General features: G+C 41.3%; 3 protein-coding genes and 1 pseudogene across 9 annotated transcripts; all 4 read left to right on the top strand.

The window, feature by feature from the left end:
* The first annotated feature begins 21,911 nt into the window (after positions 1-21,911).
* Positions 21,912-36,696, top strand: LOC309826147 (elongation factor 1-alpha 1-like; annotated as a pseudogene). Its single transcript has 2 exons — positions 21,912-22,055; positions 35,348-36,696. The product of its transcript is annotated as an elongation factor 1-alpha 1-like (transcript).
* A 1,787-nt stretch (positions 36,697-38,483) lies between these two features.
* Positions 38,484-54,703, top strand: LOC309825793 (glycine N-phenylacetyltransferase). 3 transcript variants are annotated; one of them, XM_082659500.1, is made up of 7 exons: positions 38,484-38,673; positions 42,423-42,544; positions 45,119-45,214; positions 49,031-49,138; positions 50,563-50,689; positions 51,545-51,716; positions 53,671-54,703. In XM_082659500.1, exons 3-7 carry the CDS (start codon positions 45,137-45,139, stop codon positions 54,071-54,073), a joined length of 888 nt encoding a protein of 295 aa, XP_082515626.1. In that variant the 5' UTR covers positions 38,484-38,673; positions 42,423-42,544; positions 45,119-45,136; the 3' UTR covers positions 54,074-54,703. The 3 variants fall into 3 exon arrangements, with proteins under 3 accessions (XP_082515626.1, XP_082515625.1, XP_082515627.1); XM_082659499.1 differs by having other exon boundaries at positions 42,423-42,519; positions 53,671-54,701; XM_082659501.1 differs by lacking the exons at positions 38,484-38,673; positions 42,423-42,544 and adding an exon at positions 44,922-44,940.
* Positions 54,704-61,112: 6,409 nt separating this feature from the next.
* On the top strand, positions 61,113-75,609 carry LOC309825795 (glycine N-acyltransferase-like). Of its 3 annotated transcripts, none has more exons than XM_082659504.1 (6): positions 61,113-61,406; positions 66,522-66,617; positions 69,903-70,010; positions 71,476-71,602; positions 73,930-74,101; positions 74,527-75,609. In XM_082659504.1, exons 2-6 carry the CDS (start codon positions 66,540-66,542, stop codon positions 74,927-74,929), a joined length of 888 nt encoding a protein of 295 aa, XP_082515630.1. In that variant the 5' UTR covers positions 61,113-61,406; positions 66,522-66,539; the 3' UTR covers positions 74,930-75,609. The 3 variants fall into 3 exon arrangements, with proteins under 3 accessions (XP_082515630.1, XP_082515629.1, XP_082515631.1); XM_082659503.1 differs by having other exon boundaries at positions 66,498-66,617; XM_082659505.1 differs by lacking the exon at positions 66,522-66,617.
* A 10,211-nt stretch (positions 75,610-85,820) lies between these two features.
* LOC309825796 (glycine N-acyltransferase-like) lies at positions 85,821-108,645 on the top strand. Of its 2 annotated transcripts, none has more exons than XM_082659507.1 (6): positions 85,821-85,998; positions 91,421-91,516; positions 94,846-94,953; positions 100,719-100,845; positions 102,972-103,143; positions 107,388-108,645. In XM_082659507.1, the coding sequence occupies exons 2-6, from the start codon at positions 91,439-91,441 to the stop codon at positions 107,788-107,790; spliced, it is 888 nt and encodes a 295-aa protein (XP_082515633.1). In that variant the 5' UTR covers positions 85,821-85,998; positions 91,421-91,438; the 3' UTR covers positions 107,791-108,645. The 2 variants fall into 2 exon arrangements, with proteins under 2 accessions (XP_082515633.1, XP_082515632.1); XM_082659506.1 differs by having other exon boundaries at positions 85,821-86,070.
* The last annotated feature ends 9,946 nt before the right edge of the window (positions 108,646-118,591 follow it).

The following is a 118,591-nucleotide window of genomic DNA, read 5'->3' as shown; positions in this document are numbered from 1 at the left end:
CTTTCTGAAATAATCGTTTTCTTTCATAATATATGATCTCTTTTGCTTTGGAAGATTTGCTTCCCCTCCCTGTTTCTTGCTCTCTCTTGAATTATACCTGTCCTTTCTCCCATCACTCGTTCTTTCCAAATCTTTTTCACCCCTCTACCTTTATTTACCTCCCTCCTCACTGAGTTCTAAGTACAAAATAAAAGGAAAAATATCAAACATGCTCTTCTTCGGCCTCCAAAAGCACCAGGCTTGAGGCTACTCTGAGCTTTGTTCTTGCTGGTCCCCTTGCCCAGAAATCTCCCCAGGGTGACCTCCAGAATCTCCAGTAAACCTCTTCCCTAAGGCCAGTCTCCCAATCCAACCCAATCAACACCAATTCATTAAAACATGGAATTTTAGGGTTTGAAGGACAAAAGGAAAAGGAGTTAAGGCTACCTCAGTTAATCCTAACAAGAGTCACCATTATTCCCATGTTATAAATGACAAGGCTTAGGGAATTTGAGCAGTTTGCCCCAGTTACATGTTTAGCAGAGGGGAAACTGGTATCCAAAAATTAGTTGGGCAAAAAAACCCAAACCAAACCAAACAAACAAGCAAACAAAAAACTCACCTTGTTCCATAACGCAAGTTACACCTTGTTCCATAACACAAGTTATGTGATGAGGAGATGGTGTGACAAGAGGCAAGCCATATGGCAATGTAAAAGTGCCTCAGTGTGAAAGAAAGGAAGGGAGAAAACGAGGATAGAGTGTTCTGAGAGGACACAAGTAGAATTGAAGAAAAGGTCATGTAGGGCTTCCCTGGTGGTGCAGTGGTTGAGAGTCCGCCTGCCGATGCAGCGGACACGGGTTCGTGCCCCGGTCCGGGAAGATCCCACATGCCGCCGAGCGGCTGGGCCCGTGAGCCATGGCCGCTGAGCCTGCGTGTCCGGAGCCTGTGCTCCGCAGCGGGAGAAGCCGCAACACTGAGAGGCCCGCGTACCGCAAAAAAAAAATAAATAAATTAAAAACAAAAAAAAAAAAGGTCTTGTAAATTTGTATTGAGCTCTTTTTACTTCCAATCAGGAGACCAAGTGTATGAAGGCCCTGGAAACTCTCTTGTGGTCTGGGAGGTACAGATCCAGAAACTATAAACTATCAGTAACGACTGAAGGGGAGGCTGGAAGTACCAGGGAGAAAACAGCATCTGACCAGCTAAACCAGAAATTCCCAAGTAGAAAAAGCCTAACCCTGCTAAGAGGGGCATGCTCTATGGGTGCTCAAAAGGAATGTGTATTCTGTTGTTGAGTGGAGTGTTCTATAAATTTTCATGAAATGCTATTGGTTGATGACTTTGTTTCATTCTTCTTTAGCCAGGCTGACTGTCTGTATAGTTGTTCTATAAATTATTATTATTATTATTTTTTGCGGTACGCGGGCCTCTCACTATTGTGGCCTCTCCCGTTGCGGAGCACAGGCTCCGGACGCGCAGGCTCAGCGGCCACAGCTCACGGGCCCAGCCGCTCCGCGGCATGTGGGATCCTACTGGACCGGGGCACGAACCCGCGTCCCTTGCATCGGCAGGTGGACTCTCAACCACTGTGCCACCAGGGAAGCCCTCTATAAATTTTTGAAAGAGGTGTACTGAAGTCTCTAACTACAACTGTGGATTTGTCTACTTCTTTTAGTTCTATCAGGGTGTGCTCCACCTTTTTTTTGCCACTTTGTTGTTTGTGCTTTGCACATTTTAGATTGCTACATTGTCTTGGTAGATTGATCCTTTTATCATTATATAGTATCCTTCTCTGTGGTAATTTTCTTTGATCTGAAGTCACCTGTATCTAATATTAAGATAGACACACGTTTTTCTTTTATCCATGTCTTCGTGATGTATATTTTTTCCATCCTTCACCTTCAATCTGCCTATGATGTTCAATTTGAACTGAGTATTTTTGTAGACAGTTTATAGCTGGGTCATGTTTTAATCTACTCTGCCAATCTCTGCCCTTTAATTGGTGTACTTAAACCATTCGCATTTAATGTAACTATTGGTACGTTAGGGCTTAAGTCTGCCCGTTTATTTTTTGTCTTCTGCCTGCTCTGTCTGTTTTCTTTCTCCTGCAGGTTACTTGCACATTTTGAAGATTCCATTTTGACTTATGTATAGTGTTTTTCAATGTTTCTTTTTGAATAGCTTGTTTAGACGTTGCTGTAGGCATTACACTATATATTTACAACATCACAATCTACTAATGTAGTCATTTTGGCAGTTCAAGTGAAGTACAGAAATCTTACTTCCCTTTAACTCTTTTTACCCTCCCCCCTTTATAATTGCTCTATATACATTTAGGACCACATCCGTGTTACGTTCTGTCGACTGATTATTTTTTCCCAGTTAGTTGGCTCTCTTCTTTTTCCTGCAGTGTTATATAGTGCCTCCTCACCCTGATGTGAATAATCCTCTGAAGTTAAGGCAAATCAGGTGGGAGAGTCCTGATTTGATTGCTGTTTCCAGATATGTAGTCAACTGAGTCACTGAGATGAGAAACAAATTTGGGTTACTTTAACTGGAGTGCAGCTGCTTATCAGTTTCCCAAGGCAAAGAGCGTGGTACAATATATTTTCCAGAAATGCCCTCAACAATATTTCTGGTCCCATATGCTCTTCCAGAACATTGTCACTCCTTTATGAAGAGGTTCCATCTGTGGGATCCTTAGCTGCGTTGTCTAATAGGGCACCACAATAGAAATGACATTATCTGACATTCAGGGGTAGGTTATAAAAGACAATAAAGTGTAAAAGTCAATATGGGATTTCAACTTCTGGGAAGAAGAAGAAGTAGACACACTTTTCCCTATGACTCTAGCTAAGTACAACTAAAAAACCTGGCAAACCATGTGAAGACTCTGAAAGTTGGAGGAAAGACAGATCATTTAGGGACCTTGGGACCCAAGGAACAAAATGGTGGTGTTTCCCTAGTTTTCCTTTTGCCTCCTATACCCAAGACTTGGATTGGAAGAAGCCAGCAACTTGGAAATGCCGTGGGCATGGACCCAAAATGAACAAACACAACACGAAAAGCCTACTCTCTCTAATCAAGAAAACAAAGAAAGGGGCAGCATAGCAAAGCTGAAAACTTTTAAATAGTAACCACTCTACTCTAGCCAAACCGTGGTCCCATCCCCACCAGTGACCACAAAGGCTGAGTGGGGAACCTATGTCCTTGCCAGACTGTCATGAGACACCCCAATGCCACCAGGTCCTTGCTGATTTTCTCCTTCTGTTTTGACAGCTGAGTGACACATACATGTTTTCACTTTCATCACTTTTAAGCTTGCCTTTACTTTTTTTTGCATTTCATGTAGTTTGTATCCAAAGCAGTGGTTAATTTCTCCTTTTAAGGAGTTGTCTGCCCTTTGGGATTTTCCTCAGATGAATATAATCCTTGAATGTGAATGCCAGCCATCTTTCTTGAACTTTTCCTGAAGGCTCTCTGACCAGAAACAGAAAGATTTCTTTGAGAGTACCTGACTTACCTTAGTTGTCTTTGGAGTCCTGAAAGTAAATACTTCATAGATCTAAATTCCTAAAGCAACTGAAACGTTTGCTTCTATTTTGGTACACGATGTACAGTTTTTTTCTGTGCAAAGTTCAGAATAAATCTCAAAACCTGGGGAATAAAATCTGATCAGAGTTGGACGTGGGACCTAAACTACAGACTAAGTGTCCTATCACAACCTCTGTTGCAGGTAGGGTTCTCTAGAAAGCCAACTCTGAGACAGAGCTTAGTGAGCAGAATGTTCATAAAGGAGCATCCTTGGGCTTAATACCTAGGAAGGAAGGAAGGAAGGAAGGAAGGGAAAAGGGGGCAAGGATTGGGCAAAGCGAGCTGCGCTGGAATGCCGGTTCTGTGGGCAATAAAGCATTAATTGTACCCAAAGAAAGATTTGGCCCTTTGCCTTTGGCTCCTGGGAGGTAATCTCTAAGCCTTTGGAATGTCCTGATTGATAAGAGTGTCTTTGTTTAACCTGGCGGGCTTGGGCCATGACAGATAGTTTATACTAACACAACATGATATATGGTAGAGGACTTAGGGCACACAATATCAACTTGACATTTGGAGGGGCTGGCGACGAAGGTCAGCCTCCTGGGTGGTCAACCACATCTACATGACAAGCCCCTAATAAAAACTCTGGACTCAAAAGTTTGGGGAACTTCCCTGGTTAGCACTACTCATGCATATTGTCACAAGTCATTGCTGGAGAAATAAAACACAAGCCACACAAATCCTCTGGGAAGGGACAGACAGTGGACAGCTCCACACCTGTTCTCTCCCTATCGTCTGTCCCTTTGATGATTTTTAAAAATTAATACACTTTAGTTTGGGGGCAGTTTTAGGTTTATAAAAATGCTTAGTGGAAAATACATAGAGTTTCCATGTATCCCATCAGTGCCCTACCCCTTCAGTTTCCCCTAATATTAACATCTTGGGTTAGTGTGGTACATTTTGCTATAATTGCAGAGCAAATATTGATACATTATTATTAATTAAAGGCCACATTTTCCGTTAGGGTTCACTCTTGGTGTTGTAAATTCTGAGTTTTTATATAGAACCCATAGAACATAGGTAGTTGTAGCTCATTACTGTTTTAAGTTGCAGTTTTCTAATGACGTGTGACATTGAGCATCTTTTCACCTGCTTATTTGCCATCTACCTTTGGTGAGACGTCTGTTAAGATCTTTGCCCATCTATTTAATAGGGTTATTTGCTTTCTCGTTGTTGAGTTTTAAAAGTGTTTGTGTATTTTAGATAACAGTCTTTTCTCAGATGTGTCTTTCACAAATATTTTATCTTAATCTGTGGCTTGTCTATTCATTCTTTCTCTTTCTCTCTGTCTCTCTTTCTCTCTTTAAAGTAACAGGAGTTTGCCCCAGCTAGCCTGCTGCAGGTGCCACAGGGCCCAAGAGTGACAGGAAGTACCTCGTGTCCCAGTGCTCAGGCTTACGTGGACTTTCTCCAACCTAGCCAGCACTTACCTTTGCACTGCATGGTGGTGGGGGTGAGGTGTCTTTCACAGAGCAGAACTTTTCAATTTTAATCAAGTCCAGCATAACATTTTTTTCTTTCCTTGGTTATGCTTTCGTGCCAAAACAAAGTTCACCTAGATTTTCCTTTGTTATCTTCTAGGAATGTTATAGTTACGTATTTTACATTTAGGTCTATGATTCATTTTGAGTCTACTTTTGTGAAAGGTGTATAGTATATATCTAGATTCTTTTTTTTTTTTGTTTGATTTTTTGGCATGGAGATGTCTAGTTGTTCTAGCACCTTTCGTGGAACAAACCATTTTGCTCCATTGTATTCCTTCTGTTCCTTCATGGAAGATCAGTTGACTATATTTTGGTGTGTCTATTTCTGGGCTCTGTTCCACTGATTTTCTTCTGTATTCTTTGACCAACACAACCCTATCTTGATTAGTGCAGGTTTATAATAATAAGTAGTAAAGTCAAGTAGTCATAGTCTTCCAACTTTGTTCTTCTCCTTTAATATTGTGTTGGCTCTTCTGGGTCTTTTGCCTCTCCTTATAAACTTTAGTATCAGGTTGTCGATATTCACAAGATAACTTGCTGGGATGGTGATTGGGATTACATTGATGACAGATCAAGTGGGGAAGAACTGACAATATGACAACACTGAGTCGTCTTATACATGTACATGGAATATACCTCCAGTTATTTAGATTTTCTTTGGAGTTTTGTAGTTTTCATCGTATAGATCTTGTACATATTTTGTTAGATTTATGCCTGAATATTTCTCTTTGCGGGGAATGGTAAAGTAAATGGTATTATGTTTTAAACTCCAAATTCCAATTCCTCATTGCTGGTTCATACAGAAGCAACTGATTTTTGTATGTTAATCATGTATCATGCAACCTTGCTGTAATTGCTTATTAGTTCCAGGAGTTTTTTGTCAATTCTTTGGGATTTTTTGCAAAGTACTTAGACAACTATCTCATCTGTGATCAAAGATTAGTTTTATTTTTTCCTTCCCAAATAGTGTAACTTTTACTTCCTTTTCTTGTGTTATTGCATTAGCTAGGACTTTCAGTATGATATTGAATAGGTGTGGTGAAAGCCAACATCCTTGCCTTGTTTCTGATCTTAGCAAGAAAGCATCTAGTTTCTCATCATGAAGTATGATATTGGCTGTAAGATTTTTATCGGTGTTCTTTATCAACTTGAGAAAGTTTCCCTCTATTTCTAGTTTGTTGATAGCTTTTATAAATGGGTATTGGATTTGGTCAAAATTTTTTTTATTGGAGTATAATTGCTTTACAATCTTGTGTTAGTTTCTCCTGTACAATGAAGTGAATCAGCTATACGTATACTTATCCCCTCCCTCTTGGACCTCCCCCCGCCCACCATCCCACCCATCTAGATAGTCACAGGGCACTGAGCTGAGCTCCCTGTGCTGTACAGCAGGTTCTCATTAGCCATCTATTTTACACATGCAGTGTATTTATGTCAAACCTAATCTCTTATTTCATCCCACCCTTCCCTTCCCCCACCATGTCCACATGTCCATTCTCTACCTCTGCGTCTCTATTCCTGCCCTGTAAATAGGTTCACCTGTACCATTTTTTTAGATTCCACATATATGCATTAATATACGATATTTGATTTTCTCTATCTGACTTACTGCACTCTTATGACAGTCTCTAGGTCCAACTATGTCTCTACAAGTGACCCAATTTCATTCCTTTTTATGGCTGAGTAATATTCCATTGTATATATATACCACATCTTCTTTATCCATTCATCTGTTGTTGGACACTTAGGTTGTTTCCATGTCCTGGCTATTGTAAATAGTGCTGCAATGAACATTGGATACATGTGTCCTTTTGAATTATGGTTTTCTCAGGGTGTATGCCCAGTAGCGGGATTTTGGGGGTCATATGGTAGTTCTATTTTTAGTTTTTTAAGGAACCTCCACACTGTTCTCCATCATGGCAGTATCAATTTACATTCCCACCAACAGTGCAAATGGGTTCCCTTTTCTCCACACCCTCTCTAGCATTTATTGTTTGTAGATATTTTTGATGATGGCCATTTTGACTGGTGTGAGGTGATACCTCATTGTAGTTTTGATTTGCATTTCTCTAATGATTAGTGATGTTGAGCATCCTTTCATGTGGCTCTTGGCCATCTGTATGTCTTCTTTGGAGAAATGTCTATTTAGGTCTTCAGCCCATTTTTGGATTGGGTTGTTTGTGTTTTTGATATTGAGCTGCATGAGCTTCTTGTATATTTTGGAGATTAATCCTTTGTCAGTTGCTTCATTTGCAAATATTTTCTCCCATTCTGAGGGTTGTCTTTTGGTCTTGTTTATGGTTTCCTTTGCTGTGCAAAAGCTTTGAAGTTTCATTAGGTCCCATTTCTTTATTTTTGTTTTTATTTTCATTATTCTAGGCAGTGGGTCAAAAAAGATCTTGCTTTGGTTTATGTCAAAGAGTGTTTTTCCTGTGTTTTGCTCTAAGAGTTTTATAGTGTCCAGGTCTTTAATCCATTTTGAGTTTATTTTTGTGTATGGTGTTAAGGACTGTTCTAATTTCATTCTTTTACATGTAGCTGTCCAGTTTTCTCAGCACCAGTTAGTGAAGAGGCTGTCTTTTCTCCATTGTATGTTCTTGCCTCCTTTGTCATAAATTAAGTGACCATATGTGCGTGGTTTTATCTCTGGGCTTTCTATCCTGTTCCATTGATCTATATGTCTGTTTTTGTGCCTGTACCATACTGTCCGGATTACTGTAGCTTTGTAGTATAGTCTGAAGTCAGGGAGTCTGATTCCTCCAGCTCCATTTTTTTCCCTCAAGACTGCTTTGGCTATTCAGGGTCTTTTGTGTTTCCATACAAATTGTGAAATATTTTGTTCTATTTCTGTGAAGAATGCCATAGCTAGTTTGATAGGGATTGCATTGAATCTGTAGATTGCTTTGGGTAGCGTAGTCATTTTCACAATATTGATTCTTCCAATCCAAGAACATGGTATATTTCTCCATCTGTTTATGTCATCTTTGTTTTTTTTTTTTTGTTGTTGTTGTTGTTTATGTCATCTTTGATTTCTTTCATCAGTGTTTTATAGTTTTCTGAGTACAAGTCTTTTGCCTCCTTAGGTAGGTTTATTCCTAGGTATTTTATTCTTTTTCTTCCAATGGTAAATGGAATTGTTTCCTTAATTTCTCTTTCTGATATTTTGTTGTTAGTATATAGGAATGCCAGAGATTTCTGTGCACTAATTTTGTACCCTGCAAACTTACCAAATTCATTGATTGGTTCTAGTAGTTTTTTTGTGACATCTTTAGGATTTTCTGTGTATAGTGTCATGTCTTTTTGAATGTTTTAATGTATCTGCTGATATGATCATACGGCTTTTCTTCTTTAGCCAGTTCATGTGATGAATCACATCAATAAGTTTTTGAATGTTGAATCGGCCTTGTATGCCTAGAATAAATCTTACTCCTTTGCTGATTTTTATCTGTATCCTTTCATTGTAATAAACCATATCATGAGTATAATGGTTTTCTGAGCTCTACTAATCTTTTAGCAAATTATTGAACCTGAAGTTGGTCTTTGGGAACTTCGGAACTTGTACCCTATAAGACTCTTGCCCAACGGGAAGCTCAGGAGCTAAAAATGATCAATCAGAGTTGCCTCACATTTGCCCTTTATCAAATAACTTAACATATTCATAGGTTCCAAGAATAAGAACATGGATGTCTTTGCAGGAATGCTCCCCACATTGCCCATGCAACTCCCTTGTGATTTTTTTCTCACTCATGCTCAGTTCTGGGTGTACCACTTCCAAATTACAAGAGGATATTTTCGGCCACACCTGAATTATGACTTGGCAAATCTGATAGAACTCACCACACAATGGGCAGTTCTGGATGAATTGTCACATGACGTCTCACGGTCAGGTGCTCCATCTTTACCTGGGTTCACTAGCATACCAAAAGTTGTTATTCCAAAGACATATAATTCTCCACTGCAAATGGCATGGCCTTGCTGCAGAACCACGGGAGTCTGCATTGTGATTCTCCCACATGTGCCGTAAACTCTGCATGGCATCTTTTTTCCACATCTGATACTTCTAATACCATAGGGTCAGCTAGGCTGAATCACCCAAGCAGCAGAGCTCTTCACCACAGACTGGATTTTCGGCAGAACCGTTTCCTAATCTAAGTCCCATTCAAAGCTGGCAGCCTGTAACTGGGCCGAAGCAGTATACCCAGGTGTGAAATATGCTACTGTCAGAAACCAGAGGCAATGTGACCTCCTTCTTCATAGTGGGATATATCATTTTCTTTAGATGAGATGTCCTGACACACCCCTGACTTAGGGGGTTCTCCATAGGAATTATCTCCCAATATCTGAAATGTGTGAGTGCCAGGGCCTCTAAGATGTTGACTACTTCTTGGTCGTCTGGCTTGATTAGCATATCATTGATATAGTGGACTAATGGGATAGTCTGCCGGAAGTACACACCACCCAGATTTTTCTCTCTCTATTGTAACAAAAGGAGAGTGTGTTAATACAGTCTTGGGGCAAAACTAAACAATATATACTATTGTCTCTTCTGTGTGAGTTCAACTACTTATGATCCCCTTTTCTAATAGTGAAAGAAAAAAAAATCACATTCATCCAATCAATGACCACATACCGTATATCCGAGACCGTGTTTCTTTGCTTTAGCAAAGATACCACATCTGGCACAGTGGCTACAACTGGACCTACCACTTGGCTGACTTTGTGGAAGTCCACTGTCATTCTCCAGGACTTACTAGATTTCTGCAAGGGCAGACTGTTAAAGCAAATGCATATACGACAGAGATGGTTAGTTCTGTGTTCTTCAGATCCTTAAGGCTCGCACAAATTTTTAGGCTTCCCCCACCCCAATGAGGGTAGGTAAGTCAATGAAAAGCGGAGCAGAGTTGCCTAAAGGCTTATAGTGCTGATGAGATAAAAATTGGAGTTCAGAATTTGATAAGGGAAGGAGTATGAGTAAATATCCCAAGCTCTCAGCTGGGACCCCTGGAGGGCAGAGCAGACCAGAGGTAGACAGAGAGCCTCAACATTTTGTAACTCCGTTTCAAGGCAGTTTCACCTCTGACTGGATTAAGATGATCTAATTTCTCTCTATCAGAAGGCAAGGTGACTCCTCCTTGGAGGGAAAAAAAAGTGCTGGGGCAGGGCGGGGATGAAGTAGGGGTTAAGATTTCTCCCAGAAAGGCAGCTGCCACTTTTTCATGTAAAATCCAACAAGATGCCTAGGCTGGGGGCTGACTGAGCTCCTGAATATACCATTTGCATTTGACTGCCAATGCCTTTCAATCCTTCCTTTGTTAGTCGGTGAGTCGGAGTTGAAAACCCCCCCAAAATGGGACGCCAGATGGAAATTCCCCTGGTCAGTTTCAACATCAGTTTAACTACCGGTGAAGGGCTGCTTTTGTTTAGAAAGTGTGCATTTTGTAGCTCCATCCGGCAGGTGGCGATGTGGTACCAGGAAACGGCCTCTCTGAGAGTTCAGGCCCCCTTTCGGTCTTTAAGCAAAGCCCCGAATTCGCTTTCTCCTTTTGGGATTCTGTATTATTTTTTTGCTGGAATATCCAGGAGGGACAGGGAAATAGTTTGGGGACAATTTACACATCCCACATGAAGCAGTTCCTAAACAGGAGAATCCCCTCTGGTACTTATGAGATGGGAGTGGGGGCACATATGGCATCAATTCCACAATAGCCGTACATTGAGTCCATCCAAAGGGTCTCATCCACAAGTTCACGTCATTTCTTTCCTCACCTCAAATCTTGCTTAAACCCCATCGACTGAACTAGGTACCTTTCCTCCTATAGAAGCACAATGTAAATCGGGGGTTGCAACAGAAGCTACCATCTAGGGGGCCCAGGGAAGTCCAGGGTGGTGGAGGAAGGCCAGCTAGGGTTGAACAGGGACGCTAGTGGCGGTAGGAGAGAGGAAACCTGATTGTCAGTCTCCTTTCCTCCTTTGGCCCCTTGCTCCAGGGCCATTGCCCAAGTGCCAGTGCTATTTGCTTTCCCATGTACATCTCAGTGTCTGGTGAGAACCAAGTTCAGGGACTTCTTTCTCCCTCCACACACACTGCCTCAGCTCCATCCCTCAGGGCTTGCTCCTGTGCCCAGAATCTTTTCCTCTTCCAGGGCAAGAAAGTGACTTGGGTGCCTGACTAGCACAATGACTGACACATTAATATGTTAACTTTTTCTTTTCCCTCTTGGTAATGGTACTAATATTTTGGATCCAAAAAAAAAAAAAAAACCAAAAAAGGAACAAAAGGTAATATAAAGGTACTCTGGGTATACATACAGACTCTCAAAAAGTATCCCTTCAGCCTAATGCTTTCAGAAATGTCATACACCCCAATGGAACACTGTAATGGATTTCTGACTAGTTAAAAGATTCTTGGGCAGATATAGACACTTTCAAAAGGGGACTGGGGGGCTTCCCTGGTGGTTGAGAGTCCGCCTGCCGTTGCCAATGCAGGAGACACGGGTTCGTGCCCCGGTCCGGGAAGATCCCACATGCCTCGGAGAAGCTAGGCCTGTGAGCCATGGCCGCTGAGCCTGCGCGTCTGGAGCCTGTGCTCCGCAACGGGAGAGGCCACAACAGTGAGAGGCCCGCGTACCGCAAAAAAAAAAAAAAGGGGACTGGGGTAGTACATGGTTATCAGCTCACTGGATCATGGAGTAGGACAGAGAAAAACAGAACTATGTTGGTCTTGGCTTTTCTAGATACAGGGATGTTCTAGTTAGAACCGGATAAAAGAAAAGTTAAAGGTTTTTAACTTGCAGTCTCAAATGTTTACCATTTCTGAGCCTTCTTGTTGAAAAATTCAAGGAGCGTTTTAGACTCAGGAAAGGAGATGATGGTTTGATATGATAACAGAGCCCAGTTAGTAGAAAGAGACCCGAATTAATGTCAGTAAACTTAAGTGCAAGTCTGCACTTCTGCCTTAAGCAACAACTCACAACTCAACAACTTAAGCATTCCACTTCTGCCTTAAGCAACAACTCACTCTCCTCTCTCCTCGTCAACAAATTGAGGATAATAAAATCCTCCCTGCTTGCCTAACAAGGTTATGGTAAGAACAAACATTAAAAAAAATTGTTTTATAAACTGTAAAGCATTATATAAATGTAGGTTACTATTGTTATTGAATAGATCAGCCATGTTTGGGATGGTGTATATTTTCATGCTATGAAATAGCATTCACGTTGTTTTCATTCCATAGTTTACTGTAATATGTTACATTTGATTTCTTGGTGTTGTTCAGGAAGTGTTACAATAGCTTTTTTTTTTTTTTGCGGTACGTGGGCCTCTCACTGTTGTGGCCTCTCCCGTTGCGGAACAACAGGCTCCGGACGCGCAGGCTCAGCGGCCATGGCTCATGGGCCCAGCCGCTCCGTGGCATGTGGGATCTTCCCGGACCGGGGCACGAACCCGTGTCCCCTGCATCGGCAGGCAGACTCTCAACCACTGTGCCACCAGGGAAGCCCTGTCTTCATATTGCAGATGGAGAAAGTATAACTCAGAGAAAATAGGTGGCCTGCCCAAGCCCAGAGTTACAAAGCAGAGATGGAATTCAAATGCAGGTATAAATACCGTACAGATGGATCTTCAGTTGGAGAATTCAGAAGTGTGTTCTAGATACACTGATGCTAAAATCTGGCCTCCATTTAAGATGAAGATGATACCGAGATGGTATAATTATAGGGAAACAGATGGGAAGAGAATTGTGTAGTGCCATGAAGGCTAAATAAATGTAAAGTGAGAGTCCACCTGGGAAGTTAGTGAGAAACTTTTGCTCCAGCTTTAGTTTTTAGTTTTAAAGAGGGATTCTGTATTATTTTTCCCCATCTATCTTCCCTCTGATGTCTCCCCAGAAGGGAATGAACAATGTAAATAAAATAGTGAAATCTTCAATAGTGATATATACCACTAGAATGAAAGCCATGGAGGGTAGCAGCCGTCTGTCTTCAGAATTCCATCATCTAACACAAAGCCTGGCCCAGGGCAAGCCTTCAGCAAAGATATAGTCAATGAATGAATGAAGTGTGCATGTGAGGAACTATGCCCTGTTCTAATTGCTTTTCATAAACGACCTCATATAATTCTTACAACCCTGTGAGATAGGTATTATTAGTCCCACTTCACTAATGAAGCCTTTGAACCCCCAGACAGATCAAACTGTTTACTCAAGGTCACAAAGCCCCAGAGAGTATATTTTTGGTGACTTTTGATTATGAACATTTTCAAATAGAAAAAAAAGAGGATAGTATGATGAGCCTCCATATACTTGTAACATAGGGTAATGTGCTCATTTTATTTGCAAATTTACATCATCTTCTTATTTTACTACATTATTTTACACTTAGAGACATCATGACATTTTAACCCTAATTACCACTTTCCATCTGAAAAATTTTGGGCTTTTTCTTATATCAGACCAAGATCCAATTGAGGTACATAAGTTGTCTTTAATTATTATGTCTTTTGAGCTCTTCTATTCTAGAAAAAGCAACGATTTGTTGAAGAGAACAGAGAAATTGTTTGTAGAATGTTCACCTCCTGGGTTCCTTCTTCACCTTGTTTAGTTTAAGTTCTAGCTCCTGCATTTCTGGTCAAGAAGAAGTTATGTAAAGACTATGCTTATTCACATGACTATTTCACAATGGAGCAGAGGTACTGGCTTCATCATTTACTGGGAATGAGCTATTTAGGAAACTCACTTCAGCCTCTCTGAGGCTTAGTTTTCTGTTTGTAAAATGAGAGATGATTCTCTCCTATCTCTCTCTCCTCCCTTTCCCCTCCCTCTTCTCTCTTTTCCTCCCTCCTTGGCCCCCTTCTTTCTCTCCCCCACCCCCACCCCCGCCTCCTCTCCCTCTTCCCTACCCCGCTTCTCACTCTTCCCTGGCTCGGGCTCCCCAGAGCTGAGCCTGGCCATTGTCGAGAGGTAGGAATCAGATCGCGGCTGACCCTAGGCTTCGTCCGAGCCCACCACCCCGCTCCCGCCGGCACGGAGCATAACACGAAGCAGCCCCTGAAATAGCTAGTGGGAAGCAGCCGCATAGCACAGGGAGATCAGCTCGGTGCTTTGTGACCGCCTGGAGGGGTGGGATAGGGAGGGTGGGAGGGAGGGAGACGCAACAGGGAGGAGATATGGGAACATATGTATAACTGATTCACTTTGTTATAAAGCAGAAACTAACACACCATTGTAAAGCAATTCTACTCCAATAAAGATGAAAAAAAAAAAACAAGCAAAAAAACCCCCTGCTCCTACTTGGGTCCCCCACGTGGGGGACGCTGCCTGGCCCAGGCCCTGGGGCCCCGGTCCCTTCCCCTCCCAGTCCCGAGGGCTGGCGCGCACCTGGCTCCCCCGTGCTCACCCGCTCCGCCGCGCACCTCGCCCGCCGCCAGCGCCCCACCCAGGTCACTCCTCATCTGGCGAAGCGAAGGCCTCGCAGCTCCGTCCAAGGCTGGCGGAGGAGAGAGCTCCCTCTTCCGCTCGGACAGCTTGAAAGGAGGGAGGTGGGACTAAGACTGCCAGACTTTCGGGACTTCGGAGGCTTTCGCCTTCCTTTCCTCCCGACTTCTTCCGGCCTTCTCTGGGTTCTTCTGTTCTTTGGACAACCGGGGAAGCGCGAAGTTGACTTTAAATCTTTTGATCAGATAAGCAAAACGATCCCTAAAAACGTTTCTTTGCTCCCACGGGCAAAATAAACTCATCACTTGGGGAATTCAACAAAGAGAAACTGGAGTTCAACTTAATATATGATTCACTTTCCCTACCTTTGAGTGCAGAGTGCCCGGAGAGAAAGTTCAAGGGACCTCAGAGGAACACAAGGATTCTGAGTCGGAGGTGTTGGGCTGCGGCAACAGAAACTGACTAGGTCTTGCCGGGACCTCCAAGAATGTCAACTGTCGGCTCCTAGAAAGATCCGCAAAGCAACCTGTTGCTACGACAGAGCTTCGTCATTTGCTTCTAGAAGTCATGGAGAGCAATAACTTGACAGAATTTTGTTTGTGTCTCCGAGGGAGGAGAGCAAGATTGGGTTCTTTATTAAGGTTTTGAAGTCTGGTTTAAGTTGTCTTTAACGTAGAGGATTGATTAGGATAAGGAAAGGGTTGGGTAACAGTTTCGGACGTGGATATAACAAGGCGAGGACGTTGAGGCAAGGGTTCAAGAAGTCTTGGGAGGTAAACTGTACTTTGAGCTTTTCTGTTGAAGAATGGTTGGGTGTTTGAGCAAAGTTACTGAAATAAACAGTGAAGATATTTGCAGCTTTCATGTCCCTGGGCAAAAGCTTGCGGAATTACGTTGATGAAAAAGAGTGAATAGGTCATATAAACGTAGTCACTTATAGATCTGTGTGAATGTAGATGGCTTCAGTTCTCTCAATGGTGAACCTGCCTGTGAGAACGTAATCAACATTTGTCACTTAGAGTGTTTTATCCTGGAAAGAAGTTCACTCAGGAAAACACATTTGCCATGATTTGTTTGTTACATACAGAATTCAGAGAGAGAGTGATCTTAGGAAACATTTTTTATGAAGTTAATGTTGGGTCTTAGAAGACCCATCCGTTTTTAAAATTAGAACGTGCTCCCCCCGCCCCTTGGGCATCGCAAAAGAAATACACATCCTTTTACTTTATTCTGTTCTTTTTACGTTTCCAGGGACAGACCTCATTTCCCCTTTCAGAAACAGCTGTAGCCAGGACTACGTTCCGGCTCCTCCACCAAACCTGAGGGTTTTTTCGAATTGTGCCCCAGCCAGTGAATTTCCCCCAAACTCCAGATCAGCCCCAGGATCAAAGGTGTAACTCACGTAAGGGAAGAAGTGTCTTTCCCCAACCAAGCTCCCACTCGTCTGCTCAGGTAACGAGGCGGGAACCTCCCTAATTCCGAGATCTGGGGAACTGCGCCTCTTGCCAGTGGACAGAGAGATCTTGGAGTCCTGCTCTCATTGGGTAACAACTCTGCTACTGAGGAAGCCGATTGGCTGAGCTCTAGCCTAGGTGTGGAGCGAGAGAAAAGATGAGTGTGGGCTGGTCCACCTCCCTCCCAAGAGCTCTTTCTCTTGGTTAAGATCGTGCTCCGCTACTCCGCTGTTCACTGCCAACAGGGCCTGCTTCAGCTCTCTAAGTCCTGAACAGGGGAAAGAGTCCGGGAAGGAAGAGGGGTCCGGGGGCGGGGAGGAGAGCCGGGGATGCGGCTAGAGAGGACTCGGGAGCGGGAGGCCCTGATCGCGGGAGGAGGGGCCCCTGGGGAGGCCCTAGCCCCAAGAGCCAGACCCGGCTGCAGAAGGCAGAGTGGGCGGGCGGAAAAGGGGCTCCCGGGTGCCCGGCAGGCCCCGCCTGGAGATCGCGGCGCGGGACCAGGCGAGGAGACACTAGCCTGGCGTCTGCAGCGCACAGCTCCAGCTGCGCAGGCGCACAGAGGACACAGCGCGTGGGTGGGGAGGAGGGGCCTAGGGCGACTCGGGCAATTTCCAGGGGTGTCATTCCCAGCAGCTGGGACAGGACCCACGACAAGGACAATTAGGAAGAAGCCGCGAATGCAGGCGGAGTGAACAGCCTCGTGGGACAAACCGATTCTCCAAACGTGCCTGCTGCATACGTGCAGAAGTTTACCAACCGGAGGAGGGAGACATTATGAACTCCAGGACGGGGCATCTCAAAGCCGACAAAGATCTCGATCGGAAAGGGCTTGCAGAGGCAGCCTGCTGTTTTAAGAGTCTCCGTGGAGAGCAGGCATGCAAGTGTTCCAGGCTGTGCTCGGGAAGGGATCAGCGTCGCAACAGTGACTACTTCTATGCAGTTTGACAGAGGAATATACGATGTATATAAAGGTACAGGGTTGAAAAGTGTGTTGGTAATTTCAATACGTGTGGTGATTTGGGAGAACTGGTCTTTATGCGCATACGATACACCTGAAGTGGCTAAAGTTCCTGCTTCCTCTTCTGTGGGTTCTCTGCTGTTTGGATAGAGGAACCTTTAAAAAGCAAAAAAAAAAAAAAAAAAAAAAAAAAAAAAAAAAGGCAACAACAACAACAAAAAACCCAGCGTGTACAAAAGTTTCACCACTTACTATCATTCTCTGAATCCTTGTAGGTTTCTACATCTCTGCAGTTATCACCAGAGAATTAGTATCTGGCTGATTTTTTTTTTCATTGTGGATTCTCAAGCAGCAAACATTTCCATGACAAGTACAAGGAGTGAAGAACACTAGGGTTGAAATTGCTGAAAACTCTCAGCTATCCTGGTGGCTTCCAAACACTGAACAGCATCCTGCCATTCGATCTGACTTATTAATATCTGATAGGCTTTTGAGACATTGCCTGAAAATTAACACACGGATCTCAGAAACCTATAAAGAAGAGTGAAGTCATCCTTTTTGGAATAAACACAGGTATTGTTGAAGCCACTACGTGTACAGTGAGAAGAACTATGATGGTAATAAATACAACTGAGTCCACTGAGAATGTGTTTGCGCAGATGTGAATCATTTGTTGTGGTTTTTCCCTCCCTCCCTTGTTTTTTTTTTTTTTTTTTGCCTTTTGCCTTTTGTATACTTCAAAGTATAAACAAAGTGATTTAATAGACAATAGGCTTTAACACTTTCTAAGGCATGGATATTAAGAATTCAACATACTCATAAATTTTGTTCACTGAAACAGTGCACAAGAAGATAATAAAACGTTACAATTACAGAGGGTATAAAATTTGTTCCTCTAATATCTATGCTACTAAACCTACTATGTAGTGAGATATCTATAATTTTTTCCTAAATCTTTACGTAATTTTGTACAATTTAAATAATCTATATATAAAAACATTTCTGGCTTGGTAAATTAGGTGTTGGTTTATTGGGAAAAGAGTGTAAAGTAAGTAATTCTTAAACCTTAAATATATTTTCAATAAAATACATTTTGGCTTAAGGTAATAGGAATATAAACTTTTTTGGATGAATGATTACTGTCACATTTTTTTCACCATCCTTACATCTTTTCCTTTTTTTTTCTTTCTTTCTTTTTTTTTTTTTTTTTTTGCGGTACGCGGGCCTCTCACCGTTGTGGCCCCTCCCGTTGCGGAGCACAGGCTCCGGACGCGCAGGCTCAGCGGCCATGGCTCACGGGCCCAGCCGCTCCGCGGCACGTGGGATCCTCCCGGACCGGGGCACGAACCCGGCATCGGCAGGCGGACCCCCAACCACTGCGCCACCAGGGAAGCCCCTGCATTTATTTTGAAAGGCACGCCCACGAGCTTTGTTTACGGATAGGGAGTTTAAGAAACAAGAGAAAAAGAGGGCTCAGCGATGACTCCTGGGCTTTTGACTTGAGCGACTTGAGCAAGGATAAAGTCTTCCTTGACGGGTATGGGAAATCCAAGGAAGGAGCGGGGTGTGTGTGTGTGTGTGTGTGTGTGTGTGTGTGTGTGAATTCTACTCTTGACATGTTGACTTAGAGATATTAATCCACTCCAACTGAATGACAAGGAGTGAAGTGAAAGGATTCACATTCGATACGTGACAGTGAATATCCAGGGAGGATCAGGAAGGGACATAGGACTGGACATGGGAAGGAATAACATAGACCAAAGTGAAAGAGAGAGAGAGACAGAGAGAGACACACAGAGAGAGACAGAAAAGCTTGGACTTTATGATGGTAATGAGGTTGGCCATTAACTGAGAACTAAATTTGAGACGCAGTGAAAAGGAAAAGGAAAAAAGAATTCCAAGGGAGATAGCTCATCAGAAGATAAAGAAAAAGCTTGCCTTGTTTCCCCAGATCCTCTGTTTCTTAGGTGACATTTATATTTTTACCTCCCAATGGACTTTTGCCCATTTGTAATGGCATCTCAACCAGCACATAGTTCCTGCCAATCCCAGAGCATCCTGGCTCCTTGAGCCTAGCTAATAGCTGATGCTTTACTCCTTGTCTGCTTACTGGTCACTGGAATAGCAACTGAACCATATGCTTGGAATAATTGGCCTGATGTCATTTTAGGTGGCAGTCTTCCATTTCTGTCTTAAGTGTAAAAGTGACCCTCACCAGAAAACTAACAGCCTAGAGCTGGCTGAATCAGGACCTGTAGGTCCGTGGCAGAGCCCCAGCACTGCTTTCCCTTTCGAGGCTGTGCTCTGAAAGCTTCGATGCAAACCCACCTCAACTTGGCAACAGTGACAGAGTAGGAATTGCTCAAGGAATCTGCTGAGTCACCAAGGAGACTTCACTTTCGGCTGATGCTGAGATGATGCTGTTGAAATAGTTTGACATCCTTGAGAACAGGTGTTTGCCTTTGATAAGACTACACGCTGCACAGTCGCTTGGACTCAGCACCTTGTTGGCCGTATGTAATAAGTAGCCTGCATTTCATTATAAATGTGACAAGAATACGTCTGGCCACGTCGCAGGTGGTTGGGTTATTTAACTGTCGTCAATCCCATAATGAGGTAAAGACCACTCACATGTTCTGGAGAGATGGGAATTCATCAAATACTAAAGCCAAGCCTGAGAGAGTCAGGGGGCAAGGCCAGTGCTTTGGAATAGTGACTATTCCATGAATCCTGACAGATGTCTCTCCCCCCCACCAACACTCAAAAAATCCTAACAGAGAGGGCTGATTTCTGTATTTAGTTGCAAACAACATGTTCTGGGAAAAGAGAAGAGACTATTGCCTCTACCTGAGGACACTATGCGGGCGGCGGAAGAGGGAGAGAGGGATGTAGATTTGCACTTGATAGGTGAGGGATGAAGGGAACTGTCATCGGATGCACAAAGGCAAAAGCAGCATGGAGGGCTAGAGCGCTGGCCTCTGGGGAGGAGCTGGGGATGAAGGCCTGGATATCCTCTTCCAGAACTGGCCCTGAGATATGCAAAAGCACAGAAGGGATGGTCTATTCCTCCTCTCCTATAGGTTCACAGTGGGCTCACCTCCCTTTGGTTTAGAAGTTGTCCTCCTTTTTAAAAGAGGACAGGAGTGGGGTCTCTAAATTTCCAGAAGCCACATAGGGTCAGCCCTGAAGGCCTAGCAGCTAAACTGTCTACAGAGACCCCTGGTCCCTCCTATCCTAGGAAGACAGTGCACTCATGGAAGGGTAAAGCCCTCCCTCCCGGGACACCAGAGGCTCCAAGAAGGAGGCCGCCAGCAAGCCAGAATTTTTCTCTCTCCAGTAAAAGAAATACAAGGGTCTGTCGTACAGAGTGAAGTAAGTCAGAAAGAGAAAGACAAATACCGTATGCTAACACATATATATGGAATTTAAGGAAAAAAATGTCATGAAGAACCTAGGGGTAAGATGGGAATAAAGACACAGACCTACTAGAGAATGGACTTGAGGATATGGGGAGGGGGAAGGGTAAGCTGGGACAAAGTGAGAGAGAGGCATGGACATATATACACTACCAAACGTAAGGTAGATAGCTAGTGGGAAGCAGCCGCACAGCACAGGGAGATCAGCTCAGTGCTCTGTGACCACCTAGAGGGGTGGGATAGGGAGGGTGGGAGGGAGGGAGATGCAAGAGGGAAGAGATATGGGAACATATGTATATGTATAACTGATCCACTGTGATATAAAGCAGAAACTAACACACCATTGTAAAGCAATTATACTCCAATACTGTATTGGACACTTCAGTCCAATCTATATCCCCAGTGGGGACTTATCTGGGTCGCATTTGACCTTCACAGTCACCCCTTGATCTAGGTGTGACTTTTGCCCCCATTTCACAGGTTACGAAACAGGATAGTTTGTTGGAGGCTACGGGTCTAGTTGCGGTGGGTGTAGGGGTGTCCAGGAGGAGTTTAACCTTAGAGCCTCACAGCTGCTTAGGACCCTGCGGGGAGACCTTAGGCAAACTCCCTTGCCTCTTGGTGTGGGGGTGGGTGTTCTTATTTCCCTATTTGTAAATTAAAGTGATTGCCCATTTGTGATTCTCCATCCATTCCTGTTCAAACTCATCACTTGAGTAGCATTTAAAAACCACAGATTCTGGGACTCAATCCCAGTGTAAGTTCAATAGGTCTGGGGTGAGTCTCCGTAACCTGCACCTTTTAACAAGTAGAGGCATCAACAGATCTGCCTGAGAAACTCAGACCAGTGCTTCGCAAAGTTTACGCTGCATCAGGATCCTCTGGGGAGCTTGCTGAAACACATTCCTGAGCTCCTGTGAGATCCTGATTCCGTAAGGCTAGAGTGTGGCCAGGTGCATTTCTCAAGAGCTGATGCCAATGCTGCTGGTGACCATCTTTCTTCATTGAACAAAACTACTGTAAGGACTTTACAAATATTAACTAATTTTATCCTTATAACAGCCATAGGAGGCAGCTACAGTCATCCCCATTTCAAAGGAAACTGTCTCCACAGAGACATCAAGCAATTGACCTCAAGACATACAGCTCTTAGCAGAGCCTGGATGACCCACCAAGCAGTTGGCACGTGACTCCCCTCCCCTCCGCCCCCCCCCCCCCCCCCCCGCCCCGACATTGCTTCTCCGCTATTGTTCTAATCAGCTTTCACTACCCCAGCCCATCTCAGCACTTCCCGGGGCTGCTCCACTCCAGTCCCGCTCCCCGATGCCCCAACCTATCCCTTTGTGACCCTCCCTCACTGCTCCTGGGACAGATCGGCGCCGACAGCCCCTTTCCAGGTCCGCCCGGGCACACCAGCAGAGCCGGAAAGAACCTCGCCCAGCCCTAGAGCAGCTAGTACTCGCTGCGGGCAAAAGCTTCTTCAGGGCGGATGGAGTTCCGCGTGAGGCCTGCAGATGGCGCCAGAGGATCAGCCTGGGGAACGGTGGGGGGAAGGAGGCGGAGGAAAGCGGAGGTGGGTGAGAATTGACAGTCATGACGGCCAATGGCAGCATGGTGTGGTTTGCCCAACTTCCGTGCTCTGGCCCCCAAGAGCTTCCCACCGCTTTAGGGGGCTGCAATTGTGGCAGGGAACGGAGAGGTGGAGGAGCCGCCTGCTGCGTCACGTGGTCCCTGAGTGTACCCCTGTTAGTCCAAGGTTGCAATAGCTCATGGGGGCTCAACCTTCCCCCCCCCCACCAACTTATCTTCCTCTCAGTTCACTGAGGCACATCTTACCAGTCTCTGGCAAACTTGTGTCTCCATCACTCTGGGTCCTTGTAGTTTTGGTAAAAGGCATTACTGTCGCTTTGTAGTATAGTCTGAAGTCAGGGAGTCTGATTCCTCCGCTACCTGTCATTGTCTTAGCGGCTGTTTCCCGCACTGACGGTGCAGAGCGGGCTGCTTGGCGGGTGGGGATGAGGGGAGCAGAGTGAGGGATGAAAGGTGGGAACCACCCCCTAAATGCCAGGCATTGTGTTTTGGTGTTTGCCACAGGATTGTCTCATTTCATCATCTTTGTCTTTAATCCATTTCCTGTTTCACAGATGAGGGAACAAGGTGAATAAATTGTCCGTGGGCAGTCCTTGGATGATCTTGACTCCTGTCAGCCGCCAACGCCCAAGGGCTTTTTATTGTGCCAAGGCTGCCTTTGCAGCATTTCAGTGCATACAGTTCCGGTAAATCACCTCTCCCCACATAGATTCACCCTTCCGACCATCTATTCATTTATTAGGGACCCACCCGCAAGGCATAGGCCTAGTTGCTATTAAAAATACAAAAAAAAAAAAAAAAAAAAAAGAAAAAGAAAAAGAAAAAAAAGAACTCTGCTATGAAGTAGAGGAGATAAAAAAGATATATACAGGAGAGTTAAAAAAAATATATACACGGAATAGTGATACCTATTTTGTTCCAGATAATATGATGGTGTCTGAAGACAAAGACATGGATAAAATCTACCCTTGCCTTTCAGGAGGCCTTAGGCAGGAGTAATCTCTGAACTTTTAATTTCCCACCCCCACAACTTTTAACTAACTGAGCATCCACTCCATATATATTATTTATGTTATATATGTATATATTCTTTTGTAATTGATACATTAAATGTTAGCTCACTTAATTTCTTATTTTGGGGGTAAAATTATAAATGGAGGTGTAAGCATTTTTTTCATTCACTCCAGTGGAGCATCTTGGGCGCTTCCTGGAGAGCTTCTGTGATCCGGAACCCCCAGGCCTGGTACATGCCTGACCCTCTCCCTTCTTTCTTTAGATCTCTGTTAAATGCCAGGTTTCCAGAGAGGCCTTCCCTGACCACTCCCTCTCCTCCTCTGTCATCTTCTGTCCCCTTATCCCAATATTTCATATACTACATTTCACTGTATAGTAAATATCATTATTTTTTGTTAGTTTAGTTTTTGTCTCCTTGCACTAGAATGTAAGCTTCAAAGAACAACAGGGTCCTACTGTATAGCACAGGGAACTATATTCAATATCCTGTGATAAACCATAATGAATAAGAATATGAAAAAGAATATATATATGTATAACTGAGTCACTTTGCCGTACAGTGGAAATTAACACAACATTGTAAATCAACTATACTTCAATAAAATTAAAAAAAAATAATGAAAGCTTCAAGAGGGGCAGGAAGGAGTCCTGAACACTGGGGGCTTTGAGACAAAAGCAACAAAGCCAGAAGGTTGGGGATAGAGGGAGAAAGCCTTACCCAGTGCATCCTGAAACCCCCCTGGGCTGGGGTAGGAGTAGAGGGAATATGGGGACTGTTTATTCACGCCTCTCCTGATTGCTGCATTCTTGCAATGCTCAGGGCCAGTATCACCCAGCCCTTCCCTCTCCCCCAGTTATCTATAGTCTCCCCTTCTTCTCTCTGATTTTTAGTGAGGAATTGCACATTTTCAGTCCTCACCCCCCACAGGTAGCAAAGGTAAAGGTCTGATACACAAAGACTCTGCTGTTTGTTTCTCTCAGCATCTTCTCACTTAAGACGTTTGTGGTTGTAGAAAGTGTTCTGGCCTAGGAGCCAGAAGACCTCATCTCTGTAACTGGATTTGCCCCTGAAGAAAAGAGTAAAGGGGATGGTTGAACACCCTATTCCCACACTATCTGACTTCCATCCCATACACAGGAGCCAAGGACACCTAGGAGTTGATCTTGGATTGAGCTTCTTACCCAAACTGTGTCCTGAACTAATGAGAAATGAGGAATCCTGCATGGTTGCCTGTTTCTGTGTAATGTAAGGAGAACATGGTGAGAAACCTACACAAAGTGTAGAGATTTTTATTATGATTTATAATCATTGGGTCCCAGCTGCACCAAGGATGAGAAGCAGTCACACACCCCTGAAGACCCAGGGAGGACAGCACGGTATAAAGTGGAGTGCACCGACATGCACTAGGTTCCCTGTACTGACAAGGTGCACACCCATGCCAGCCTCACCTCTGGCCAGCTCTTTGCACTCTTACACCATTTTATAAACTTGAAATTGGGTTAAACTCTATTTTATCCTATGATTTTGATTGTTACTCCCTATCTGAGCCCCCCCCCCCAATTACTAGTCACCCGCTTCTTACTAGCTATGTGACCTGAACAGGTTACCTTCTTTTTTGAGCCTCAATTTCCTTTCGTTTAGAATGGAAAAAAAAAATTGGTTATTCTAAAACCAATGGGGTCACAGGGTCAAAGAAAGATATTGTGGATTTGGAAGACTTCAGAAATTATATCACTAACATACTCATACATAGAAAATACTAGAGTAAGAATTCTAACCAAACATCAAATAAATAGGAGCAGAGACCTCAGTTAGGAGCAGAAAAAAAGGAGAGCAAACAGTGGTGAGCAAAAGAGTCTGGCAAATTTTATCTATATAGTTAAATCTAAATGGACAGTGATGGACACTCTGGGAATGTGTACTAAAAGTTTTAAAAAAGCATTCTTTAAGTGGAAGTGACTCACTGCAAGGGAAATTCTATAATATCTGGAGCTGAAACATTCAGGGTTTGGCTCAGGGGGACCACAGGTAGAGGAGTAGTGCATTTTGTCTCACGCGTCATACTCTTCTGGATGTGGGGAGGGAGATAAATAGGGGAAATGAATCTTTTGGAGAGATGTCATCTTATTGGGATGCAAGTGGAAGCAGAGGGAGAATAACTGGTACTTTGCCCATCTATAATAGAAGCGAATTTTTGTTCAGCTCTGAGCACTAGGAAAAATACTATTGACTGAATAAAAAGCTAATAAGAGAATGTGATGAATAAGCAAATCATAAGATTCCTTAGTGGAAGTAATATCTGTTGCTTTTCTATACACTAATAATGAACCATGAGAAAGGGAAAACAATAAAACAATCCCATTTAAAATTGCATCCAAAAAACTAAAATACCTAAGAATAAACTTAACCAAGGAGCTGAAAGACTTATACTCTGAAAACTATAAAACATTTATGAAGGACACTGAAGATGATATGAAGACATGGAAATCTATCATGTATTCTTGGATTGGAAGAATTAATATTGTTAAAATGTCCATACTACCCAAAGCAATCTACAGATTTAAAATGCAACCCCTATGAAAATATCCAGGACATTTTCCCCAAAACCAGAACAAATAATCCTAAAATTTATATGGAACCACAAAAGACCTGGAATCACCAAGAAAATCTTGAGGAAAAAAAAGAACAAAACTGGAAGTATCACACTCTCTGACTTCAGACTATACTACAAGCCTACAGTAATCAAAACAGTATGGTACTGGCACAAAAAAATAGACATATAGATTAATGAAATGGAATAGAGAGCCCAGAAATAAACCCACACACTCATGGTCAATTAATCTAAGACAAAGGAAGAAAAATACTATTGATTAAATAAAAAGCTAATAAGGGAATATGATGGATAAGTGAATTCATAAGATTCCATAGTGGAGGCAATATCCCCAGTAAAAAACAGCCCTTATCTTTTGAATAGACACAGGATACAATCTTCAAAAGAGGAAAAGCATATACAGGGGAAATAAATTAATTTTCACCCCATTCTCAAGACACTACCTTTCCTGGGATAATTGATGACTATACAAGCATAATAACTCCTTTTCAACATATTTCACAGAAGCTGAGCAGTTCAGTGTTCATGCATAAGAAGACTGGCTGATCTGGCAGGAAATGAAAATTTTACCTTAGATATATTTCTCATGAATAGTTTTTTAGGTGATGAGTGAGTATGCTCAAAAAAGGATTCACAAGCCTCTATAATACATGAGTTTGGGACACAGAAAGCTAAAGATTTGGACTAAGTTTAGATGAAATCAGGAGCCAAAGAGGCTAGCAGAGGTGTGTGTGTGTGTGTGTGTGTATGTGTTCACATAGGGACAGGTAGGTAGCCGTTAGGCTGCTAGTGAGGTACCATGATCTCCAGGTCCCGGAGTAGGTCCTTGGGAAGACAGACTCTTCTAAAAAGTTGGTGCCCTTACCATTTTAAAATATTTTTATTATTACTCCTGGGCATCATCGTTCAATTTTTAAAAATATCTCGCACAGGCTACTATTCCCATGGTGACAAGGCAAGGCTTGGTTGCCAAGAGCTTCTGTTGGACTGTCCCTAATTTTTCTTTGTGAGAACAGGTGCTTCTTCAGGGTAAGGAAGGGAGGTGGGAAGGTCCCTAGCAACCTACTCCCTCTCCCTGTTCAAAGGACTCTAAAAGAGCACAGCAGAGACAGTCCACTGGGATCAACTTTAGTGCTTCCCATACTCCTGAGCTGAGGCTTTCCCTGAAGGTAAAAGAAAAGACTGTTCACTGGGTCATGGGAAGATTCATATGTAAAACTCAAGACTCAGGTACTGTTTCAGGGGAGTTTGTATCCACGGTAAAGTAGGATTGGCCCAGGTTCATCTGACTGCAAGGGCAACAGTATAAGGCAAATATGAAGGAACTGATATGATGTGGAGGGTGGGACCAGCCTGGGAGAAAGAGTGGAAAGGGAGAAAGTTAGGTGGAGAGGGTGAACCAAACACGTGTCTGTCTTCTTCAAACCAATAACTATATGAAATAATGGAAAAAATAAAAAGAAACAAAAACAGAATAAATCTGCCCCAATAAGGTACTGTCATGGAGCTTGAAATTTTGAGCAGACAGATGAACACCAAATTGAAACACTTATGGGAGCAGACTGCTGTGAAGATAGGAACTGTAAAAAAACTTGAAGTTTGGGCATGATGGAAGTTGGGTGGGAGATGGCCTAGGATATCTAGTCAATCCCTGTCTCTCCTCCATCCTCACATCTCTGTTTCTCCTAAGCAACATTTATCCACAGGCAAAAGTGATGAGTGTCAGCACAAAGCTAGAGATACAAATCTTACCCAATAGGTAGTTGATGAGCACAAGCAGGGACCAGAATTAAGACTTAGAGACAAGTTTCCAGGTTTCCAGTGTCCCCCATGTGGACGCACAACCGTCGCCTCCCCCAGGGTCCCTGTAGGTCAGCTATGATGAACAGACAAACAGATGAACAGTTCTCAAACACAGAAGTAGAAAACCAGAAATCACAAAAAATTCAAGTTATAATCCAAATCCAACTGACATTATGTGGAGTTTCGTGTTGAAAATAAGTCTGCAACAAAAGAATATGACACACATCTTAAAGTATGTGTATTGCTCAATAAATTTCACGATAATTTAGCATAAATGTTCATTTGTTCACATGAAAATAATAAGTATTATCTCAAGGTACACAGACTGAGCATTTATAAGCCAAGCTTTAAAAAAAGTGTATGCTACAAGATGGAAGAAGTTGAGGCCCCCTAAGAAATCATACTAGCTGCCCTCTCTTCCTTGCTAATTCTATTTTGCAAGCTGGCTAGGTAGGACCCAAAATCCAAAAGCACAGAATGACAGATAATAGGAGCTAAGGAAGAAAATTAAAATGGACAGATGCCCAGAGTTTATTGTGTCAGATAATCTTTCTTTCTAATAATAGAAGTCGAGTAAAAAGACTGAACAAACAAAATCTACTTGAAAGGTCATTTAAAGCCATAGTTAGAAGTGTCAGCTGGTGAAAACAGAAGGAATGGGTGTGTGTGCGTGGGCCAACTAATGGGATACAAGCAGTTGTATTATCAGTCTGTTATAATAGTGTAACGTAATTAGTCTGCACCCCCAGTGCCTAGCGCAAAAGAGGGATTTGGGGAACTAGGAAATGTTTGGAATATGGACACGGCGGACCATGATGTGATAATCAGAGGACACGGAAATATTTCTGAGAAAGTAGTAGAAGAAAGGGAAAGGATTGTTTCCCAAAAGATGACTTAGGAGAATAGCATTGAAAGGGTAAATAACAAAGAAAAATAAAGTATTTTGAAATTTTGCCAGGTACCTGTCCTTTCTCAGTTCACTGAACACCTTTCCACCTTAAGGATGTGTAAGTAAGTACACACATACTTAACTTTGTCTTTAAGTATTAAAACAAGGAAAAAGGAAGGACAAAACAGATGTATGTTTGAGGAAGGAGTAGGCAGTGGTAAGCAGTTACGGTAAACTGGCTGAACTGGGCTGGACTTTATTGTTTAAAGTTTCCAGATCTGCTAAAATTAAACTCTTAGTTGCAGGGGTATGTGGGGTGGGCAACAGAGAAGGGCCTTAAGTTAATACCTAGGTTGTATTTCTTCTCTTTTTGAGGGTTATAGAAGCAAGGGTTAACAGCCAGGTTTTAGAATCAGGTAGCCTTTGTTTAGAATTCTGGTTCTTCTTTAAGCCTGAGTTATCACATCTTAAAATGGACAATAATGGAACTTTCTTTACAGAATTATAATGATGACTAAAACAGATAATGCATGAGACATGCTTCTTACAGTGCCTAGAACATGAACTTTCTACAAATATTCCATGTTGTTATTTATTTTTATCTGTCAGGGTTGTCAGGGGAGTTTGGATCAGGTGATAAGGAGTGTAGCTTCAAAGTTAATACAAATGGACTCTACAAGAAACCTACCTCTTTTTGGGTGAGATCCAAACCAACTCAGGGATTCAAAAAAAAAAAAATCAGATTGGAACCTTTCTGAGGCATCCAGTCCAAATGATGGAGAAGAAGGGTGAGAATAGATTTTGGGCACTTCTGTCTACTGAACTATCTTGCTCAGTAGCCCAAGGGGTTAAAATAGCAGAGGGTAGAGTTGCTTGGGGTGTGTTGGAGAGGAGGGACATCTTGGGATAGATTGGTTTGGGGTGTCACACCTATGAGTGGCTACTTTGGGATATGATTTGAGGGACTGTGGTTGAATTTGGGTATAGGATGACTGAGCTAAGATATGAGGGAAAACCTGTGCAAGATATATGGCAGAATGATCTAGAATCAAAAAATTCTTCATCTCTATATCATATGGTTCTTGGTTGGGAACTTTTCTTTGCAGAGAAAATATGGGTTGCAAAACGTCTTTGCTAGAGGTCTCCCATGAAGGTCTGGTGAACAGTAACTGGAAATTTGGTCTGAATGATGGACTCTGAGTTATGTCCAAAGCTGCCTCCAGCATTTACTGACCTACTGTGCCCACTCCATTTTCTGGAGTGTGACGGAGCAGCCCTGAGAAGTGAGAATGCCTTTTACCCACCCTGATCTCCACCACTATGGTTTCGCAAGAGCAGGTCACAGGACACATGGCGAAATCCTTCGCTGAGCAAAGGCATTTCATTTTATGGACACATGGCAGAGCAAAATGAACAAACCCTGAAAAATCAACAAACACTCAGGTTTCCGAGTTGCTTCCTGTGGCCGGCATCAGTGGCAATGTACTCCTACTCAGCTTAGCCCCATCAGTGACCCCAAATCATCCTAGCCTGCTGGAGTCAAGGGATATTTGTCACACATCTTCTGTCATACCTGCCCCTTTCTTTTGTCTGATAAGTTAATGAGACTTATTATGTGAAGGTCAAAGCTTAGAAGTTATTAAGACATCTTTAGACGTTTGAACTCAACAGACCTCAGAAGCTATCCAGTCTAATTTCCTCAGGTTTTCCACTGGTTCTCTACACCTACTCTTACCCCATCCCTGAAAACACCTCACTACACCTCCATTCCTGCAGCATTCAGTTATGAACTTAAGAATGACTCCCAAAGGGAAATTTTCCATGACTCATCCACCACTAATACCCTAGCTAGATCCATTTCTTCTGATGCATGTTCTCTTAAAACTCTGTATATCTCCTTCACATAACTCATCCCAAATGCAGATAAATATTTGTACAGTTACTTGTAAGATGCATGCCTCCGCCTCGACACTGGAAAGTAGATCCCATGAAGTCAAAGAACATATTGAAATGGTAGTCCCTAGCTAGGGGCTTATCAGTCAATACCCACTTGACGGATGAATAACGAATGAATGTAAATAATGAATAAATAAATAATAAATGAATGAATGAAACTTCATAGAGTAGTTGTGAAGATAAAGTAAAAAAAGAATACATCCTAACATGCACAGTGTCTGGTGTATATTAGAAGCTTATGAAATAATATTAGATCCCTTGGTAGCTAACGCTTGAAGGAAAAGCATTAACATTTTGTATTCAATGTTTTTATACTTACTGTTATGACATAAATATTTCTCGTACTATTTTTTAACTTAATTAATTTATTATTTTTAACAATTTTTATTTATTTTTGGTTGTGTTGGGTCTTTGTTGCTGCACCTGGGCTTTCTCTAGTTGTGGCGAGTGGGGGCTACTCTTGATTGCGGTGCACGGGCTTCTCACTGCGGTGGCTTCTCTTGTTGTGGAGCACGAGCTCTAGGCGTGCGGGCTTCAGTAGTTGTGGCACATGGGCTCAGTAGGTGTGGCTCGTGGGCTCTAGGGCACAGGGTCAGTAGTTGTGGCTCACGGGCTTAGTTGCTCCACGGCATGTGGGATCTTCCCGGACCAGGGCACAAACCCTTGTCCCCTGCATTGGCAGGCAGATTCTTAACCTCTGCGCCACCAGGGAAGCCCTCCCATACTATTAAAGTCTTTGGATAAACACAATTTAAATGATTCCATGATATAGTCACATGGTATATTAGTTTGGGTGCTTTTGGCTTAAAGTAAGAAAAAAAAAAAAAAAGCCCTGATTCAAAATGGCTGTAGTAATAAGGAAATTTGGTATCTCATCAAATTGAGAGTCCAAATGTGGACCGGGCTTGAGGTTGGTGCCTAGCAGCAAGCCCTTGATGTCATCAAGGAAGCAGGTTCTTTTTCCTTCTGTGATCACCATTGGTTTCATTCTGAGGTTGGTTCTCTTTATGATTGACTTGGCTGCCAGTACAGGGTCTTGTTAACATGCAAGAGATACACAGAAAGAAGTTCCAACCAGACTTACACTTTCCAGGAGAACGTCACGCTCTGATGGCTCAGACCAGTGGTTCCCTAATAATTACGAATATGAATTCTTAAATTATCATATTTTATCTTGAATTAATATGACTCCATTTCACATACAATGTAATAACAACATAATTTCATTTGCCTCCCCCCTTTGTGCTATCGTTAAATAATTTTCTGCTACATTTGCTATACCTCTGTGGTATCCAGTTATTATATTTGGATTTAAAATAGTCAACTGTTTTGAAGGAATTTAAGAAAAGAAACATAGGTTTAAACCACTTAATATTTTCAATGGTCTCCCTTTCTAACTGCAGTTCCAAAAATGTCATTGAATTTAATTCCCTTTTGGCCTACAGACTTTTTTTTCTTGTAGGGCAGATGTGCCTTGTTTATCTGAAAATGTTTATATTTTGCCTCCATTTCAAAAGGATATTTTGCTTGATACGGAATTTTAGGTTGAGAGTCGTTTTTCTTCCAGCATTTTTAAAATGTTATTTTATTGTAATAGGAAAGAGTCTTTGTATTCTATTACAAGTTAATCACTAAAGGGATGTTGCTTGTAAGCTTAAGTTACACATAATGGCCTATCTCTGGGAACCCTGCTTCTCAGGTAATGAACATTAAGCTAAAATACCTTTGTTAAGCTCACAAGAAACATCCTGACCAGGCCCACCTGTGAATGACTGCAGGGAGGAAGAAATGAACACATCCCCTCCAGAGGCTGATGGGAACCAGGAAGTGTATGACTTTACTCCCTCCCCTTTTAGGATAAAAGAAACTTGAATTCTAACTCAGGCAAGATGGTTCTTTGGGACACGAGTCTACCATCTTTTTGGTCTGCTGGCTTTCTGAATAGCTGCTGTTCCTTGCCCCACCGGCTTGTCTCTCCATTTATTGGCCTATTGTGCTGCAAACAGTACAAGCTTGGACTTGGTAACAAATTTGGGGGAGCCAGCCAGCCAGGGGCCTTGCTGCTTGTGGCCAGCTGCCCCACACACCATGCCCCACCCCCCCACCCCCATTGGGGGACTTTTCTGGTAAGGCCCTAGCAGCTGCTGAGACCACTTGTCCTGAGAATCTGCCCTTCAAAATTCCCCAAAGCAGCGCTCGGCAGTTGGAGCAAGGAATTGACATCTGGCAGATGACGGGCTCCATACAGTAGGGTAAGTCGCTCTGGTGTGGATAGCTGGAAACTCTATTTGGGGCTTTTTCTCTGGAATAAGCTAATTTATTTTGTATTTGAGAGGGAGGCCCTATTGGAGACAGAAAAGAGTTGTTGGGCTTCTACCCAATTTGTGAACCGGTTTGTCTGTTTCTTTGGATGCTAGCATTTGTGTGTGCCATTTGTGTTTTGTTTGTCTTGAATTTCTGTCTTTTTTTTTTTTTTTTTTGCAGTACGTGGGCCTCTCACTGTTGTGGCCCCTCCCTCCGTGGAGCACAGGCTCCAGACGCACAGGCTCAGCGGCCATGGCTCACGGGCCCAGCCGCTCCACGGCATGTGGGATCTTCCCGGACCGGGGCACAAACCCATGTCCCCTGCATCGGCAGGCGGACTCTCAACCACTGCGCCACCAGGAGAGCCTGAATTTCTGTCTTTAAAAGTGGATTTTTATCCACTTTCTATCTATAAAGAAAATCCTCTGAGGCACATTTTGGATAAGTGATCTGATTACAGCCATGAACCCATGACTGAGAGGAAAATGATATTTTATAGTAACGATGTGTGGCCACAGTACCCGTTAGGATCTCCACAAGGGGTTTAGGCATGGTAATCTTGGGACCCTGTGTACCATGTACTGTCAGCCTTGCTGTGTTAATTACATAGCTTGTGGTCTCCTGTGTTGTTGGTATATGTAAAACCCCAAGACCAAACTTGGGGGTTTATCTAGGATTTTCTCTTTGTCTTTTGGGGTTTTTCGTTTCATTTTGTTTGGCACTGTTTCTCCATTTACAGCCAAATCAATTTTGTGATATTTAAAACTTTTACTGGTGTCAAATGGAGGAAAGGAATAGAAAGGGGAAAAAGAGACCTGTCTGTGGGACATTCCCCGGGAGAAGAGAAAGGTTCAACCTGGTTTCTAAAATCACCAAAAGCCCCAGCCCAGAATTCAGCCCAGTTGCTTGATGCCAAGGCAAAAAGTCATCCTTTTAATGGTTAGAGATGATCAAATCCTATTTATGGCTTTACAGTGGCTTTTTGAATGATTCTATAGCTATTTTGTGAAGAAGCAGGGAAGAATGATGAAATCCTTTATGTGTAAGCATTTGTGCTATTATATCAGGGAAAATAAGAAAAGGAAGAGAAAAAGAGTAAGGATATGTTCCTTCAAATCTTAAAATCTTAACTCCTCCAACTGAGCTAGCTGTCCCAGCCGCTTTGCCTGTTCTGCCAATACATCCACCCCTTCCACCACCTTCCGTTCCTATCCAGCCCCAATTCCTGACACTGGGGCCCAGGACTTCCCCTCCTTCTAGGGATCAATTAGAAAATCCTATGTTAGTTTCTGGGGCACAGGGACTTGGTCTGGTATCATCTTCTAAGACCCAACAGGGCAGCCAGTTTGGCCAGGAGCCACTCCCAGGGCAGGGCAATTTCCATTGCTGTTATCACACGTAGGGGGCTAAATGCAACTGACCAGACAGTTGGGTTTCTCAGGCTTCTTTAACTGGAAAGATCACAACCCTTCTTACAGGAAGGATCTTCTACACCCGAAGCCCATTTGGCAGTACCCACAGCTGAACCAAATTGGGACCATGATAAAGGAAGAATGCACTTATTAGAGCATTATTTATTAGTGCATCTTGGCAGGGCTTTGAAAATGGACACCAAAGCGAATGAGTTTAAACAATGTTCAAGAAATTCAGCAAAACAAAGGAAGACTTCTCTGAACTTTTGGAAAGGATTTATCAGGACTACAGATGCCATACTAATACAGACCCCAAAGCCCCTGAAAATATTAGAATGGTAAATTTGACCTTTTTTTGAGCTAAGTACCTAAGATATGAAGAGAAGTTTGCAAAGATTAGATGGTGCATTTAGAATGAACCCTTCTCAACTGGTAGGTGTTGCTTTTAAAGTGTGCAACAGGGAACAACAGAACGCCACTTTCCTGGCAGCGGCATTGAATACCTAAAAGGCAAGTAACCCAAAGAGAGGTAAGCCACTGTTGGGGAAGGAATAATGCACTTACTGTAAGGAAGACCATTGGAAAACAGAAGAAAGATGATAAAAGATGAGAGCTTCTCATACGGTAGAAAGAGAGGAACACAGTGATGAATGAAGAAGCCCAGAGGCTCCCTTGGACTTGAGGCATCTAATTCCCCACAGGAGCCCCCAGTGAAATTGACAGTGGGGAATGAGCTGATGAACTTTCTGATAGACCTCACCCTGAAGTTTTTCACCAGAACAGCTTGACATCAGAGTTTCACCAGACCACACTTGAAGCCTACAGATGGCGCTCATGAAAATCCCAGGAAAGGAGACGGAGCTCTCCCCCCACCCCTGCCCCCAGGTCTACAAAAAGATTAGACCAGAAGTGTGTGCTGTCAGCACCCCACGGAAGGCCGAAAACACATGGTCAGTATGAAAACCATTAAAAAGGAATGCTGGGACACCTAATCTAAAACAATATACTCTAGGCAAGGAGATCACTTCTCCCACAGATTTACTTGTCAAAATACAAACCAGTGTATTCAGAAAAGGACAGAGAGGGCCAAAGAGTGGGGTTTCACTTGGATCACACCTCATCTGGCTGGAAATGTAGTGCACAGCTGTTTTGATCCCTGAGGCACTCTTGGACACTGTGCTGTAGCACATTCAAAATAGTGCCCATTACGGGGGAGATGCCAAATTACAATGGATTCAAAAGTATATAATGGGGCCTTACCTACACAACACCATCCAGCGAGTCAATCAGAATTGCATGATTTGTGCTAAAAATAAACCCAAAGACTGCTGTTGGATGTCCCCAGATGAGGACCCAACATAGGAACCCGTGCCACTGAGGACTGGACTCAAATGCCTTGAGCTGCAGGAAATTTCAGATACCTGCCAGTATTTGTGGATACTTTTTCAGGATGGGTGGAAGCATATCCCACCTGGACAGAAAGTCTCTGAAGAGGATGCCTGGGTCTTGAACAAACTGAAAGCTGAACGTGAGTGTGGTATCACCATTGATATCTCCCTGTGGAAATTCGAGACCAGCAAGTACTATGTGATCATCACTGATGCTCCAGGACACAGAGACTTTATCAAAAACATGCTGACCCAGGCTGACTATGCTATCCTGATTGTTGCTGCTGGTGTTGGTGAATTTGAAGCAGTTATCTCCAAGAATGGGCAGACCCATGAGCATGCCCTTCTGGCTTATACTCTGGGCGTGAAACAGCTAGTTGTTGGAGCTAAAACAACAGATTCCACGGAGCCACCCTACAACCAGAAGAGCTATGAGGAGGTTGCTAAGTAAGTCAGCACCTACATTAAGAAAATTGGCTACAACCCTGACATAGTAGCTTTTGTACCAATTTCTGGCTGGAACAGTGAAAACATGCTGGAGCCAAGTGCTAGGTTCAAGTGGTTCAAGGGATGGACAGTCAGCCCTGGAGATGGCAATGCCAGTAGCATCATGCTGCTTGAAGCTCTGGATTGCATCCTGCCACCAATTCATCCAACTGACAAGTCCTTGTGTCTGCCCCTCCTGGACATCTACAAAATTAGTACTGGTACTGTCCCTCTGGGTCGAGGGGAGACTGGTGTTCTCCAGCCTGTCATGGTGGTCACCTTTGCTCCAGTCAACATTCCAACTAAAGTAAAGTCTGTTGAAATGCACCATGAAGCTTTGAGTAAAGCCCTTCCTGGTGACAGTGTGGGCTTCGTCGTCAAGAACGTGTCTGTCAAAGATGTTCATCATGGCAATGTGGTTGGTGACAGCAAAAATGACCCACTGATGGAAGCAGGTGGCTTCCAGCTCAAGTGATTTTCTTGAACCATATCAGTGCTGGATATTCACCTGTGCTGGATCGTCACACAGCTCACATTGCTTGCAAGTTTGCTGAGCTGAAGAAGAAGGTTGATCATCATTCTGGGAAAAAGCTGGAAGATAGCCCCAAATTCTTGAAATCTGGTGACGCTGCTATCGTTGATATGGTGATTGGCAAGCCCATGTGTGTTGAGACCTTCTCTATCCTCCTCTGGTCATTTTGGTGTTTGTGACATGAGACAGATAGTTGCTGTGGCTATCATCAAAGCAGTGGACAAGAAGGCAGCTGGAGTTGGCAAGGTCACCAAGTCTGCCCCGAAAGCTCAGAGGGCTAAATGAATATTATCCCCAGTATCTGCCACCCCAGTCTTAATCAGTGGTGGAAGAACGGTCTCAGAACTGTTTGCCTCAATTAGTCATTAAAATTTAATAGTGAAAGACTGGTGAATGATTAACAATGCATGATAAAACTTGCAAAAGGAAAGGAGAATGCTTTGTGGACCACTTGTTTTGTGTGTAGTAGTTTTTCAAATCAGCACTTTAGAAAAACACACACATAAATAAAAAATCAGTACTTTTTAATTGGTTAAAGCCATCCTGAAGGAAATTGTCCCCTGATTTGGATTAAGGCATTGGAACAACATTCATCCTGGAGACCGCAATCAACAGGAAAAACTGAGAAAATGAATATTAATTTAACTTGGGATACAGCCTTGTCAGCTGCCCTGTTATGGATCAGTGGCTCCCAGAAGCAGGCTTAAATTAAGCCCCTTTGAAATATTGTCTGATAGGCCATTCCAGGTGTCTGCCTCGGTGGGAGAATCCAGAAATGCTCTAAAAGAACTAGCGGTTGCCAAATATGGTAGAATATTGAGCACTAAACTCTGTTCATGAGGTCTGCCTATACAACGGAAGTAAATGGTGATTTCACTGTAGCTGGAGAAGCATCAACCTATTTGTTTATTTTTGTCCAAATAAATAGCATAGGAATTTAGTATATGTATTGGGAACTGGAACGAAAACTCCAAGTTCAATTACAAATTAGACAACAAAATGCTAAGGGGCTTCATCAGATTCAAATAGTTGTAGATAAAAAAGGAAAGAGGATTTTACTACTGACTAAAGATTCTAAGGAATATTCATCACCCCCATTCAGCAGAAAGTAGCCAGAGCGGTCTTCATGCCTTTCCCCACAACATTGTGGAATATGGACATTGACAGTGGGGAACTGTGATAAGGAACAACCTTTGTATTCTATTATAAGTTAATCACAAAAGAGATGTTGCCTATAAGCTTAAATGATACATCATGGCCCATCTCTGGGAACCCTGCCTCTCAGATAATGAGCATGAAGCTAAAATACCTTTGTTTAGCTCACAGGAAACATCCTGACCAGCCCACCTGTGAATGACTGCAGGAAGGAAGAAATGAACACATCCTCTCCAGAGACTGACTGGAACCAGGAAATGTTTGGCTTTAGTCCCTCTCCTTTTAGTATAAAAGAAGCCTGAATTCTAACTCAGGCAAGATGGTTCTTTGGGACAGAAGTCCACTATTTTTTGGTTTGTTGGCTTTCCAAATAAAGTTACCATCCCTTGCCCCAACAACTTGTCTCTCGATTTATTGCCCTATCGTGCTGTGAGCGATACGAGCTTGGACGTGGTAACATTATCTTCTAGACCTTACTCTATAACTTCTGAAAGTCAGCCATTATTTGTATTTTCATTCCCTTATGTAGAAAATGTTTTTTTCTCTGGCTACTTTTAAGGTTATCTCTTTAAATGGGGTTCTCAGTAGTTTAAATATATGCCCGGGTGTGGTGTTCCTTCTGTTTATTCTGTTTGAGGTTTACTGAGCTTATTCTAAGGGGGAGAATTCTAAACCCTTTAGTCTTTCCAAGTAATTTCTTTACTTATGGTAAAAAAAAAAAATAGAGCTCTGATTTATACATCAAATCTAAACAATAGTTGTCCCTTGCTTTTGCTGCAGGTATTTATGAAAGAGGAGAGAAGGAAATAGGTATTTCTTGTAGTGATCCACCTGCCTCCCAGTTCTTAGCCAGCTGGTTTCACAGATCAGAGTTGCTGAGTGTTGACAGGACCTTTAGGACCAGAAAGCAGCTCAGGCTTCTGGAAAAAGAGCCTCAGGAGGCACTCTGCCAATGTCTCAACGTTACAGAGCCATGTCCTTGAACATGGGACCCGGAGGGAGGGAGTCCATCTTGCACTCCACTGCCAGGCATGCAGCTTGGTGCATGAATTCTATTACGAACCTCAGCTCAGCAGTTTTTGGATCAAACAGGTTAAAGTACACTTTTCAAGACCACTATACCCAGAAGACATATTTCATCTTCTAGAAAAATCGGCCGCCTCTTTTTTTTCTGAGGACCTCTGCAGAGACTGAATGAGAAGACAGCTTTGCAGGTGAGAACAAAGGATCATTGCTCTGAGACTCCTCATCTCTTTCTGTTTCCACACTGAAGTGGAATGAATAAAAATGCTACTGTTGGATATGGATAAGAATTTCTCATCTGTGTTGAGAATTAAGCCAGATGAAACGGAATTATGCCAGATGAAACGGAAGCTATTCCCTTTGAGAAACCCGTATCAGGCATCTACTGTGTGTACGGCAGTATCCTAATTCTGTGAGAAGTTTTTCACTGGATAAAGACAGGCTTTTATTCTGAATTGATAAATTTGGAGCACTTTGGGAGCTTGCCATCGGTAGATGGGTGATAGAAAATGTAATAGCATCTGGGAAGGAATAGGCTGGTTCAGGTCTCAGTATATAACAGAGATTGTTGACATACTATGCAAATATGATCTTATTTAATCCTCTAGTAATGTACTAAGTTACATAGTCAGACTTTTTTCCCCCTTGGATAAATGATGCCCAGGGAAATTAAGTGCCCTGCCTAAAGTGTCAAAGAGACAAGGTAGATTCTAGTAAAAGAATTACAATACAGGTGATATTAAATATGAATTTAAAACCATAAAAAAGAATGTAATTTTAAAAATCTCAGCTGTAATGCCCCTATATTTGGTGTTTCCTTCTAATTTTTTATCTTTACATGATTTATGTAAATATGAACAGAAAAATACTTTATAGTTAGTTAGAATTTTTGCACTGTCATTTTAATCCTTTTCATGTTCATCTTTAAGACTCTCTCCTATGACAACATATATATCATAACTTTTATGTTAATGGGTTTTAGAGTAGTAAAATAATGATAGATCATAGTTTATGTAAATTATAGAGAGACATTGAGATTGTGTCCAATACTTCCCTGTTACTTAATATTGTATTGCTTTACAAACTTTTTCAGAGTATTTTTCTTCATTTGAATTGTTTTCTTTGAATAAATTCCCAGTTCTGGAATGGCTTTGTGAAAGGTTTCAAAGTGTGCTCTATAGGACTTTGCCCACTATCAATGCTGGCAACCCACTAAAATGAATCTCCTCAGTTTTAGTCAACTGCGTTTACTGAACACCATATTTGTGTTTTCAGTGTGTGTGTGCACACACGTACAGAAAGTTCTCCCAAATGTACTTGTTGATACTTTAATATCCCCAGTAAACTGGCATCAAATTGAATTTTTCATATTTTCATGTAATCTTTTTGTGAAATGCTCCTCGCTAATGTCTGATTAGTCTTTAGAAATGATACATGTCTACTACTGTCTTGATACTTTCCAAGATATGGCACAGGTACTTCTATTCTGGTCTGAGCCTTTTTTCAGAGGAGCAACTAGTAGAAATTCCCATGCCCAGAACATAGTTGGCCTTCTGCAAGTACTTGTTGAATGAATGAAGGAGTCTTTTTCCCCTTGGTAAGCAGAGTGACTAAATCGATTATGTTGATACAAATACATAGTACATTCAATCACTAAACAGACATTGAGTCCTTACTGTGTGTAATAAACATTGAGAATAATAAAATAAATCATTGGAGGCCCTGCCCAGAGGACTGATAATCTAGAAGACAAAATGCAATTTACTGTAACAAGTTGTGTGACTGAAATATGTACATAACCTTAGGGGAGTGCAGAAAAGAGAGTGATTTGTATTGTTTGGATTGAGGAAATAGAGGGAGTCAATAGGGGAAAACCTGAAATTTGAGTAAGACTTTGAAACGGGAGCAAAAGCTGGATTTAGAAGGTCTTCTGGAAGTAGAGCATAAATAAAATGAAGAAAGGCAGGAGTTGTTAAATCAGATACTGAGTTAAAGAAATAGTCTGTGGTCTTCTGGGGAATAGAAGGACGACAGAGGAGACTAATAGACTTTACCTTGATAGTAAAAAAAAAAAAAACTCATTTACAGGACTTAAGTAAGTCTTACCAGTCCCAGTGACTGCCCACAGCAGCTACAGTCAAGATACAAACAACACTTTAAAAATTAACTTAAAATGGGTTAAAGACTTAAATGTATTAAGACTTGAATTCGTAAAACTCCTAGAAGAAAACATGGGGGAAAAAACTTGACCTTGGTCTTGGCAATGAGTTTTGGATATGACAACAGAAGCACAAGCAACGAAAGCAAAAAATAAAGTGGGACTATATCAAACTAAAAAACTTATGGAGGGCTTCCCTGGTGGTTGAGAGTCCACCTGCCGATGCAGGGGACACAGGTTCGTGCCCCGTTCCGGGAAGATCCCACATGCCGCGGAGCAGCTAGGCCCGTGAGCCATGGGCACTGAGCCTGTGCATCCGGAGCCTGTGCTCTGCAACGGGAGAGGCCACAGCAGTGAGAGGCCCGTGTACCGCCAAAAAAAAAAAAAAAAAAAAAAATGCTTATGGAGAGAAAAAAAACAGTCAACAAAATGAACAACCTATGGAATGGGAGAAAATATTTGCAAACCAATAAGGGGTTAATATCCAAAATACGTAAAGAACCCATACAAGTTAAGAGCAAAAAATATATATTGTATATATATTTAATCCTGTTTAAAAATGAGCAAAGAAGCCCTGAAAAGACATTTTTCCAAAGAAGACATACAAATGGCCAATAAGTACATGAAAAGATGCTCAAAACAAAATCACAATAATACCTCACACCTGTTTAAATGGCTATTATCAAGCAGACAAGAGATAAGTGTTGTCAAAGATGTGGAGAACAGGGAACCCTAATGTACTGTTGGTGGGATTATGAGTTGGTGCAGCCACTATGGAAATAGTATGGAGGTTCCTATAAAAATTATAAATAGAACTACCATATGATCCAGTAACCCCACTTCTGGGTACATATCTGAAGGAAATTAAATCACTATCTTGAGGAGACACCTGCACCCCCATGTTCACTGCAGGATTATTCACAAGAGCCAAGACATGGAAATAATCTAAGTGTCCATAGATGGATGAATGGATAAATAAGTTGTGGTATATCTATACACTGGAATATTATTCAGTCATGAGAAAGAAGAAAATTCTGCCATTTGTGACATGGATAACTTGAGAGCATTATGCTAAGTGAAAAAAGTCAGATAGAGTAAGACAAATACGCTATGATCTCAGTTGCATGTGGAATCTGAAAAAAACCAAACTGATTGAAACAGAGAAGAATAGTGGTTGCAAGCAACCAGGGGTTGGAGGAGATGCAAAGATGTTGGTCAAAGGGTACAAACTTCCATTTATGAGATAATTGCTGGAGATCTGGTGTGTAGCATGGTGACTATAATTAACAGTGCTGTATTATGTACTTGAGAGTTGCTGAGGAGTAGATCTTAAATGCTCTCACAACAATGCAAAAAGAAATATGTGATGTGATGGAGATGATAACTAACCTTATTGTGGTGATCATTTTGCAATGTACCTATGTATCAACTCATCACATTGTACACCTTAAACTTACACAACATTATATGTCAATCATATCTCAATAAAGGTGGGGAAAAAAGAGAGATAACCACCTCCTTAGTGGTTCTGGTCTAGATTCTCCTCCCCTCAAATCATGAAGGGACCTCCCGGTTAAATGAAGGGACTATTTTTTCTCCCCAGATTACTGACAAAAAGTCCAGGTAAAAGGGAACACATATGCAAAATCAAAACATTAATTTGTCCAAGATTCTCCAACATGTTAAGACAGCAGGATCAAAACATGAAAAGAAGTCTTTGGTAACTGGAGCATGACTGCCAATAGACGCAAACTAATACTAGTTCCATTTCTCCAAGTACAGATTCTACCTGCTCATCCCAAAGGACCACTGTTCCCAAAGGGTTGAGCTGAAGAGGAGCAGGCCCTGAACACAGTGACCAGAGAGCTGGGAAGCCAAAGTAAGTAGAGAAGAAGCCAGCTGAGGTCAGTTTCCTAGCATTGATGAGCTAAATTCATGGATACCAAAAACAGACCGGGGATGACCTTTAAAAGAACAGTCAGGAACTTAGGCAAATAAATGAGTTTAAACAACAATGACTTTCTCCTAATATCTACAGGGTTCTGCATATTCCAAGTTTAATGCCATTTTGAGTCTAACAAGAACTTTCTCCATAGTTCTTGTCAGGAAGAGTTAGCCAGTCATTCCCAGGGATATGACAGCTGACATCTAACACCATCCTCTCTTCAATGGCCAGTTCTAGTGCAATCTCCTTTAAGAACGCTATAAGCTTCCACTGAGAAGTATTCTCTGTCTTTTGTGAATCTCGTAGGCCTTAGGCAGAACATTTGATTTGCCACAGTCTTCTGTCTACATTTTTAGTCAGCATGTTATGATCCAATTCTTCTGATCATCCTAATTTCCTACAGTGAGTCAAAATGCAGAAATGCTGCTTTATCTTACATAGTAATATACACTATACACATCAGACTCTTAGGTTTAGGGATGGGCTAAGGCTCAAGAAGAGGTGAGGATTGGGGATAGGGTGATTGAATTCGTTTTCAATATCATTTGGTAATAAAAATGAGAATAATTTATATTTTAAAGCATATCAAAATGGCTGCTTCAAAATGTCATGAATAGGCAGGAATAAAGACGCAGACCTCCTAGAGAACGGACTTGAGGTTATGGGGAGGGGGAAGGGTGAGCTGTGACAGGGCGAGAGAGAGTCTTGGACATATACACACTAACAAACGTAGTAAGGTAGATAGCTAGTGGGAAGCAGCCGCATGGCACAGGGATATTGGCTTGGTGCTTTGTGACAGCCTGGAGGGGTGGGATAGGGAGGGTGGGAGGGAGGGAGACGCAAGAGGGAAGACATATGGGAACATATGTTTATGTATGACTGATTCACTTTGTTATAAAGCAGAAACTAACACACCATTGTAAAGCAATTATACCCCAATAAAGATGTTAAAAAAAAATGTCATGAATTCTATAGCATTGTGATTGCATATTTATGGGATAAGTTAGCTCTCTCTATGGGGCATATGTTTGTTGTGTACTTGTTTTATTTTCCTTATTAGATTATGAGTGCTTAAACAACAGGAAATCTAAGCTCACAGTTGCTCAGAGAGTTAGTTGATCAAAATTAAGTGTATCAGTCAGGGTCCAAGCCGAAAAGTAGATTTGTTACAGGGAATCAACCGTATGCAACTGTGTGGACTAGTTCAGCAGTTTCTGTAAGGCTGTTTCTTCCCACCTGGTGCTGAAGACTGAAGTGCACAGGGAAGGTAGCTGGGAAAGGAACGTGAGAGGGAAAAAGAACAAGCTGAAACCCACAGTATAAGCTGAGGCTCACGGGGCCAGAGAAACTTTGTCGGTCCTACTGACCCTGACCTTGGTAGAATGGGTGTCCCGCAGAAGCCAGGTTCCTTTGGTAAGGAGCTAAACACCCACCTCTGGCCCAGGTGACAGACGAGCTGAAAGCAGACCTGGGGAGAGTGAGGCACTTGCCAACCCAGCCCCTACCTTGGGTCGTGAGTTTAGCTGCCAAACGCCTGCTGCTTCGACTCTGCCCTCCAGGTCCTCCTGAGGAATCTCTCTGTGGCCCACCCTAACTGGAAATGTGTAGGGAAGGGAATTCTGAGAAATGTAGTTCAGCCTAGCTGAGGTGACACTCACCACAGTTGTTGAGATGCCAGTGAGTTCTCAATAAATATTTATTGAGCGATTGCATAAGTGAAAGACCGCATGGATGAATAAATCAATACTTAGGTTTCCAGGCTAGTCACAAAAGTCTATTTCAATGGTAATGAAGCCATACTAAGATACCGTTGAATAAAAATCAAGGCCAGACTTTGGGAAGGAGAGCCTTTATTTGAAAGGATTATTTCAAGAGTGGGGAAAAGGAGTGCTGTAACAGAAAGAGGGTATTATTTCAACAGGAGAACTCTTAGACCATAACATCTGCAAACACCTGAAAGGTCAGGCAGGAAATGGTTATTCTTTTATGGAAAGGAGTAAGCAAGGTTCATGGGGGATCATTCTGAATGCCAGTGGTGGCTCTGGCTGAGCATAGGTCACAGTGCAGAGCCCTGTGTGGAGGAGAGAAGCTTGACTAATGTGCGCTCAAGCCCATAACTTTTGTTAAGACATCAGAACACTTTGTTCTGATGGTTCAGTGGGGATAAACGGTCAAGCTAACCATTTATGAAGGAAGAGTAAACAGGGTTGCAAAGAACCCAGTTCTTCTGCCCGTTTTTTAATTGGGTTGTTTGGGGGTGGGGTTGATGTTGAGTTGTATGAGCTGTTCATTTGTTGAAGATTGGGAATTTGAAGGCTTAGTAGCTGGCCTTGTCATAGGTAACAGGGGGACACGGTGAGTCTTACTACGCCAAACAGAAGAAAGGACAGTGCTTTGCAGGAAGACATTTCAAAAACACGAAGGGGATGGAGAGGTTTCTTTAGCAATTGCTGTTTTCCAGGATAACAGGGCTTAGGTGTCTTTGTGTGTCTTGCAGCACTTCTCATCCCTTGGTTTTCGATCCTCTCTTTAGATTAAGGTACCTGCCAAGATGTTCCACTTACAAGGCCCGCAACTGCTGCAGATGTTAGAGAAATCCTTGAGGAAGAGCCTCCCTGAGTCCTTAAAGGTGAGAGTGGAACATTCTTAGGGGAAAAAGGACTAGCAACAGCCTCAGAAAAAGGTGGGCAAGAGAACAAGCATTCACTGAGCACCTACTCTGTGCCAGACGCTCACTCATCTTGCATCTCATTTAGTTCACATCATCTCTCTGCAAGGCAGGTACATCATGTCTGTAGAACCAAAGAGGAAACGGAGGCTCAGTTATGACTTGACCAAGATCACAGCAATAGTGAGTGGCAATGCTATGATTGGAATCCACTATGTTCTTTGCTGTGTGATGACCCCAAAACTTTCCCTTGTGCCCTTTCAACTCTTATGTTATATAACACTGGAAGTTTGTCCAGAACTGGCAAAGTTAATGTGTAATTTATTCTTCCCAAACAATCAAGTGCCTGATGAAAAGTTAACCATTGTGATTCTTCTTTGTAATTAATAACTGGTCAATTTCTGTTTTGTCAAACCCCAAAGGATTATTATGTTTAACCTGGGGTGAGACAGAAATTGTGTATAAGAAGTGATCTTATACCACAGAGAAGTGTTTTTTCTTGCAATAATATATGTTGCAAAGGGACTAGGCTATTGTTAAAGAGTGCCACTGCATTATGATAAAGGCATTAATTCATCAAGGAGACATAAGAAAGGCTGAAATGTATACACCCAACAACAAAGGCTCAAAGTACCTGAGACAAAAACTGATAGAACTGAAAGAAGACATAGGGAAACACACAGGTATAAAGACTTCAGCATTCCTCTCTTAGCAATTTGTAGAATAGACAGAAAACCTATAAATATATGTGAACTTATTACATATGAAATACAATGAACCAGCCTGAAGTAACTGGCATTTATAGAATACTTTCCACAACCACAGCAGAGTACATATTATTTTCAAGTGCACATGGAACATTTACCAAAGTAGACCATAATTTTGAAAAGTTTAGAAGAATTGAAATCATACCAAGCATGTCCTTGAACAATATAGAATTAAACTCAAAATTAAAAAAACCTGAAAGGTGTCTGGGAAATACCTGAATTTCTAGAAATTATATACTTCTAAATAAATCATGCTTAAAAATCACAAGTGAAATTAGAAAATATTTTAGTTGAACGAAAATAAAAATACAACTTTTGAAAAGTTTTGGGATGCAACTAAAGCAGTGATAACTGGGAAATAGATAGCATTAAGCGCTTATAATAAAAAAGAATAATGGTCTCAAATCAATGCTTTAAGTTTCTACCTTAAAAACTAGAAAAAATAGTAAATTAACCTCAAAGAAAACACAATTAAGAAAATTATGAAAGATAAGAGCTGAAATCAGTAAATTTGAGAAGAGAAAAACAATTAAGAAAATCAATAAATCTAGACTCTGGCTCAGTGAAAAAAAATCAATAATGTTGGTAAAGTTCTAACCAAACTGACCAAGAAATAGAAGACACAAATTATAAATATCAGGAATAGAACAGGGAGCATTACTACAAACACAATAGACATTATAAAGATATTAGGATACACTGTTTGCAATGCTGAGCTCATAAATTTCACAATGTATGTTCTGTGAAAAGCACAAATTACCACAGGTCACTGAAGAAGAAAAATGCAAACTATATTGTCCTATATCTATTGGAGAAATTGATTTTGTAATTTAAAACATTCCAACAAAGAAAACTCCATGTCCAGATGGTGTCAGTGGCAATTTCTACTACACATGTAAGGAAAAAATAATACCCCTTCTACACAAACTCTTGCAGAATAGAGCAGAGGAGAAAACACTTCTCAAATCATTTTATGAGCCCAGAATTACCCTGATACCAAAATCAGAAGTGGGTATTACAAGAAAAGAAAACTACAGAACAATATCCCTTGTGAACAGAGATTACCCTCAACAAAATACTATGAAGTCAAATCCATCAATATATCGAAAGGATGATACATCATAACCAAGGGGAGTTTATCTTGGAAATGCAAGGCAGGTTCAACATTCAAAAATCAATCAATGTAATTCACCATATCAACAGACTGAAAAAGAAAAGCCATATGATCTTCTCTCAATAGATGCAGAAAAAAATATTTGACAAAATGTAATATTCCTCATAGAAATAAAACTCTCAGCAAACTAGGAATAGAAGGAATTTCTTCAACCTGATAAAAAGCATACTGGAAAAATCTACATCTATCATCATACTAAATAGTGAAAGAGTGAATGTTCCTCCTAAGATCGGTAACAAGGCAAGGATATTCATTCTCACACTTCTATTCAACATGGTACTGGATATCCTAGCCAGTACAATAAGGCAGGAAAAAGAAATAAAAGGCATATGTATTGGAAAGAAATAAATTAGTGTTTATTCACAGATGGTATGATTGTGTAATGTAAAAAATCCTAAGGAACCTACCAAAAAGCAACCCTAAAAAGCTCCTAGATATATAACGGAGTTTAGCAAAGGCTTAAGGTGAATATACATAATACAAACATTGTTTTTCTATGTGCTAGCAATGAATAATTGGAATTAAAAATTAAAAATCAATACCTTTATAAGCAACCTCCCCCCCCCAAAAAAAAACCAAGAGACAACAACAACAACAAAAAACCTTAGGTATAAACTGTTAATTTACAAGGCTTGTCTCTAAAATGAATCTCATTTTCGTTTGTTGATGAATCACAGCTCTGGACTTCTCAGGGCAGCATGAATATGATGTATAATTCAGTCAATTACACTGATCCTGCTGATGGGAAACCTGGAAGGAATAGCATCATATTACGCCTTGTTTTACCTTTTTCTGGTGCTCTGACACCTTGTATAGGGATCATGTGTAGACTCAGCCACGAGTGCTGAGTGCAGCCCAGAGACACTGATCCTTCTGACTGAGGTAGGGTAGGGAACTGTCGAGAGGAACAAGGTCAGGAGTCAGACTGCTCTGACCCCACAAATTCATTGTTTTCTGGGTAACACTGCAAAAAGTAAACATCTCTAAGTCTCAGTGCTCTTGCATGTAAAATGAGTAAAACTGGAAAGTAAATACTCTCGGTAGACATTCCTCAACCTTAAAGAGGGTTATGATTACCTTGCAGAGCTGTTGGGAGGATTAAATAAAATATGATAAAATTTATAGCCAACACTTCTAGAACACTTACCAAATGTCAGGAACTACACAAAGTGCTCGACATGAACTCAAAAGTCTAACTCAAAAGTCATTTGGGGCTTCCCTGGTGGCGCAGTGGTTGGGAGTCTGCCTGCCGATGCAGGGGACGTGGGTTCGTGCCCCGGTCCAGGAAGATCCCACATGCCGCGGAGCGGCTGGGCCCGTGAGCCATGGCCGCTGAGCCTGCGCGTCTGGAGCCTGTGCTCTGCAACGGGAGAGGCCATGGCAGTGAGAGGTCCGTGTACAGCAAAAAAAAAAAAAAAAAAAAAAGACTATGTAGATTTGTGTTTACTGACATGGAAATATGCTCATAGTATAGTGTGTATGTGTACGTATGGGGGGGAATAGATGTTAAATTAATATGTATTAGGTAATTTCATGTTTAAAAACAATGTGTAAATAAACGGAATAAAATGGAAAGAGAACACTAAATTCTGCAATGTGGTAGTAGATGATTTTTAATTTATTCATTTTATTTATCTGGATTTTAAAAAATATTCATATAATATTCTCATTGTTTGACCCCAAAATCTAGAACCTAGTGGAACCTGAAGATTGAACTGAATGCCCTATTAGGTACTTACCCTCATTTCATAGAAACAAACTGAACTGATCAAACGCAAGGCACTTTGCCAACCCTTCCTCATAAGCTGACCCTCTCACTTTGTCTGGATACTGCAGGTTTATGGGACCGTCTTCCACATGAATCAGGGAAACCCATTCAAGCTAAAGGCCCTGGTGGACAGGTGGCCTGATTTTAATACAGTGGTTATCCGCCCTCAGGAGCAGGTAAGGTGCCAGATGTGGAATGAATTTGCATCTATGTTTGTATTCACTATGAACCTACCATGTACCTTGCAATGTGGTAGACCCTGGGGATACCAAAATGAATTGCAGTGATAGTGAACAAGTCCCTGTCCTCAAGAACTTCACAGCCTGGAGGGAAACACAGACAAGCAGATAAATTACAACATGCTTTGAAAATGTACAAAAACATACGAGATACAGAAGTGGCACTGACCAAGAGATGATTAAAACTGTAGATGTCAGGGGATGCAGGGAGAGAATCAGAGAGCCTTCATAACAGACATTTCACCAAAACTGAATTTTGAAGAATAATAGGTTTTTGACAGGTTGACAAGAGCAGAGATTGCATTCTAAGCAGAGAAAATAACACCCAAAAATATGTGAAGTTAAACATGAATAATGTTAAGGAAATATAAAGAACAAATTACAATGCTTGTATCTGGGAATATATTTTCAGTACCAGACTTTTAAAAATCACTCAAACTAAGTGGTTAATCTGTTTCAAATATAAATATGTTGCAAGCCTATTGCAAATATAAAATAAAAATTCATCTCATAGTATTTTGATATAAATTATTTACAAGTAAAATTTAAATGTATAGTGACTTTAAAAAAGCAAATTAAACAGAATACAAAAATAAAGATAATTTAATTATTGAAATCTAAAAATGGAATAATATTCGCTTTTTTATGCAACTTTAAAACAGAGATTGTTGGTGGTATTAATGCTGAGGGCATTTCTGTGCAACACCTTCCAGCTATTCTACCCTTGTTGGGTAGTTGTTCTCTCCTTCCTTTGCCTTAAAAATAAATCTCACCCTTTATTTGTTAATTTTGAGCAGATCTTATTGAGCAAGTTTCGCATTTCCGTTTTGTTGGGAATATGAATTATTTTGTAAACAATAGTGCATTGTGGGTTACATTTTAGAGACATCACGTGTCTTCACTCTGTATAGCTTTATCCCATGTGAGAATTCTAATACAAAGTTACCTGTGTCAATTTCAATATTGTTTTCGTAATCCATTTGTTCTGAGACTCTTTGAAACAGAGTAACATTTACTCTTGCAATGGAAACTTGTCTTTGACAAAAATTCCTTCCTTCTCCTGAGGATTACAGAATTACTGAGGAATGCTTTGTGAACTGGTATGTGTTTGGCTGATTTGAAATTGTAATGTAACATATAAATACCTAGTTCATCAAGTTTTTCTTACTCATAAGTGGAATAATTCATTAAATCCTTTACTTAGTCTTATGATGTAAATGATTCAGGAATGATGATAGTACATCAAGAAGAATATCAATATTTAGGTTTGTAAAACATCACTGTATAATAAATACCAAGCACAAGTAATCCAATCACTGGATAGAGTCAATTTGATTTATTTGTATTACCCAACCAAACAGGATATGGCAGATGACTTTGATCACTACACCAACAGCTACCAAATCTATTCTAAGGACCTCAAGAACTGTCAAGAATCCCTTAGCACATCAGACGTCATCAACTGGAAACAACATTTGCAGATCCAAAGTATGTAAGGGATCTGGGATATGTGCTGGCTGCTAGGACTGCTCATATCTATATACCCGTAGGGTCACTTTTTATCCTGAGTACATCCCCCTACAAACTTTATTTCCTTTTACCAAACTCCAGACACTCAGCTTGATGTTCATTCCCTGTATCGGCTGCCGCCATCTCTTCAGTGGAGTTGAATTCAAGCATTACAAACTCTAAGTTTCCTTTAAGAACGTGTGAGTGATGCAAGTTCTCGTTACTGGAGGATTCATGATATATTTTTCAGTCATATTCAGGATCCCTTAGGGTGATTGGATGTGAGAGCAGAGCTCCCCCTCTGGCCTTCCATTCCTAGAATTAGAATGATAAGTCCTTGTGCCACAGAGCACCACCCCAGTCACGAGAACACCTGTCATTGTTGGAGTCAGACTCCCTTGGGTGATATCCTTGCTCTGCCTGTGACTTGCTTTGTGATCTTGTGCAAGTGATGTAACTTAACTATTATTCAGTTCCCTCACATATAAAAAATGAAGATAATTAAAGTACCTAAAACATAAGGTTAATGTAAGGATTAAATGTGGTATCAGACCAATACCTGGGCATGTAGTATGTGAACATGCAAGGTTGCCTACTGTTTTCTAAATACCAATTCTCCTTGATTTCACAGTACTGTAGTCAGGATTTCTAGTATTATCTCTGTATTGCAGAAGAGAAAACATGCTTAGGTAGCTACATGGCCATGGTCACGTGGTCACTTGCAACAGCAGAGGCAACATCGTCTGACGTTAAGTCCTGCATAGCTTTTGTTGGGAAGCTTCGTGAAGCATCTAAATGGACAATTGCTTCTCTCCTAACTTTATCCCTCTTTAGGTTCACAGTCCAGTCTGGATGAGGTGATACGGAATCTTGCAACCACTAAATCCGTTCAGGTCAAGCAAACACAATGCATTCTCTATGTGATGTCTGAGACAGCGAGGAAACTTCTTCCTTCCCTGCCGGAGACAAAGAACTTACCTGCTGGATATGGCAGACCCAAAGCCATGTGAGTTTGAAAAAAGACGCTCTGCACTATTCACATCTTTCACTATTGAAGTAGCCTCCCAACTTCTCCCCTTATGTCCCCTCTTGTCTCCCTACAGTCCATTTCCAGGGTGATCGCTTTTCGTAGGGAATGTGGATTATGTCCATTCACCTGCCAAGAAGCCATTGAGGTTTCTCAGCATACTTTTTTTTTTTTTTTTTTTTTTGTGGTACGCGGGCTTCTCACTGCTGTGGCCTCTCCCGTTATGGAGCACAGGCTCCGGACGCGCAGGCTCAGCGGCCAGGGCTCACGGGTCCAGCCGCTCCGTGGCACGCGGGACCTTCCCGGACCGGGGCATGAACCCGTGTCCCCTGCATCGGCAGGCGGACTCTCAACCACTGCGCCACCAGGGAAGCCCTCAGCATACTTTTAATAAAACCAAACTCCTTTATGGACTTTTAAGGTCCCTTAAGACCTGGAACCCATCACCTTTTGGACTTCATTCTGTCCCTCTAGCTGACTCCCACCAGCAGCTCTGGCCATCTTTCTGCAGCTCGATCTCATACATTCACACATGCATTTGCACTTTGTCTGCCTACAGTGTCCTTCCCTGTGATCTTCATATATTTGCCTCTATCTGTCATTCATACTCTCAAATGTCATTTCCTCAGAGAGGTCTTCTCAGAGAACCCTGTCTAAAACCACCGCCTCCCATAAGTCTTCAACTGCAAAACCCAATTTTTATTCTTTATTGCATTTATCATTATCTGAAATCAGCCTGTTTGTGTGTGTACTGACCTGTTTGTTCTTTGACCCTCTCCCCTCCAACGTTTCAAACTCCACAAGTGCAGTGACCTTCTTTATGTTGTTCACTGATAAATCCTCAATACCAGACTGAACACACAGCAGATGCTTGAAAAATACTCATTTAATGAGTTCACAGAGCAGAAGTTTTCCAGTAAAGAGAAGTTAAACAAATTATATATTTTCCCCCATTGATGTCCAGTCTAACACTGAATAGAACGGAACACTGATGGTGGAGATTTGAGCTGGAGATGCCCAATCCTAGGACCCTCTGTGTGTTAATGTACCTGGAAAAGCTTTATTCACATTGTATCACACGTGATACCTGAAAAGCACCTGCACATCTATAATCTCATTTGATTCTCCTGTCCACCCCATGAGATAGACAAGGTAGGAGATATTATCCCTAGTTTCCTGACAGAAAATAGGCTCAGATAATGAAACAGCTTGTTCAGGTCCCATGGATGGTTAAGGGCATAATGGGCTTGAGTCTAGATCTCCTAGTTCCACATGGTGGGCTCTTTCTAGGACCCCCCCCCCCCCCCCCACCGAAGCCTCTTTACAGCCTGCAGATGCCTTCAGATTCAGTGTTCTGTACTTCGGGGGCCGCCTGCATGCCACATCACTCCCCCTCTCTGGACTTCATTCAGTTCCCACAGTGGCCAAGGACCCTCTGATGCCAACATTCTAAGATTCCATGATTCTAAGCTCTGGCTGTACATACAGCTTGCTAGCATGCGCTTTGGGGCACTTGCCTATTTTCTGTTTACCTAGTTTTCTTATCTGTAAAATGGGGGTGATATCAATTCCCTCATATTAAGGGGAGAGTCACTGCATTGCTGAAAGGACCGATACTTAATTTTTAGGTACTTATTGTTTATGGGCACAAGTCCTAGGTACTCATGATGTAGTTGCTCTTATATCAGTATTTTTGGAAGGTACTATTAATATCCCTGCTTTATAAAGAAGAAATGGAGGCAGAGAGACATTACATTGCCTGCTCGAGATCACACATCCAGCCAGGTTATGAATCCCGGCGGTCTGGTTGCAGAATCTGTACCTTTACCTGTGCTCTCATTTGCATTGTCTGAAGACAATTTGGGGGCAAACAAATATGATACTCCACAGTATGTGTGATTTATGGACTGTTCTTTTTCCTTCTTCTCAATAGTAACCAAGAGATGTTTAAACTCTCATCCCTGGATCCTACCCACGCTGCCTTGGTGAATAAATTCTGGCATTTCGGTGGCAATGAGAGGAGCCAGCGGTTCATCGAGCGCTGTATCCGGACCTTCCCCACCTTCTGCCTGCTGGGGCCTGAGGGGACCCCTGTGTCCTGGTCCCTGATGGACCAGACAGGAGAGGTGCGGATGGGGGCCACCCTGCCTGAGTACCGGGGCCAGGGTCTCGTCTCCCATATGTTGTTTGTCCACAGCCATGCTCTGGACAAACTCGGCTTCCCCGTATATAACCATACAGACAGAGCCAACAAAATCGTACAGAAAATTAGTCACAATCTGCAACACGTCCCCATGCCCTGTGATTGGAACCAGTGGAACTGTGTGCCTCTGTGAAGCAGCCACGAACCCAAGACAGTGCTGGGTGGGCTGGTCACATGGCAAGAGATGCTGGCGGAGGGGTGGGGGGGACAGAAAGAAAGAATAAACTGTAATCAGCAGTAAAGCAGTGTGTGTTGTTTGGGCTCTGGGGAAGCAGCGTGAGTGGTCAACAGAACCACCAGAGTCCCTTCTCCCAAATCACTCATGAATTTCCCTTTGGGTCCAGCAGACCTTCCTACTTCCTCCACATTCCAACCGTGGCAACCACCATTCTATTCTGTGAGTTCAACTTTTTGTTTTTGAAGATCCCACGTATAAGTGATATCATGCAGGATTTCTGTTTCTGTCTGGTTTATTTTACTGGTTCACAATTTTCTTTTAATACATATGGCTAGTAAGGAAACTATCCCTAATCAATAAGGAATAAATGCAACCCACTGCTCTACTGGTGCCATTATTCTTCTTTCCAGCACCATCATATCTATCTCTACTTAGAACGTGTACATGGAATGCAGAGTAAGACAACTTAAGTACTATAGCTTGTCATATCACAATAGCACGACAATTTAACATCTTGTTTTCCAGAAACAACACACATGCAAAAAGAAAATTGTTATTTAACAATAACTGTTAAAAGGTATGTGGCAGAGATACTTTGAATTTGAGGTAAATCAGGAAAAATCTATAAAATTGGATCGAATTTGTGGGAAATTATCACACATAACATTTGTACATTCTGTGAACTAGGTTAAATCTGTAAATACTGAATATGACTTTTTTTTTCTAAATTGACAAGATAAAAAAATTGGCATGTTATCAACTTGTTTCAAGTTGCAGGATGAATATGAATTACTTGTATCAAGACAAGACTACTCTAGGTAGAAAGGGATACTTCAAATGTAATGTTCTTTTGCGTGTAAAGAGGAGTTTTACAATTAATATCAGCCATTATTCTCATACCAAGCTGTAGGACATTTTATACAATTTAATAAAGGACTTTACATACTGAAAACCCTCCAACTAACATTGTATGTTATGCACTAGTGTGCTGTGCGGTTTCAGAAAATTAAAGCTTCGAAAATGTTCAGGAAGATGACTTTACTCTCAACTTTCTCTTGTAGTACAATCCACCCTTCGAAGAGTTCAGAAAGGAAACAAAAAATGTTGCATTGTCATCAAATATATTTTTAAGATAATGAATTTTTTGTCTTCCTCAAAAAGGAATTTGAGAATAGAATAGTGCATTAGGTACTAGTCTCTAGTGGTATGCATCTATATATTTATGTATATATATTTTTTTCCTCCAAGACACAGGAATTTTAAAAAATTCTCACATCTCAATAAAGCCATGAAACAACAAAATTCTCACATCTCTAATGAATTAGTGTAATCATAGGTATGATTATCAGAGAAGAAAGACACTGAGGATGTACCAGTGGTAGAAAAAAAAAAAGGATTCTCCAAGCTGGTACATCAAGGAAGAAGCCCTTCCTTATCTCGGGAGATGACCTGAAATTCTGTTGGTCTAAAACAGCACTTCTGTATGACATCTGCAATCATCATCGCATCACTGGAATTTTCTGAATACTGACAACGTAAAACAGCACAGATTCTAGTAATAAATTATATTAGCTGCTTATTTTTTACCTGAAAAAGGGCTTTATTTTATTTAAAGTTTGAAGGGTATTTTCACTAAGATGTAGAATTTTATCACTGTTTTTCCTGAAGCACTTTTTGCGATACTGTTCCAGTGCACTCGAACTTTGTAGTGACGAGAAGTCAACTGCAATTCTTATTATTCCCTGAAGGAAGTGTGTCTTTTATGTCTCTGCCTGCTTTGTCCCCCCACTTTTTAATTTTATGTATTTTATTGTGGTTGAAAAATATGAGATCTTAACTGTGTACAGCACAGTATTGTTCTCTATGAGCACAGCAGACCTCTAGAATTTTTTCATCTTACAAAATGGATACTTTATACTTATTGATAAGCAACTCATCATCTTTCCCTCTCCCCAGCTCCTGGTAGCTACCACTCCACTTTTTGCTTGTATGCGTATCATTACTTTAGATACCTCATATAAGTGGAATCATGCACTATTTGTCCTTCTGTAACTAGCTTATTTCACTTAGCATAAAGTCCTCAAGTTTCATTCATGTTGTCATATATTGCAGCATTTCCGTCTTTTTTAAGGCTGAATAATATTCCATTCTATGTATGTACCACATTTTCTTTATCCATTGGTCTGTCCGTGGACACTTAGGTGGCTTCCACATCTTGGCTACTGTAAATAATGTTTCAATGAACATGGGTGTGCAGATAGCTATTCAAGACCCTGAGTTCAACTCCTTTGTCTATATACCCACAAGTGGAATTGCCGGATCACATGGTAGTTCTAGTTTTAATTTTTGGAAGAACTGTTATACTGTTTTTCGCAGAGTCTGCACCATTTTACATTGCCACCAACAGTGCACAAGTGGCTGAATTTCTCTACATTCTTGCGAACAATTTTTAGTTTTTGCTTTTGGGAAAAGCTGGAATTTGGGGGTTTTGCCTTTGCTCACTCTGCATTAAGCTGGGGGGGAGGGGCTAGTACCAATGAGCGTGCACTAGTTCAAACCATCATCTTTGTTCTCAGTGGTTCCCAACATGGGGCTTTTTCCACTCAATACTCAGACTCAGGCAAGATGGAAAAATAAGTCCCTCAGGCTGCTCCTGAAAAGTCAGACCATTGCATGTCCGGTCCAGTCCTCTCGTCTTCCCTGGGACAAGCTGGGAGTTGGGGTCTTCCTCCCAGTGTGAAGTGCTGTGCTGCAGGGCTTGGGGGAGTACGGTAAGAAGGTACCACATATTTCCCTAGTGGCTTCAGTACTGCTGGTTTCATGCCCACCTGGTGTGCAGGAAGGAGCCTCTCAAGTGGTCTCTGGATTTCTCACAAGGGGAGTTGAGCTGTGTCTTATTTTAAAATTGGTGTGCCTAGGCTTTGGGGAGTGTGGGGTTTCCTATTATGCCATGTTACTGACTCTGACTGCTTTTATGACTTTCCTTTTATCTTTGCCTTTCAGAAATTTAATTATTGTGTTTCTAGGCTTGTTTTACTCTGTGTTTATCATGCTTAGGGTTTATTGAGATCCTTGGTTGTGTAGGTAGATATTTTAAACCAAATTTGCAATTTGGAGGCCATTAAAAAATGTTTAGTTCCTCTCTTTTTTCTCCTTCTGGGACTGCAATTATACATCTGTTAGATAATTTGATACAATCTCGCATGTCACTGGGGATCTAACCTTATTTTATTCAGAATTTTGAATATTAGAACCAGAATTGGCTAAATTATCAGACATTCATGAACTCCACTGGCCTCATGAGTATGACTGGACCTAGCGCCCTAAGGAAAGAATTATTGCCACTAAATTTTTTTTTTTTTTTCGGTATGTGGGCCTCTCACTGTTGTGGCCTCTCCCGTTGCGGAGCACAGGCTCCGGAAGCACAGGCTCAGTGGCCATGGCTCACGGGCCCAGCCGCTCCGCGGTGGGATCTTCCCGGACCGGGGCACGAACCCGCGTCCACTGCATCGGCAGGTGGACTCTCAACCACCGCGCCACCAGGGAAGTCCCAACCACTAAACATTTTTATGCACATTAGCAGATGCATATTGCATTGTATTAGATAATTTTTCATTTAGTTAATATAACATTTCTATATGCTTATCATGTACCAGGAACTTAAGTTATTATTGTCTAAGCAATTATAACTATGCATATCTAAATTAAGAAAAGATATGAAAAAAAAAAAAAGAAAAGATATGATCTTATTTCTACTTCTACCTAGGATTTAGAAAGCGGAGAAAGCTTTGTTCCCACACTAATGATGAGAAAAGGCTGGATAAACTACAAGATCATATATTTCCTGGAACTCATTAGGGATCAGTAGAGACAGGGAAACACACTTGCCTGAATTCCCCTATTAGATAAGAGTACTATTATTTACTCCTTATTGTAGATACAGACACAGAGACATGGAAAGATCAACTAATCAGTCCAAGGTCACAGTAGGTAAGAGGTGCAGTCAGGATCTCAACCCTGTTAGTTTGGCCCCATCTTACTCATCTGAGCCCCACTGCTGTGCTGCTTCTCTCGTCATTGGCAGCCCTAACCCAGCACCCAGAGAAACACTTCCACGAAAACTGACGCCAGTGCTCCTGAACCTTTTCCCTTGTACCTGACCCCAAAGTGTGTGAGAAGATTTATGTCTGCTATCCTGTGTAACACAGCAAAGGTAATAACCACAGAGTCAAGGAAGTGTCACCGGCAAATCCCATTAACAATTCCCAGGGAGTGTGTACATGTCCATCCTAAACTCCCAATCTATCCCTGCCCCCTCCCACCCTTCTGCTATATTTAAAATAGATAACCAACAAGGACCTACTGTATAGCACAGGGAACGCTACTCAATATTCTGTAATAACCTATATGGGAAAGGAATTTGAAAAAGAGTAGATACGGGTGTGTGTATAAGTGAAAATTCTTTGCTGCACACCTGAAACTAACACAGCATTGTTAATCAACTATGCTCCAATATAAAATAAAAATTAAAAAAAAAATCAAAACCAGTTCCCGGGGAATACAAACAGAATCTGGGTAATAAAATAAAGGCTAACCTTTCTCTTTTCTTTTGTGCTTCATCTGGTTTCATTTGCTCACAGGGTGCCTCGTGCAGAGGCCTCACACCCGGTGCTTCAGACCAGAGTTCCCGGTGTAAATGGCTGCACGGACGCTTCAGCTCTGAGGGCCTTGTGCAGAAGCACTGCCCACAACGCCAAGATTCAAGATGGTGGCAGCAGCAGAGGGCCGTGCGCACAGACCCTGCACCCGACACTGCCACCTGGAGCCCTGAGCAATATGCCTGCCCCAGACCCCAGAGAACTCCGCACCCGCCCTGCCAAGGAGAGAACCCTATAAGGCAGCCCTGCCCACCACCTGTCAGGGACAGTGTGTGCCCTAGAGCCAGAACTTGCACCTCTCCATTCCCTGATGGAAGAATAAAGCTTTCCTCTGCTTCTAAGCTGAACTAGTTCTCATTTTCTTGGTGGGAGCGATGCCACGCAGGAGAATCCTTCTTGGGGACCCACTGGAGAGGGTTGGTAACAGAAGAGCAGAGAAAACCCGACATGACAACACTTTTTTTCCAGCTGGGAAAACATTCCAGAGAGGTTAAGAGAGTAGTTTAAGGTTAAAGGGTAATAGAGACTCTTGAATCTTCTGACTGAGTGAGTGAGTGCAAGGGCTGAAAGAGACAGAGGACCAGGGGTCTGGGTTCAGGTGGGAGAGAGAAGGACCCTACTCTTGCGTTGTAGATAGTCTTTGTGGGATATGGACTCTACTGGGGCCAAGGTGTCCACTAGGCTGACCCCTTCCCCACCCCACCCACTTTCCCCTTCGTTAACCATAAGTTTGTTTTCTATGTCTGTGGGTCTCTTTTTGTTTTGTTTTGTAAATAAGTTCATTTGTATCTTTGTTTTTTTCAGATCCTACATATAAGCAATATCATTTGATATTTGTCTTTCTCTGTCTGGCTTACTTCACTTAGTATGATAATCTCTAGATCCATCCATGTTGCTGTAAATGGCATTATTTCATTCTTTTTTATGAATATTATTTTATATATACATACATATATGTATATGTTTGTATATACATACCACATCTTCTTCATCCATTCATCTGTCGATGGACACTTAGGTTGCTTCCATGTCTTGCCTACTGTAAATAGTGCTGCTATGAACATTGGAGTGCATGTATCTTTTCAAATTACAGTTTTTGTCTTTTCCAGATATATACCGAGGAGTGAGATTGTAGGATCATATGGTAACTCCATTTTTGTTTTTTTTAAGGAACCTCCATACTGTTCTCCATAGTGGCTGTACCAGTTTACATTCCCACCAACATTGTAGGAAGGTTCCTTTTTCTGCACACCCTCTCCAACGTTTATCATTTGTAGACTTTTTGATGATGGCCATTCTGAGACAGAACAGTTTCAATGGCCCTTAGCCTTGGAGAAAGAGTAATGAATAATTATAACAACTTCAACTCCAGGAGACAAGATGGAAAATTAATATTCTAGGAGGACAGAAGTGAACATGTGTAAACTTGTGCTGTGCTGGTTTATGGACTGAAGGAGCACACAAGGTTTTTCAACTTTCTGGACACTAGGCAACCCTGTCCCTGCTCCTCTGATTAGAGTGACTCCTTCCCTCCACTAACCTGCTGAACAAGGACAAGAGTGATGAGGTCGAGAACCCAGATAGTGTCAACCTTCCCTCCCTGGTCATTTCGCAGAGTGGGCTCTCTTTTCTATGGACCCTCCTTTCTCTTCTGAGAATGGTAGAACAAGTGTTCATGTGGGGTACTGGGCACTTTGGAGTGAAAGGCTCTGGGTTTAAATTCTATCCAGTTCAGCCACACTGAGCCTCAGTTTCTTTCTCTATAAAAGTGAGACTAAGGGCTTCCCTGGTGGCGCAGTGGTTGAGAGTCCACCTGCCGATGCAGGGGACATGGGTTCGTGCCCCGGTCCGGGAAGATCCCACATGCCGCGGAGCGGCTGGGCCCGTGAGCCATGGCCGCTGAGCCTGCGCGTCCGGAGCCTGTGCTCCGCAACGGGAGAGGCCGCGACAGTGAGAGGCCCGCGTACCGCAAAAAAAAAGTGAGACTAAGAAGTGCCCGAGTTGAATCATTGTGGGGATGTTTAACGGGAGCCTCAGAACGGGCAGGGGAGAGGACACAGATTATCCTAAAAAAGCGAGGGTCCTAGGAGCTTTAGTCACCCTGTGCAATTTTCTGTACTGCATACGTGAAGGAAGAAAAGTCAGATTCTGCAAACCAGACCCGAACCATATCTTTCCTAATATCTTTCTCTTATTGCTGGTACTTGAGAATGGGAAGGGGAGGAGAAAGGCATTGCCTGTACAGCGTGACCCTTCCAGTTCCTGGCTCGTTGGCTTCACATAGCTTGGTTATCAGAGTAATGACAGGGACTGCGGGCCAAAGAGCAGCCCGGCATTTCAGAAAGAGAAGCTCAGATGGCGCACTGGCAGCCTCCCAACCTTGCAGAACCAGCTCCCTCAACATGAGACCCAGAGAGCAAGGGAGAGATTTCACGAGAGCTAACACCCAACTTTTTGCCTAGTGCAAGGTCCACATGACAAGCCTCGGCTCGGCAATTTGTGAAGAAAACGTACCTAAAAGCGCTCTGCAAGACCTGCTTAACTGTCTACACCAGAGGGAAATTTCATGATCTAAAGGTCGCTCCCCTTCATTTGTTCCTGCAAAGCTCGGTGTGAAGACAGCTTTCCAGGTGAGAACTCATGCCAAAAAAAAAAAAAAAAGATAATCATTGCTTTATGACATCCTCTCCACTTAACATGAGACAAATCAAAATGCTCGTATTTTGTTCTGTTCAGAATACGATGACAAATACACCTAAGGAAAAGGAATAACTTCAACGTAAGAAACGTGTATCTGGCACCTGTTCTGTAAAAGGCAACTCGTTAGGTACTATGAAAAATTCTTGCAGTTTTTGGATCTGAACTAATACAGGAATGAGGAAAGACCTGGGCATTTTCTGGCACTAGGGGTGCTGAATGGAGCACTTAATGTGTGAAAACACTCTGAACGGCACCCTGCTGAATCCTCCTGGTTATATTTTAAAGTAGGCAGTTTTTGTCTCCATGAAGGTTGCTGTACATAAAGTCAGAGAGGAAATGAGTAGCTGAGTAAGGACAAGAATACAGACCAGACCTATTGTTTATTTAAATCGTATAATAAACAAACTTACTTGAAAGCTTTCGCCTATATTGCTACTACCACAATCTATCTTTTTATTTGTCTGTGTCCTCTTATAAATGTATGCTTATGTATGTGGTATGTGAACTGTTTTAGGCCCTACATTTTCTCATTTTATTTCAACCCTTTCCCATGTGTCCATATGTATAGGAATTATGCTAATATCATGGAGTCGCACCATAGTTTATATTTCCTTTCCCTATTGTTGAACACTGGGATTTTGTTCAGTCCTTGCTTATCTTTGTGTAGCTTTATCGGATTCTGCTGGGAGCTTTTTTCTTCTTTTGAATTGTCTTCTTTGGATTAATTTCTTCTTCTGGGAATAACTAGGTCCAAAGTTCTGAATTTCACTCCCAAGGACACTGCCTGTTGTCCAGTTCTGCCAGCTCACAGTGAGTGTGTCCAATGCCCTGGAGAATCACAGTCTCAGTAGTTTTCAATCTACCTTATTTATGAGACACCAGGATTGGTTGTTGGTTGGTGTGTGCATCCTTGGAGGGTGGTTCCAAACCCTATACTTTTCAGGAAATATGGTAATATTACACCCCACAGATATTTTAATTTTGTTGAAGTATAGTTGATTTACAATGTTGTGTTAATTTCTACTGTACAGCAAAATGATCCAGTCATATATACATATATATATGTTTTATAAATATATATATATTCCTTTTCATATTCTTTTCCATTATGGTTTATCACAGGATATTGAATACAGTTCTGTGTGCTATACAGTAAGACCTTGTTGTTTATCCATCCTATATATAATAGTTTGCATCTGCTAATTCCAAACTTGCATTCTATCCCTCCACTACCCCCCTCCCGCCTTGGCAACCACAAATCTGTTCTCTGTGTCTGTGAGTCTGTTTCTCTTTCGTAGATATGTTCATTTGTGTCGTATTTCAGATTGCACACGTGGGCGATATCATATGGCATTTGTCTTTCTCTTTCTGACTTACTTCACTTAGTATGAGAATTTCTACGTCCATCCATGTTGCTGCAAATGGTATTATTTCATTCTTTTTTATGACTGAGTAATATTCCTTTGTATAATATATACATATATATGTATGTATATATATATACGTATATATGTATGTATAACTATATGTCACATCTTCTTTATCCATTCATCTGTCGATGGACATTTAGGTTGTTTCCATATTTTGGCTATTTTAAATAGTGCTGCTATGAACATAATGGTGCATGTATCTTTTCAAATTACAATTTTGTCTGGGTATGTGCCCAGGAGTGGGATTGCTGGATCATATGACAACTCTATTTTTAGTTTTTTGGGGAACCTCCATACTGTTTTCCATAGTGGCTGCACCAGTTTACCAACAGTGTAGGATGGTTCCCTTTTCTCCACACCCTCTGCAACATTTATTATTTGTAGACGTTTTAACGATGGCTGTTCTGACTTCACCCCACAGATTTTTTTTTTCTTTTTTTTTTTTTTGCGGTAAGCGGGCCTCTCACTGTTGTGGCCTCTTCCGTTGCGGAGCACAGGCTCCGGACGTGCAGGCTCAGCGGCCATGGCTCACGGGCCCAGCCGCTCCGCGGCATGTGGGATCTTCCCAGACCGGGGCACGAACCCGTGTGCCCTGCATCAGCAGGTGGACTCTCAACCACTGGGCCACCAGGGAAGTCCCACCCCACAGATTTGACATTCATCTTTATGTTGCATCTTATACTCCTTGTGAGTTGCCTCTAGATAAAAGATAAGATTGGCCTTCAGGAATGCTATACTTTTTACAGTCTTAAGAGCCTCTGGATTCAATTCTATCTACTCTCTTGAATAAACAATCCAGTGATGTCTGGGTAGTAGCTCTTTTTTTTCTTATCATAGATGACACGGTAGCACTGGATTGCATTCTGAACGGCTGCTGCAACTTTCGTGTACCGTTCTACGTTTGGGACCCGTGCCTCAAAAACTAGCAGCACCCCCTCAAATAAAGAAAATCCCCTTGCTGTTTCCTACGTCGTGAATCTCTTCAGTTCTCCAGTTACTCTTCTTCCTCTTGTGTCTCTTCGTCCTTTCTCTGGGCCACCAGTTCCTTCAGGTCTTCATCAGTAAGCTCCTTATGTGGCACAGCACGGAGTTCAGTGAAGTCGTCTTATTGCAGATCTAGCTCCAGCTTCTCGCTGAGGGTCACTAAGTGGCTGGAGACTTCTTTGGACTCCTCATCCACCTTCTCAAATCCACAAAAGTCATGCACAAAAACTGCAGGTAAAGGTTCTTCCCAACCCCACTCATGGTGACGGCTGTAACCTCACGACAAGCAAATCAATGTTTTTTATGGCCTTGTAGATGTTATCATCTTTCCAAAATTGTTGCAAGATTGTTCCTGATTCATCACTCGCCTTTACTGCCAGGTGAAAAGTGTGAAATAAATAATATTTCTTCAAAGTCACTATAATTGAGACTTCCCAGGTGATCCAGTGGTTAAGACTCTGCATCCTAATGCAGGGGGCCCAGTTTTGATCCCTGGTCAGGGAACTAGATCCCACATGCCGCAATGAAGATCCCGCACTCGGCAATGAAGATCCCACGTGCTGCAACTAAGACCCAGCGCAACCAAATAAATAAATATTAAAAAACAAAAGTCATTATAACTCCTTGATCCATAGGTTGGATGAGCGACGCATGTTCGCATCTCTTAAAGTTCAAAACTTGAAATTTCGTATATAAGGGACTTATTGTATTCCACCTTGGCCAAAAACAGAAGTGCCCTTGCTATTCTAAAAGCACAAATTTACCCAGTTCTGGCCTGGAGCATGTCATCTCAGGCATGGTGGGTTTTAATACAACATCTTCTCAGAATACCTCTTCGGCGCCTTCATTAAAAAGTAACTTGGGGACTTCCCTGGTGGCGCAGTGGTTGAGAGTCCGCCTGCCGATGCAGGGCACACGGGTTCGTGCCCCAGTCCGGGAAGATCCCACATGCCGCGGAGCGGCTGGGCCCGTGAGCCATGGCCGCTGAGCCTGCGCGTCCGGAGCCTGTGCTCCGCAACGGGAGAGGCCACAACAGTGAGAGGCCCGGGTACCGCCAAAAAAACAAACAAAAGTAACTTGGTACTCCTAAGATCAGAGTTCCAAATCAGAGCACTGTGACACTGCCTCTTTTCTTCCTTTTTCATGTCAGTAGGATTTTATGGGATGTTTTGAGCATCCCAATTTGATGCAGTGAGTCAAATATGTAAAAATACTATTTTTATGCTACCTAGTAATTATGCAGCATGTATCACAGATCCAAGAGTAAGGCTTAGAGATGGAGTAAAACTCAAAAATAGGGTGAGGCTCAGTGATAAAGTGAGAGCACCAGCTTGAAATAGGACTTGGCAATTAAACAAACAAGGAGTTCCCTGGCGGTCCAGTGCTTAGGACTCGGCGCCTTCACTGCCGGGGCCTGGGTTCAATCCCTGGTTGGGGAACTAAGATCCCGCAAGCCACATAGTGTGGCCTAAATAAAGAAACAAGCAAATAAGATAACTTGTTTATATTTTAAAGCATGTCAAAAAGCCCTATATTAAAAATGTGGCATCAAAATATCATGCAGTGGGCTTTCCTGGTGGCGCAGTGGTTGAGAGTCCGCCTGCCGATGCAGGGGACGCAGGTTCGTGCCCCGGTCCGGGAGGATCCCACATGCCGCGGAGCGGCTGGACCCGTGAGCCATGGCCGCTGAGCCTGCGCGTCCAGAGCCTGTGCTCCGCAACGGGAGAGGCCACAACAGTGAGAGGCCCGCATACTGAAAAAAAAAAAAAAAATTCATGCAGTATACAGCACTTTAACTCAAGTGGGGAGAAGGAAGGAGGGGAGAAGAGGAGGGGAAAGAAAAGACAGTAAGGAAGAGGAGTGGTAGTAGTAATAACATAACATATGTTCAGTGTTTACTATGTGACAGATATTCTTTAAGCACTTATTTACTCTTTTAACGTATTAGCTCATTTAATCCTCACAACAATTCTATGAGTCAGGTAACAATATTATCCCATCTACTTTGAAGAAACCAAGGTAGGATTAGCTCATTTAATTCTGACAACAATTCTATGAGTCAGGTAATACTATTATCCCATCTACTTTGAAGAAACCAAGGTAGGATTAGCTCATTTAATCCTCACAACAATTCTATAAGTCAGGTAATACTATTATCCCATCTACTTTGAAGAAACCAAGGTAGGATTAGCTCATTTAATTCTGACAATTCTATAAGTCAGGTAATACTATTATCCCATCTACTTTGAAGAAACCAAGGTACAGAGAAGCTAAGTAACTTTCCAAGGTTGCACAGCTTATTACTGGTAGAGTCAGAAAAATCACTGATAGCAACTAAATTTCAAAAAAAAATGTTATATATACTTTAGAATGTGCTTGTTAATGTAAAGTGAAGTTAATGACTAGAATTCATCAAAGTTTTAAGAAGGTGAGCTGAAAAATTCAGAAGGCAGGCTCTGCACTTTCTGCCAGTCTCATCCTTCCTTGGAATGGCTGATGACTTTAGTGAAGAGGACGCCAATAAAGAGAGACGGAAGAGGGCTCTGGCAATTAGCAGAGAACTTGCTGCTTTTGTTTCTGAATCTCCTCCTGCTCTTCTCATTCCAGGCTGTTTCCTGGTTGTCTCTCCAGAACAGGCTGTCTTGCACGATGTTCCCATTGCAAGGTGCCCAGATGCTGCAGATGCTGGAGAAATCCTTGAGGAAGAGCCTTCCTACATCCTTAAAGGTGACAATGGAAAATTCTGAGGGGAGTAGGAATAGAAAGTTCCTGTGATGAAGGGAAAGAGAGACTAATATTTATTTATTTATTTTTTGCGGTATGCGGGCCTCTCACTGCTGTGGCCTCTCCCACCGCGGAGCACAGGCTCTGGACGTGCAGGCTCAGCGGCCATGGCTCACGGGCCCAGCCGCTCCGCGGCATGTGGGATCTTCCCGGACTGGTGCAAGAACCTGCGTCCCCTGCATCGGCAGGCGGACTCTCAACCACTGCGCCACCAGGGAAGCCCAAGAGACTAATCTTTATTGAGCACCTATTCTGTGCCATGCACTGGTGCACATTTTCTCTCATTTAATTTGCATAACCTCTCTACAAGGCATTTGCTGTTATGCCCATGTCACTGATGTGAAGGTGGAGGCTCAGTGAAGTGCTTCGCCCAATACCCCACAAATAGTGAGCTGCAGTGCTATGGTATAGACGTAGGAATGCCTGAGACCTGGCATTGCTTTTTGCTCCAAGCTGACTCAAAAAGTATTCCCTTGCTCCTTTCCAAGAAATGTTCCATAATAGCACTGGAAACTTGCCCAGAGTTCTCCTACAAAGTTAGCTGAGACTACATGTTAATTTTTAAATTTGTTCCCCTTAAAAGAACACTTGCCAGGTGAGAGGTTAACCGTCATGAGCCTTCTTTAAAATTAATGATAAGTCAATTTCTATTTCACTTAGATTTTCCAATTGCTCCGAACTTACGGCATATCAAGCTATTTTGTGCCTGACTCTGAGGACCTCTGTTAACCAAGTACAATTGATCAGAAATCTCAGGATTAAATAGAACATATACATAGATGCCCACATCCAGAACTGTTCGAGAGCAACTCTAATGATGGTCTGGGGTCCTCACCTGTGTTTTTCTTTAGCAACCAAAGGGATGGGGCCCATTCCAGTGGAATTTAAGTACAACCGTGTGTGTGTGAATGTGTGTGTGTGTGTGTGTGTGTGTGTGTGTGTATTTGGAGAACAACTTGTTTCCCTGAAAGTTTTTTGTAGAAAGAGAACTAGATTTCTACTGTTTTATAAGACACTCCTATAAGATGCATACATTTTAGATAAGATAAATGCATTCATCTGCCTCACCCCCAATAGATATGTTACTCCATCTTTCTGTATAAAGGAGAAAAATGTTAGCATTATTTTATTTGTGGATCATATGGCTTCATTTTCATTTATTAGAAATAGACTAATGAAACAACTCGCCCTGTTCTTTAATTACTGCCGAAAATGCTTTCAAATCCACTAATTTAATACTAAAATGTCACCCACTTTGGTGGATCTCACTAATATTAATCTCTGTTACCTAATATTTAACTACTTTCACTTGATAATCCTTAAGATCCAGGCAACCTCTCAAAGAGACAGTCAATTTTTCTTAGAGGTTACATCAGTTATACATGTTATGAATGCTTGCCTAAGATATTTTTATGGTAAGTAGCTATTTTTGAAAATTCTTCAACCTAAAAGTTTTTCTTCCATGCTCTGTAGTATAGAATTTTGTGATTTAAATTTCTCTTTGGTCCTTGGGTTAAGTGGACCCCAAACATCTTGAGGAAACTCTTGGTGGTTCCCAAGTGTCCTTACTTGGAGCACCTCTGTGGTAAGATAAGGCGGCCCTCTTGGGTCCACAACTTTCATGAAGAAACAGCATTGGTTGTATATGAAAGATATACATTCTTACCCTAGTTGAAATCTAGAATAGCTGTTTGCCAGGTACCTTTAATGGAGGTATAACCTAGAACTCAATACTTGCTTGAGTCTCGTTGACAAAACGTCCATCTGTTCTTCTAAGTGTTGGATATTAAGTACATTTTATTGCATGTGTCAACTCCAGCTGAGTTCATGTAGAGTAGCTGCCTGGCTCACTACGTTCTGAGTTCAGCAGAAAAAAAAAAAGAAAAGAGTTTTAATTAATTCAGCCCGGAGAATAAGAAAGAGGAAGAACTACACATATTTTCAGATCCTGTAATGGATAATGTATTAATCTAAAGCAATTTTACACACCCCCAAATGCAAAGGCATAAAAAGAAACATCTATATTTTGCCAAACTATACGGAATTTCTATATCAAGCCTCCATTCATGGCTGAAAACAATGATTTCAGATAAGCTCAGGCAACTTAGATTTTTTTCCCCTTCTCTTTCTCCATAGTGTAACATCAATAGTCCACGTCGGGTGGAGGGTGGTAGGAGGGAAGGATGTTGGTACAGTCTTTGGTCATCATCTACCCATGGTAGAAACCATTAAACTGCGTACATTGTTTTTTGACCTTTGGTCGTTGGCACGTTTCCATGCTGGTATCTGCAGAGGCTTCATGTTCACAATAGTCATGTGGCCCATGGTGGTATCCACCGCTGCATTCCCCCACCCCCAAACCACCAGGACACTTAATGTCCACAGGCTATCTCATTCATCCTCTCCCTGCTTTCCCCTCTCTCTCAACAACCTATGCAAAAAGGCGGGGCTGGGGACTCAAGACTGGACCGAGACTGTGGGCTTCCGCAGCCCATTCTCTTGAGCATTTTGCTTTAGCCTTTGCTTATTGTGGGAGGAAATTACCTTTCCAGAGGGTACTGTGGACATACATGTTAAAGAGTTTTAAACATGTCCATATCCTTTGAACCAGCAGTTACCTGATGGATAATCTAAGAAGATATCAGGTGCCCATGCAAAGATTTCTGTGCAAGCATGCTCTGCAAAGAATTAGTTGTTAAAATGAAAATTTGGAAACAGCTGAAATGACCCTCAGTAGACAAATGCACAAATGAACCATGATACAACCATATAATGGAATCCTATCATTAGAACATAATTGAAAAATTTTGTATTTATGAACATAGAGATACACCCACAATTTATTCAGTGGTGAAAAATACCATGTATCAGATCATTTTACATTTGTAAAATTGTGTATCTCTACGAGTATGAATAGAAGAAAGTCTGGGAAAAGATAATATTAAATCCTACAAAAAAAAGAATGGTGTTCTTATGATCATTAACTTTATTTGTCCCAATATTTTACCATATACATGTTTGATTTATATTAGATGGGAAGAAAAAGCTCTCATCTGAGGTTAAAAAAAGAAAGTAGCGTGTGGAGATTTTAGACACAGATGCCCTATTTGTCCCTTTACCGCTGTAAAATTTCACAATTTCATAGACATAAACCTGTCCTGGTCAAACAAGGCACTTTGCCATCCCTTCCTAATAAGCTGACCCTCTCACTTTGTCCGGATACTGCAGGTTTATGGGACCGTCTTCCACATGAACCAGGGGAACCCTTTCAAGCTAAAGGCCCTGGTGGACAGGTGGCCTGATTTTAATACAGTGGTTATCCGCCCTCAGGAGCAGGTAAGGTGCCAGATGTGGAATGAATTTGCATCTATGTTTGTATTTGCTATGTGCCTACCGTGTGCCCGGCAATGTGGTAGACCCTGGGGCTACAGAAATGAATTGCAGTGATAGTGAACAAGTAAGTCCTTGCCTTTAAGAGCCCCACAGCCTGGAGGAGAATACAGGTAAGTAAATAAATTACAACTTAGTGTAAAATGTTCAAAAACAGAAAATGTACAATATACGGAGATAGCACAGGCAAAAGCTGATTAAACTATGGAGTTTGGAGATGGAGGTTACAGGATCAGATTAGATATACTTCTTAGTGGATGTTTCATCTGAACTGGGTTTTGTAGATAAATATATCTTTGTTAGGCTGACAAAGAAAGGAGGACAGTCTAACCAGAGAAAGTAACAAGGACAAAGATAGGAAGGTATGAAACAGGACAGTTCGTTGGCTGATTATAAAAATTTTTTTTATAATATTAGAATTTCCATATACATTTTGGGGAAACATTTAGAAATTAGTGAAACTAAATAGTTAATACATTTCAAAGACAAAAAACCCTAAGTTTATTTTAAAACATCCAGTAAAATTATAACTTTATAAAAATACAAATATATCTTTCCTACAAATAATAAGTTATTTAAAATCCATGGAATTAAACAGTATATAAAATGAAGAAATTTATATTAATAATAAAAACTGAACTGCAATAAAATTATTTGACCTTTTATCTTAAATGAGATCTTAAGAAACAAAATGTGTTAGTGGTATCATTGCTGACTTGTGAGTGTATTTTTGTGCAACAATTCCAACTATTTTTGAAAAGGTTTCGAATTCTGCACTCAAGATAATATTTTCCTGTTTCTTCTTCCAAATAATCACATCTCTTATTTAATAATTTGAGGGGATCTTTCTAAATAAGTGGTTTCTTTGTTTTTCTGTAATTACAATTTGTTCAACTCTTGTATTATTTTATGAAAGCATTTCTAATTGGTTTTCATCTTCTTTGTCTTAATTTAGTATAGATGGAAATGTCAATCCAGAAATGTCAATAACCAAATTTAATACTGTCATCTTCATAGCTTCTGTATTCTGCAAGTGTTTGAAATATAGAAACATTTATTCTTGCAACGGAAGCTTTTCCTTGTCAATTGCTTTTCTCTTCTTCCTGTTGAAGAAGATGAAAATATAGAAGAATCCTTTCTAAATAGTTGTGTCTTTGCTTGAGTTGAAATTTTAATACAATATATGGGTAGAGAATAGTATTGTTCTGTAGTTTTTCATCATAATTTGAACACCTGAATCTCCCATCTTGATCTCATGATTTAAATGATTCAGAAAAATTTCTAAAGCACCAATACAAACACCAATATTTTAGTACTTAAAAATACCACAGTATAGTAGAATTTAGAAAAAAGTATTACAATCATGAAAAATAAGACATTTGTTTTGCCCCCCTTTTCTCAATGATAACAGGACATGACAGATGACCTTGATCACTACACCAATACTTACCATATCTACTCCAAAGACCTCAAAAATTGTCAGGAATTCCTCAGCTTACCAGAAGTCATCAACTGGAAACAGCATTTGCAGATCCAAAGTAAGTATAAAAGGAATGGAATCTGTGCTGAACCACATCTCCATCCTGAACAATTTCTCCTATGACATATATCTCCTTTCTCCAAGCCCCAGACCCTCAGCCTGCTGTCAGTTTTTTTTACTCAGCTGCAACTATACCTGTAAAGGGGGAAAAACACCCTCAAAGCTTATACCTAATGGGCTTCATATAGAGGACTGTAATGTAATCCCCTGAGAGCTAAGGATTTATGGCATATTTTGTGGACATATCCAGCATGCCTTAGGGTAGTTGGGTATCAGAGCAGAGCTTTCCCCAGGGACTTTCATTCCCAGAATTGGAATGACAACTCATGTCACAGAACACCTCCTAGGTCATAAAGAGCAACTTATATGGTTATGAGCGTGGTCTCCAGGGTCAGACTACCTAGGATGGCATTTGCCTGTTACTTTGCCATGTGATCCTCGCCAGGGACTTGTCCTATCTGAGATCCTGACTTTCATATATAAAAATGAGGGTAATAATTGTACCTAGGACTTCCCGGGTGGTGCAGTGGTGAAGCATCCGCCTGCCGATGCAGGGGACACGGGTTTGAGCCCTGGTCCAGGAAGATCCCACATGCCATGGAGCAGCTAAGCCCGTGAGCCACAACTACTGAGCCCGCATGCCACAACTACTGAGGCTGTGGGCCACAACTACCGAAGCCCACGTGCTCTAAGGCCCGTACTCCGCAACAAAGAGTAACCCTCACACGCCACAACTAGAGAAAGCCCGTGCGCAGCAATGAAGACCCAACGCAGCCAAAAATAAATAAATAAATGAATGAATTTACTAAAAAAATAAATGATGGTACCTAAAACACAGCAGTGTTGAAAAGATTAAATGAAATCTTAGCTAGGAATTGCTTAGTGCAATACCTGAATGTTTCAGTTAACTTTCACTGCATAGCAAACCTCATAATTCTGTGAACCAACAATTGGACTGGGCTTTGCAAGGCAGTTGTTCTGCTGGTCTCCTCTGGGTGTAGCTATGCATCTACAGTCAATTGATGGGTGACTGTGTGCTGGTTACTCTAAGATGGCCTAACTTACAAGTCTGAATGATGGTCTGACTGTCAGTGCTGGCTAGGCCCTGGTGACGTCATGATAAGAGCACATGTCTTCGGCAGGCTAGCCGAGGCCTTTTCATGTGGTGTTGGCCTCAAGTTAACCAGAAGCACAAAGACATGGTGAGCTCCAATGTGCAAGCATTTTTAAGCCTCTCTCTGCATCAAATTTACTTTTTCCCATTGGTAACACAAGTCATATGGCCAAGGTCAGATGCAGTGCAGGAGGGGACTATTCCAGGGAATGGGTACAAGGAGATGTGGGCAAACTGTGGGCCATTACTGCAACAATCTACCGCATTGGGAACATAGTAAGTACTCCAGAGATGTTGGCAACTATAATTATTATTATTTTTAAAAATTTTATTTATTTTTGGCTGTGTTGGGTCTTTGTTGCTGTGCGTGGGCTTTCTCCTGTTGCGGTGAGTGGGGGCCACTCTTAGCTGCAGTTACGCAGGTCCCCCATCGCGGTGGCCTCTCCCATTGCAGAGCAGGGGCTCCAGGTGCGCAGGCCCCAGTAGTTGCAGCTCGTGGGCTCAGCAGCTGCGGTACACGGGCTCTAGAGCTCAGGCTCAGCAGTTGTGGCTCACGGGCCTAGTTGCTCCACAGCATGTGGGATCTTCCCAGACCAGGGATTGAACCCGTGTCCCCTGCACTGGCAGGCGGATTCCCAACCACTGCTCCCCCAGGGAAGTCCCGGAAACTATAATTATTATAACTCACTTTCTTTGATCATCAAAACTGCATGATTGGGCTTCCCTGGTGGTGTAGTGGTTGAGAGTCCGCCTGCCGATGCAGGGGACACGGGTTCGTGCCCCGGTCCGGGAAGATCCCACATGCCGCGGAGCGGCTGTGCCCGTGAGCCATGGCTGCTGAGCCTGTGCGTCCGGAGCCTGTGCTCTGCAACGGGAGAGGCCACAACAGTGAGAGGCCTGTGTACCACAAAAAACAAACAAACAAACAAAAAAACTGCATGATTATGTAGCCCAGAAAACTTAGTTCCAGTCCTGGTATTGCCTCTAATGGCATGACCATGGCTGAATGAATTTCTAGGCATGCTTTTGCTTTTCCAAAACAAGGAAAATTGCACAAATCCTGATTACATGAGCCCAGTCATACAGTAGCAGCACCGAGCCCATCACCAAAATTCTCTGACTAGAAATCCTCAGACACTTCTTACTCCACTGGAGAGCTTCTCCCTAGAATGGGCATAAATCATTGCATTTCTCCTTATAATCCCATCCAGGTTCACAGTCCAGCCTGAATGAAGTAATACAAAGTCTTGCAGCCACTAAATCCTTCAAAGTCAAGCAATCACAAAACATTCTCTATATGGCGATTGAGGCAATAAGGGAACTGGCTCCTTCCCTGCTGGATGTAAAGAACTTATCACTTAGCCATGGCAAACCCAAGGCCATGTGAGTTTGATAAAAGCTCTCTACGCTACTTACACCTCTCACTGACAGAGCAGCCTCCCAACTTCTCTTTCTGCTTTTACTCTGTCTGCCCACAATCGATCTTCTTCAAAGCGGCCAGAAGAATCTTTTTTAAAAACGTAATTCAAACCGTGTTTCTCCCCTGCTTAAAATACCCCACCATTTCTTGTCTCACCTGGAGTACATCAGGCCTATGTCAACTTCTTTGACCTGTCTTGTCCTTCTAGCTCACTCAATCCGACAACATCGGCCTTCTTTCTGTCCCTCTGTCATTACAAGCTCACTTATACTCCAGACTTTGCGTTCGCTGTTTCCTCTGCCTACTCTGTCTCTCAAGATACTAGAGGTAAGAACAAATATAAACCTCTAAACTCATGGACTTTGCTTTTCTCTTGGAACATCCATAGTGACCAAGAGATGTTTAAACTCTCATCGTTGGATCCTACCCACGCTGCCGTGGTGAATAAATTCTGGCATTTCGGTGGCAATGAGTGGAGCCAGAGATTCATCGAGCGCTGTATCCGGACCTTCCCCACCTTCTGCCTGCTGGGGCCCGAGGGGACCCCTGTGTCCTGGTCCCTGATGGACCAGACAGGAGAGATGCGGATGGGGGGCACCCTGCCTGAGTACCGGGGCCATGGTCTCGTCACCTACGTCATCTATTACCAGACCCAGGCTCTGATCAAACGTGGCTTCCCCGTGTATTCTCATGTAGACAAGAATAACAAAATTATGCAGAAAATGAGTCGCAGTCTGAATCATATCCCTGTGCCCTGCGACTGGAACCAGTGGAACTGTGTGCCTCTGTGAAGCAGCCCTGAATCCAAGACAGTTCGGGATGGGCCTGAGGATGCAGCTGGAGGAGCCGACGGGTGGGTGGAGGGAAAGAACCAATTGTAACTGTAATCGTAGGTAAAGGAGTGGACATCGTGTGGGTCCCGGGGCAGCAGTGTGAATGGTCGACAGGACCACCACCGTCGATGAGCTTGCCTTAGATACCTCAGCAGAAGCAGCATCCGGTCCTCCTGCAGTGGTTTCATACTTCTGGTCCCCAAGCTTCCAGTATCTCCACCATGCTTCTTCATCCGCTACATGTTGCCCCAAATGGCTTCCCCTGGGACTCTTAGGGCATGGGTTGGTAGACCCTTGCCAGTTTTTCCAGGGAGGGCTAACACTTCCTGGGCATTATGACTTATTCCTCTCTTTCTATGGCTTTTCGCTTAGTGAGGAGCAAGTGGACTCTACTCTTTAGGTCTGTAGACATTATCCTCTCCTCTGATTGCTGCTTTATAGGTATATTAAATATGTTATATACAAATATATATGGTATATTATGTTAAATATGTTATGCATGATATAGCAGGGAGAGTTATTAAGAAAAAGACTAACTTATGTTAGCCTGTACCCCCCCACCCTTCCACTCTGGGGAAAATGATTCAATATTGCTCCTAAAAGCTGAGCTTCCTAAAGTCACCTGAAACCCTCAAACAATAAAGAGATTTTGTGTTTGATTGTATAAGCTGAAGCTAAGTGGTTCGTGATGAGGAAACATGGTGTGAGTTAACGGGGAGAGGAAAGTGGGAACACCCAGCCTCAGGAAGGTGGGGCTTGAGAAGAGATGGAAGTTGAGGGGGTGGGGGTTATAGCATGGATGCCTACTGTTCCGCTTGACCTTGGCATATTACTTCAAGATGCCAGAATTCTGTGCGGTTCAGACCATTGTCTCATGGGAGAATCTGGTTGCTGGTGTGGAAAGATATTCTTCCTGGTTGGGACAGATTAGGTGGGAGAGTTTCCTGCCCCAGCCCTTCGAGAGAAACAGCACTAAACACCAGTACCGGGCAGCAAACAGAGCACCTGAATGAAGGTGATCACCTGGATTAAGAACTCGTTCCCTCTGGTCCACCTAAGCCTGAAATTAAGCTGTGGAATTGGGGATGAAGACCCCCACAAATATACATGCACGCGCACACCCACACACACGCACGCGCGCACACACACACACACACAGACACACTCAACTGAGGTTTAATTTCTTCGCCAGTTGAGAGAGAGAAGGCTCAGTTTAGAGCAGGTTTCTCGACTTTGGCGCAACAGACATTTTAGACTGGACAATTCTTTGCTGTAGGTCCATCCTGTGCATTTGTAGAATGTTTAGCAGAATCCCCCACCTCTACCCACTAGATGTCATTAGCACCCTCCATCCCAATTATGACAACTAAAAATGTCTCCAGATATTAGTAAATGTCCCCTGGAGGCAAAGTCACCTCAGGTTGACATTTAGTTTAGTGGTTCTCAAAGTTGAGCCTGCATCAGAATCACTTATCAGGCTTGTTCAAACAGGTTGCAGGGCCTCACCCCTAGATTTTCTGATTCAGTAGATCTTGGGGAGAGTTCCAGAATTCACATGTCTAGCAAGTTTCCAGGTGATGTTGATGCTGCTGGCCCAGCGACCATGCTTTGAGAACCACTGGTTTAGTGAAATAATAGAATACATCTTATTCCCTAGACTATAGATGAAAATTCTGTTGCCATACTACTTTCCTTTCTGTATGAGTACAAGGTGATATCCCCTCCAAGAATTCCCTGTAGTCGTCAGGGAGAGAGAGGCTTTGTGGTTCTGAAACAGGGAGAAGGAATTCAGGCTTTGGTAAAGGAGAACACACTGGTGGCAGCGTATAGCGGGACGTTGTTGATAGCTAACCTCTTGCCTCATTAGCTCCAAGACCTGGCCCCCCAACAGCCTGTAGGCTCCAGTGCTGGAACACCTCAGGCCAAACAACTAACTAGGCAAGGAACACATCCACCCCCATCTGCAGACAGGCTGCCTAAAGACTAAAGAGCCCACAGCCACCTCTGGGCTTGCCTCTAGACACGCCTAGCCCACCAGAGGGCCAAGACCCAGCTCTGCCCACCAGTGGACCGGCCCTTCCCTCCAGGAAGCTAGACCATGCCTCTAGACCAGCCTCGCCCACCAGAGGGCAGACACAAGAAGCTAGAAAACTACAATCCCACACTGCAGGCCAGATCCCACACTGGCACTGGCTGGGCCCTGGCCCAGCCCACTAGCTGGCCAACGCAACCTTTAGGGCACCCTGGACCCCATACCCAACTGAGTCAAGAACCGTCCCCCACCAATAATATTAAATGAGCTCTGGGATTCCAGAGCCATACTCTAGGAACCAGCTATGCCTACCAGTAGTCTGGCACTAACCCCAAGATCTGACTTAACCAGCCGGTGGGTGGGCAACAATCCCAGAGTCTTTGGGACCCTGACTCCGCCCACCAGTGAGCCAGCACTAGCTCCAGGGACCCCCTAGGATTCTGCAACTAGTCACCTCAGGACCAGACCCCACTATATAGCAGCCAGTTACATCCACACAAGGCAGGGCCTGGCAACCGACCAGCTGGGGGCCTACCTGACTGCCCATACACTTAGCCCAGCCCAACAGAGAAACCCACGTAGCGTTCTTAGGGGGAACGCCTAGAGCACATAGCTTGGGCGTCGAGAGGGGAGTGCACTGCTGGGACACAGGATGCCTCCTACAGAGGGCCACTTCCCCAAGGCCAAGAAATGTAACTAACCTACCACATACATAAAAATACAAATAGCAACTTAGAGAAAATGAGGCAGCAGAGGAATATGTTTCAGGTGAAGGAACAAGATAAAACCCCAGAAGAACTAAGTGAAGTGGAGATAGGCAACCTACCTGAGAAAGAGTTCGGAGTAGTGATCACGAAGATGATCAAGGAACTTGGGAGGATAGTGGATACACAGAGCAAGACGTTATAGTAAGTCCCCTACCTATGAACGAGTTCCATTCCAAGAGTGTGTTTGTAAGTCCAATTTGTTCGTTAAGTCCAACAAAGTGAGCCTAGGCACCCAGCCAACACAATCAGCTATATAGTACTGGACTGTAATAGGTTTATGATACTTTTCACACAAATAATACATAAAAAACAAACAGACACAAAAATAAAGACAACATTTTTAATCTTACAGTGCAGTACCTTGAAAAGTTCAGTAGTACAGTACAACAGCTGGCATGCAGGGGCTGGCATTGAGGGAAGAGGCGAGAAGAGTTACTGACTGGAGGAGGGAGAGGAGGGAGGAGATGGTAGAGCTGAAGGATCGTCAGAAATAGGAGATGAAGGGCAAGGTGTCTTTTCCCCTCACTCCAGTCTCGCAATTGTTTTCACTTTTGTTTCCATTGTTGTTGCTTGGCGCTTCTTAGCAGTACCAGCTACCTCACCGCTGCTTTTATACTTGCTTCCAGACATCCTGGGCTTGAAAAAAGATACTGCACTACTGTACTCTATACAGTCCTGTACAGCACACAAAAGCACAGCCACTTGTAGAGGATGCACACGCGTGACAATGTACGCCAGACATGTGACCTAACTTACGTGATGAGACATGGGACCATATGTTTACATCTTTTGAAAGTTCGAAACTTGAAAGTTCATACGTAGGGGACTTACTGTAGAAAATTTTAACAAAGAGTTAGAAAATATAAAGAACAACCAAAGAGAGGTGAAGAATATAATAACTGAAATGAAAAATACACTGGAAGGAATCAGTAGTAGACTAAGAATGGATCAGTGAGCCGGAAGACAGAGTAGTGGAAATTACTGCCACTGAACAGAAAAAAAGAAAAAAAAAAGGAATGAAAAGGAGCAATCCAGTGTCCTTAAAGATGAAGAGAAGATATTTTATGGGAAACAAGACTTCCCAGCCTTTGGTGGGTTTATTTGGATATCCTTTTAACGTGTTGATTGCCTTATTGTTTGAGGTAGGTGGCAAAGAAATATCTGGGATACCCCAAGGTTTATGCCCGTGCCTGTCTAGAGACTTGAAGTCTCCAGACCCCGAGTGTCATCGCTCAGTTGTCTTGGTAACTTTCTTATTTAATTGCAAGATTTCCTGTCTAGGATAAATAATAATGCTATATCAAGGGCTTTCATGAGGAAAAGATAACACAATGCATGTGAAAGTGCTTTACAACTGCTACATGTTGTATAGTTACAGACTATTGCTTTAATACGCCTAAATCTAGTACCCTGGGTAATGGGGTAAAAACATGGGATTGGGGTCAGGAATGTATCTGAATTACGAGTATGGTTCAGCCACTCAGTGTATGATACTGGGCAAATCCCATCAACACTGTAGATCTTGTTTTCCCATTTTTTTAAAATGCAGATAAAAATACATGCACTTGTAAAACTAGATATGAAAAGGATTGCATAAATGCAAGTTAGAGAATTGGCTCAAGATTGCAGATGGAGCCCAGTTATCATTTGCTGAATTCTCATCAAGTGATTGAATTAACATCAATAGGAGTCAGGGAAGAGAAAAAAGAATTTATTGATGCTCCAGGTGTGCTGGGTAATTCCTATAAGCTGGAGAATGAAAAGGAGTAAGACTATGGTGAAATAAAAGTGTAAGAAACCGGCACCTATAATACATGTGTGAAATGTCCACTAGAAGACCATGCAAGGCAGATCGGCCCCCAGTCAACAGAAGAACAAACTAGGATAAACCTAACTCAGGCCTGTTATTGGTCAGAGCTAGATTATGCAAGCGTGGCTGGTTGGCCTTTGATTCCATCCTGATTTTTGCTAAGCATTTTGCAAATGTGAGTGTTACCAGAGGAGAAGGCAGTGGGGGGTAGGGGAGGGGCTTTGGGGGCTGGAAGCTACAGAGAGCTCTGACCCTTGAAAGAGGGGTGGGCCTCACACAAAGAGGGCAAATTACCGCCACAACTTGTAAAGTTCCAGGCCCATCCTCCAAAATACCAGGGACGTGGAGCAGTAGCTCTTTTAACATTGTGACTAGGAACCCTCAAACTCAAAGATAAAAAGAAAACCAGGAATGACCAAAGAATTGACAAGGAAAGAAAGGCATCAAACTTGACCTGTGGATGAATTCACACCTGCTGAAAGAGAAATAGAGCAATTAGGAGACTTTAGAAAAGTATAGTTGTGGATATTTTATGTTACATTCTTAAAAAGGAATCCACTAGAGATTTCGGAACTTAAATACTGGAACTTTGAATAAAAATCTCAACGGATGGACTGAGTAGCAAAATGGACACGGTTGAAAGATAATTAGAAAGCTGAGAAGTTCTGGTAGAAGGTATATCTCAGAATATCACATAGAATGAAAATGGGATGGAAAATATGAAAGAAGATATAAGGGAACTGAACAACATTGACAAATTTAAAGACCCATCTAAATGACATTCCAAAAAATGAGAACAGAGCAAATGGAATGATGAAAATAATGTAAAAGGAAGAAAAAGAAGAGGTGGCAGGAGCACCAGAAGAAGCAGATTTTCCAAAAGTGAGGAATGATTTAAGATTGAAATAACTTACTTAAGACTGAGCGTGAAAAGAACTCATTAGATATATTACCGTAAAATTTCTGAGCACCAGGGCTCTCCTGGTGGCGCAGTTGTTGAGAGTCCTTCTGCCGATGCAGGGGACGCGGGTTCGTGCACCAGTCCGGGAAGATCCCACATGCCGCGGAGCGGCTGGGCCCGTGAGCCATGGCTGCTGAGCCTGCGCATCCGGAGCCTGTGCTCCGCAACGGGAGAGGCCACAACAGTGAGAGGCCCACGTACCGCCAAAAAAAAATTTCTGAGCACCAAAGATGAAGACAAGATCATACAAGGTTCCAGAGAGAGGGGATAAACTGAGGGGTTTTGATAAGAAGAATAAGAATCTTACTGACTTCAGACTTCTCCTTGACAGCCCCAGATACTTAGCAAACAGAGAAGTGATGCCATCAAATTTCTCTGAAAGGTCTTAAACCTACAATCATAGAGACAGGCAAAATAGTATCTAATTAAAAGGACAAATTAAAGAAGTGTTTGGACATACAACAACGCAACAGGTTTAATACACAGAGAATCTCTCTCTCTCTTTGAAAATGAGAGAGAGAGTAGTTCTGTGGGGTTGAAACAAGCTTACTTACGCTCAGGAAACCTGCATTCTTTTCAAAAAATAGAGCAATTTTGTCACGTCTAAAAATTCTTTCATACCCTTTGCCAATCTACAGCCCTACCAGAGGCAAGGGCTGGTTAAGATCTCTTTAGTGATTAATTTTTCAGGTTCTTGAACTCTGTAAAATTAGCATCATATATTGAATACCCTTTTATGCCTGGATTTTCCATTCACCAAACGTCTATGAGACTTAAGCCATGTTGTGTGTGTTGGTATTTCATTCATTTTATTGCTGAGTATTATCCCATTATGTCCCATCCTATATGGGTATGATCAGCTCATTGGCAGGCCCACGTCACAGGAAATAGCTCCGTCAATACGAAATTCCAATATTTTACAATCTGATCTAGGCAAATGTTGAAAAAGACTAGTTTAGTACATTCAATGCTACCTTCAATAGGAGCAGGCTGCCTTTCCTCACCAATTACATGATCAATCCTTACATGATCTAAAAGCAGGTGATTCTGGAAAAGAAATCTGAGAAAGACCTCCTTGGAGCCTCCCTGGAAGGGACTTTGTAGGTATTCTTTTTTTTTTTTTTAATAACTTTATTGGAATATAATTGCTTTACAATGTTGTGTTAGTTTCTGCTGTATAACAAAGTGAATCAGCTATACGTATACATATATCCCCATATCCCCTCCCTCTTGTGTCTCCCTCCCTCCCACCCTCCCTATCCCACCCCTCTAGGTGGTCACAAAGCACCGAGCTGATCTCCCTGTGCTACATGGCTGCTTCCCACTAGCTATCTATTTTACATTTGGTGGTGTATATATGTCAATGCTGCTCTCTCACTTCGTCCCAGCTTTCCCTTCCCCCTCCCCATGTCCTCAAGTCCGTTTTCTATGTCTGCATCTTTATTCCTGTCCTGCCTCTAGGTTTTTCAGAACCATTTGTTTTTTTAATTTTCAGATTCCATATATATGTGTTAGCATACAGTATTTGTTTTTCTCTTTCTAACTTACTTCACTCTGTATGACAGACTCTAGGTCCATCCACCTCACTACAAATAACTCAATTTCATTTCTTTTTATGGCTGAGTAATATTCCATTGTATATATGTTTCCCTTCACTGCAAATAATAACTTGTTTAGGTTATAAGGACAATCCCACCCTGACTCTATAATTTACTTCTTCTAAGTTATTGCTGGTTCAGTCAACTTAAAGAATCTCTAGGGCTTCCCTGGTGGCGCAGTGGTTGAGAGTCCACCTGCCGATGCAGCGGACACGGGTTCGTGCCCGGGTCCGGGAAGATCCCACATGCCGCGAAGCGGCTGGGCCCGTGAGCCATGGCCGCTGAGCCTGCACATCCGGAGCCAGTGCTCTGCAATGGGAGAGGCCACAACAGTGAGAGGCCCGTGTACCGCAAAAAAAAAAAAAAAAAAAAAAAGAATCTCTACACATAGTGGCACCTTAAAAAAAAATCCACAAATAATGGATATATATTCAACTGATGCTTTTATATGTGATTTTGAAGAATGATATTCAGAGTATCATATATGTCCATTATTTGTAGATTTTTTTTAAGGTGCCACCATGTGCAGAGATTCTTTAAGTTGACAACAAAAGAAAGTTTCATTAAAATAATTTCTCACCTTTAATCTCTAATGTCTTTAATCTCTACTTTAAAAATCTCTTTATTTTATTCTACACGCAGCTTACCCTGTTTGTAAAGCATCCACCAGTGCAGATTATAAAAACTATGTTTCAACAAGGGACATGCTGGACTTCCCTGGTGGTGCAGTGGTTAAGAATCTGCCTGCCAGTGCAGGGGACACTGGTTCGATCCCTGGTCCAGGAAGGTCCCACGTGCTGCAGAGCAACTAAGCCCGTGGACCACAACTACTGAGCCTGCGCTCTAGAGCCTGCAAGCCACAACTATGGAGCCCACGTGCCACAACTAATGAAGCCCGCCTGCCTAGAGCCTGTGCTCCGCAACAAGAGAAGCCACCGCAATGAGAAGCCCGCACACCACAAGGAAAAGTAGCCCCCGCTCACCGCAACTAGAGAAAGCCCACACGCAGCAACGGAGACCCAACGCAGCCAAAAAATAAATAAATAAATAAAATCTATGTTTAAAAGAAAAACAAGGGACATGCCACTGAATGTCATGACTATTCATGTGCTGGTGCTAGTGCTTTCAAACAAATTTGTTTTGTGGGACTTCCCTGGTGGCACAGTGGATAAGAATCCACCTGCCAATGCAGGGTACACGGGTTTGAGGACTGGTCCGGGAAGATCCCACATGCCGCAGAGCAACTAAGCCCGTGCGCAACAACTACTGAGCCTGCGCTCTAGAGCCTGTGAGCCACACCTACTGAGCCCAAGTGCCACAACTACTGAAGTCCATGCACCTAGAGCCCGTGCTCCACAACAAAGAGAAGCCACCGCAATGAGAAGCCCGTGCACCACAAAAAAGAGTAGCCCTCGCTCGCCACAAATAGAGAAAGCCCACACGCAGCAACGAAGACCCAATGCAGCCAAAAATAAATGAATAATTTTTTTAAAAATTTGTTTTATGGTGCCCACTCTATTGCATTTTTGAGTAGGTTATAAATCTTGTTAAAACCAATAAAAATATGATTTCAGAATGTTTTAAAAAAATGATACTCTGATCAACTACTAGCCTTTAGGAATATTAGTAAGATACTATGAATAAACATTCATGGAATGTTTGCTGGAAAAATACTTTTGGAAAGTCTTGTTGATAAGAATCGACCAAACTTGATCAAGATTATAAAATACTGTCATTCAACCAAATCATTTGAATCACTCCAACCCTCAGTCAGACTAGCTCTTTATCAATGTTCAGAGGTATTTCCTTTGCAGTAATACTACAAATTAAGTTCCAAACACTCAGACATTTGAAACCTTGAGTTATTCCTAATGAAATGATAAAAGGTTAAAATTTCTTAGACATAAAAAAAAGTGAGGATTGTACTAAACTGTATTACATTAATTTTATCAATGATGATACACTTTTTGGACAATACTATGAAAAGAAAATTCCTTGTGCTGTAAAGACAGACATACAAATATTCCTGAGAATCAGGAAGTGTTCTTCATGATATAACCCAGATATGGAACACCTACAGAAATAATAAATGTAACCACACCTTATGAGAGGCTCCTGGCTTCTTATCCTATGAGGGAATCAGGTTCTTCTCTTCTAAGCCAGGACTGTGGGAATCTTAGTTAAGACCATCTCAGTGTATTTCCTCCCCGACTCCCCCAGTGTACTATGGGTCCTTTCAAAGAGCCTGGAACTGTCAAGTACACCTGGAGTTATACCTGTTAGCTGATGGGACACCTCTAGCTGCACGTGGTCATCTGTGACTGTCCTTCATAATGACTATCATAATAAAGGACACACTTCAATCTATGCAGCCATCTCAAACTAGTTGATGTTCTTCAGCCCACAGAGTTAAGGATAATGGAACAGTCTTGAGTTTTCTTTGGCTGACTGGTAAGAATCTGTGCCATTGCAAACACAGTGGATTAACACCAAAGGAAAGCTGGAACAATCTATGTGTAAGATAAATAAAAGTCTCCCTGGCTTTCTATGCTTTTACAACAGGAAACTGTTTCTTTTCCTAAGTTAGTTCCCTGATACTGTAAAAGTAATTTGCCTCCATACTTCTTTCTCCGTTTGCAAGATACACTCTGTATGCTATCTGACTACAGATGGTGTTTTAACATGAATTTGTTTTCCTTGAATACCAGGAATCCCAAATTAAGGCAAAACCTTATCTAACATTGTGACGTGTGCATCTTCACTTATATATAATGAGCTAGTTAGGAACGGCCGCCTTGAGTCAACATAAATGAGGAATTTGGTGAGGAAGTTTCTAGGAAAATCTCACACTGCGTATAACTGTGTAGGATGGTGTAGTAGGACAACAATGTCATCTGTTTCTGACATTCTTCTCTTCATTGTGTCACATTAGAATGATCATATCAAAAGGGGCTGGATCCATAACCACAGGGAAAAAGTATTTCACTAAATATTTTGAGAGATATTTACATATGCAGCTTACCCTACATGACGATAATTTTGTTTTGCTTTGTTTCATTTAAGAGACATTAATATACGTTTTATATTTGTCAGGCACTTACCTAAGCATTTCACAAATGTTAGCCCATTTAACTTAAAAAAACAAAAACCTAGGGAGGGCTAAATTGGGAGATTAGGATTGACATATACACAGTACTTTATATAAGATAGATAACTAATAAGGACCTGCTGTATAGCACAGGGAACTCTGCTCAGTACTCCGTAATGACCTATATGGGAAAAGAATCTATAAAAGAGTAAGTATATATATATGATAACTGATTCACTTTGCTGTACACCTGAAACTAACACAACATTGTAAATCAACTATACTCCAATAAAAAATAAAGTAAATAAATAAATAACAAAATAAAATTTATAAGAAAATTGGAAAAAAAAACCCCACAACCTAGTGAGAGTAGGTAGTATTATTTACCTCACCTATAGATGAGGAAACAGAGGCACAGAGAGATTAGATGACTTGGTCAAAGACACACAGCTGGTAAATGGTAGGATGAGAATACAAACCCTTAGTTACAATCAGACTCCCAAATTTGCAGAGGCAGCAGAACATGTGACCCAGAGGGAGGGACCAGGTGCCGCTGGATTCCACACCAGCTAACAGTTGAAGCTTCTCCTCGCTGCTTTTAAATAGACAAGGTCTACTTCAACAGCTTCAATTTAGCTATTTCTGTAGAAAAATTACCTAAACACACTTTGCAGTTCCTGGCTGTACTTGCCAGGGTAAAGGGAAGTTCATATTCTGGAAAAGTCTGCTGCTTCTCTTTTGTTCCTGGGGACTTTTCTTCGTGGAGACAAGGTGAGGACTCATCTCATTGGAGAGAATCGCTGCTTTGTGACACCTGCCTCCTCATTTTCCTCTCACGACAAGGTGGGAAAAATCAAATGCTCTTGCTGGTTTCCAAATGAAGGGCCGAGCTTACTTATTGACACTTAGGTTGAAGAAAAGGGAGTCTATTCAATTTGAGAAATAATGCATTGCAGGTACTCTGTATACAGCAGGTGTACTGTGGAAAAAATTCTTGGAAGGATTAAACCACGTTTCGTTCTAAGCAGATAAATGATATGGAGGGATTTGGGAAGCTGGTGGGTGAGTGGAAAAGTAATAACATTTGCAAGGAAGAATGCTGATCCAAGTAACATTTATCTAGCACCTAATGTGCCAAGATACTAAGCAAACATCGTTCTATTTAGTCCTTTAGGAAACTTTCTAAAGGAGGTAGCTTTTTCTTTAGATAAAGGTTAACCAGGAAAGTGCAGTCGTCTGTTCAAAGTCAAAGAGGAAATATGCAGAGGAATGTGGACTAGAATGCAGGCCAGATTTACAGTTAATTCAAATCATGTGAAGAAGAAAGTTAATTTGAAAGACTTTATCAATAATGCTACGGCCATAAAATGTCTTTTTATTTTTAAATTTATTTTTGGCTCTGTTGGGTCTTCGTTGCTGCGCGCAGGCTTTCTCTAGCTGTGGCCAGCAGGGGCTATTCTCCGTTGCAGTGCCCGAGCTTCTTATTGCGGTGGCTTCTCTTGTTGCGGAGCACGGGCTCTAGGCTCACAGGCGTCAGTAGTTGTGGCTTGCGGGCTCCAGAGCGCAGGCTCAGTAGTTGTGGCTCACGGGCTTAGTTGCTTTGCGGCATGTGGGATCTTACTGGACCAGGGCTCGAACCCATGTCCCCTGCATTGGCAGGTAGATTCTTAACCACTGCACCACCAGGGAAGCCCCCATAAAATGTCTTTCAATATTTTGTTTTCTCTTCCAAATTTATCTTTCTACATCCTTAAAATTCTCGTATATGTTGCATATAGAATATGTGTAAGCAAAGATTTACCTATTATAATCAGGAATTATGTACTGTTTTATGTTCTACATTTTCTCCTTTTATTTTAGTATTCTCCTGTGTATATGTGTGTGTGTGTGTGTCATAGTTACTATGTTAATGGTTCCTAGAATTGCAGCATACTAAGAGATCATAATTTATGTAATCTTATCCTAGTGCTAGACATCAAGATTGTGTCTTGTTTGTTCCTATTTGTTAATGTTGTTTTATAAAACTATTCTTTAGAACTCGTTTTCTCTGTTTGAATTGTTCAACATTTTACAAACATTTCCAATAAGGCAAAGGCTGGGTCTGAACTGTGGACTTTGCCCTTTGCCAAAGCTAAAAGCTCACCCTGACTGTACAGTGTTCTAGAGCCTCTTCAGGTTTCAGTCTACCCTATTAACTGGACAATATGTTTGTTGGTGGCGGTGGTGGTACTTTCCACTGTGTGTATGTGTGCATGCCTATATGCAGAGCAGTCTCACGTTATGTGATTTGCAGGTATTATAACAATGTTACAACCCCAGAAATTTGGCATCAAGCTCATTTTGCTTCTGCTTCATTTTACCTCTTACAAGATGCTTCTGGATAAAAGGTCACATTTGCCTCTCGGAATGTTAGACTTCCAATATCCTGAGGCTCTCAAGGAGATGGAGCCAATGTCTGGAGACATTTTTGTTTTTCACAATTGAGAGTGGAGGTGTTACTACTGATGGCTAGTGGGTAGAGGCCAGGGACATTACTGTATGTTCTACAGTACACAGAATTGCTTCCCACAGCGAAGAACTGTCTGGACTGAAATAGAAGTAGTGCTAAATATAAGGAACCCTGCTCTAAACTGATCAAGAAGTTTTTTAAAAGAACATGAATTACCAGTAAAGTGTCATCATGAAAAGGTAAATTAAAACCACAATGAGACAACTCTTCACATCCATAGTTTAGCTAAAATTTAAGAGACCAGCAGTCTGAAAATGATACAAAAGAACTTATTTACAAAACAGAAACAGATTCACAGACTTAGAAAACAAATTTATGGTTACCCAAGGGGAAAGGTGTGGGCGAGGGATAAATTAGAAGTTTGGGATTAGCAGATACACACTACTACGTATAAAACAGATAATCAACAAGGACCTACTGTATAGCATAGGGAACTCTACTCAATATTCTGTAATAATTTATGTGGGAAAAGAATCTGAATAAGAATAAATATATGTATATGTATAACTGAGTCAGTTTGCTGTACACCTGAAAGCAACACAACACTGTAAGTCAAATACATTCCAATATAAAATAAACTTTTAAAAAATAATAATAAATTAAAAGATAAAAAGACCAACAGTCCAAAGCATTGTTGAAGTGTGGAGTAATTGGAACTCTCATGATTTGCTGGTAGGAATGTAAAATGAAACAACTACTTAGAAAACACTGTTTAGCCGTTTCTTATATAGTTAAACATATACTTTCCATTCAATCCAGCTATTCCACTCCTAGGTATTTACCTGAGATAAGTGAAAACATATAACCACTACAAAGCTTTTACATGAATATCCATTGTAGTTCTACTTATTATATCCAAAAAAGGAAAGAAAAGAAACAACCCAAACACCTAACAACAGACGGATGGATAAATAAATTGTAGTATATTTCTACAATGAAATAATACTCAGAAATAAAAATTAACAAACAACTGTTACGTGATCAAATTGTTTTAATCTTAACATCATTATACCACATGAAAAGTACGTAGTATGATTACATTATATTCAATATAAGGCAAACTAATCCATAGTGATAGCTGATCAGTTCCTGAGTAGGCTAGCAGTGGGGAGCAAGTGACTACAAAGAGAAATCAAGAAACACAGGGGATGAAAGGTGGTGATGGTTTCATAGGCATGCACATGTGTCAAACCCATAGAATTGTACCCTACATATGCTTTTAATTATGCCCATTTAAATTATTCAACAATAAATGTATTTTTAAAAGATATAACCACAGCTATAGTAATGCTGTCAAAGACTCTCCCCTCGTCAAACCAATAAGTGAACATAGGGAACAAAATGGCCTGTTGGTCCCCAAAGAACTGGAGAGCACCTGGGAGTGTGGGGAAGGATATACACATGGAAAAGTCAAGAATATTCACTCATTCAAGCAATCTCAAATCTGTTCACACAGCAGGTTCCAAAAGGTAAATGAGATCTTTGGAACCATAAGCATTTTCCCATTGAAAGTAAGCAACACTGGTTCCATCTCTACAAGTCTGTATCTTAACTGACCATGCCAAAGGGCATATGTTCCTAAAAAGAAGAAAGCCAAGAACATGCTGGACAGAGATCTGGAAAGGTGAAGTGCCTCAGCACAAAAGGACTAAGTACATCAATCTACATTTTTCCTGCTTCCTTCAGGGAATGATAATAATGACGTATTAATATTATTCTCTGCTAGGCACTCTGCTAAGAGTTTTACATGCACTTTTTCATTCATTTGGTGCCAGTGCGTGGATTACTTCATTTAATCCTCACGTCTATGATTCTTCCCAGGGCACTATTCTAACTGAAGATGTTCATATCGTGGTCTGTGTTTAAGTTACATCCCATTCCTTCAATACAGAAGAACAACCCAATGGAATGATTTGAATTACTGTGTAGTTAACGGCCAGGGACAATATTAATAATAACAATAATAAAAATAATAACATTTTGAGTTAATATATGCTGGAAATTTTTCTATGCACTTAATATGTATTCATTCATTTAATTCTCATAGCAATTTTCTAAGATAGGATCTCCTTCCAGAGGATTTATTAATGAGGAAACCAAGTAAAGTCAAGTAACTTTTTGAAGATTACATAGCTTGTTAATGGTGACATTGGGATAATCATGGACAAAGATGCACTTGCATATTTAAAGAATCTGTTTGTTCGATGTGACCGACGGGGTTTAATTTCCAAAATATACAAACAGTTCATACAACTCTATAACAACAACAACCAAAAAAAAAACCCAATCGAAAAATGGGCAGAAAACCTAAATAGACAATTCTCCAAAGAAGAAATACAAATGGTCAACAGGCACATGAAAAGATGCTCAACATCACTAATCATTAGAGAAATGCAAATCAAAACTACAATGAGATATCACCTCACACCAGTCAGAATGGCCACCATTAAAAACTTTACAAATAACAAATGCTGGAGAGAATGTGGAGAAAAGGCAACCCTTGTACACTGTTGGTGGGAATGTAAGTTGGTACAGCCACTATGGAAAACAGTATGGAGGTTCCTTAGAAAACTAAAAATAGAATTACCATATGATCCAACAATCCCACTCCTGGGCATATATCCAGAGAAAGCTCTAATTCAAAAAGATACAGGCAGCCCTATGTTCATAGCAGCACTATTCACAATAGCCAAGGCAGGGAAACAACCTAAATGTCCATCAACAGATGAATGGATAAAGAAGATGTGGTATATATACAATGGAATATTACTCAGCCATAAAAAAGAATCAAATAATGCCATTCACAGCAACATAGGTGTAAATAGAGATTATTATACTAAGTGAAGTAAGTCAGAAAGAGAAAGACAAATACCATATGATATCACTTCTATGTGGAATCTAAAATATGACACAAATGAACCTATCTATGAAACAGAAACAGACTCACAGACATAGAGAACAGACTTGTGGTTGCCAAGGGGGACGGGGCAAAGGGAGGGATGGAGTGGGAGGTTGGGGTTAGCAGATGTAAACTATTATATACAGAATGGATAAACAACAAGGTCCTACTGTATAGCACAGGGAACTATATTCAATATCCTATGATAAACCACAATGGAAAAGAATATTTTTAAATATATATATATATATATATATATATCTGAATCACTTTGCTGTACAGCAGAAATTAACACAGCATTGTAAATCAACTATGCTTCAATTTAAAAAAAGAATATGTTTGTTAAAATATATGTGTCTTTAATGACTAAAATTCAGGGTAGTATAAGAAAGTGAAGTGAAAATTATCAGAAAGAGAATCCTGTGCTTTCTGCCCGTCTCATCCTTCCTTGGAGTTGGTGAGGACTTTAATGACAGTGACACCAATAAAAGGCACTGAAGGAGGGCTTGGACGTAGGTATTAGGATAGAATCTTCAGTGCTTGTTTCTTTGTGTCTTCTATGAGGTGGCCCTTTCAGGACTTTTATGATGCCCTTCTAAACTCCTGTCCTTCATAGTAAGGCTAGAAATCTATGGTGACTATACTTTCTCCCCCTCTCCCAAAGCAGTTTTCTAGGCAAATTTATCTCACCTGTTATCTTCTAAGGTTCAGGTAAATGTGTGCCAGTCTATTTCTATTGGTTCAGTATCTTCTCATTCCTGGCTGTTTCTTGGTCTTCTCTCTAGGCTAAGGTACCTGCGAAGATGCTCCACTTACAGGGTCCACAGATGCTGCAGATGCTAGAAAAATACTTAAGGAAGAGCCTCCCTGAGTCCTTAAAGGTGAGCATGGGACATTCTTAGGGAACCAAATGGTTGCGTCTTCTTGTAATAGAGGTGAGAAAGAGAATGAGCTTTTACTGAGCACCCATTCTGTGGCAGGAACTCACTCATGCTGCATCTCACATAGCACCTCTTGGCAAGGGAGGTCTATTGTACTCATGTCCCAGAAGAGGAAACAGGTCTCAGTAATATGACTTGTCTGATATTTTTAAGTGGCAAAAAAAACGCTCTCTGCAGACTCAAAAACATTTCCTTGATTTCTCTTTAAAAGGTTGATCTAAGTACATATTAATTTTTAAACATTTGTGCCCAAGGCAAGGTTAACCACCATGTACCTTCTTGGAACATTTAATAGGTCAACTCTTATTTCTTTGAAATCCAAAAGATTATGCTCTATCCATGGAGGAGACCTAGAAATTATTATATACTATTCATTTTTTTATTGCAGCAATATTTGTTACAAAGTGGCTGGATTTATGCACGTTTTATTTATATTTTCATTTTTAACATTCAGAGGATTGATGAAACGAGTAAAATGCTTTTCTTTCATTTTTTATTTTTTGGCCATGCATCTTTGTGGAATCTTAGTTCCCCGACCCAGGATTGAACCCAAGCCCTTGGCAGTGAAAGCGTGGAGTCCTAACCACTGGGCCGCCAGGGAAGTCCCTAAACTGCTTTTTAAAAGCTCCTTTTACACCTAAAGATAGAATCTTAAGTCACATGCAACCACTGCCCAGCACCGGCACCAATGGGGACCTCGAGGTCAGAACAACGCCAGTGCAGTTCATTAGTGGCAATAAAAAGCACTTATAGCCCTTACCTCATCCCAGCCACTGGGCTTTATCTGTGAACTCATATAAACTTCAAAACTGCCATATGAGGAGGGTGTCACTCTTCTCTCTATGTTGTAGATGATGCATCTGACGAAGGAAACTTAAATAACTTGCCCAACTGGTGACTGTTGAGGCCAGAAATATAATCCATTTACCCAATTTCAACTCACCTGAGCCTACCTGTATGCTTTGAGCAAAATAGGTCCTCCACTTCAGATGCTGTTAAGAATGAGGAGAAACTGGATCTCTCCTGTATTGTTGGTGGGAATGTGAGACGGTACAGCCACGCTTGAAAAGCAATTTGTAAGTTTCTAACTAATCTTGCAACCAGCACACAACCAGCAATTACAGTCCTGCACATTTGCCCCAGACAAATACCAGTTTATTTTCACACAAAACTATGCACATGAATGTCTATAACAACCTTATCCATAATAGTGAAAACAACTCAGATGTCCTTCCATAGGCGAATGGCTAAATGAACGGTGGTACATCCATCCTGTGGAATGCTACTAAACGACAAAGAAGAAATGACCTATTGATACCTGCAACAATCTGGACGACGCTCCAGAAAATTATGCTGAGTAAAAAAAAAGCCAATCCCAAGGGATGACATGCTACATGAGTCCATTAATATAAAATTCTTGAAATAACAAAATTATAGAAGTGGAGAAGAGATTGATGGTTGCTGGAGGTGAAGGAGGACGTGAGCAGTGGAGGGTAACGGGTGTGACTCTGAAGAGCAATACGAGTGATGTTCGTGGTGATGAAACTGTTCCACATCTTGACCGTATCAATGTCAAAACCCTGGTTGTGGTATTCTACCGGCACAGAGACACTAGGTCTCTGCACTTTACCAAGTTCACACAGTAAGTGGCCAGGGTTTTATTCCAGGCAGGTTAACCCTTGAAGCCAAGTACTAACCATTATGCTCATCCACTGGGCATAACGCCTTGGACATTGGTCGATAAAGTTACATATTTCAATTTCTATTATTAGTTTTGTCAAGAACATGCACCCTAATCCTACCATGGGAGTTAGGTTGATGACAGTGACATCGCATTGGTTCTGTGGCTAAAAGGGCAGACTCAGCGTCCAGCCTGTCTGGGTCTGTGCCTGCCTCTTCCATCGTCAAGCTGTATGTCGACACCACATCACTTAACTTTTACATGCTTTTGTTTTCTCATACAAAAAGGGAGTAATGAGGGACTTCCCTGGTGACCCACGGTTAGGACTTGGTGCTTTCACTGCCCAGGGCCTGGGTTCGATCCCTGGTGGGGGAACTAAGATCCCACAAGGCACACAGCCAAAATAAAAAGAAGGGAGTAATGAGAGCTCTAACCTCTTGGGGTTATTGTCAGGATGAGAAGACTTTTTGTTGAACAGGTGGAACTGTGCCTTGCACACAGAGAAGATATGCAAATATTAGCCACTGTTATTACAGATCAGACCATAAATTTACAGTGGGGTGAATTGTGGATGCATCTTAGGTGAGGCTAATGCTTTGAAAGGCCTGGCATAATTTGGGGTGAGTTGAATCTATTCACTTTTCTCAATCTTAACCATTTGTAAACCATCCTTTTACTCTGGGAAAGAGAAAGGTAAGCATTCTTCTATGGGTAGCCTATCTGGCTTTATTTTTATTTGCTATAAAAGGACCAAAGAGACAATTGTCCCTGACCTTTAATTACTATAGCCTCCACTTATTGGTAGGAAACATTTACCTTTACCAGAGGATAATTTAAAAATATATGTTAAAAAGCCTTAAACATGTAGATAGCTTTAGGCCCAGCAATCTCCCTTCTAAAAACCTTCCCTAAGCAAATATCAGGTACATATGCAAAGATTTCTACAAAAAGATATTCTTTGAAGGGTCATTGTTTACGCTGAAAAGTTGGAAACACCTGGAGTGGAGTGTATCTGATATTTTTCATTTTTTGTGAAGTTTGTTGTGTGTGTACATGAATAGAAGGAAATTTATTAAAGATTTTATTAAATTCTACAATGGGAGAGTTCATAACTTTTATTCATAAGTTTCATTGGTCTGAATATTTTCTATATGAATATATATATATATATATATATATATAAAATTTCTTTTTTTTTGTGGTACACGGGCCTCTCACTGCTGTGGCCCCTCCCGCTGCGGAGCACAGGCTCCGGACGCGCAGGCTCAGTGGCCATGGCTCACGGGCCCAGCCGCTCCGCAGCATGTGGGATCTTCCCGGACCGGGGCACGAACCCGTGTCCCCTGCATCGGCAGGCGGTCTCCCAACCACTGTGCCACCAGGGAAGCCCTATATGAATATTTTTTAAAGATATATTTATTGGGGCAAAAATTAGAACCTAAAAAACGGTCTGCAGAAATTCTCATTAGGTGCCTTCCAATCAAAAAATTTCATTATTTCATAGAAATAAACCTTGTCCTGATCAAACAAGGCACTTTGCCATCTCTTCCTAATAAGCTGACCCTCTCACTTTGTCCGGATACTGCAGGTTTATGGGACCACCTTCCACATGAACCAGGGAAACCCTTTCAAGCTACAGGCCCTGGTGGACAGGTGGCCTGATTTTAATACAGTGGTTATCCGCCCTCAGGAGCAGGTAAGGTGCCAGATGTGGAATGAATATGCATGTATGTTCGTATTTGCTATGTGCTTACCATGCACCTGGCAATGTGGTAGACCCTGGGATTATAGAAATGAATCGAGGTGTTGGTTAACAAGTCCTTGTCCTCAAAAAGCCCACAGCCTGGAGGAGATTATAGATAAATACACAGATAAATTACGGCGTCGTGTGAAACAGGCAGGATCAAAACACAGATAGCATCCTGCTGCTGCTTAAGACCAAACACACTTTGTCATTTCTTGCACCCAGTTTGTGGGAATAGAGGCAACCAGTGGGAGGTTGTGGTAATGTAGGATTATGTAGATGGTCACTTTTGTTAAAGGTATCAAAGGAGCATTTCCCAGGCTAGAATTCTGCATTGTAATAAATGAAACCCATTTTAAACCCTTAACCCAAGGGGAAAAAAATATTTCCTACCTTTTAAAAACACCAGTTTTGAAACCACACCAACTCATTCATGCTAACTCAAAACTTCTCATTGTGGTACTGTCTTCCCATTGAGATGCTGCAGGGTGTTATAACCTACTGTCATCAATAAAGCAAATAAAACAGGGCAGGAAAAAGACTATATGTGGTAGAGGTTGCAGGGAGAGGATCAGAAATGCTTCTTAGCAGAAATTTTACCAAAACTGGATGTTGAAGGCAAATAAGATTTTTTACATGGTGTCGGGGAAGGACTGCCCTCAAAGCAGAGGAAATAGTAGTTGCAAGCCATAAGGTCTGAAATAACAGAGTGAACTAAGGAAAACTGAGGAGCAAATGACATAGTTGGAACTGTCGTTTACATATTGTATGATAATTTTTTAATTAGTGAAATTGAATAGCTAAGACATTTCAAAAATAAAACATATAATGATATTTTAAAATATCAAGTAAAAATCTAAAATGTTAATGTATTTTATAGAACTTATATAGCAGTGAAATTGGTAAGAAATATTATTCAAAATAACCAAATTAAATAATCTGAAAATGAAGACTTTTAATTATTGATAGAAACCTGAGCTACTTTCAAAAATACAGTCTTAAAAATAAGAGTTGTCCAGCTTTACGAGCGATTATTGACATATAAGATTTTGTAAGTATAAAATGTACAATGTGTAGATTTGATACACATATATCATTAAATGATTCCCACCATAGCTTTAGCTAACACTCCATCAGGTCACATAATTACCATTTCTTTTTTTTGGTGAAAACATTCAAGATCTACTTTCTTAGAGACTTTCAAGTACAGTTGACCCTTGAACAACATGCGCTTGAACTGCACGAGTCCACTTATACGCGGATTCTTTTCAATAATTACATGCTACAGTACGACACCATCTGAGGACGGTTGAATCTGTGGATGCAGAACAGCAGATACAAGGGCTGACTGTAAAGCTATATGTGCGGATTTTCAATTGCATGGAGCGTTGGGGTCCATAACCCCTGCATTGTTCAAGGGTCAACTGTATATAATACAGCCTTGTTAACTATAATCCCCATACTGTATATTAGATCCTCAGAATTTATTTATCTATCTGGCACAAACTAGAAGTTTGTACCTTTTGATATCTCCGCGTTTCCCCCACCTAAGCCTCCCCAGCCTCTAGTAACCACCATCCAACTCTCTGTATCTATGATTCAGCTTTTTAAGATTCCACACATAAAGAAGGTCATACAGTATTTGTCTTCCTCTGTCTGACTGATTTCACTTAGCATAACGCCTACAAGGTCTATCCATGTTGGCACAAATGGCAGGAGTTAATTCTTTCTTGTGGCTGACTGAAATTCCATTGTAAAGATATGCCACATTTTCTTTATCCAATCATTTTTTTCCCCATATTTTGGCTATTGTGAATAATGTTGCAATGAACATGGAGTGCAGGTATCTCTTTGAGATCCTGTTTTCATTTGCTTTGGCTATATACCCAGATGGGATTCCTGATTCATATGACAGTTCTATTTTTAATTTTTGGAGGAATCTCCATACTGTTTACATAGTGGCTACACCAATTTACATTCCCACCAACAGTGCACAGGGCTCCCTTTTCTCCAGAGCTTCCCCAGTACTTGTTATCTCTTGTCCTTTTCTTTTTTTTTTTTTTTAAATTAATTAATTTATTTGTATGTTTATTTTTGGCTGTGTTGGGTCTTCGTTTCCGTGTGAGGGCTTTCTCTAGTTGTGGCAAGCGGGGGTCACTCTTCATCGCGGTGCGCGGGCCTCTCACTATCGTGACCTCTCTTGTTGCGGAGCACAGGCTCCAGCCGCGCAGGCTCAGTAGTTGTGACTCACGGGCCCAGTTGCTCTGCAGCATGTGGGATCCTTCCAGACCAGGGCTCGAACCCATGTCCCCCACACCGGCAGGCAGACCCCCAACCACTGCGCCGCCAGGGAAGCCCATCTCTTGTCCTTTAGATGATAACCATTCTGGTATGTATGTGGTCTTGATTTGCATTTACCTGATAATTAGTGATGTAAAGCACTTTTTCATGTATCTGTTGGCCATTTGTATGTCAATTCCTCTGCCCATTTTTAATGGGATTGTTTGGGGTTTTTTATATTATATTGTATGAGTTTTTAAAATATGTTTTGGGTACTAACCCCTTGTCTGATATGTGATTTGAAAGTATTTTCTCCCATTTGATAGGTGTCTCTTCATTTTGTTGATTTTTTCTTTGGCTGTGCAGAAGCTTTTTAGTTTGATGTAGTCCCAATTGTTGATTTTTTGCCTTCTTTTCTTGTGCTTTTGGTGTCATATCCAAAACATCATTGCTAAGACCAATGTCAAGGAGATTTATCTCTATATTTTCTTCTAGGTTTTTAAAGTTTCAGTACTTATGTTTAAGGCTTCAGTCCATTTTGAGTTAACTTTTTGAGTGGTGTAAGATTGGTTCTTCTGCAAGTGATTATTAAGCTTTCCCAATACCATTTATTAAAGAGACTATTCTTTCCTGATTGAGTGTTCTTGGCTCCCTTGTCAAATATTAGTTGATCATATATGTGAGAGCTTATTTCTGGGCTCTCAATTCCATTCCATTTGTCTATGTGTCTATTTTCATGCCAATACCTTACTGTTTTGATTTCTACAGCTTTGTAGTATAGTTTGAAATCAGAAAGTATGAAGCCTCCATATTTGTTCTTATTTCTCAGGATTGCTTTGTCTAGTCAATCTTTTGTGGTTCCATATAAGTTTTAGGATTTTTTTTCTATTTCTGTGAAAATGCTATTGGAATTTTGATAGAGGTTGCATTGAATCTACAGATGGCTTTGGGTAATATGATTATTTTAACAAAATTAATTCTTTCAATCCATGAAACCTTAACCAATTCATTAACCATAAATCCAAATGTATGTCTTTCCATTTGTTTATGTCTTCTTCAATTTCTTTCATCAAAGTTCTATAATAGGGCTTCCCTGGTGGCGCAGTGGTTGAGAGTCTGCCTGCCGATGCAGGGGACACGGGTTCGTGCCCCGGTCCGGGAAGATCCCACATGCCACAGAGCGGCTGGGCCCGTGAGCCATGGCCGCTGGGCCTGCGCATCTGGAGCCTGTACTCCGCAACGGGAGAGGCCACACCAGTGAGAGGCCCGCGTACCGAAAAAAAAAAAAAAAGTTCTGTAATAGCCTTCTTTTTTCTCTTGTTATCATTCTTGGCTTAAAGTCTATATTGTCTGATACAAGTGTAGCTATTCCTGCTGTCTTTTGGTTTCTATTTGTATGGTATGCCGTTTTCATCCCTTCACTTTGAGCCTATGTGTTTCCTTAAAGCTTAAAGTCTCGTAGGCAACACAGAGTTGATCTTTTTTTTTTTTTAATCCATCTAGCTACTCTATATATTTTGATTGGAGAATTGAATCAATTTACACTTAGAGTACTTATTGACAGGTAAGAACTTATTAATGCCACCCTATTGTTTTCTGCTGTTTTGTAGTCCTCTTGTTCCTTTCTTCCTCTTGCAACTTTCCTTTGTGAACTGATGCTTTTCTGTGGCGGTAAACTTTGATTCTTTTCTCTTATCTTTTGTAAATCTACTGTAGGTTTTTGCTTTGTGATACCATGAGGCTTATGTAAAACATATTATAAATATAAGAGTCTATTTTACTCTGATAACAATTTAACTTTGATTGCATACAAAAACTCTATCCTTTTGCTCTCCATTTTATGTTTTTTTAATGTCACTATTTATATTTTTTATATTGGATATCCGTTAACAAATTATTGTAGCTATAGATATTTTAATATTTTGTCCTTTAATCTTTATACTAGAGTTAAGTGGCTAAAAGCCATAACATTACTATATGAGAATATTCTGAATCTGACTATATGCTTACTTTTACCAGTATGCTGTATATTTTCATATGTTTTTATGTTACTAATTAGCATCCTTTCCTTTCAATGTGAAGAACTCCTTTTGGCATTTCTTTTTTTTTTTTTTTTCAGAAGGAATCGGAACATTTTATTCAAGCCAAATTTGAGGATTATAACCTGGGAAGAGCATCTCAGAAAGCTCTGAGAACTGTTCCCCTTTCAGTATTTCTTATAAGGCAGGTCTTTTGGTGATGAACTTCCTCAGTTTTTGTTTGTTCGTGAAAGTTAGTGAAACATCGAAAAAAATGTTCCAATTCTTTCTTAAAAAAAAAAAAAAAAGAAACGCTAAAAGGAGTTCTTCAAGCTGAAAGGAAAGGATGCTAATTAGTAACATAAAAACATATGAAAATATGCAGCATACTGGTAAAAGTAAGCATATAGTCAGATTCAGAATACTCTCATATAGTAATATGGTTTTTAGCCACTTAACTCAAGTATAAAGATTAAAGGACAAAATATTAAAATATCTATAGCTACAATAATTTGTTAATAGATGTACAATAAAAAAACAAATATCACAAACAAATAGTGATAGCAAGATATTAAAAATGATATCTTGCTATCTTTTCTGAAGAACAACTTTGCTGGGTAAAGTATTTTTGGTTGGCAGTTTATTTCTTTCAGCACTTTGAATATATTGCCCCCATCTTCTCATGGCTTGCAAGGTCTCTGAGAAATCTGCTGATAGCCTTTTGGGGGGGTTTGACAGTTTTATTATAATGTGTCTAAGAGAGGTTCTCTTTAAGTTGACTGTTTGGTGACCTACGAGCTTCATAAACTTGTGTATCCAAATTTCTCTCAAGATTTGGGAAGTTCTCAGCCATTATTTCTTTAAATAAACTTTCTTCCCCCTTGGAAGTTTTTATTATTATTATTATTTTGCGGTACGCGGGCCTCTCACTGTTGTGGCCTCTCCCGTTGCGGAGCACAGGCTCCGGATGCGCAGGCCCAGCGGCTATGGCTCACGGGCCCAGCCGCTGCACGGCACGCAGGATCCTCCCGGACCGGGGCACGAACCCGCGTCCCCTGCATCGGCAGGCGGACTCTCAACCACTGCGCCACCAGGGAACCCGTTCTTCAAGCTTCTTAATGAGTTTTATGGAGGGATAGAGAAATAATTTTAAATGGATCATATTTGCTTGGTTTGAAAATTTAAAGCAATAACTGAGTTAGGAGTAGTTTTGTTCAGGACATTTTTCATTGTTAATTGAATCAGGGAGTCCTTGACTTGATCTCATAATGTAAATAATCCTTCAATAAAATCAATACAACGAAAAAGCTAATATTTTAGTATTTAAAAGTGTCATAAGATAATGGAACCCTGAAAACGAATATGGCAATCACTAAATACAAGCATTTTGGTTGATTCTACTTTTCCCAACCCAAACAGGAGATGACAGATGACCTTGATCACTACACCAATACTTACCAAGTCTACTCCAAGGACCCTAAGAAATGTCAGGAATTCCTTGGTTTGCCAGAAGTCATCAACTGGAAGCAACATTTGCAGATTCAAAGTAAGGGAACTGGGATGTGTGCTGGCTACTGAGATCTCCCATGTCTGTATCTGTAGTGTCACTTTTCATTTTGGATGACAGCCCTACATCCTCTGTATCTTTACTCCAAGTCCTAGACACTCAGCCTGCTGTCCATTCTTTCTCTCAGCTGCCACCACTACCTCCATAGTTGTTAGTTCACAAACTTATTTGGGAGCTTCCCAGGTGAAATCTGAAACCAGCCCCCATGTACATGTATGGCAAGGAGAGGCCTAAGAAAGGGGCAAACCACTTCCGATTGGTAGGTGGCAAGTTTAATAAGCAGGGGAACTTCCAGGCTTGTTTCCCGCAGGAGACTGCAGGATGAGTATATCACCTCACCCACCTGCCAAAATCTTAAACATTTATATAGTGGCCTTAACTGGGTTCAGTCATGTACCCAATCCAGATATCTCAACACCACATTTCAATCTCAAGGCTGTGTCCTTGAAGCAGCTTCTGGGAGCTGGGAAGGCAAGTGGGAAGCACCTTCCAAGGAGGGGAGGGAGTGGGGAACCTCCAATTGCCTGGGTCCAGCTCATGAGTCAACAGGTAGCACGTCTTCTTGATGAGCTCCTCCAACAATAGTGAATTAGAACTTGAAGACTGCAGTACATGGGGTTTACATAGGAAATCATGAATAACATAATTTCTGAATAGCTAAGGATTCGTGGTTTATTCCAGGATCTATTAGGGAGATTGAATATGGGAGCAGAGCTTTCCTTCTGTCTCATCTCCGTTTTATCATTGTCCTATTTACGAAGGAGGAATTTAGTAGTTAAGAATGTATTTGGGAATTCCCTGGTGGTCCAGTGGTTAGGACTCTGTGCTCTCACTGCCAGAGGCCTGGCCCAGGTTCGATCCCTGGTCGGGGAACTAAGATTCCACAACAAAGATCTCCCAAGCTATTGTGCGGCCAGAAAAAAAAAAAAAAAGTATTCTCTGGAGTCAGACTACCTAAAATTGTGACCTTGTTGGGCCTGTTAGTAGTTATGTGATCTAAGGCAAGGAACAAACTCTCTGTGGATCAGTTTCCTTATATATAAAAATAAGGATTAGGGCTTCCCTGGTGGCGCAGTGGTTGAAAGTCCGCCTGCCGATGCAGGGGACACTGGTTCGTGCCCCAGTCCGGGAAGATCCCACATGCCGTGGAGCGGCTGGGCCTGTGAGCCATGGCCGCTGAGCCTGCGCGTCCGGAGCCTGTGCTCCGCAACGGGAGAGGCCACAACAGTGAGAGGCCCGTGTACTGAAAAAAAAAAAAATGAGGATTAGAATAGTACCCAAAACATAAGCCATTTAAAGATTGAATAAGATCTTGAATGAGAAGTGCTCAGCATCATGGCTGATTTTATCAGTTAGGTTTTCAAACCATCCCCAGAGAGTGACTGCAAACCACAGTCATTTATTAGCTCATGATTTTGTGGGTCAGCAATTTGGACTAGGCTCAGCTGGGTGATTCTTCTGCTGGTCTCTCCTAGATTCACCCATGTAGCTGCAGTCAGCTGGGGGTTTTCAGTGAGCTGGTAGGACTAAGTTAGCCATAATCTCAAGTTTGGCTGTTAATGCTGGCTTTGTCTGTGCTGGCTACTGGCTGTGCTGATCAAGTGGCTTGGGCGGTGTATAGAAGTCACAGGTTCTCAAGAGCAGAGAGAAAAGGCAAACCTCCATGCATAGTCACTTTTCAAGCTTTTTACTGATTCATATTTGCTATTTTTCTATTGGCCAAAGCAAGTTTCATGGTCAAGCCCATAGTCAGTTAAGGAGAAAAAAATCAAGATAGTGAAGAGGAACAAACTCAGACCACTGTAGCAGCCATCTACTATACTGAGTGCATAGAATTTTTCAATCAATTTTGGTTATTATCTTTATACCTCATCTTCTTTGATGGTCGTAACTGTACTGTGATGTATTCAGGAATTGTAGTATTATCCCAATTTTGAATTATTTTTAAATATGAGAGTGATTTGCCATTATCCCATAGAAGTCTTTTCATGATGGGACACGAGTTTTAATAATTTGAAACCTGCAAACTTTGCAGCCGTTGGACAGCTTTTTCCTGACACTTAAAGGAACAGTGATATCTCATATAATTCATTTCCTCCATCTAGGTTCACAGTCCAGCCTGGATGATGTGATAAACAATCTTGCGGCTATTAAATTGGGCAAGGTGAAGCGAACACAGTGCTTTCTCTATATGGTCTCTGAGACAACAAAGAAATTGGCTACTTCCTTGCTGGATGCAAAAAACGTATCACCCAATGGTGATAAATACAAGTCCATGTAAGTCTGAAAGAAGTTGCTCTGGGGAATTCCCTGGTGGTCCAGTGGTTAGGACTCTGCACTTTCACTGCCTGCCGAGGGCAGAGGTTCAATCCCTCTGGTCTGGGAACTAATTAAGATCCCGCCCGCAGGCTGCGCAGTGCGGCAAAAAACAAAAACAAAACAAAACAAAAAAGGAAGAAGCCTCATATCTGTCACCACTGAATTAGCCAGCACATTCTAGGACAGTCGCAGAAAAGCACAACGAACTGGAGCGCCTTTAAACAGCAGAAATTTATTCTCACAGTTCTGGAGGCCAGAAGTGCCAAGTCCATGGGTTGGCGAGCCTCTGTTCCCTTCAAAGCCTCTGGGAGGGAATCCTTCTTTGCCTCTTCCAGATTCTGGTGGCTCTAGGCATTCCTTGGCTTGTGGCTTTGATACCAACCAGGGTTCTTGGCCTTCCCCAATCAATAGAAACTGATTAGAGGCCAGACAAGAAGTTCAGGTAAGGCTTTATTGGGGCCCCTGCTGCAGCAGTGGGGAGAGAGAACAAACCACAGGTTCCCTGGTTGAGGCAGGGGGTCGAGCTGGCTCCTTATATGGGGTGAGGGTAGGGGTGTGTCCAGGGGTCGGGCCAGAGGGGTGGCTTAGGTGTTTTGCCCATCCCTTTGGTGGTGTTGTGTGCAGGGGGCATGCGCAGTACCCAGCTTTTGCTCCCGACACCCTGTTTTTTGCTCCTGGCTCTTCAGAAGTGGGAATTGGGCGTTTTGGGTCTTTTTGTCCCTTTGTCCATAATTTGCCCCAAGTGCACATGCACACAGTTATTTTTAGTTTCTTTGTATTTTGTTGCCCGAGGAGAAGTTTGTCCAGGTGCAAGCCTTGTAGCACTGCAGCAAAGGGTTCCAGGTCCCAGCCTGTCTCAGCTTCATCTCTCTCATTTCTGAATTTGCCTTCACATGGGCTTCTCTGTGTGTGTCTGTGTCTTTTCTTCTGTCTATTATAAGGACACTTTTGATTGGATTAAAGGCCCACTAGATAATCCAGGATGATTTCATGTTGGGATTCTCAATGTACTTACACCTGCAAGGATGCTTTTTCTGAATAAGGTCACATTTTCCGGTTCCAGGTGGGCACACCTTTCGAGTGGACACACCATTCAACCCACTATACCTCTTACCTTCTCTTCCAGCTTTTGCTTTGGTCTCCTAACCATCCATTTTCTGCCAAGCAGCCAGAGTAATCTTTTTTTAAAAAAAATGCACATTAGACCATGTTCTTCCCCTGCTTAAAAGACTCGAGTACTTCCCATCTCACTTAGAAATAATTCGGAACTCCAACGTGACCCTATAAGAGCCAACACCCATCTACTTTTTAGACCTCATCTCCTCTCTTGCTTACTGCCCCCAACAACACTGGTCTTCCTCCTGCCATCGATCATTGTAAGCTCAGGCTTTTTTTTTTTTTTTTAATTATATTTTATTTTATTTTTTAGACAGCAGGTTCTTATTAGTTATCTATCTTATATGTATTAGTGTATATATGTCAATCCCAATCTCCCACTTCATCCCACCCCCCCATCCCCCTTTCCCCCACTGCTGTCCATATGTTTGTTCTCCACATCTGTGTCTCTATTTCTGCCTTGCAAACAGGTTCATCTGTACAATTTTTCTAGATTCCACATATATGCATTAATATATGATATTTGTTTTTCTCTTTCTGACTTACTTCACTCTATATGACAGACTCTAGGTCCATCCACATCTCTACAAATGACCCATTTTCGTTCCTTTTTATAGCTGATTAATATTCCATTGTATATATGTACCACATCTTCTTTATCCATTCATCTGTTGATGGGCATTTAGGTTGCTTCCATAACCTGGCTATTGTAAATAGTGCTGCAATGAACATTGGGGTGTGTGTGTCTTTTTGAATTATGGTTTTCTCTGGGTATATGCCCAGTAGTGGGATTGCTGGGTCATATGATAATTTTATTTTTAGTTTTTTAAGGAACCTCCATACTGTTTTCCATAGTGGCTGCATCAATGTACATTCCCACCAAAAATGCAAGAGGGTTCCCTTTTCTCCACACCCTCTCCAGCATTTGCTGTTTCTAGATTTTCTGATGATGCCCATTCTGACTGGTGTGAAGTGATACCTCATTGTGGTTTTGATTTGCATTTCTCTAATATTTAGTGATGTTGAGCAGCTTTTCATGTGCCTCTTGGCCATCTGTATGTCTTCTTTGGAGAAATGTCTATTTAGGTCTTCTGCCCATTTTTTGATTGGGTTGTTTGTAATCTCAGGCCTTTTGAGTCAGCTTTTCCCTCTGCCACCACCCCACCCAATCCTGACACACATGACTTCTTTTGCTGTTCAGAACTGCTCAAATGTCACCTTCCAGAGAGTCCAGCTAGACCACTCCACCTAAAATCACTTCCCAGTTATTTTCCACACATGACCCACTTTTATTTTCTTTGTAGCACTTATGATTATTTGAAATTAGGTAATTTAGTTAACGATCTTACTTACTGGATGTTTGAACTCTCCCCAACAATGTTGCAAACCCACGAGAGAGAGCAGGTACCTTCCCTGTCTTGTTCACTGATAGATCTTCCACAGCTGAAACAGTGCCTGGTATATAGTAGGTATTTAATAAATGTGTTCAGTAAATTCACTTGACAAACAAATTTTTCCAATAAAGAGAATTTCAACAAATAATATATTTTCCCCCATTGATGTCCAGTCTAACCCTGAATAGAACTGAACCCTGACGGTGGAGATTTGAGCTAAAGATGCCCAGTCCCATGGCCTTCCGTCTGTACTGCTGGGAGAGTTTTATTCACTCTGTATCAAAGAACCTCTCTGGATCCCCTTGTCTGCACTGTAGGATAAACAGGATGGGAGATATTATCCCCATTTTCCCGACAGAAAACAGACTCAGATGATGAAATAGCTTGTTCAGGCCCCATGGATGGTTAAGGGCATAGTGGGCTTGAGTCTAGATCTCCTAGTTTCACCTTGTGGGCTCTTTCCAGGACACCCCCCAAAGCCCCTTTACAGCCTGCAGATGCCATCAGATTCAGTGTTCTGTGCCTTGGGGGCTGCCTGCACTTCATGTCACTGCCCCTTTCTGGACTTCAGCCTCCCCACTTGTTCAACATGGTAGCCAAGGACCTTCGGACATCAACATTTTAAGCTCTGGCTTCACTGCTTGCTAGCATGTGCTTTGGGGCACTTGTTTATATCTCTGCAACGTTTTCCTTCTGTGTAAAATAAGGATAAGAACACCTGCCCTATCTAGGTTGGAAAGTTGCAGCGGAGGCCAAATGAAACAATTGTAGCTAATTTCTGTAGAGGATTTATTATCTGCCAGGTGCTTGTTCTAAGCCCCTCATCCATTGACTCATTTAAGCCTCACAATGATTCTATAAAGGAGGTGTGATTATCATCCTTATTTATTAGATGAAGAAATAGAGGAAGTGGGAAATGAAGTAATCAGCCCCAAATCACCCAAGGAGTCAGATTATGAATCTAGACAGCCTGGCTACAGAGCACTTGTGCTTAAATATGCTCCTATTCCCCTCTCAGAACAATTGGGGCAGGGGACAAATAAAATACTCCACAGTACATGTGACATTGTTACCGAGCCAAACTTGGGTCCACTTGCAGTAAAGCCAATCTACTGACACCAGGTTGTGGTGAAGGAAAGTACAGCATTTATTGCAGGGCACCAAGCAAGGAGAATGGGCAGCTCATGCTCAAAGGACTCAAACTCCCCAATGGCTTTCAGGGAAGGGGTTTTAAAGTCAGTGTGAGGGAGGTTGCTGCAGGGTTGTGGTCAGCTTGTGCACAATTCTTGGATTGGTTGGCATCAAGGTGAAGTTTCAAGCATCATCAACCTCCTGGCTTCAACCAGTCTATGTTCTTGAGGTGAGCAGTTTTCATCTGGTGGGGATATGCTTCCTATAAAAACAACTTAGAAATGTGTGTCAGGCCCTTATCAATATCTTGCAGAGAACTGTGAGTTCAGTGATTCTGCCATGTGGCAGATTTATAGTCTAAATTGTTGCCAGTTTCTCAGCCCAACAGCTCTTCTGTTTCTAGATCTTCACATTTTCTAATCATTAACTCTGTTAGCCTTTTGGCACTCAAGGGAGGCCTGGGAGACTAAAGCAAAAGGTTTTTATTTCAAAGGACAGGGATAAACAGGCTTGTATACAGTTTCAATATTATGAGCTATTCTTTCCCCTTGTTCCCAATAGCCATCAAAAGGTGTTGAAACTCTCATCCCTGGATCCTACCCACGCTGCCTTGGTGAATAAATTCTGGCATTTTGGTGGCAATGAGAGGAGCCAGCGGTTCATCGAGCGCTGTATCCGGACCTTCCCCACCTTCTGCCTGCTGGGGCCTGAGGGGACCCCTGTATCCTGGGCCCTAATGGACCAGACAGGAGAGCTGCGGATGGCAGGCACCATACCTGAGTACCGGGCCCAGGGCCTCATCACCTACCTCATCTATGTCCAGGTTCAGGCTCTAGACAAACTTGGCTTCCCCATGTATTCCCATGTAGATAAGGCCAATCACATCATGCAAAAACTGAACTTCAAGCTGCAGAATATCTCTGTGTCCAGTGACTGGAACCAGTGGAACTTTGTGCCTCTGTGAAGCAGACCTGAACACAAGACAGTGTTGAATGGACAGGGCATGTGGCTGGAGGAGCTGATGGGTGATGGAGAGAGGAGAGAGGGAATAAAATGTAATCAATGGTAATGAAGGGTCCTGAGCTCTGAGGAAGCAGTGATGGGTAGTGAACAGGATAGCCTCAGTCTCTGTGCTCAAATACCTCCCAGGATTCCCTTAATTTCCTCAGTAGGAAACAGGCCAGGCACCCCAGCTGTCTGGCTGGTACAGCTCCTACACTTCCAGCATCCTAGTCATGCTTTATATTTAGTTGCATGCTTTTCTGCATTGTTCTTCCTGGAACTACTAGCTCACTGACCCTTTCCAATTTGCCAGAAGGATTGTAATAATTTGTGGGTTCTAGGACTTTTTCCCTCTGGCTTTCTATGTGTTGTTTTTAATTGACTATAGAGTCACATGTCTTCTGAGTAGCTCTTTGAATATCCTCCTTTCCCAGGTCACTTCTTAAGCCTTGTATTATAATCACATGAAATATACTATACACACATACCACACATTTCTATATCTATAGATATAGATGGTGTGTGTGTGTGTGTATAATGCAGCAGAGATAATTAAAACAAAAAGACTGACTGGCATTAATATCTTCTTTTGCAACTCCTACTTCAGGAAAGAGATACTAACGTTGTTTCTGTCCTCTGAAATTGCACAAGGTGAGAGCTGGGAGTTTCAGATTTACTGGGGGCTTACTGAGGACTAGCCTGGGAAACAGTTTCTCAGATAGCTCTGAGGAACTCCTCCAAAGAGGTAAGGGGGAAAAGAATGGTACAAATGAACTTATTTACAAAATAGAAACAGACTCACAGATTTAGAGAAGGAATTTATGGTTACTGGGGTGGGGTGGGGTGGGGGAGGGGGAAAAGTGGGAGAGGGGATGTTTAGGGAGCTTGGGATTGACATGTACACACCGCTATATTTAAAATGGATAATCAGTCCTAGCCATGGCAATCAGAGAAGAAAAAGCAATAAAAGTAATAAAAATTGGAAATGAAGAAGTAAAACTGGCACTATTTGCCAGTGACATGATACTATACATAGAAAATCCTAAAGATGCCACCAGAAAACTACTAGAACTAATCAATGAATTTGGTAAGGTTGCAGGATACAAAATTAATGCACAGAAATCTCTGGCATTCCTACACACCAACAACAAAAAATCAGAAAGAGAAATTAAGAAATCACTCCCATTTACCATTGCAAGAAAAAGGATAAAATATCTAGGAATAAACCTGCTTAAGGAGGTGAAAGACTTGTACTCAGAAAACTATAAAACACTGATGAAAGAAATCAAAGATGACATAAACAGATGGAGAAATATACAATGTTGTTGGATTGGAAGAATCAATATTGTGAAAATGACTTATTGCCCAAAGCAATCTACAGACTCAGTGCAATCCCTATCAAACTACCAATGGTATTCTTCACAGAATTAGAACAAAAAATCTTATAATTCGTATGGAAACACAAAAGACCCCGAATAGCCAAAGCAATCTTGAGAAAGAAAAACGGAGTTGGAGAAATCAGGCTCCCTGACTTCAGACTATACCACAAAGCTATAGTAATCAAGACAATATGGTACTGGCACAAAAACAGAAATACAGGCCAATGGTACAGGATAGAATGCCAAGAGATAAACCCACGCACATATGGGCACCTAATTTATGACAAAGGAGGCAAGAACATACAATGGAGAAAAAACAGCCTCTTCAATAAGTGGTGCTGGGAAAACCAGACAGCTACATGTAAAAGAATGAAATTAGAACACTCCCTAACATCATACACAAAAATAAACTCAGAATGGATTAAAGACTTAAATTTAAGATCAGACACTATAAAACTTTTAAAGGAAAACATAGGAAAAACAAACACTCTTTGACATAAACCACAGCAAGAGCTTTTTTGACCCACCTCCTAGAGTAACAGAAATAAAAACAAAAATAAACAAGTGGAACTTAATTAAACTTAAGAGCTTTTGCACAGCAAAGGAAACCATAAACAAGACAAAAAGACAACCCTCAGAATGGGAGAAAATATTTGCAAATGAAACAACAAAGGATTAATCTCCAAAGTATACAAACAGCTCATGGAGCTCAATATCAGAAAAACGAACAATCCAGTTAAAAAATGGGCAGAGACCTAAATAGACATTTCACCAAGGAAGACATACAGATGGCCAAGAGGCACATGAAAAGATGCTCAACATCACTAATTATTAGGGAAATGCAAATTAAAACAACAATGAGGTATCACCACACGCCAATCAGAATGGTCATTATAAAAAAGCTAGAAACAATAATTACTGGAAAGGGTGTGGTGAAAAGGGAACCCTCCTACACTGTTGGTGGGAATGTAAATTGATACAAGCACTATGGAAAACAGTATGAAGGATCCTTAAAAAACTAAAAATAGAACTACCATATGACCCAACAATCCCGTTACTGGGCATATACCCTGAGAAAACCATAATTCAAAAAGAGACATGCACCCCAATGCTCATTGCAGCACCTTTTCCAATAGCTAGGACATGGAATCAATCTAAATGTCCATTGACAGATATGGATAAAGAAGATGTGGCACATATATACAATGGAATATTACTCAGCCATAAAAAGAAATGAAATTGAGTCATTTGTAGTGAGGTGGATGGACCTAGAGTCTGTCATACAGAGTGAAGTAAGTCAGAAAGAGAAAAACAAATACCATATGATAACGCATATTTATGGAATCTAAAAAAAAAATGGTATTGATGAACCTAGTTGCAGGGCAGGAATAAAGAGGTAGACGTAGAGAATGGTCTTGATGACATGGGGTGGGAGGGCAAAGCTGGGGTGAAGTGAGAGTAGCATCGACGTATATACACTACTGAATGTAAAATAGTTGGCTGGTGGGAAGCAGCAGCATAGCACAGGGAGATCGGCTCGGTGCTTTGCAATGACCTAGAGGGGTGGGATACGGAGGATGGGAGGGAGGCTGAAGAGGGAGGGGATATGGGAACATGTGTATGCATATGGCTGATTCACTTTGTTGTGCAACAGAAACTAACACAATATTGTGAAGCAATTATACTCCAATAAAGATGTATTAAAAAAGAATAAGAAGGAAATTTGATAATACTTATAAAAAATAAAAAATAAAATAAAATAAAATGTATAACCAACCAGGACATACTGTATAGCACAGGGAACTCTGCTCAATATTATGTAACAACCTAATTGGGAAAAGAATTTGAAAAAGAATAGATACATGTATATGTATAACTGAATCACTGTGTTGACAACTGAAAATAACACAACATTGTTAATCAACTGTATTCCAACATAAAATAAAAAGTTTAAAAAAAAGAGGTAAGGGGGGAGGTCAGCATATATGTAATTTTGGAGAAGGGGGATGTGCAATCAAACAGACTTTTTTTTTTCTTTTTTTCAGATCTTTATTGGAGTATAAATGCTTTACAATGTTGTGTTAGTTTCTGCTATACAACAAAGTGAATCGGCTATATGTATACATATATCCCCTTATCCCCTCCCTCTTGAGCTTCCCTCTCACCCTCCCTATCCATCCCTCTAGGTCATCACAAAGCATTGAGTTGATCTTGTGCTATGCAGCAGCTTCCCATTAACCATCCATTTTACATTTGGTAGTGTATATATGTCAATGCTACTGTCTCACTTCATCCCCAGCTTCCCCTTCCCCACCATGCCCTCAAGTCCATTCTCTACATCTGCTTGTTTATTCCTGCCCTGCCACTAGGTTCATCAGTACTGCTTTTTAAAATTCCATATATACGTGTTAGCATACGGTATTTATTTTTCTTCTCATGACTTACTTGACTCTGTATGACACACTCTAGGTCCATTCACCTCACTACAAATAATTCAGTTTTGTTCCTTTTTATGGCTGAGTAATATTCCATTGTATATATGTGCCACATATTCTTTATCCATTCATCCTTGATGGACATTTAGGTTGCTTCCAGGTCCTGGCTATTGTAAATAGTGCTGCAATGAACATTGGGGTGCATGTATCTTTTTGAATTATGGTTTTCTCAGGGTATATGCCCGGTAGTGGGATAAGCACACTTCTTGGTAAGTCACTGTTAGTCACAAGGAACAGATACCTCCGTGAATGATTTTAGTGCTTTTCTAAATATGGGAAGACATAAGAATTGGGGTTCATAAAAGTTTCTCTTGAAAATATCTAACTATCTGAAGACCTGTTCTGCCAGTTTTGCCAGAGCACAAGTGTCTCATTACTGACCTCTGCCCTGAATTATTTTCAGGGGGTGTGTTGAAGGTCAACAACTGCAGTGGCTAATGACTGGATCCTTGTAGAACCAGATGGCTAGTGACATTCTTTAGCTGGGATTTCTAAAAGCTGAGCTTCCTTAATCCCCCTCCTCCAGTCTGCATGTAATAAAGAGGTTCCTTGTGTGGTTGTGGAAGCTTAATCTATATGGTCCATGAAGGGAAATGAGTATAGGGAAAGGAGGAAGTGGGGGCACTCAGATCCAGAACAGGGAGTATCCATTATCAGGGACAGGGGTAGGGGAGGCTCTGTGGAGGGAGGAGACCAAGCAGCAGCACATTACTTTGAGATCCTTGCTCCCTCTGTGGTGTGACTAAGAGTCTTCTGAGAGACTCATTGGTGAGGCCACCAGAGAATTCATCTCTGAGTCTCCCTGGGAAGACTGTCCCAACACTGCCAGAGGAAGAGCACCTACTTGAAGGAGAAAAGAAAGAAAGAGAATGACACCAGTTTGAGACTTGGGACCACCACAGCCCAATTCCTTAACACATCAAAATAACAGCTGTGCCCTTTATACTTGAGCATCAGCTAAAGCACCACCCCCAGGATGGCCCTGACATCCACAAAGGAAGAGGGGCTTTGTGACCCTGGAGTAGGGAGAGGAGACCTCCTGACACTCAATAGAGAAAAAAGACCTCATCATACCAGACAGAGAAAGAGAGAGGATAAATGTCATGCTCCTCAGGCTATAGGGGGATTGATTACTACCTCTTGATGTGCAGCTGGGGAGAGAAAGGTTGATTTTGCATTTATCAGTTAGCTCACTTCAAAGGAAATTATCTGAGAGGAGTGCTAATAACACACATTTGAAAGGGTTCACAGGTACATGAGAGGGGAGAGAAGGAAAAGCCTGCTGTAGTAGACATTAGTCTGTTAGCTCTTCCAGCCCAAACCACAAATCCTGACGGTATTTGTTCTGCAGTTCCAAAGAGTTCTTTGAGTCCTTCAGGTCATATTTACTTTCCCCTCTAGGCTAAAGCTGCCACCAGATGATGAAAACATAGGGGCTCTCATCTACTCTTTTAAATTCACTCCATGAATTTTATTATTCTGTTTACTCGTCAGTTATGGCTCCAATTTTTAACAATTCCTTTTTAGTAGCCTGTAAGTTACATGTAGATCCATTTCTAAAGTTATTTATATATTAGATACTTTAAAACATCCTAAACTGTCTTTATAAATTCCATTTTCTTTTTAAAGACTTCAATCGTCTGGCAACAAATAGAACCATCCTAAATAGCATAATTGTCATAAATCTAATATTCAAAATTTATGAATACAATAAATTCAGTGAATCTAAGGTTATCTTAGATTTTTCAAATGTTTACATGAATTTAGTAATAGTCTAACTTAAAATCATAACTCTAAATCAATTACCAAGATACACATTTCTAGTTAAACTTAAAAGGCAATCACTCTAATAGGTCAAATTCTCTCACAAGTAACAAGTATATAAAATATTAAATATGCAGAGCTTCCTTCTTAGCTAAAAATATTAGTACTATGCATCTGATTCTCCTATACATCTGTATATTAATTCTAATTCTTATAAGAGTGGAAAGATGCATACTTATTAAGGAAGATCTTACCACCTTGGGTTATTGAAACTTTGACTACCAGCCAGACAGGAGAATGGCAGGATTGTGTTTGTCACCATAATGGGACACAATAAATATGATATATAGACATTACATCAGTAATATCATAACTTCAAGAAGAGAGTGGTCACTAAACTTACACCCCAGGAATGGAGTTATAAACATTATCCAGTTCTTCTGTCTACTCATATAATTCTTCATCTCCATCTAGACTGATCAACTGACTGGGTTTTAAATATTTCAGATATATAAATATATTTCTCAATTTAAATATACAGCCCCTTGAATTTGATGGATTCTTAAGAAATGCAAATATAACAGAGCTTTGTAGCTAATAAAATCTTTCATTCTTTCATATTCTTAGGACCATACAACTACTAAGGATGTTTAAAATGAACAGAATTTTGCATATTTCACATGGTTTTATCAGCTTGAGGCAATGTCCATCAAGGTCATTCTACTGTCATCCCTCTTGGAGCTAGAAAACACATTCTATCTAGGACACCTTCATCCAAGCAATCAAAATTACCACCAACACCATGTATCTTCATGTGATATACTGAGGAAAACACAGTCTCATTCATGTAGTATATCTTGCATAAACTTAATCAATTAATGAGGAAACAACCACTCAAATCCAAATTGGGGATATTCTGAAAAACACTGGCCTATACATGTATTTTCCAAAAAATATCAACGTCAGGAATGAAAAAAATCGAAACAACTCTTTCAGATTAAAGAAGACTAAAGAGAGCCTCATCCACCAGAGGGGAGAGAGCAGGAGCAAGAGCTACAATACTGCAGCCTGTGGAATGAAAACCACATTCACAGAAAGATAGACAAAGTGAAAAGGCAGAGGACTATGTACCTGATGAAGGAACAAGACAAAACCCCAGAAAACAACTAAATGAAGTGGAGATACGCAACCTTCCAGAAAAAGAATTCAGAATAATGATAGTGAAGATGACCCAGGACCTCGGAAAAAGAATGGAGGCAAAGATTGAGAAGATGCAAGAAATGTTTAACAAAGATCTAGAAGAATTAAAGAACAAACAAACAGAGATGAACAATACAATAACTGAAATGAAAACTACACTAGAAGGAGTCAATAGCAGAATAACTGAGGCAGAAAAATGGATAAGTGACCTGGAAGACAGAATGGTGGAATTCACTACCATGGAACAGAATAAAGAAAAAAGAATGAAAAGAAATGAAGACACCCAAAGAGACTTCTGGGACAACATTAAATGCAACAACATTCGCATTATAGGGGTCCCAGAAGGAGAATAGAGAGAGAAAGGACCTGAGAAAATATTTGAAGAGATTAGAGTTGAAAACTTCCCTAACATGGGAAAGGAAATAGCCACCCAAGTCCAAGAAATGCAGAGAGTCTCAGGTGGGTTAAACCCAAGGAGAAACACGCTGAGACAAATAGTAATCAAATTGGCAAAAATTAAAGACAAAGAAAAATTATTAAAAACAAGGGGAAAACAACAAATAACATACAAGGGAACTCCCATAAGGTTAACAGTTGATTTCTCAGCAGAAACTCTACAAGCCAGGAGGGAGTGGCACGATATATTTCAGGTGATGAAAGGGAAGAACCTACAGCCAAGATTACACTACCCGGCAAGGATCTCATTCAGATTTGATGGAGAAATCAAAAGTTTTACAGACAAGCAAAAGCTAAGAGAATTCAGCACCACCAAACCAGCTCTACAACAAATGCTAAGGGAACTTCTCTAAGTGGGAAACACAAGAGAAGAAAAGGACATACAAAAACAAACCCAAAACAATTAAGAAAATGGTAATAGGAACATACATATCGATAATTACCTTAAACATGAATGGACTAAATGTTCTAAGCAAAAGATACAGGCTCACTGAATGGATACAAACACAAGACCCATATATATGCTGTCTACAAGAGACCCACTTCAGACCTAGGGAGACATACAGACTGAAAGTGAGGGGATGGAAAAAGATATTCCATGTAAATGGAAATCAAAAGAAAGCTGGAGTAGCTATACTCATATAAGATAAAATAGATTTTATAATGAAGAATGTTACAAGAGACAAGGAAGGACACTACATAATGATCAAGAGGTCAATCAAGAAGAAGATATAACAATTATAAATATATATGCACCCAACATAGGAGCACCTCAATACATAAGGCAAATGCTACCAGCTATAAAAGAGCAAAACGACAGTAACACAGTAATAGTGGGGGACTTTAACACTTCACTTACACCGATGGACACATCAGACAGACAATGAATAAGGAAACACAAGCTTTAAATGACACATTAGACCAGATAGATTCAATTGGTATTTATAAGACATTCCATCAGAAAACAGCAGATTACATTTTCTTCTCAAGTGCACATGGAACATTCTACAGGATAGATCACATCTTGGGTCACAAATCAAGCCTCAGTAAACTTAAGAAAATTGAAATCATATAAAGCATCTTTTCCAACCACAATGCTATGAGATTAGAAATCAATTACAGAGAAAAAAAAACGTAAAAAACCCAAAAACATGGAGGCTAAACAATATGTTACTAAATAACCAAGAGTTCACTGAAGAAATCAAAGAGGAAATCAAAACGTATCTAGAGACAAATGACAACAAAAACACGATGACCCAAAACCTATGGGATGCAGCAAAAGCAGTTCTAAGAGGGGAGTTTTATAGCAATACAATCCTACTTCAAGAAACAAGAAAAATCACAAATAAACAATCAAACCTTACACCTAAAGGAACTAGAGAAAGAAGAACAAACAAAACCCAAAGTTAGCAGAAGGAAAGAAATCATGAAGATCAGAGCAGAAATAAATGATATAGAAACAAAGAAAACAATAGCAAAGATCAATAAAACTAAAAGCTGGTTCTTTGAGAAGATAAACAAAATTGACAAACCTTTAGCCAGACTCATCAAGAAAAAGAGGGAGTGGATTCAAATCAATATAATTAGAAATGAAAAAGGAGAAGTTACAATGGACACCACAGAAATACAAAGCATCCTAAGAGACTACTACAAGCAACTCCATGCCAATAAAATGGACAACCTGCAAGAAATGGACAAATTCTTAGAAAGTTATAATCTTCCAAGACTAAACCAGGAAGAAATAGAAAATATGAACAGACTAATCACAAGTAATGAAATTGAAACTGTGATGAAAAATCTTCAACAAACAAAAGTCCAGGACCAGATGGCTTCACAGGTGAATTCTATCAAACATTTAGAGAAGAGCTAACACCCATCCTTCTCAAACTCTTCCAAAAAATTGCAGAGGAAGGAACACTCCCAAACTCATTCTATGAGGCCACCATCACCCTGACACCAAAACCAGACAAAGATACTACAAAAAAGAAAATTACAGACCAATATCACTGATGAATATGGAAGCAAAAATCCTTAACAAATTACTAGCAAACAAAATCCAAGAACACATTAAAAGGATCATACACCATGATCAAGCAGGATTTATCCCAGGGATGCAAGGATTCTTCAATATATGCAAATCAATCAATGTGATACTCCATATTAACAAACTGAAGAATAAAAAACCATATGATCATCCCAACAGATGCAGAAAAAGCTTTTGACAAAATTCAACACCCATTTATGATAAAAAAAAAAAAAAGACTCTCCAGAAAGTGAGCATAGACGGAACCTACCTCAACATAATAAAGGCAATATATGACAAACCCACAGCAAACATCATTCTCAGTGGTGAAAAACTGAAAGCATTTCCTCTAAGATCAGGAACAAGGGTGTCCACTCTCCCCACTATTATTCAACATAGTTTTGGAAGTCCTAGCCATGGCAATCAGAGAAGAAAAAGAAATAAAAGGAATACAAATTGGAAAAGAAGAAGTAAAACTGTCACCGTTTGCCAATGACATGATACTATACATAGATAATCCTAAAGATTCCACCAGAGAGCTACTAGAGCTAATCAATGAATGTGGTAAATTTGCAGGATACAAAATTAATGCACAGAAATCTCTTGCATTCCTATACACTAACGATGAAAGATCAGAAAGAGAAATTAAGGAAACAATCCCATTCACCACTGCAACAAAAAGAATAAAATGCCTAGGAATAAACATACTTAAGGAGGTAAAAGACCTGTACTCAGAAAACTATAAGACACTGATGAAAGGAGTCAAAGATGACACGAACAGATGGAGAGATATACCATGTTCTTGGATTGGAAGAATCAATATTGTGAAAATGCCTATACTACCCAAAGCAATCTACAGATTCAATGCAATCCCTATCAAATTACCAATGGCATTTTTTACAGAACTGAACAAAATATCTTAAAATTTGTATGGAGTCACAAAAGACCCCGAATAGCCAAAGCAAACTTGAGGGGAAAAAACGGAGCTAGAGGAATCAAACTCCCTGACTTCAGACTATACTACAAAGCTACAGTAATCAAGACAATACGGTACTGGCACAAACACATAAATATAGATCAATGGAACAGGATAGAAAGCCCAGAGATATACCCACACACCTATTGTCAACTAATCTATGACAAAGGAGGCAAGGATATACAATGGAGAAAAGACAGTCTCTTCAATAAGTGGTGGTGGGAAAACTGGACAACTACAAGTAAAAGAATGAAATTAGCACGCTCCCTAACACCATACACAAAAATAAACTCAAAATGGATTAAAGATCTAAACGTAAGACTGGATACTCTAAAACTCTTAGAGGAAAACATAGGAAGAACACTCTATGACATAAATCACAGCAAGATCTTTTTTGACCCACCTCCTAGAGTAAGAGAAATAAAAACAAAAATAAACAAATGGGACCTAATGAAACTTACAAGCTTTTG

Source organism: Grampus griseus, assembly GCF_964374135.1.
Source record: "Grampus griseus genome assembly, chromosome: 8".
Classification (NCBI taxonomy): Eukaryota; Metazoa; Chordata; class Mammalia; order Artiodactyla; family Delphinidae; genus Grampus; species Grampus griseus.
Note: the sequence above shows the minus strand (reverse complement) of the source record. Positions and strands in the feature narration are given on the sequence as shown.

Bases quoted from the DNA above. Each gene is read 5' to 3' on its own strand.
- LOC309825793 (XM_082659500.1), top strand. From the start codon at position 45,137: ATGTTCCACTTACAAGGCCCGCAACTGCTGCAGATGTTAGAGAAATCC. The intron at 49,139-50,562 runs GTAAGGTGCCAG...CCAACCAAACAG, and splicing joins TTATCCGCCCTCAGGAGCAG to GATATGGCAGATGACTTTGA. The intron at 51,717-53,670 runs GTGAGTTTGAAA...TCTTCTCAATAG, and splicing joins TATGGCAGACCCAAAGCCAT to TAACCAAGAGATGTTTAAAC.
- LOC309825795 (XM_082659504.1), top strand. From the start codon at position 66,540: ATGTTCCCATTGCAAGGTGCCCAGATGCTGCAGATGCTGGAGAAATCC. The intron at 70,011-71,475 runs GTAAGGTGCCAG...CAATGATAACAG, and splicing joins TTATCCGCCCTCAGGAGCAG to GACATGACAGATGACCTTGA. The intron at 74,102-74,526 runs GTGAGTTTGATA...GAACATCCATAG, and splicing joins CATGGCAAACCCAAGGCCAT to TGACCAAGAGATGTTTAAAC.
- LOC309825796 (XM_082659507.1), top strand. From the start codon at position 91,439: ATGCTCCACTTACAGGGTCCACAGATGCTGCAGATGCTAGAAAAATAC. The intron at 94,954-100,718 runs GTAAGGTGCCAG...CAACCCAAACAG, and splicing joins TTATCCGCCCTCAGGAGCAG to GAGATGACAGATGACCTTGA. The intron at 103,144-107,387 runs GTAAGTCTGAAA...TGTTCCCAATAG, and splicing joins GGTGATAAATACAAGTCCAT to CCATCAAAAGGTGTTGAAAC.